The sequence below is a fragment of the Trachypithecus francoisi genome, unplaced genomic scaffold, assembly GCF_009764315.1.
Source record: "Trachypithecus francoisi isolate TF-2019V2 unplaced genomic scaffold, Tfra_2.0 Lachesis_group3, whole genome shotgun sequence".
NCBI classification, from domain to species: Eukaryota; Metazoa; Chordata; class Mammalia; order Primates; family Cercopithecidae; genus Trachypithecus; species Trachypithecus francoisi.
The window spans coordinates 47957242-48101420 of record NW_022681468.1 but is presented as its reverse complement, the minus strand read 5'-3'; the positions used below and the strand labels follow the sequence as shown (position 1 = coordinate 48101420).

The 144179-nt window shown below is 37.1% G+C and overlaps 2 protein-coding genes across 3 annotated transcripts; one reads left to right on the top strand and one right to left on the bottom strand.

Annotated features, from left to right (window-relative positions):
- Positions 1 to 47429: 47429 nt before the first annotated feature.
- On the bottom strand, positions 47430 to 111357 carry EXOC5 (exocyst complex component 5). The gene is made up of 18 exons (XM_033187927.1): positions 111075 to 111357; positions 90494 to 90588; positions 89577 to 89724; positions 87013 to 87207; positions 82474 to 82538; positions 80323 to 80351; positions 78700 to 78809; positions 76998 to 77042; positions 76752 to 76892; positions 75655 to 75737; positions 74499 to 74708; positions 72739 to 72886; positions 65524 to 65632; positions 62251 to 62371; positions 60940 to 61026; positions 52791 to 52899; positions 52407 to 52622; positions 47430 to 51651 (listed from the first exon to the last, which is right to left on the bottom strand). Exons 1-18 carry the CDS (start codon positions 111099 to 111101, stop codon positions 51463 to 51465), a joined length of 2127 nt encoding a protein of 708 aa, XP_033043818.1. The 5' UTR covers positions 111102 to 111357; the 3' UTR covers positions 47430 to 51462.
- Positions 111358 to 111397: 40 nt separating this feature from the next.
- On the top strand, positions 111398 to 134434 carry AP5M1 (adaptor related protein complex 5 subunit mu 1). Of its 2 annotated transcripts, none has more exons than XM_033187928.1 (9): positions 111398 to 111522; positions 116938 to 117583; positions 122824 to 123051; positions 124684 to 124823; positions 125527 to 125612; positions 125707 to 125825; positions 129905 to 130001; positions 132839 to 132959; positions 133281 to 134434. In XM_033187928.1, exons 1-8 carry the CDS (start codon positions 111443 to 111445, stop codon positions 132919 to 132921), a joined length of 1479 nt encoding a protein of 492 aa, XP_033043819.1. In that variant the 5' UTR covers positions 111398 to 111442; the 3' UTR covers positions 132922 to 132959; positions 133281 to 134434. The 2 variants fall into 2 exon arrangements, with proteins under 2 accessions (XP_033043819.1, XP_033043820.1); XM_033187929.1 differs by having other exon boundaries at positions 111439 to 111837.
- Positions 134435 to 144179: the final 9745 nt, after the last annotated feature.

Below are 144179 nucleotides of genomic sequence, written 5' to 3'. Positions count from 1 at the left end.
TAGAAGTGGAATATTATGAACTAAATTATGTCCCTCCAAAATTCATAGGTTGAAGTCCTATCCCCCAACATGACTGTATTTTGGGATAGGTTCTACATGAAGGTAATTAAATTAAATAAAGACATTAGGGTTGGGCCATAATCCAATAGGATTGCTATTCTTATAAAAAGAAGCTCTCTTTTTCTCTTTCTCTCTACATGTGCACAAAGGAAAGGACATGTGAAGATGCAACAAGAAGCTGGCCATCTGTGGCCGGGTGTGGTGGTTCACGCCTGTAATCCCAGCACTTTGGGAGGCCGAGGCAGGTGGATCATGAGGTCAGGAGATTGAGACCATCCTGGTTAACATGGTGAAACCCCGTCTCTACTAAAAACACAAAAAATTAGCTGGGCGTGGTGGCAGGCGCCTGTAGTCCCAGCTAGTCAGGAGGCTGAGGCAGGAGAATGGCATGAACTCAGGAGGCGGAGCTTGCAGTGAGCCGAGATCACGCCACTACACTCCAGCCTGGGCGACAGAGCGAGACTCCATCTCAAAAAAAAAAAAAAGGAAGTGGGCCATCTGCAAGCCAAGAGAATAGCCCTTGCCAGAAACCAAACTCTCCAACACCTTGATGATGGACTTCTAGAACTGTGAGAAAATAAATGTCTGTCATTTAAGTCACCCAGTCTGTGATTTTTTTTATGACAAGCCAAGCAGACTAAATACATTGTGCCTATTGTCAAACAAAATCCCTATGGTTTACTTTATATGCTGCTATTAAGACATGTCTACCTAACATATTTAATGCAATGTGAGAAACAGTTAGAGGAGAGAACTTGCTCTTTGTGAATGCAAGTGCCCTACGCTACCTTTTTAATGACTCACAAATAATTCTTTCAACCACCTGTAATAGAATCTTACTCAGTACCTATGTCAGCTCATCAGATTACAGTTGGTAGAATCATACACTTATTAAAAATGGAACCAAATTTGCTCATCTCCAGGCTTCTGGAACTTCTCCATTCTCCTACCTTTTTCCTCGATAATAATAATAATAATAATGGCACCCATCATTTGGCATGATGCTAAGTGTTCTGATGGATTAATCTGTCTGTGCCTCAGTTGTCTCACCTATAAAATGTGGATAAGAATAGACCCTATCTTATAAGGTTGTTGTAAAGATTAAGTAACTTGGCCAAGGCTGCACAGCTATTAGTGGCACAGTCCAGGTTCGAACTAGCTATTGAACCTTGAGTAAGTTATTTGTCCTCTTTGTGCCACATTTTTCTTATCAATAAAACAAAGACAATGATAGTACTTACCACAGAGGGCTATCACAAGGATTAAATAACATAATACATGTGAAATGCCTAGAACTCATACACTGTCCTACACATCACCAAATTCAGGCCGGCCTAGGATAGAACCGTTAGCTCCATGAGGGCAGGGAGCTGTTTCTGTCTTATTCACTGTTGTGTCTCTGCTCGTTGTGTAGTGTCTGACACACAACAGTCATTCCGTGGATATTTGTTGAATGAGCTAAAGGCAGGTACCACTCAGTCCAAAGCTGTGGAGAAAAAGGTCAAGAATAGGAAAAGGGAAGATGTTGGAGGAGTCTTTTATCTCCACCTACGATGCCTCTAGTTTTTCACATTTCTTGTTTTCATTATACAGCCTGAGGTTTTTCCTGAGAAATTCTCCCTCCCCTGGGAGGAGCAGTGTCCCAGTTGTGTACTTCTATGGTTTCCCAAACTTCCTTATCAACATCCATGTCATACCACACTTGCCTACTTTTGTCTTCCCTGTTGAACTGTAAATACCCGGAGGACAAGGACCCTACTCAGCCTACTCACCAAAGGATCTCCTGTGCTCTGTGCATGAAAGTTGAACAATAAATATTTACAAAAGAAAGAAATGAAGGAGGGGTGAAGGAGCAGGAGGGGAAAGGAACCTAAAGAAGGAAGGAGGGAAGGAGTTTCTGGGAATTTTGTCCAGCAGGTAGGACACTATGGTGGGAAAAGCAAGGAAGGAAACGACTAGAAAACAGAGCAATTGACATAGAATTCATCTAGGCTGGGGGACTTGAACTTATTGTAAACAGCCACCTATTCTTTTATACTCACCTCAGTATTATGAGTCTCAGCTCATCACTGACAATATTTGATCTCAATTTTCAACCTGACAATGAGCAACTCACCTTATACTGGATACACCAAAAACACACATGTGGCATGATGACTAATGATGCAACACAGAAGGCAAGGTCTGGCATCCAGGAGAAAAGTTCTATAGGAGTGCAGAGATGGGAAAGATGGCTGTATGGTGGTGGGGTCAGGGAGTCTCCACCAAGGAGGGTGGAAGAGAGAGCTCAAGAAGAGGTCATGATAAAGAATGAGCAAAGATGAGAAGACTGGAACGTTTACTGTCAGCCTCATAGAGGAAGACACCTGAGGACACCTTGGTGATTATGAAAATGAAATGATATTAATAATGGCTAACATTGGGCACTTACTTTGAGCCAAGAATAGTGCTGTTTATCAACATATTAATTTCCGTTAATATATAACTATATATACACACATACATATTTCATGTGTATATATATCAATAATATGCACATTATAGGTATAGCATATATATGTCAGTTATATATATTATACACGATTATTATTATGACCATTTTACAAAAACAAACCATATCACAGAGGGGTGAGGTAATTTGCCCAGGAGCACTTGGTGGATAAATCCTCCAGCTGGGATATGGAGCCCGATAGTCTGGTAAACAATGAGTACACAGATTGTCCTGGAAAAGTGCAGACTCTGTAGCCAGATATGTCACAAAATAAAAAACTAGCAGGCTCACTTCTATAATCCCAGCTACTTGGGAGGCTGAGGTTGGAGGATTGCTTAAGCCCAAGGGTTTGAGACTGCAGTGAGCTATGAATGTGCCACTGCACTCCAGCTCTGTGAGACAGAGGTGGACCACATCTCTAAACAAACAAACTAGAAATGTCAAGGCCTCGGGGCTTATATTGGAAAACTGGGAGAAGCAGGAAAAGCTGCTTCCACAAAATGAGGATAAGAGGTAGTGGGTAAAAGAGATTAATGTTTACTGTGTGTCCACCTGACCTTACACCCCATGTTCCTGGGGTATAAACTGACACAGAGACAGAACTAGTTACTCAAATTTCCCTCCTTCTCTCCAGGTTGAGAGAATTTTCCAGTTGTGTGTGCATTTGTCTAGAGAGAGTAACACACGATGAAAGTAATGTCCAATTGTGGAGGCACCTGGAGGCATTGTCCCATCACCCCACCTAGCGGAACTGGCAATGCCTTGGATGTGTGCAATGAGAATTTTTAAAGACCAAGCTTCTTTTTGCCTTGAATGCCTTTGACTGGTCATAGCCCTGTTTTACAGCACAGGTCATGCTCTCTTCTCATTTAATACATTGATGAATGTAACCAGACAGAGGAACCTATCTAGATAGGCTCAACATTTTGGGTAGGATTCATCTTCAAAAAATGTGAAGTTTGTGGAATAGTGACATGGAATTTGGTTTAGCCTGAGCAAGGATCTGAATTGGATGCTGTGATGTGCCAGCCCAGATCCTCCTTCAGCACTGAAGAAGCTCTTCTCCCAGCTGCTGGGGTTTTGTTGACACAGTGCCCTTGGCTGTCAGCCTCTCTGGGAAGATCCTGGCTGAAGAGAGCTTCTCTATACAGGATACCTCATATCAAATTGATTGATGTGTGGTTCATAGGTCCTGGCCCATCTAAGCACCACTCTGAAGAATCATCTTCACTCCAGAGCTCCTAAGAGGTCACCTGAGACATTGATGGAGACTGTATCACAGCCTAACTTCTCCCACTTGCCCAGTCCTCACCCTTCCCTTTCCACGGTTGTTGATCCCCAAAGCACTCCTAATAAACATGCCGTGTATTCATCTCCATTTCAGAGTCTGCTCCTCAAAGGACCTTACTTGTGACAGGATCTGATGGAATTATCTTTATAGAAGACACGTTTTAGCTGCCTCTCCACTCCCCCAGCCTGAGAAGAGTGTTTTAGAAGAAATATTTGACAACTAGGGTAGGGAGGGAGGACCTAGTTGCTGGCTTACCCCATTCGAAATAGATCTCACTTTGCTTTCCCCCTGTATCTCTGGTTCTGATGCCTGTTCATTGTATTGCATTGTGAATTATTGAAGGACAGGGCCATCTCTTAGACATCTTTGTGGTACCCATGGTGGCTAGCAGAGATCAGAAGTGCTTAACACCAGACTCAGTACCCATGTGTCCTCTCACCTCATTAAATTTCAAAGACATTCATGTCTTATTCCTGCTACTTTCCAATGGGTCCTCATAAACAAGGTAGAGGCTAAGGTGATTTGGTGGTAAATCATATGAGAATAATTTATATATGCCTTTAATAACTAGAGCCAGACTTTCTATGCTACTGTTTAGAAGTCTTGGGACAGAGATTAGGTGTACAGAGCTGAATGATGCCCCTAAACAGATACGTCCACATCCAAATCCCTGGCACCTGTGAATCTTACCTTACTAAGATTGAAAAAGGGATCTTTGCAGGTGTAGGTAAGTTAAAGATCTTGAGAGGAGATCATACTAGATTACCAAAGTGGGCCCTAAATCCAATAAGTATTCTTATAAGAAAACACAGAAAGGCAGAAGAGGAGGCAGTGAGTGACCACGTCAACAGAGATGGGAGTGATACAGCTGTAAGCCATAGAATGCCTGGAGCCACAGAAGCTGGGAGAGGCCAGGAACAGAATCTCACCTGAGCTTTTAAAGAAAGCATGGCCCTGCTGCCCCCTTGACTTCAGACATCTAGCCTCCGGAATTGAGAAAGAATGTTTCAGTTAGAAAGAATAAGTTTCTATACCATCCAATTTGTGGTCATTTACACAGAAGCTCTAGGGAACATTAGGATTGGAGGGCTAGAGAATCCAGAGTGAGTTCCACCTATACTATGAGATCCGTATGTTGGAACTTGGATTTCTACTCTGACACCCCCCAGATACCACCCTGTGCCTCTCCCATCGCAGAACAGACCTCTGCAGTATGTTCATAGGTAGGACACTGAGATCACCCAGAAGTCTAGAGTAGTGACTCTGAGGCCTGTGGCTCAGCACTGGCCATGCCAGGGCCTGAAGAAAGGCCACAGCCCTAAACACACCAGAGGAGGGAGATGAAGCCTCATTTGAGCAACTTTCCAAACGTTTAACAAAGATGTCCTTGAATTCATGATCCAACTGCTCAAAAAACTCTCAAGCAAATGCAGTACTATGAGATAATGTAGGATTTGCTGGAGTAAAAAGGAATTTTTAGCACTCATAGAATAACTTTCAGTTTAGATGAGAAAACTAAGGCAGCAATGTTTTAATGTGACCTACGGCCATAGTCAGAGGCGGAGTCTGAAGTCGAATTCAGGACATTCTTCCACCATGCCATACCAATGTACGTTCTTAGAACATCTCTGTTTTTGGTTGTTCCAACATTTTTAAATTACCAAAGAGAATTGCTTATCTATGCATTTTAAATGAGTTATATAAAAATCAAGTATTAGTCCTAATTTTAAAATAGCTGTGTTTTGGACAGATATTTAGAATTCCAAACCAGTTTGCATCCTGGTGACATTCAGCTAGATGGAAATAGAAGCAAACAAACAAAAGGAAGGCTTAGAGAACTGACCTCCCAGCTGCACGGAAAAATGGCTTTGAGGCTGTTCACCCCAGCTAGGAAGAGCTGCGGTGAAACAGCGTGTCTACACCATATACATACATATTCAGATGCTTTGTCAAAAAAGCCCAGTGCTAGAGCATTTCAATTAACAAAGTGGGATGGTTTACCTGATAAAATGCTCCCTGTGTGAGTGTAATTACATATTTATACCCCACAGAGATTTTTTAATTTCTGTTTGGTTTGTTTGCCTTGAAAGTGTTTGTCACTGGGAGTGTTCTTGATGTGCAATTTTAAAGCAGTGTTGGCCAACTGTGTGGCTTGTTTTCATTTTAGATTCATTACAATTTGAAGATGATGCTTTTCTCCCTGTATACACACAATATTGATACTTCCACAAGAAGACAGTACATCAAGGGACAGGAAAACATTAAAGGAAATCTGTCAAGTACCTGTTTTTTGGTTCTCCCCTTGTTGCTTTCTCTTGTTTAACTCAACCGGAGGCCACTAATTGAATCTGAAATGCTTGAAAACACGTTTTCTTTCTTTGCAAGTATGCTTGTTTCTCATCTTCTGCACATAAAACTTTTCCTTCACTTCACCTCCCCATCATCAATACAGCAAATAAAGCTGGAGAAACAGAGGTCCTTTCTGCGGTTCTTCACCCTGTCCTTCCCTGATGAGTACAGAGACACGTGGATCTACATTGCTGATTAATTGGGGCTGCTTTCATTCCATCAGTAAGCCTCAGAGTCCCTGCTGTGTCCTGGGTACCACTGTCCAGCTTTGGGTATGCAGAGATAAGTTGTAGCCCCTGATCTCATGGAGCTTGTGTGCTAGCAGAGAAGCCACGCATGGAGAGAAGCACTTACAGTCCAGCAAGGCAAGTGCTGTAACCGAGGTGTACCTGAGGCATGGGGGGAGGCACTGTGGAGGTGGAAAACAATTCGGCCCAAGGCAGGCTTTATGGAGGAAGAGGTGGCTCTGGAGGTGGGTCTTAAAGAGATCACTCACACACTTGAGAACTCATCAGTTGCTCAGACCAGAGATAAAGCCCTGAGTAAGACCATAGTAAATGCTAAGATTTACTACATTAAACCTGTAGACTTACAGATCACCTACATAACATGCAGCAAAGTTTGATGGCCACTATTCTCCTTCCACCCTGGGTTACACAATTTGTGTTCATGTCAGATAATCAGATCTTAGCTGATCTTTCTCATTGTTCCGCCTCAGACTGCAACACACTCCAATGCATTCTTCACAGTTGCCAATCAGGTCGTGTTGAGCCATGATCAGAATCCTTTACCAGGACTGCCTGGAGAATAAACTCTCCAGATAGATTCTCCTCCTTCCTCTCTGCCCCATGCTCTGGGTATCAAATGACCTAGAATTCCCTATTTCAACTGTCTGTGCTTTGCACAGCCATTTCTACCTGAATGTCCTTCCCTCCATGAGATGTTTTTCAACTGTTTGCTCTTTAGCATGCCTGCCAATGCCATCCCCCAAAGCAGACTTTCCAGGTTCTTCCTTCCAGCCACCGTGATGTCTTGTATACAATCAAACTTGTCTTAGTTGGCTCAGGTTGCTATAGCAAATATGTCATAGACTATGTGGCTTAAACAACAAACAATTATTTTTTACAGTTCTGGAGGTTGGAAATCCCAAGATTAAGATGCCAGCAGATTCACTGTCACTCATAATCCATATATCTCCTTTACATTTTGCTCACTTTAGGGCTTCATTTTAGGAATGTGATTGAGTAGAAATTAAATATCCACATTTATTCTCTTTAGATGTTCTATTTCCCTAACACAATTGTAAAGCTTAGAAAGCTACAGCCCTCCAGAAATGAAAGTCCACGTTCTGTGCATGTGCATTTCTTTCACATTTTCACTGGCTCTGGGTGTAGGATTTTCTCCCACTGACTCCAATTTAAGAAAATGTTCAGTGGTCCCCTGGCTATTGTGAAAAATTGACTTAAGGTCTCTCCTATTGGTACGCAGGCAATGACGTCATTTTACCTGGTAGTGTATGAAGTTCAAATGCTTGGGAAGTTTGCCGTATAACTCAATAAATAACAATAGTAATTGCATATTTGTCCACTAGGCCACCTGGAATATAGTCGTGTGATTTTACTCAGCATTCAGGGAAATGCAAGGTTTTCATTTTCTCTCTCTTTTTGGAAGGAAGCATACTGCTGAGACTATTAGAGAAAATGCAAATCTCCTCGCTGTTTGGGAAAGCTCCAAAAGAGTGAAAGTGAGCAGTTGTTACCAGCAGTGTTTGGATGAAAATGTAAACTCTTTGTCTTTAAAAGTGTTTATTTAACTGCGGAGAGTTTACACAGCTTGTGGAGAATTACAGTGGAAGAAATTACATTTCATTTCCACCATCGTCAGTTTTCTCCACCTGCCAATGGTCCCCACTTCAGTCTGCTGGGGCATTAGTAATGCTTAAAATGATTACAAAGAAATACCAACATTTCCTATTAAGATGAGGAAGAATGCAGTGGACTCAAAATGAGGAATTTGCATCCCTCCTGGTCCCTACACACTGAGAATAATTTCTTCTAAAATAAGTTTTCCTATCAGATTTATGTTCTACTTTCTCCTCACCTTGTTGCTAATGAGCAGGAGAGAGAAAGTTGCTAAAACCACTGACCCCTTGACAAACAGAACACTGCTCCATAAATATGTGCTGAGTAAGCATTTTTAAAGTGACCGATTACATGCATTAGTGATCAATTAATGATTACTGATTAATGGATTTATTTAAGTTATTTTTGAGAGGGAAGATATTCCATTTGAGGCAGAGGTAAGGTAGGGAATGTTTAGATTTCCTGTCTCCTCCTACCTAAACTCTTTCCCTACTTTCTGCCAACCCTAAACATAGGTGCCACAAGTAGATGCCAATTAATAATGGGTGAGCTGATGATCACCAAAATGACCTCCCTGTTTTGAGTTTCTAGAATCTAAGTCATAATGCTCACATTAACACTTTGTTCTTCTCCTATTAACATAGAAATTGTAAATCTCAGAAAAGCATATCCACTCCTTATCCTATTGAGATGATGATGTGGCCAAAAGGAAACATGCAATCATATCACATCATGTTTTCAAATTGCAGTGAGTGAGGCTTCTGATGGTTCCTAAACCAGATGGTCAATTCATGTGGGGAAGCTTTAAAGAAAAAAACAAAAACAAAAACAAAAACAAAACCTCATAATTCTTGGGGCTATCCTCAAAAAAATCTGATAAAATGGATCTTCATGAAACCTAGAGACCTATATTTTTTAAAACTTCCCCAGATGATTCTTGCGATCAGCCATGCCTGGGAATTGTTTCTTCACACTGCAACAGTGTGGTCCCCAGCAAACATTCAAACATGTGTGATATTTGCAAGACAAATACAAAATGAAAGATATGGACATGTTATAAAGAATATATTTGGTTTCCTGTGCAGCAGATGCTTGGCCGACTAAAATGCTGATGACGAGATTCTTGATTTCATTCACCTTACGTTGATTATTCTGCAATGGCCTGGAAAATCACTGAGTTGTTTTGAAATAAGCACCTTTACACTCTATCAAGGTCAAACCTTTTACTTGATGTACTTAACTAACCATGTAAAATATTACATCAGCAAGCCTACGAGGCACTTAGAGATATATTCACATTTGCATAATGTCCGCTGTAAGTTAGTCTTTGGTCCTTAAGGGTGTTTAGAATAACTGCATGCAAGAATATATTTAATCCAATCTCATTTTAGCTTTTGCTCTTTTAAGATTTCAAAATTAATAAATCCTCCTGATACTCCAAATTACCATGAGCTTTTATAAGCATAACTTTGTAACTTTAACCCATTTATGAACATACCCCACAGGCAAATGTACTAATGAATAAGAAATAACATTAGAAGTTTAAAAGATGGTCTCTTTATGAAGTAATGTAAGAAAATCCTGTTAGCTGGATCAAGTACAAAAGTGCGATTTCTTAAAAAATAGAAAATCCGTCACAAAATTACATGTAATTACAATAACCAAAGGATAGAAAGTAAGAATAGTTGAAGTACCATGCATTATTTAACTTAGTACATGTTATCACTTGCTTGCATATGGATGAAAGCAGGGGAAAAAAGGAACTGACATAAACTCTCCGCCTGCAGCTAAAGAAATTGTGGTATTTTGTACCTGACTTCCTTGTATGTGAATTCTTGGCCAAAACCATCAACACACCTGATAGGTAGAATATGCTTCAGGTTTCTTCAGTCATTACCTGCTGGCTGCTTCTCTTCTTTAATCCCCTTCTCACTGTCTACCTTATTCTAAGGTTACACTACAAAATAAAGTCAGTGTTCAGAGCTGAAGAAAATACTAAAATCAGCTTGGTCAACAAACTAGGCCACTCTTTCAATATGGGCAACAAAATTACGAGCCATATCTTATTATCATAGGCACACGTACATGTGAATTTATATCTTCCAAATTATTTCGTGGTGTTTTTATTCCATTTGTTGGTACTAACTACCATATTGCAAAACAGCCTCTCTCACACATGCCTCTAGTTCACTGAGTAGGACACTGTCACATACAAGGGATAAATGCTTGCCCAATGTCACATGCTAGTACCTGCCTGGGCAGAAAAGAGAATTTAGATTCACTGAGATGCTAATCTTACATGGTTCACTAAGGAGATGTCTGAAAAAAGGATGAAGTACTGCCTTAAAGCATTTGAAAAGAAGATTGTGAAGAGCAGGAAATGATATTATGTGATAAGCTGCGAATGCGGAGAGAGTCTTGCATATGGGCCAGCGGAGTCTTCACGACAGAATGTCTAGTATGTTATCTGCAGTTGAGGGTATGAGGAGAGGGTGGGGAAGCAGTGATGGGTGGGATGTTTCCAGATGGGAAAAGTGGAGCTGACTTCTGCAAGCCATTCCTGGAATGGGTGCTCTCTGATGTTGCTGGCAATCTTCCTGGAAAGCACCACAGCATCAAAAGTTTCTATTCTTCCTGTGTTAAGTAGAACTGAAATGTTAGCAAAATCCTATGTTCAAAAATTAGATACAGACTTATGTTTATGATGAAAAATTAGGAATAACTTAAATAACCAACAAATGGAAAACAGTAAATGATGTTATATTTATGTGATAAAATATTTAATGTCATGGGCAAGTGCTTTTTCTATAATATTATATTTAAAAATATAAGTGTACCAAGTAAAATAATCCCCAATGAAACACATTAAATCGTTAGCAATGATTTTATCTCTAAAGGGTAGGGTTAGGATAGGGTTTAGTTTTTTTGTCATTTTTTATGTTTTTCAAATTCTTTATAATAAGCATGTATTACTTTATAATCAGAAACATAACTTTTTTTTTTTTTTTTAATTGAGACAGGATCTCACTCTAGCCTGGGCTGGAGTGCAGTAATGCAATCACGGCTCACTATAGCCTCAACCTCCTGGGCTCAAGTGATCCTCCCATCTCAGCATCCCAAGTAGTTAGCACCACAGGTGTGCACCATCATGCCTTGCTAATTTTTATACTTTTTGTAGAGATGGGGTTTTGCCCTGTTGCCAAGACTGGTTTCAAACTCCTGACCTCAAGTGGTCCTCCTGACTCAGACTCCTGAAGTGTTGGGGTTACAAGCATGAGCCATCATCCTCTGGCCACATTTTAAAATTACCATACAAGATTCTTTCACACAGTTGGTGGAAGGATGAATTAGTATCATCACTTAGTGTGCAAAGATATATGTAAGGATGTTTATTTTAGCATTAATTGTAAAAATAACAAATTGGAGAAAACAAATGTCTACCAGCAAGGAAATGGATAAATAATCACTATAAATATTATAATTGTTATTATTATTAAATAAGCAACATTTATTGGTTCTTATTAAGTGCTAGACATAGTTCTAAGTATTTAAAGTGTCAATCTTTTTCATCTCCACCACAATTTTTTGAAATATATACTATTATTATCCTCATTTACAGATGAGATATTACAGACATAATATTCATTATGTCTAGCTTTTAAAGCTTGAGATTCTGATGCACTGGCATGGATGCCCATGATAAAGCAAATCACAAAAGACAATATTTCAGATAATTATTTTTTGTTTTTAAAAAACGTGTATACAAAAATGTAAGCATTTGTGCATTTAAACAGGTCTGAATAAACAAATCAGATTCTTGATAGGGCCTTCTGGGAAATAAGTGTAGAAGTGATGAAGGAAGTTTTACATGTTAGTTCATATAGTTCTCAATGTTTTATATTGATTCTTGTAATTAATATATTATGTTTTTAAAAGAACAATGGCTGGGCGATGCCTGTAATCCCAGAACTTTGGGAGGCTGAGGTGGCAGATCACCTGAGGTCAGGAGTTCGAGACAATCTTGGCCAACACGACAAAAACCTATCTCTACTAAAAATACGAAAATTAGCCAGATGTGGTGGCAGCCACCTGTGATTCCAGCTACTCAGGAGGCTGAGGCAGAAGAATCACTTGAACCCGGGAGGCTGGAGGTTGTAGTGAGCCAAGATTGGGCTGCTGCACTCCAGCCTGGACAACAGAGTGAGACTCCATTTCAAAAAAAAGAAAAAGGAAAAGAAAATTACACTATCTTTGGACAACTTACATTGAGGAAAACAAAATGCAAACTAGCTAGAAGAATTCACAAACCACCAAACAGAACTTGAGCGTGCAAACTACAGGATGGTTGATATTATCTTAGCCAAGACTACATGGACAAAAATAGTAGGGGCACATTTGAGCAAAGTTACTCAGAGAATAATGAGAACTACAAGTTTGGGGTCACAAATGAAATGGCTTAAGCAAAGGGTATATGTTAGGAAACCAGCAAAATGAACTTGGTAAGGTAATATAGTCTGTTAATGGAGACCCCTGAATAGCAGGTTCACAATGTGGGGTTTGATCCAGTAAGAGATAGTAACTACTGTAAGTTCTAAGGCAAAGAAATAACATGTAGGACACAGAACATTTTCAGATTCATCTTACAGGTGATTCAGATGGATTAGCAAGAGACAAATCCATAGGTAGTTAGGGCTAGATCAAAATCAAGGCATAAAATAAGAAAGATCCAGGACTAAGGCAGAGACTTGGGGAAAGGAGAGGAAGAGCCATCTCAAAACAGCTCCACCCTTAGCCCAGGCAAGAAGGCCCCCGCCTGGGATCCAAGGTTTTAGAAGCCTCCATATATTGCAAAAATTCAAACAATTAAATTTAGTCAATTTAGTAATGAGCACATGGACATGTCTTTCTGGGTTGAATGTTCTCTAAAAATCCACTCTGTAGGCCTCAGGGAAACGCTTTTCCACCCTTTTTGTCCTATTCCCTTAAGGTGAATGAAATGCAGTGATGTTCAGGCATCAACCATGAAGGTTTGCAGTTTGCGCTTCTGCCAACATTAGAAACATACCGCTTTGCAGTACAAGAGGGCCCGAGCAGCAGAAGTGCTTGCGATCAAGAAAATGCAGTCACTTCCTCGCCACATAGAAGACACAGATTTTTGCATAACAAAATATTTTGCTCAGCAGCGTTGAGAGTCCATTTTTGTGCTTCTCTTTGTGTTTCCATCCATGGTTTCAGAGTCCTCATGATTAGTGAGAGCTGAGGAATATTTTGTATTAAATAATTTATATTACTCTCACATTTGAGGATCTAGATATAATATCTATGTAATACACTAAAGATTTTGTGCCCAGTTTCATTCTTACAAAATTATTCAATAAACTTCTTAGAAATGTAAATAAAAATTGAATTAACTTGTCAGTTTTATATAAATAATTTTGCTTTAAAATATTTATATTATTTGTATTTTAGCTTTTAACTTTAATAGTTAAATTTAAATATTTTAGAAAAACCTTTTTGAAAACACATTGATAAATAATTTTTATTTTTGGTAAAAATATCTTAATTTGTCAATGTCTACCTCAAGTTATACTTTTTCTGAAAATACATTCAAATGTATTCTTGAATACAACTTCATTTTATTTTTAATCTTTCAGGTAGTTACTATTAATACAAGTTGCATGAAAATCTTGATTATAACAAAATAATTGGTGATTTGACTGAAAAGAAGCCAAGAAAAATTAATTGTATTAAATTCACACATAATGACTTATGAAATATGTATATCTTTATTTTATCACTCATCTAAACAGTGCCAGCCCATCAACAGAACACCCAGACATGTATAATTACAATTAAATTCTATTGCCTTTGACATTTGGCCAACTTTCAGTCATATGTAAATTATAGCTTTACCCAAACCATGTTATCATGAAGGTATTTTTCAAGGGAAAAAGGAATGTAATTTAGTCAATGGTTTGTAAGCTTGATTTTTTATAACTTTCAAATGCTTAGATATGGAGTATACACGCCACTATTATATTCTTGCCCTAGGTCTCTAAGATGACACAGGCAGTCCTGGATTAGAGACATTAAAAACAAATGTCTAGGCCGGGCGCGGTGGCTCAAGCCTGTAATCCCAGCACTTTGGGAGGCCGAGACGGGCGGATCACGAGGTCAGGAGATCGAGACCATCCTGGCTAACACGGTGAAACCCCATCTCTACTAAAAAATACAAAAAACTAGCCAGGCGAGGTGGCAGCCGCCTGTAGTCCCAGCTACTCGGGAGGCTGAGGCAGGAGAATGGCCTAAACCCAGGAGGCAGAGCTTGCAGTGAGCTGAGATCCAGCCACTGCACTCCAGCCTGGGCGGCAGAGCAAGACTCTGTCTCAAAAAAAAAAAAAAAAAAAAGAAATGTCTAATAAAGGACATGGGAGCAAAGGAAATGGAGGCATTAAGGATAAAAAGATGACTAATCTGGTGTCCCCACTGACAGAAGGAGGGAAGTTGGAGAGCGCAGCTTGAATCCACCTGTCCTTTCGTAAAGCCTGGTGAGTATGAGTGGTTGTAATCAGTCATAAACCTCAGGAGTCAGCTGAGGAACCACAAACTCAGAATCAATAGTATCAGTCAGGAGTAGGAGGGTCAGCTGACCCACATCTGACCCAGCCCTGTGAGTAGTCCCTGAGCGTGGACTAGTCCCTGAGCGTGGTGGCTGGAATGGACAGCACTCTGCTGGATGGAATCAGATTTCAGTACTTCTACTATGGACAATCCCAGAGTGGATTTTAAACTGAGATTCAGAAACAGGTATTATTTCAGAATACCTAATCACATCATAAGGTTGCCAGAAGTAAATTTTATTAAGTAAAATCTCTAGATCTTTTCTGTTACTGTTCTCTAAAAATCACTTCCTTCTCTCTCAGCTGGCCTACACATCTGGGCATTGCCTCACACTGTGGTGCTCTGCTGACCTCGTCTTCATGTTCCTTAGACTTTGTGTTAAGGTTACCTTTTTCTTTTAGGTCATCTAACACTTTAAAGGACCAACCACTCTCTCTGCTTGGCCTCAGGCTACTTTTTCCTCCTTGTCACATTCACCACCCAGGTAGGCACTGCCAGTAGCAGCGGGGCCAGCACACTGACCCTTCTCATGGCCTAGTATGACTGTTCTAACTCATCTCAGTCTCCTCTGGCTCTGCCCTACATGGAGCAGGTCTGAATATGACCCTCTCAGATTTGAGTGAAAAAAAGATTAGGATTTCAGCAAAGAGCCATGAGAAAGGCTAACCCCCACCCTAACAGATGATTTCAGCTTTTCCTTCCTTTCAGATTCCTTCCCCTCCACCTCAGCCACTACTACCACCTAAGGCATTAGGAATCTTCCGGGGTCAAAGCAGTGCTTTCCATAACTGACACATACATAGTCTTTAAATAAGACTTTCAGGCTGGGCGTGGTGGCTCACGCCTGTAATCCCAGCACTTTGGGAGGCTGAGGCGGGCGAATCACCTGAGATCAGGAGTTAGAGAGCAGCCTGGCCAACACGGTGAAATCCCATCTCTACTACAAATACAAAAATTAGCTGGGTGTGGTGGTGCACACCTGTAATCCCAGCTACTTGGGAGACTGAAGTAGAAGAATCGCTTGAACCCAAGAGGTGGAGGTTGCAATGAGCCAAGATCATGCCACTGCACTCCAGCCTGGGAGACAGAGCGAGAATCCATCTCAAAAAAAAAAAAAAAAAAAAAAAAGACTTCCAAAAGGTCTTTCAATACATTTGAACGTTTTGTAGACTGTCTTACTCATTTTATGAGGTTAAGATGTAGTGACACTCACCCCTACCCACATTCAATTTATGCTATTTTAAAAATTCAGTTCAAGTCAATTAATCATGCATAGGATAAGACTTACTAATGTATTCCCAGTATCCATTCACCACCAACCCCCCACCCATCCACACACACATATCACCCCCTTACCAGCTAAGAGAATGTTGTCCATTTCTCCTCATTCTGCCATCCTCTAAGCACATTTTGGCATTTGCCAAACCAGTTTGGGCTCTTTGTGAGACAGAATTTGAGGAATGAGTAGACAGAAAAAAGACCCGAGAAAGAGAAAAACGGGAAAAAAATCTTGCTAGCTGAGCCACTTCCCTTGCTCTCCTTTGCTGTTAAAAATTGAGGTGACATGTAAAGCTGAAAAGGAATTAAAAAAAAAAGGCCTGAGCTATTTATTTTCTTACTTTTCCAAATGGAAAGAGAGAATTTCAAAATGGTGGCCTTTTCCTACATGAAAAATTTACTATAGAAAGGCTTCCAATATTCTATTTCTTGGCCTGGTGGTAGATCCACAAATGTTCTTTGTGATGGATCACTGAGCTAAATATTTTTTATTTTTGCATTTTTCTGATATAAGAAAAAAGTTAAAGTTATTAAAAGCATGACTTTCTGCTGTGTTGTTCACTAATAACTGAAACTCAAAATGTTGGGAAAAGTGTAAAACGATCTTTTATTCTCTTTGATAGTCTGAGTTGGGGAACAGCTCCTAAATTTGGAAACATCTAGATTTGCACATTCACTATTACTGTCTCACCCATTAAGAAAAGACTGACTCATTTAAAAGCTACTTTTTACACATTTAGAATTTAGGGAAATCCTGGAAATAATTTACCAAACACTACCCTGCTCCTCACTTTACTACTGAAATGTATTTACATTTTAAACATAATACTATCCAGATATTTGCTCATAATTCTGCCATGCTTATTGTTCCAAAGAATGTGGATTTCCATCCATTAGAGAGTTTGAAATCAGGTTCCAAATCAAGGAGCCTAACTCTGAACAAGAACCCATCATTTATCATGAGGATAAAATCCACCTCAAGAAGTTGCCACAGTTTAAGTATGCCAGATTTAGGGATAAAATCCCTTTGGGTCTGTGGAGAGGGTGGAAATTTTAATCAACTATTTTCTAGCTCATAGAATCCCATATGGTGTTGGGTCATTGTGAACATGGGAATGCTTTGACATTGCACACCGCTTTTGTTTCTTCCCCTAAAGTAAAGCCACAACATCCTCTGTTTGAGGAGCTGCATTGGGTGGAAGTTACTCCCAAGAGCCTGTTGATAACTGCTGGCAAAGCTACCCAAGCAAGTCACGCGTGAGTAGTCTTCTTGCTAATGTTTTGGCATGTCATGATTATGCACTGCTAAGTCTTTGTCAGGAATAAACCTGTTGCCAATATTTGTTGTTCATGCCTGTTGTTATTAATTTTCTTTCTTCCCCATCCTTATAGCAATCACGCTCTATTGCAAAGGGGAAGGAGAAAAAATAAGGAAGATGAACATTGCTGTCCTTCCCAATTGCTTGCAAGAGCACAGGGAGATGAAGTCTGGGAGAAGGAGAGGAGGGTGTATCAAACAACCTCCAGAAAGGAAGGTCATTGGCATGAATTCCTAAGTCTAAAGCAGTTGTACTCTACCTTGGCTGCACATTGGAATCACCAGGGGAAGTTTTAAAAGGCTGACGTCTGGGCCCCTCCCCCATGTTTAAATGTGTCTGGAGATGGGCTAGAGCATCAGGACTTTACTTAACTTCCTGAGGTGATGCTGATGTGGAATCAAGATTGAGAACCACTGCTCTTAACTCAGTGAGCAATCCCTGCCAGGATCTACTCTTCAATGGTTCCTTGTCTTCCATTCTGACTCATGAAATTATCCCCTTTCAGATGTTGTAGGATCACGTGATATTAGAGCCATCCAAGATCTGCATCTTGCCCTCGCTTTTGAAGTAGCTATGATGTGCCTGGATCTGGGTCACTCTTCTGCCTCTTACTTAAATGAGCTATGACAAGTCCCGATGTCTCTCCCAGCCTCTTTTATCTAAGATACTGGACATTTGAGAAATTCAGTGGCCATTATAAAGCCATCAGATTCAGTTTCAGGCATATGGCAAGGCATAGTTGGTTAGTAAATGATCCCTGTTTCTGTTTTTATAGATGGCAGTATACCCCCAAAGGGGTAATTGTCTGGAGCTCTTTCTATTATCACTGATGCTGTCAGCAGTTTCTTGCTCAAGTGCTGATTTTTTGTTTTTTGGTGTTGTTGTTGTTGTTGTTGATGACAGAGTCTCCCTCTGTCATCCAGGCTGGAATTCAGTGGTGTGATCTCAGCTCACTGCTGCCTCTGCCTCCCTGGTTCAAGCAATTTTTGTGCCTCAGCCTCTCAAGTAGTTGGGATTACAGGCATGCACCACCATACCCATTCAAATTTTGTGTTTTTAGTAGAGACAGGATTTCGCCATGTTGGCTAGGCTGGTCTCGAACTCCTGGCCTCAAGTGATCCACCCGCCTTGGCCTCACAAAGTGCTGGGATTACAGGTGTGAGCCACCGCACCTGGCCCGTTTCTGTTTTTTAATAGGACCAAGTGAAAACACATCATTTGAACTCTATCCATTGGTCATCTCTCATCCCCTTCTCCCATCACCAAACAAACACACATACCCACAAACTTGGTTCAAGAAGATTTATAATACAGGGGCAAACAGAAATGTTAATACTGCCTTGGGATTTCTAGGGCTGGGACTGCTCACTGACTCCAGCTCTGAAAACATTTCCACTTTGGAGTCCCAGACAATCTATCTACACCTTCTCTGTTATCTCCTCCATTGATAAAATGGAAAAATTCCACCAGAGATTAATTCTTGCCTGCATAGCACTTTAAAGATTAAAATGCACTACATTAAAAAAGCAAAGCATAAACCATAGGGAGGAGTAGACAAAATCACCAAGGGAAGAGGTAATAACAAGTGAATCAACCAGAAGGTAAGCCTTTACTAAAAATGAGTTACACAATTGCTATAAACTTAGATTTCCTGTCTTGATCCCTTGAGTATCTGTAGTTTGCCTGATTGAGACTTAACTGAAATCAAAATCCCAGGCAAAGCTGTTGTGCTTATATAAAAGGAAAAGCCCGGTTTTTTAAATTAAAAAATCCAAGATAAGTTAGTTCTTAGGTGAATATTGGGGTTCTCTCTCTCTTTCTGTGTGTGTGTGCGTGTGTGTGTATGTGTCTTTCTCTCATTTGCTGGGCCTCACATCCAAACATGTCACAGTTGATGGTGTCTTAAGTCATGGATGGATACAGCTAAATATCTACCTGTGAAAAGCTTTTTCTCTACTGCCAAAAATTCTAAAACACTATCAGGTACCAATATAGACTCTTGTCTATATTGGAATCACTGCATCTTTCCTGGAAGTTCTGCCCACCACAGGACCCAGAAGCTTTCCATGTATCTTTAAGCTGGAATGGACACATGCCACCAGGTGACACCAAACTGTGGCCAGGATCAGGACGGAGGTAGATGGCACAGACCACTGCAACTCCCAGTTGGTTGGCTAGTTGGGCAACTTCATTCTAGTTATTTCATTAATCTTGTAATATAACATCAGATTTTAAGCCAGTGAATTTTCTGGATTATGCTTTTCTTATTATGGAGAGAGTTTTACTCTACTTCTTCTTCTCAATTCTATACAGTATTTTTTTAAATTTGTATGTTTTAACCTTCAACCAAATTGCAAGTCCACTGAAAGGAAGAATCATGCATTCTATGGCTCCTGCATACCTCAAGCCCAAAGCATCTAGTGTGGTATGGATAAAGGAGAGACACTCAACAGCTGCTGGTTTCATTGCTTGTTGAAGCTTTAGTGCACTATGCACTATCTCCACACAGATTTCTTTAACCGCCTGGAAATGAACCTGTCTGCCATAGATACTGCTCTCTGAAATATATCCCTGTATACACAGGAGGCTCTTGCAGTTAGCTCTATTATTGGCCAGACTTTCAGAATACAAGTAGTACGTTCCTTTATCAGAGAAGTAAACAAAAGTACAAAATATCTTTGTGATTCAATTGCTTAGTTATAAATACAGGCATCAACTTTTTCTGATTATCTGGTTTTCCACATAGCTACTTATGAAACCTCTATTTATTTTTCCTGTCGATGCTAAGGTACTAGGGAAATAGAACATCCCCCACACCACACCCCCCCAACACACACACTAGCAGTGTGTCCTTCTCAGGGGGAGCCACCAGCATAAAAGTCTGGAATGTGCTTGGCTTTGCACCCATCACAGCAAGGCATTAGAAATATTGGATTTAGTATTGTGCGTCCACAGATATAAAATTAGGCCGACAGAAGTCTGGATCTGGGCCTCACTCCATACTGCTAACTTGTAGAGCACCAGTAGCCAAAAGGGTTTGGAACGGTTGTCTCTCTACAGATGCTGCCATTCATTTCTGTGGGAACAAGACCACTTACATCTAATTACAGTTTCTGCTTAAATTAACAGGACAGATATGACAGCAAAAACTTCTTCAGACTAACTGGTGGGGAGACCTTTAGCTGACACAGCTTATGAAGTAGTTGGCTTGCAGCAAAGCAATGTCAATTTTTAAAAGTAATTTAGAATTCATATGATTCCACCCAGCAATTTGTGGCAGCAAAATACTTGGGGTGGGGAGGTGGGGCAGTAGGTGGGCAGGCAGGCACACACAACCTTTTAGAAAGAAGAATAGACTATCTTACAGAGTAGATGATTTGAGAAAGATTGGGTTATTTTATACATTACCATTATACACTAATAAGTGGTGGAGCTGCCATTTGAACCCTGAGAGCCAAATGGCAGAGCTCTTGCTTTTAACTTTGACTGCCTCCAGGGATACCTCAACCCCGAATGCATGTTGAAAATGCCACTAACAAACAATTAAAGGAGATTTTGTGCTTAATACTGGTTTGATGACAGTTTTACCAGCGTTCATTCTGGCCAGTCCACTTTATTCTATGGAATCCGAGGTGAACTGGATCCCTCAGGAACCTACAAATCCCTAGAATGGGTCACTGCATAACCCTCAGGATAGTTCTTATGAAAGCCTGCCTCCAGTCAGGAAATGGTGCAAGGGCAACTTTGCAAAGCGATATCCCAAAAGACATGAAATTCAGGATTCACAGAATTTGCCTCTGAACTGCTCTCTTATCAGTATTACACCTTGCTCCATCTTCCTTCTTTCAGTTTGCTAAACCTCTCTTATCCATCTACCTAACTTGTCCACTTGATAGCCCTTACCAGACTCCAGTTCTTGCATTCATGACCTGGGCTCTGATTACCATCTCTTTACTTTGATTAAACAACCGAGCAAATGACCACTTTGGCAGGGGGCAGTCTTAGCATAACAGATACCCACATACTGCCCTGTGGACAGCTCTCACCTGGAACAGACCAACTCTGGAATCAGACATATGCTGGATTTGGGATGTCTGTTTCACTTGGTGCCTACAGAAGGACAATGAGGAACCCAGTCTTGTTATTTGTGAATGCAGCTAACAAAAATAAAGTTTGCAGCAGTCATTACAGAGTTTCCAGCATATTAGACAGGTATATTTTAGAAGCATAGATACAATGGAGATATACATATAAACATGCACATATGTGATACATTTTTTATGAGAAACAAACCCCATTTAAAAGTTGTATTTTTAAATGAATCACTTAAAATTCTCCTAATCACTCATTCTAATTCCTAATTCAAGAGCAGGAAGTCTCTCTTTTTAAAGCATAGTTCTGGAGACTGAATCACAGAAGTCAGAGTTGTGAAGTGATAGCTTCTTGTCTACAGCTGACTGACCTTCATATTTTTCCTCCAAAGCAGAATAATATAACAAATTTACCCGAAAAAATTCTTTGATTAGAAGTCAGCAAACCATGGCCCTTGGGCCAAAATCTAGCCCACTGTTTTTCTTTGTAAATGTTTTATTGGAACACAGCCATGCTCCTTTATTTATATATTGTCTACAGCTACTTTTGCACCACAGTGACTGAGTTGAGCAGTTGTGACAGAGACCGTATGGCCCACAAAACCTAGTATATTTACTATCTGGCCTTTTATAGAAAAAATTTGCTGACCTGTGTCCTAGATGAAAAATACAGGACACAGCTTGCAACATGGATTTTTATTATCAAAAAGAAGCTTCTTAGTAGGTCTACTCTAAGCCTTACAAAAACACTACACTTGATGTACAGAACTCAGGATACACTGTTCTAAACAGTTGATTTTTTATTCCTATACTTTAAAGTCAAATCACTGAAACTCAACCTTGAACTCAGATACTAAGATATTTTTACTAGTTTACTTTCTGCAGAGTGTATTCAAGTTATAAGATCAAATCATTCATTCTTTATTCCCATAGTCTCAGACTAGAAAGATTAATATTTGCCTGGTTGATTTAAATAATAAAGAATAAGTGAAGAAAAGCAATTAACAGGTTAATATAAAATCTTCCCTAGGCGCAGTAGCTTGTAATCCAAGTACTTTGAGAGGGCGAGGTGGGAGGATCATTTGAGCCCAGGAATTCAAGATCAGCCTAAGCAACATGGTGAGGCCCAGTCTCTATGAAAAATAAAAAAAATTAGCCAGGCATGGTGGTACACACCTGTAGTCCCAGCTACTCAGGAGGCTGAGGTGGGAAGATTGCTTGAGCCTGGGAGGTCAATGCTGCAATGAGCCCTGGCCGTGCCACTGCATTCCAGCCTGGGTGACAGAGTGAGACTTCAACTTAAAAAAAAATAATAAATCTCCATTTCTTTGAAGGTGAAGATAAAAGAATTGGGGAAATAAATAGTGATAAAATTGATTCTTCCTTAGAGGAAAAAAAATACTGCTTTGGACTACTTCAAATAATTGCTCATTTAAATAGCATTTGGCTATGTGATAATGAGACAGGTTAATGTTTTCCAATCCATTCCAATCTCTCCTAGACACAAAATAATTTCAAAACATTCTCAGTAAACAAAATGAAACACAGCTTTACCTATGAACTTAAAGAGGGTAACAAGGGGGACTTCTTGAGGTTGAAGCATACTGGGGTTGAAGAAGCAGAGCTTGGGAATTACAAAAGCATGTGCTGGACTCATGGCCATGAATAAAACCATCTCTGAAACTTTGGGCACATACATAAAAATCTGTCACCTTTTGAGTCCAATTCACATTTGTTATTTTAACAAAGTGTTTCTGTTTTTATTAATGCTAGACCATTGTTTGGACTACTTTGTGTGGGGGAGGAGAAAAAAATGGTCAGCATCTCAGATATATAACTGACATGCTACCTGACATTCATTGCTTCAAAGTACAGGTGGAAAAGGATTTGGGCTAATCGCAAGCAGTTACTCTCATCTCATCTCCATTGCTGTCTTGCTGTGTTATCTTGGACAAGCCATTTGCCTATTCTGTGCCTCAGGTTCCTCATCTGAAAAAAAGGAGATCATGAAAATGGCCACAACCTACCATCATGTAAAGCTGCAACAAGAAAATGAGATAGAGAATAAATTAAAGGTTTAATCAAAATTAGAATTTTTTTTTCAGGAGTATGTTACTTGTATTTGCAACTCAATTTAAACATAACTGAAGCATTTTCTTATCTCTAGTTGTGCTAGCAGTCTAAATAGAGAAAACCCTCATTACTCATTAGTTCGAATATACCAAGATTGGCAATGAGGTCCTGTCTTCCCCCAGCCCTCATGCTCAGATGGGCCTGGGCAAAGTTCTTATCTTCCCTAGGAAAAGGGTGAGGCCTCAGGGAAAACTCTGGGAAGCAGGGACATAGAGAGTGGGATCCCACCTTCCAGGAGCCTCCCAGGCCAATCTCAACACCAGCCAAAGAAAGGAGAGGCAATTATCTGGGAGAAATTTGGAACTGCTGTCATTGTCCTGTCAGTCCTACACAGTCACCAGACCTAGAATTATTCCTATTGATAACATAAGTCAGAGTGAAAAAATCACCACGGGTTGGCAAAGGGATGGATTTGGATGGTTCATTTTTAGTACTCAGTAGCTAGTCGAACAAGCTTGCTCTGGCCATTTTCTTGTAACCCTGTGACCCATATTTTAGCCAATTTATTTTTTTCAGCCCCTACTTGTCACATTATGATGGGTAATGATGACAAAAGAAAGGCTTAAAATGGCGTGAAAGCCAGAGCTCACTGTCTCTCTCTCTTAAGTATTTGTTGGCGAAGGAATGAAAGAATCTAGTATTTTCACTTTATCATTAAAGCTTTGATACAGGGCTTATTACCACACAGCAGAGTCTTGAATTCATCATTAAATGAAGAGGGAAATCTTACTTAGTCTTGGACTTATCTCATAGAATCTTAGAGTTGAATAACATTCAGAAACTGCCTTTGAATTTGTAGGTCTTGAATTTCTCTGTCTTATCAATTAGAACCTGAGAAATAATCTTTTAGGACTCAAGAATAATAATAAAGTAAGAAAAGTGTTTTTCCTATGCCTCCCTAATGTGACTAGTCAGATGTTAATATCAGAGGGGTGATCATATGCAAAACAAGAAAATATACATTATTAGCTATTGCTAAAAAGTGCCATTTTACACAGATCTCTAGCACATTCTGAAAGCAGAAACTGACACAAAGCCCTACTTAGAGAATATGACCAGCAGTCCTTCAGATAGCCACTCCAGTGGGTAAAGTGATAGAAATGGAAATTTTAGCCTTTAGCACACTGGTACTATCCTCCTTGAGGCCACCAATATGCGTTATGATCAAAGGAAAGGCAATTTAAATTTGTTGGGCCGAATTTTTTTCCCAGCCTATGGGCAAACCTGTTTTATTTGCTTGACCCTCTCTACTCCTAAAACTATTTATGGTCAGATATTACGAAACGTGTGAAGAGCCACAGAACAAAATTACGTTTCTTTTAACCAAGGGTAGGGGAAATAAGTTAATTTCATGCTATTTCTTGAGGTCAGATAACAAAATGCACATTTACCCAGGAAGAGAAATGATAGGCTTTTCTTCCCAAAATTGTGAATCCTGAAAGTAAAAGCAGCTGAACCCAGGAAGTTGATGAAACGACACTTTGAGAGAACAGCTCCTCAGATGGAGAATCCTATGGCAGCCATTAAGTTTGTGCCATTAAGAGGGAAGCAGACAACTGAGATGAGTACCAAGTACTTTTGGGACATGGAGGAATTAATCCATGAACTTCAGAGCTGGAAGGGAGACCTGAGGGATCGTGGAGTCAAACCCCTTTTTACAATTGTGGGAACAAAGGTCCGGAGAGCTGCCTTGCCCACTATACACAGCAAGCTGGTAGGAAGGCAGGACTAGAACACATGGCTCTGAACACAGGTCAGTCTTCTTTCTACCAAGTTACATTGTCTCTAGTTCAGGAAGGTTAAAGTGACTTTAAAAATAAAGGAAATGCTTTCCACTTATATAACATTCTGATCAGAAATTAAACTCAATTAGGCAGGCTGCCCTGGCCTCTGTTCTTTACATGTCTAAACCTTGGAACTGAATCAAAATTATGACTCTATTGGTGGGAATGTAAACTGCTAAAGCCATCATGGAAAACTGTATAGATATTCCTCAAAAAAATTAAAAATAAAATAATCATGTGATCCAGCATTTACCCAAAAGATTTTAAATCAGTATGTGGAAGAGATGCCTGCATCCCATGTTCAGTGTAGCATTACTCACAATAGCCACGTTATGGAATCAACCTAAGTGTCTGTCAACAGATAAATGGATAAAGAAAATGTAGCATATACAGACAATGCAATGCTATTCAGCCTTAAAAAAGAGAAATGTTATCATTTGCAACAAAATAGATGAAATTGGAGAACATTATGCTAAATGAAAAGAGCCAGGCACAGAAAGCTAAATGCCACATGTTCTCACTTACACATGGAGTCTAAAACAATCAAACTCATAGAAGCAGAGAGTAGAATGGTGGTTACCAGGGGTAATGGGATGGGGGAAATGTGTAGCTAATGGTCAAAGGGCACAAAGCCTCAGTTAGATATGATGAATAAGTTATTTTCTTTTGAGAGCTATTGCACAGTGCAGTGAATTTCAAAATTGCTCAGAGTAAATTTCAAATGTTCTCATCACAAAAATAATAAGTATTTGAAGTGCTGGATATGTAACTTAGTTTCGCTTAATGATTCCACATTGTATTCATAAATCACAACATTACTTTTTACCACATATATACAACTATAAATTAGATCCATTTATAATAAAAATAAATTAACTAACTTAAAAAAACATTTTCTTTTTTGAAACAGAGTCTCGCTCTGTCCCTCCCAGTTCAAGCGGTTCTCCTGCCTCAGCCTCCCAAGTAGTTGGGATTACAGGTGCGTGCCACCATGCCCAGCTAATTTTTGTATTTTTAGCAGAGACAGGGTTTTACCATGTTGGCCAGACTGGTCTCAAACTCCTGACCTCTGGTGATCCACCTGCCTCAGTCTCTCAAAGTGCTGGAATTACAGGCCTGAGCCACCATGCCTGGCCTAAAATAACAATTTATGACTCTAATCAAACCCGTGCTTTGTCACAGCCAACTACCCAGGTAAACAGGACCCACAACTTCTTACTTCTCTGGCATCCTAATCATCCTCCCACTCCTCAATGGATTCATTTGTGAACTACAGAATTCCAGACAATGCCTCACTTTTTCCTCCTAATCCTGTCTTCCTCTCCCACTACTACCAACCAGGCTGAAAGTTTTGCCCTGGGATTTAATAGATTAAAAGAATTGAGGCATACTCTAAGAAAAGACATAGTTTGCAAATTCAAGTAGTTTACAACTTTTTATCAATATAGTAGACAGCAACCAATACATTTCAAAGCTCAATTCCCCAAGGGGCTGACTACAAGGAAGGTACCTGAGAGAATACCCTGAAGATCATCATCTCTACTTCTAAAGAACCAAGAGAAAACACAGGTGGCCACAGCTTCTAGATCAGTGGTTCTCAAACTTTAATAAGCATCAGCATCACCTGGACGGTTTGCTCAACACAGCTGAGCCTCACCCTCAGTGTTTGTAATCTGGGGGTGGGGCCAGTGATTTATTTGCATTTCTAACACATTATCTTGATGTTGGTGCTGATGTTGATGCTGATACTGCTGGCCTGGGCATCATACTTTGAGAATCACTGCTGTTTCAGATCAACACTAGGAAAGCCTTCGAATGGGAAAATATAAACTCCTGTTTCCTCCTGAATCGTATTTACGTGTCAGATTCCATCATATAGTATTGATGAACCACCACAAATCCTAACAATAAAGCTCTTGCTTGAAGTTTGCTTCGTATTGAAGCCTTGGTAGACTCTCACATCCCCAGGGAGTTATATATCAAGAATGGGGTCCTTTAAGGGCTGAAAGACGGGTAGACTACAGCTAAGATGTTGATTCTAAGAGGAAACTCTGGTCTGACATCCTCAAAATCTACACAGCTCACTGTCTGATTATCACAAGCTAGAGTGACTTAATCTAGAGCCCTATCTAAAGTCAGATCAACAAAACCCAGTAGCCCATACAAATCTGATGCCAGATTCTGGGGCAGAGCATCCAATGGATGATGTTCCCAGAGGCTGGTGCCAATGACCCTTGAGCTGTGACCTCAGGCAGGCTAGACGATGATCTCAGTAATTCTGTTCTGAAATGATGCGCAGACCAGGAGCTGATGGTGTAAAAATATCCCCAAACAATCCAGGCTTTTTTCATGTGCTTCTGAAGAACTTTTAACAGTTCTTCCCTGTGGGATGGGCCAATGAAGGGGGAGAAAAATCCCTTGCACAGCATGCTATGGTTGACAGAGTAATTTTCACATGTATTCTCATTCAGTTCTTACGATTCTGTGAGTGTTAGTGTTAGTATCATTCCCATTTTACGGATGAGGAAATAGAAATCCAATAAAGTTTGCCCAAGGTCAAAGATCTGAGATTCAAACCCAGGCCGCACAAGCTCGATGCATGATGCCATACTGCCTCTCAGAGGCCAAGGAACAGATGTACAACAGCAGCCCTGAGAAATGGTTTGTAACAAAAGTCAGGAGAGCAACCAACAAAACTCATTAAAATTCTTCATGCCAAGCAAAGTAACAAGACAACAGGGCCAGGGGAAAGCTGTTTGGCCAGCAAACGATGGAGAAGTAAACAAAAACAAGATATAACTGGAATGTTCTTTAAAAAAAAAAAAGACAGATGTTTACATAGTCATTTCACAATAATAGATTGAGACTTATTTCTCTGAGAGCACACTTAAAGATTCTTACATAAACTATCCTGAGAGATCCTTAAGCAGAATGCTCACCACCACTCTCCCAGAGATATATTTTAATTCTCCATTTTGCTAAAATTTTTATTTTAGAGTTATCCAGGAAGAACAAGTGCTACAGGAACTAAAACTGCTTTAGTTGAAGGTGGTCAGTTTCCAGTGCTGGAAACTCAAAGAATAATTAAAAGAATACTTATTTGAAACAGATTTAGATATGTATTCATGGCTGGGAGCGGTGGGTCACTCCTGTAATCCCAGCACTTTGGGAGGCCGAAGGAGGCAGATCACCTGAGGTCAGGAGTTTGAGACCAGCCTGGCCAACCTGGCCAACCTGGAAACCTCATCTTTACCAAAAATACAAAAATTAGCTGGGCATGGTGGTGAGTGCCTGTAATCCCAGCTATTCGGGAGGCTGAGGCAGGACAATCACTTGAACCCAGGAGGTGGATGTTGCAGTGAGCCAAGATCACACCACTGCACTCCAGCCTGGGCAACAGAACGAGACTCCCTCTCAAAAAAGGAAAAAAAAAAATGTATTCATGAAGATGCACTTTTCTCATAAGCTCATTCTCCTCCTTGCTTCTTATCACTATTATGTCCTGAGTCGAGCCAGCCCTAGGCAAAACTGACAAACGTTTATTTTCAGCACTACCTCTCTTCCTAATCTCCACTTTCCCCATCTCTTATAAAAATCCCAGGTACTTCTTCCTACCTCCTTTTGGCTAAAGACTCAGTTTTCTTTCCTTCCCAGTCAAAATCTGCCCTCCAGGAAGAATATGATGTTTTTCACACTCTAGACCAATGGGTCCCAACTTTGGCTTCATATTAAAAATCACCTAAAAACAACAACAAATTGTTAAATTTGTTTTGTTAAACTAGTTAAATCAGAATCTCTGACAGTGAAGCTCTAGCATTGGTATTTAAAAACTAACAAACAAAAACAACTCCTCTCTTCCGAGTGATTCTAACATGCAGCCAGGGTTGGAAATCACTACACATACATTGATGAGAAGGCTTATTATATTACTCTTTCCCAAAATATTTGTATTTTATATCATAACAAAGTCTTAGTAGTGGGACATTTAGGCAGGCTACATGATCAATGAAGAAAAGAGGAAGAGTTAGAGAAGAGAAGACTCCTTTGTTGAAATTACTCCCTGCAGGCCGGGTGTGGTGGCTCACGCTTGTAATTCCAGCACTTTGGGAGGCCAAGGCGGGCAGATCACGAGGTCAGGAGATCGAGACCATCCTGGCTAACATGGTGAAACCCTGTCTCTACTAAACAAAATACAAAAATTAACCGGGCATGGTGGCGGGCGTCTATAGTCCCAGCTACTCGGGAAGCTGAGGCAGGAGAATGGTGTGAACCCAGGAGGCGGAACTTGCAGTGAGCCGAGATTGTGCCACTGTACTCCAGCCTGGGTGACAGAGCAAGACTCTATCTCAAAAAAAAAAAAAAGAAAGAAAGAAAAAGAAATTACTCCCTGCAGAGGTGAATGTCATCTTAATTAGTGAGCTTCATGAGTTCAGCAATGAGGTCATTCAGACACCTGCATTTGGTTTAGAATCACTCTGTCTCATGGTTTCCCTCTCAGACACACCATCCTTTGACTGGTGTTCATGTTCGTGGCAAACAGACCGTTATTTCTTTTTTCTCTCCATGATGGCAGGCTGTTTTCCTTCTTAGGTCTGACCAAATCTCTGTCTATAACTTTTAGCATTCAGCTAAGGGAGTAAAGTGCCCTGATTTATTTAACATAGTAAATGCTTTGGAAATGGTTCCCAGGTCATTCTCTAGAAGAGATGATCTGAGATGGCTGTCCTTTTCTTGACAAGCCTCATAGGATAGCAATTTGTTAGGATCACTGAGAAAGCAAGTTGTGGTTCTCAGTTTTGCAGGCTCTGAACCAGAGTTTTACTATTGCACCAGAGGGTGATCAGGCCCTCATGAGCTGGCTCATACTAATATACCACATAAGTCATAACCCTGCTGTACTCCCTTTTACTGAGATCTCTGACTGCCAAACAGACTACTCCTCTTGGTCAGCCTAACAAGTCAGGAGCTCTCTTTGTGAGAATAAGGATGGAGCAAAGGTACATTAAAAAAAGTACCTCCACAAAATCCTTCAGAGGTCCCATCTAGAACTTCTAGGAAACCAGAGACTCCAACATTTTAGCCGTACTCACTGTACTCCCTTCTTCTTGCCTTTGAAACAGAGGCCTGCTTACTGAGAGTTAGGCTTCGAGAGTGGCAGAAAGAGCAATCCAAGAGGATACCTTCGTTGAAAGGAAATTGCCAAAAAGAGTCAGTTATTCCAGGTCTGATGCAGTCTCTTCAACCAGACCAGTGGTTCTTAAACTCTTCTGCACATTAGAATCACCTGGGAGCTTTCAAGAATCCTGATACCTGGACCACGCCCCCAATAAATTGGATCAGAATCGCCAGAGATGGGAGCCCGTGGCATGAATATCTTAGGGATGCTAAAAATACTACAGAAATGTGTTGCCAATGAACTCAGATTATGGTTTTTGCAGATTTTTAAAACTACCACAGGTGATTCCAAAAAAAAGCCAAATTTGTGAAACCACTGAACTATGTCTGTGCAAATGATTTGCATAGCCCCAGTCAGATTCCCCTCTCCCCTAGACAAGGCTGGAAATAAATCCTTACTGTCTTTTTCTATCTGCCATCCTACTTAGGGGGTTTCAAGGTAAGAAAGGTTTGTATTTATATTTATATGCCAGACATAGAAGAGGCCTCTATGTACTTTGTCTCCTTAGTTCTGGACACAGTCTTCTCATCCTGATTCATAGGACTGAGTTACTTTAAAGTACATGTGTCAACCACAACCCTCCAGTTCTCCTTAATCAGAAACTCTGAGATTGGGTGCTGGGAATCTGAAGATTTTTTAAATTCCCCAAATGAGCTGATTCAAAACTAGGGCTGAGAATCTCTGAGCCAAGTAGATCACCTGGTTTTTGAGACATTTTTTGGCTCTTGTCATAATATCATTTTTTATTCAAGGCCAGATTATAGGGTGGTTCAATCAGACAAATGCCTGTGGCATTTAGAAATGCTAAGAAAACAAAACAAAACAAAAAACATGGAAATATGTTGCCAGTGAACTCAGTTCTTTATGCATCCTAACACAAAGGACAAAATATAACATGGTCCCATTTCTACTAAAGTAGATCACCTTTCAGAAGAGATTAAAATGGAGAAGGGAAAAGAAAGGAAAACAGGCCGGGCATGGTGGCTCACACCTGTAATCCCAGCACTTTGGGAGGCCAAGATGGGTGGATCACGAGGTCAGGAGATCGAGACCATCCTGGCTAACATGGTGAAACCCCGTCTCTACTAAAACTACCAAAAAATTAGCCGGGCGTGGTGGCGGGCACCTGTAGTCTCAGCTACTCGGTAGGCTAAGGCAGGAGAATGGCGTGAACCCGGGAGGCAGAGCTTGCAGTGAGCTGAGATCGTGCCACTGCACTCCAGCTTGGGCAACAGAGTGAGACTCCTTCTCAAAAAAGAAAAAAAAAAAAAAAGCAAGACAAAACATCCTTGCCAGTATTGATCACTCCTCACTAAATAAATGTTGAACCATGATTTTCAACATACTGGGTGCTTACATATCTCAATCCAGCCCTAATACCATGTCTGATTTTCAATGATGCTATTTGGATTGGTTGTTCTGAGGGAGACCATACGATAAAATAACAAAGCCAATAGCACTGCCATTTATTGAGCACTTGCTATGCACCTGGTGGTAGGTGCTTACTGTAACTTCCACTTACCATAGCTTCTTTCATAGAGGGGAAGCATTCATCACTCATTCATTCAAGTATTGACTGCCTCCTGTAGAAAAAGGCAGCAGAATATTTAATATTGCCAAGTACATAGGCTTTGGAATAAGACAGCATGGGTTTGAGTGCCTGCCCTGTGAGCTATTGGTTACCTCTTCTGTAAAATATGGATAGCAATAAGATGACCATAAATGAGTAATTCATTAAAGCACTGAATGCAATGTCTGGTAACTATTCAGTAAAAGTAATAGCATCAGAGATGGTCATTGCTCCTATGTGTACTATGTGCTAGACACATGCTGGGTGGTGGGTACCCTTATCTCATCGGCAAATTCAACCATTCGTTTGTTTATTCATCTATTTTAGTAAGTCATTCAGTCAACAAACCATTATTTAATGCTGTGCTAGACTGAGAGAGCTCACAGGTAAGGAGGAGACAGACAGTAAACAAATCATGGAAACCAAAGGTGATGAGAGCTGTGTGGAGGGGTGTGTGTGTGTTTGTGTGTGTAGTGCCCTGGCAGTGGAGAGGAAGGGGCCAGGACCTTGGGGAGGGGGCAGTAGCCAAAAGCTTCATGGAGACACTTGAGCAGTTTCTGGAAGGAAGAGCTGCAGTGTGAGACCTGAGGGTGGGAAGTAGGTAGGAGAAGAGCATTCTAGGCAAAGGAAAAACCAACAGTGTAGGTTTCTAGGATGATAGCCATCGCTGGCTGGGGAGAAAGGGCCTTGACTTTTCGAGCTGTAGATTTAGATCCAACTACTATACTCCTCTATATCCAATCTTCATTAATAAATTACCTATGTTGTCATTATGAATTAATTAAGCAAAGCTGAGGCAAGCAGTGTTTTCACTGTAGCAATCACCCAGTCATTTACTGGCACGAAACTGTGAGTACAAAGGCAAAAACAAAATTTGGTTTGAAGAACATTTTGCAATGAATATATCAATAACATTTTCTTACTATCACTTGGATTTATTAGCTTTTAAATATCAAATGCATGATACTACAGCAAAATGGGCTTTTGAAATGTTAACAGAAAGAGGTATTATCAACATGCACTTACTAGGTTAGAGTATATTCTAAACACAAAGGATCCCATCACTGGGGTTTTAATAGAAAGCTCTGCTGACGCAGCTTACAAAACACAGACCAAACCTGTAGCAGGTTGTGTCACTCACATCAACTCCAGAGGAACCCATTTTGAATGCTTCTACACACTCCTAGCAGCCAGGATGTCTCCTGGGAAGTACATTTTAGCCCTGAAATCTAAATCCTTGCAACAAAATATAAGAAAAATAGAAGATGATGCACAATAGTGACTGTTGGGAATGAAGGTAATGTTTATTTTCTTTTTATACTTTTCTGTATTTTCCAAATTTTTCTGTATTTTGCATTTAACTTCTTAAACATTTTCCAAAAATTACATAATTTAAAACATCATGAGAATATAGGAAAGACACTGTATCACTTGGGCTTCACATGTAGTCTATTTCGCTTTGTCAAATGGAACTGTGACAAAGACATTGACCGCAGAGCTTAAGTGCCTCAAAAAAAAAAAAAAAATCACTCCTGTTAATTGCTGTAAAATTTGTCTGTTAACTTTCATTCCTGTATATTTTCCTTTCTTAATGATATCTTGTTTTGGAGTTTATGATTTAACTAATTTTATTTTAATGTGTGATCAAATTATTGTCACAGCTGATAAAACAATTGTAATATAATGGCTTAACATTGATCTATTCCTTAGAAAAGTTTTGCTAGAAACCTAATAGGAGCAAGAGACTTGGAGGTAATTCATTAAAATTTCAACAAACAAACAACTTATAACAAACAAACCACATGAAGTCAATAATGACAACATTTTAATCATGTATAAATACCAATAGCTAATATCATAGTTTGATAATCAAATCAGGATTAATATAATCTTATAGACTGCTTCTTTTCTCAAGAAATTAAATTATACAGAAAAAAGTCATCTCCTAGTCATACTCTTACACAGCAAGAAATATTTTAATTGTAAATGTGCCTTTTAGAACCTTTAAATTTCAAAAGATGAGGAGGAGGACAGATCCTGTGTACTTACTAATCTGTAAATAGAGTACCAGGCCAAGAATCAATTCTGAAATGCGGCATCAATTGCACAGGCTTCCACTTAGTTTTAGTTGAATAAAAGCCCTACTAGATACGCAAATAACATCAAACTTGCCGGATTAAAGAGCTGCCCCTCATACTCTAAATCATGATTGTCAATCATCACCCAGGATTAAGGGATATATTTTTAAAACCTAAAAGCAAGCGCTTCCTTTTAACTTCTGCCTACTGCGCATTTTGGATTATCGCCCAGAAATAGTATTACTTGAAACAAGACTGCCTCCCTCCTACCATCTATGAGAAGTGCATTGTTACCATCTGCTGTTGTCTATTTGGAATAAAACTCAGCAAGGCACGCAGCTTAATGTTCAGAGCCCTTCAGCAGACTATGCTTGTGTTTAGAACGCAGCTTCACATTTAAATGGAGCCGATTTTCGGTTTCGTCAGTGTTTTCTCAACATTGCTATCCTCCCCACCAGAAAGAAGCAAATTAGTCTAAGAACTAAGACGACCACAACATATTTACATTGTAAAGTGGAAACTTCCTTTAAACCCTGCAGTGACCAGTGAAGCTTTACTTGTAAACTCTCCAGATTTATTCAGGTGAATAATTTCCCCATTTTGTATTTTCTCATTAGCATTACCCTCTCCAGGCATCCATATTACTTTCACTATTAGAAAATATTCTTTTAAAAAGCATGTGTTCTTAGCAAATAAAACTCAAAAGACGTAATCATCAAAGGGCCTTGAAATAGTTGAGGCCCTTGTAGGCCAATAGTTAAGTGCAAATAGTATCTCTAAAGTATCCACAATAAACCGATAACAGGTTTCTTCATCTAGAGGTAGAAGGAGACTGAAAGTTTGGAGGGGGAAAGACATTTTACTTGTCTATTATTTTCTTGTGCTTTTTATTAACATGTAAATGTATTAATATTTTTAAATGTATTAAACATTTTTTAGTCATAACCAATAAGAATATTTAAAATTGTGAAAAAGAAAGAAAATATATACTGGTTCTTTAAATTAAAAAAAAAAAAAATCACATTCCAGGACCAATCTTATCAAGAAAAATGTTTTAATAAGATTATTAAAACAAAGTATTAATTTCTGAAAAGTTCAGCATTCTATTAAAATACTAACAAAACACTGAATTACAACCCAACAGTTTGCTTCATTGAATTCATTCATTTGCTCCTGGCAAAGACATTCCAAATTTGAACTTAATTAATATTCCTTCTCCTGGTTTCCATAGTTTCTTTTTAAACATGAGTACCAGCAGAAACTGGTGGCAACTTTACCCATATTCTCAATAATAACCCCCTCTGGCTGTCAATATGTAGGAAAAGGAAAATTTTTTCCATACCCAGAAGAGCCGCCGTTTTCATGTCTTTTGTTTGAAAATATGCTGGTAACATTTCTTTCTCTGTTATTTCACATATGCAGTTTGACATACTTCTTTCCCTGCCTGTGGTTCACTCAATGCTTAGCTGAACAATAAATACTTAAGAGTAGTGTTGCAATTCCTGGATCTGAACAAAACCCTCCCATTCTACCTCTCCATACCCTCAAATCTGCAGTGGTCTACAAAACTGGGGCCTGATAATTAAATGTCCTGGTTGGAATCAATATTATGGCTTGAAAGTTTGTTGGGTATGGAACACTTCTTTGTTTATTCTAACATCCGAATGAAGATTTTGACCACAGTAAACAAAGGAATTAGTAAGAATATCTGTATGAGTAAATGACAGGTGGATTCACTAAAGTGATTGGTCTACGCACCACTAAAATACTGTATTCCATACATTTTCTCTAATGCTAGGTATTTTCTCCTAGCCCAGAGTGGATAGTCAGTCTCAGACCTAATCTTGGGCTTCCTCTCTGTGCCTCTCCTCCTCTCGTTATCCCTGCATGTCCTAGCCTGGTTGATTGCTTTTGTGAATCACTATGCTGGAGGGCTGTAGCAGCATACTAAGCATTTCTGTATCCACTTCATTTTAGTCTAGAATGTCCACGTCTTTCTGCCATGATGCTGTTGCTCTTATTTTTCATCTAGCTTTCCCATCTCTGTGCCTTGGCACATTTCACACTGCGATGCAAAATATTTCTGCCAAGTAAATGTGTCTGTTGTGGGTTACAAGGTTTACAGCCTTGATCTGGCATGAGCTCCATTTCCTCTGGTTTGCACAAATCAGGTCTGGACCATACATCACATCAGCTCTTGTGGCCCCTGCTTGTGCTGCTCTTAGCATTCACTCCTCATTGGCCATCAGTGTCAAAAGTACATATGTAGACCCCACCCAAGAGGCCACAAGGTCAGTGACCTCTGGTTACTTCTCTTTGGTCTTGTTGACAACCACGGCTATAAGAAGAAGTAACCACACAGGGCAGTCTGTTCTCATGGCCAGTACTGACCTTGTCTTATCCATTGCTACTCTATGAAACTCACTGATTCCTTTTCCTCTGAAAGGTTTTCAGTGAAAAAAATAAACTTGCAAGCAAAGGTCAGTTAGAAAGACAATATGCCAGGAAACAATAGACTACTTTGTTTCTCATTGTATATTTCTCTAAAACTTTCTTTCTTCCCCTATGATTATATGTCAAAGGACAAAATGCTTGTTTTTAATATGAAAAAGATGGGGCTTGCATTGAAACAACTGTTTCCCAAAATCCTAAGAATAAACCCACATGGAATTTTTTGTTTATTTATTAATTTAATTTAATTTTTTTTTTTTTTGAGACAGAGTCTCGCTCACTCTGTCACCCAGGCTGGAGTGCAGCAGTGTGATCCCCGCTCGCTGCAACCTCCACCTCCTGAGTTCAAGCTATTCTCCTGCCTCAGCCTCCTGAGCAGCTGGGACTACAGGTGTGTGCACTACAGTGCTGGCTAATTTTTGTATTTTTAGTAGAGACAGGGTTTCACCATGTTGGCCAGGCTGGTTTCGAACTCCTGACCTCAGGTGATCCACCTACTTCAGCCTCCCAAAATGCTGGAATTACAGGTGTGAGCCACCGTACCCAGCCCCAAAGAGAATTTAAATTCAAATAAATGTAAAATGTGCTTACCTTAAATTTTAAAAAAATCTAAACAATATCACTAAAGAACATAAAACCAGATGAAAAGTTACACTATGGTCTATGATAGAAATAACTTAATATTATAAAAACACCAATCTCCTCCAAATGAATATACCAATGTAGTTTCAATTAGAATGTCAACCAACATGGCAGACATGCATACTGTGCATATCTCCTCTGCTTGCTTACATGCTCCATTATCCCATCAGACTTCACTTAGCAGAACACAATTTCAAAGATAAAATTATCAAGAATTTCAAGACAATGACAGCAGGGCATTAAACCAAGTATAGACTCTTCTGGAGGCTAGTGAGCCCTGGGCAACTGCACAGGTCACACAAATATAAGGCTTACGCTGCCATTCTGGTCACCATATTTAAAACTGAAACTCTTTCTCACCAACTCCTTTTTTTCGCTGATCTATTTTCCCCTCCCAAAACACTTATCACTTTCTAATGTATTGTAGAATTGGTTTATTAATTATGTTGATTGTCTGCTTTCACCTGCTGGGATGTAAGCTCAGCAATGTCTGGAGCCTCATTCACTGATGTACCTCACATGCCTAGGATAGTGCACAGTAGGTGCTCAATAAATATTTACTGACCTGAACAAATGATAAGATAAACCCTTGAATGCTAATCGTGCATCTATGCTAGGATAATAAGACCCTGTGAGGCAGAGTCTTGTGGTAATACTTAACTGGAAATGTGTGCATTGACTTCTGAACTTTTTGCACCCTTCCATGGAGAGCAAAGGAGACATTGGGGGCTCTACACACACACACACACACACACACACACGTTTCGTTGCTCATTTGCTGGTGTGTCAGATAACTGAGTAAAAGCAACCTTATACTAGGGCCAAGCTGTACCAAGCTTGAGGGTCTGGCAAACTAATAAAGCAAACTTCAGATCAGGCTCTGGGGCTGGCCTAGTCCAACATATACCCACTAGCTCAGAAAGGAGCTTACTCTCTAAGTAAGGAAAGGCTTACTCCCTAAACTCTACATGTTTGTGCAGGTGTTTCTAACCTCTGCTCATGCTATGAAGGGTCACATTGGTATTAAACATGCTGTATATTTAAGCATGAAAAGCATGGATTTTCCAAGAGTAAGGAAGCGTTTTGGAAGCTATGTCAATTAAAATTTGTGACATGACTATTAACAGGGTTCAGCTCTGAGGGGCAGGATTATTGGAATTTTTCACTCTCAAAATTTTAAGTGATCTGCTTTTTAGGAGATTGCTGGATAGTTTGGGCTTCTGATAGTAGATACATCCATTACACTCTGAGAAGTTCAGTTTGTTTGAGGAAATTTATCCAGAATAGGCTCTTTTGTTATACAAAGTAAATTTATTAATTCATTAGTTGATCTTGAAGGAACATGTCACAGAAAATCCAAATCCCGAAATTACAATCTGAGCAACTGATTTTGCAAATGCAGCAAAGTGTTCAATAGAACAGGTGCCAATGTTTGCCCATGTTCAATCCTCTACCTGGTTGGATTCGCATTGGGTTTTACCTTCCTCTACCTGGGTGGATTAGCATTGGGTTTCTCCATGCCTCAACTCATGATAATAATGTTTGCATCTACCTCATAGAATTTTTGTGTAGATCTAATACGAAATCATTAAAATAGTATCTGGCACAGAGTAAATGCTCCATGAGTGTTAGCTATCCTTATTAGGAGTTCCGTTTAGTACCTGGATATGGAGTTGGCTGTGCTGGGCTCTTGAAGCTCTGGAGATGTGCTTTCCTATGTGTAGATTTAGATGGTGATATTAAAATGCACTAACTTGAGATATGAGAAACCCACTCTACTGTGACTGACCTTCTGGTCCCATCTCAATCATTTTAAGGCAGAAAAATGAATGGGTCTTGAAATCAGGACTGACGGGATGGGGCAGAAAGAGCTTTTCTGAGTCTGGATTTGGAGCATAAAAGTTCTCAGAGAGTTTTATTGGTGGGCATTAAGTTGATCTCAACATCTGGAGCCTGACAGAAACTCCAGAGGGTCCCTGATATTAAATTTGGGGCTGTTGAACCTAAGAAAAATCATTGCCAATGGCAAAGTAAATCACTTTGGAGGTATACTGTGGTTATCCCCCAAGCATGCAGTAAAATTTTATTAACCACTAAAACCTTAGGTTTGGGGGAATTCAAGGTGTTGGACTGGAGTTGTTACAGTTTTAATATTTGTTTAAAAGTTGACCTTTCATAGCCCAAGCCAATAAAGCAGGAATACACTACACTATCTATTTCTGGTTATACTATACTGCATATTTCTATAATGTTTGGAGTACTTACAGCAAGTATAATGAAACGATAACAGGAAAAAATATATTATTAATATAAAAATATTATATATACATGTTTTAATCCATCTACAGGAATTACTACAATAGTTCTTATGCTTTGAGGTCAAATTATGTTAATTATTAACAAGCAGTACAAGCTAGAAGTTGTAGTATACCCAGAAAGTTCTAGAAAATGTGCCTTTAGGTTCTATAGTATTTTTTACAGCACCATTAATGGCTATGAATAAAAAGCTGAAGTAGTTATGTTTCAGTTACTTTTTAAAAATAACCTTTTTATTAGAATGTAACTTAAATAAGTGAACAAATTGTAAACATATTATCAATGAATTATTACCAAGTGAACACACTCATGTAACTCTGCTCAGATCAAGAAATAAAACATCCTAGAAGCTACCATCTTGCCCTCCTCAGACACCATCCTTCTCTTCAAAGGAAAGAGTGGAATTGCTGGGTATACATATGCAGTAGAAACAAACATAGTTATCCAAATAGCAATATATCTATCTATTCTCACCAGAAACATATATATATATATATATATGTGTGTGTGTGTGTGTGTGTATGTATATATGAGTTCCACTTGCTTCACATTTACAAACACATGGAATTGTTAGGGCTTCTTATTTTTTGTCATTCTGGGGATGTGTAATGGCATCTCATTGTAGTTTTAATTTGTAATTCTCTGGTGACCAGTGAGATTGAGGACCTTTTCATATGTCCATTGGGCATTGGATATTCTCTTTTGTGGATCAAGTCTCAAATGTTTTGCCCGTTTTTCTGTTGGATTGTATTTTTCTTAATGACTTACATACATTTTTCATATATTCTGGATATGAATCTTTTGGCAACTATATTTTATATTGCAAATATTTGTTTTGCCTTTCAATTCTTAAACTCCTATCAACAAAACTTTTCAAGAATCTTTATGCCGCTAAATCCAGTTCCCCAACCTCTTGGCCCCAAAGATTCAGAGGCTCTTTTGCTCCCACTTCTTCACTCTTAATTCCAAAGTCTATTCATTTTCTGCCTTAGGATAACTGGGAGTGGGAATATTTTTTTTCCTTCCAGATGAAAGCTGCTATCCCACCCAGAGGGGGATCTGATTCCCACAGTCCAAATGGTAAAATTCTACCACAGTAGAAGGGATTTTTCAAAGCCAAGATGAGTCTACAAATTGATCTAAGCATAAGTTCCCAATTTTAATTTAGTTTTGTTGGTTTTGTTACCTATAAAGATATCTTTGTTTACACCATAATGAAGATATTTGCCTATGTCATCTTCTAGAAGCTTTACTGTTTCATCTTTCACATCTGAGCGCATTATTCACCTAGAATTTTTGTGTATGCTATTAAGAGGGGTCAAGATCTAGAGTGAGAGACAGTAGACCATTTTTTAAAAACTGCCTCTCCCCCACTACTGTGCAGTGCCAATTATGTCATAAATCAAGTATCTGTGCATTTGTCTATTTCTGGACTTCCTATTTTGCTCTATAGTTTTATTTTTCCTTGGCCAACATCAAATTGTTTTAATTATTGTAACTTTAAAATAAGTGTTGATATCCAGTGGCTATTATTGGACCTTTGCATTTTCATATGAATTTTTGAATCAGCTTGTCAATTCCCACAACAAACCTGCTAATTTTGATTAGGATTTTATTAAATGTACGGGTCACTTGGTAGAGAACTGAATTGTAATATTGAGTCTTTCCATTCATTAATATGGCCTTTCACTCCCTTAATTTTTCTCAATGATGTTTTATAGTTTTTCACAAACCTATATATTTGATGTTTTGGTGCTTCTGTAATCTGTATTTTTAAAATTTTATTTCCAAGTTGTTTATTGCTGGTGTAAAGAAATAGTTTCTTGTATATTGATTCTGTATCCAGCAACCTTGCTAAATTCATTTAATAGTTTATCTTACATGAACTTTCTATGTACACAATCATACTTGCAAATAGAGTTTTATTTCTTACTTCCTCACTTATTGCATTGGCGAGGATCTCCAGTACACTGCTAAGCAGAAGTGGTAGCAAGGATCCTTGCTTCATTACTGACTTCTGGAAGAAAGCTTTCAATATTTCACCATTATAATGTTTGCCATATATTTTTTGCAGATATTCTGGCATATTAAGGAAATTTCTTTTGATTCCTAATTTGCTACGTTTCTTTAAAATAATAAATGCATATTGAATTTCACTACCCGTTTTTCTCCTGCTTCTATTGAGATGTTTTCCTAATTCTTTAAATATGGTAAATTTCATTGACTTATTCAAATATCTAATCAACCTACTTTTGAAATAAGTCTGATACGGTTTCAGTGTATTCTCTATTTTATATACTACTGGGTGTGGGTTGCTAATATTTTGTTTAGGATGTTTGCATCTATGTTCACAAGAGAGACTGCTCTGTAATTTTCGTTTCTTGTAATGTCTTTGTTAGTTTTTCACATCAAGTTTATGCTGGTTTCATAAAATGTGTTGGGATGTTCTCTTTCCTTTAAAAAACTTTCTGAAAGGGTTTAACAATATTGGTATTATTTTTCCCTTTAATGTTTGGAGGAACTTATCAGGAAAGTCACTGGAGCCTAAATTTTCCTCACAGGAAAGTCTTTAATTATGGATTCACTATTTTGGACATAGATTGTTAATATTTTATATTTTTCTCTTTTATCAATGTTGGTAAATTAAACTTACATATATATATGCATATATATGCCAAATTACATATCATTAAAATTTCAAAATCATTCTCCTATGTTTCAAAGCCACAGATGGAGTTTTTTTTTTTTTCTCCTGCCACAATTTCTATCAGATTATGAAGTTTAAATTTTTTGCATGACCTGAACCAAGTTCTGGCAAAAGAGATATTCTTTCAGTAGTCAGTGACATTCCTCCTAGACCTACTTTTCCTAATGTATATATTTTAAGTCCATAGTGTTGGTATTCACCAAGATATGTAAACTAAGAATCTCGGAATCATCTTTGATTCCTTTTCTTGCTTACTCCCGACATCTAATAAAGCAACAATTAATAAGTCCTATTGGTTTAATCTTCCAAATATTCCAAATATTTCCTGAATGCATCACCTCCTCTTCATTCCTGTGCTACTCCCCTAGTTCAGGCTTTCACCAGATTAATGCAGCAGACTGGTTTCTGTCCTCTTCTCTCCTGTAGTCCACTGCATACATTCTGACCAGTTCTCTTTTTCTAAAACACAAAATTGTTCATGTCATTCATTTACTTAATTTGCTATGGTTTTCTGGTTTTATGATAAAGCCTAAATTAATTGGGATACCATTTTAAAGACTTTTTTTTTTGAGACTGAGTCTTGCTCTGTCACTCAGGCTGGAGTGCAATGGCACAATCTCGGCTCACTGCAACCTCCACCTCCTGGGTTCAAGCAATTCTCCCGCCTCAGCCTCCCGAGTAGCTGGGATTACAGGCACCCGCCATTTGTATTTTTGTAGAGATGGCGTTTCACTATATTGGCCAGGCTGGTCTTGAACTCCTGACCTCAGGTGATCTACTGCCTCGACCTCCAAAGTGCTCGGATTATAGGCTTGAGTGACCGCACCCGGCTTAGACTCTAAATAAGCTAACCCCAAACCAAATATTCATTTTAACTTGCCCTTTTTGATGGACCCCACACACTGAGCTCTACTCACACAGCAGTTTTTCCATTCAGTGATATACAAGGGACTCACGCCTCCACACCTTGCAAGTTTAAGTTACTTCTGCCTAGAATTCCACTCCTCCTCCCCTTCTGATGAAATGCCACTTGCCTTTTTAAAGTACAGCTGAAATGTGACCTCCTTTGTGAAATCTTCTTAGAGGTAACAGAGCAAAGTGGTTAAAACATAGGCTATAGAAGTCTAAGGATATAAGTTTGAATTCTGATGCTATTACTTTTTAGATACATAATTTTTGTGAAGTTATTTAACTTCTCTGTGCCTCCATTTGACTCCTATTTCACATTAAGTTTATTGTAACATCTATTATAACAGATCTAGCCCAGAGACTCCTTTCTCACATTATCTTTCTTAGCATATATATTTTCTAATGGCCTACAAAAACAACAATTGTATAATCATTTTTCCTTTGAACTTTATTAGTAAAAATATCCTATTGGTATTCAGTACTTAATGGTCAGGTTTCCATTCATACAGTTTCTCTGATGCACTGTTATTAAATAGCAATTACAGTATCAAGGAGATTATATAATAGAAAAACATATGGTATGCATTTCAAATTTAATTCTTTCAAAATGTAAGTTCTGTGTCTTGGGCATAACACTTTACCCCCTCTTCAATTCAGCTTTACTAATTTGCTCACTACATTAAAACAAACTTCCACCAAATATATAGTTGTTTCTGAGTGATAAATTGTAACTTTTAAATTTAATATTTTAAAATGTTTACATGATTTCTGCAATGACCATTCTTATTCCCTCAATTTGGTCCTAAAGCCAAAACTTTAAGAGCTATGTGAGATGAGGATGGTCTCCTCCTGAGAGAGGGGAAGCCCAGTACGGGGTATGGAAGCTCAAGTGAGGTGGGGAAGATGTTGCAGAGGGGAGCGTGTGTGCAGGTGTATATTTAAAATGTGTGTGTGTGTGTGTGTACACACACGAAGCCCCCTAGCATTATCTATTGAGAAAGAGTAGGGCCAGACATCTCAATAACAATAAGCACATCTCATGTAAAAATCTTGGTTTCTAATTGCCAATTTCACTAAAAGGTAGAGGAATGGCTGATTCCAGAGCTAGGGCAAGTTAAGTACAAGATGAACTTGGAAAATGCTGTTGTGCCCAGAAGAAAGTGCTGTAAAAATGACGGGAACATGCCAAAACAACACAGGAGACAACCTGAAGAGGCTTCTTCTGACCAAATTGAGATAATTTGAGATTTGGTAAAATGACAGATTATAATCAACTGAACAAAAACTATGAATACATAGTGATATCAAGAGAATTCTGATTAGAAGGATACATACACACACACACATAAAGGATGGCTGGTTAAGGTGGCTCACACCTGTAATCCCAGGATTTTGGGAGGTTGAGGTGGGTGGATCACTTAAGGCTAGGAGTTCGACACCAGCCTGGCCAACACGGCAAAACCCCATTTCTACTACAAATAAAAAAATTGGCTAGGCATGGTGGCACGCGCCTGTAGTCCTAGCTACCTGGGAGACTGAGGTGGGAGAATCGCTTGAATCCAGCAGGCAGAGGTTGCAGTGAGCTGAGACAGCGCCACTGCACTCCAGCTTGGGAAACAGAGCGAGACTCTGTCTCCAAATAAATAAATAAATAAACTAGGGGGAATCTATATATGTTTGTATCTATTAACTAAACCTACCTCCAAAATATTTACAAAGGGAAAAGTCATAGTTTTAAAGTGCAGAAGCCTGGTAAACAGTACCTTAAGAAAGTGATAAAAATGAACATCATCAGAAATGGGGCAAATTGAAATTGTGTACTATGTGATAGGATGCAACAGTAACACACAATTACATCTGTGGTACTCCTGCCAAAAAGCACAACCAGAATCTGATTACAGGGAAACAGAAATCCAAATGTAGGGGTATTTTACAAAGGAACTTCCCTATAATCTATAAAAATGTCCGGAGTCACAAAAGTCAAGGAAAGACTGTGGAACTGTCTAGTGTCAAGGAAAGACTGTAGTGTCTCTAGAGCAACACATGATTTTGAACTGAGATCCTCAAAAGGAATTAGGACAGCTAGTACAACTCGATTGGGGTCTGAGGATTAGATAGTAATAATATGTCAATGTTACCTTCCCAATTTTCATGTATTGTAGTTATACCGAAGCATTCTTCTCGGAAATACAAAAGTATTGGAGGGTGGTGCAGCATCATGACAGCGACTTATTCTCAAAAGGGAAAAATTTTATTTGTACAGTATTTGCAACCCTTCTGTTAAGTCTCAGATTGTTTCAAAATTTTTTCTTTAAAAAACAGAATTCAGAACACTAATCAGTAGATTCTTATTAGAGCTGATAAAGAAATTCAATATGATATATAACTAAGAAAATATAATTTTAATCATGGTAAACTTTGTTCAATTCCTGTGTCCACTGTGCACATGTTCTTCAAAACTGTTTTGGTTTTATTATTAATTTCCCTTTAAATTTTTCTCATGCATGACTTTCAGAATCTTGTTTACACACATGCACACACACACATAATTAGGAAAGCAAAATGTTCATAGATGCTGTAAAGTTATGTGAGTTCTATTTTTAAAATAAAAAAAGTACATATTACTATAAAAATAACTTCCCCCCCTTGTGGCAAAAATTGAAAATACATTCTACTGGAGAACTATCATGGAGAGGCACTTGGGTAGTATTCCTTATAAAATATTCTCACATAACTTCATGTGAATCCCCCACGTTATCCTCTAAATGGTACACAGTATTTACAAACAATATACTTAGAGGTAGCTTCACAGTTTTCTTTACACCCAGCATTGTCCAGACTCTATTTGGATATTTTCTATAGCAAAAAGCTAAGGGTTATTTTTCTAAAAACAGGGACTCTCTATGTTGCCCAGGGTGGTCTTGAACTCCTAGGTTCAAGTGTTCTTCCCACCTCAGCCTCCCAAGTAGCTGGGAAGCTGCAGACTTGATAAAAGTGCTACAATAAAAGGCCAGTTGAAAGGAACCAGTTACGGTATAAAGATTAAAATGATAGGCAGGCAAAGAAGGATGGCCTCACTTAAAGGCACCTGCCAACTTAAGATTACAGGGGCATCAGGAAGACTTCTCATCTCTCAAAGTTTAATCTCAAAACTCTGGAAGTCCACCATTGGAGACTAATTCCTTTGTTAGTTCTGTCCAACCATCACTTAGTTTATTAACATAAAGATAACTGGAAAGGATACGACACTTTCTTCATTTAAGATTCCCAGTGGTGAAAACAAAGAAAGTCACTCATCTGAGCTATAAATGAAACTTAACTTTCTTATTCCAGGTTCCTACTTCCTTTCTTAACCCTCCATATTTCCTCCTATTAAGTCACTAGGCACTTATGATTCTACGTTTTACTGACCTTTCACTGATTATAAAGTAATTTAAGTGATTTCTGAAAGTAAACTTAATTCCAGTTTCAGACTTTTAAATTAAAAGTGGCTCAGTTGGATACTGTCTCTTAAACACAGTAATATAAATATTAGTATCTTGGCTAAAATGAATTATTGACAATTTTAATACATGTTGCACAGTACATATTAATATAGAAAAATACATGTTATCAGCAGCATAATGTTGACCATGTTCTAATCCATTCCACCTGCTCAAATATTAGTGCAAATAATTATATATTTGTAATGCATCACTGCTGTCTAGCAAAATCTACGCCTTCTGAATAAATGACTTTCCTCTGAGGTTGACTGCTATTTGAAGTATGATGTAATATATTCCTATTTAAACTGGCTTTGTATGGTGAGGCAGACTGCGACCTTCTAAACCACTTAGAAAACGGGCAAGTGTGTTTAATTACTCATCTTTCCCCCCAAAAGTAGATATTTAAACACAAAACAAAGGTTAATGGTATCTATCAAATAATAATGATAAAACACATTGCGTCTAGTTCAAAAATAGGAATTTTGTTAAGCTCACGGGCAGCCTAACTGCTGTAATTTGGCAATTGAAATCTCTATTCTCTAAATGTCAGGTTTCTGTCCCCTATACATTTGAACAGTTGTTTCTTCCCTAAATTTGTAAAGAGAAATGATTGATCAGTGGTAGAAACCCTCAACATGCAATTCTGATTACATGAAAATGACTATCTACTGTTAATACACTAAATATTTTGCCTTACACTTTCACTCCAGCATTAGTCATTTAAAAACTACCAATGTATTAAATAGTTAACACAATTGGCAAGCCTATGACATTTAAAATAGTTTTTGAACATAAAAACACTGATTTCTTCATATCTTCCAAGGTAGAGTTGTCATTTACTTCTATGTCACAAAATATAGTACAAAATATTTGGTCTCTTTCTATTGTGAAAATTATCAAGCTGGAAAAGTATATAAAATAATACCAATAAAGATTTGTGATAGACATATTTCTATTAAGTACAAACTTAACATTAAGTTTCATGACCACTTATAAAATTTAAAAAAATCAAATTTAGAAAGTATGACCACACATTGAACATATTAAGAAAAGCACAACAGTAAATTAGATATTGACCCTGTATGCCAGCTCTGTAATATAAATGCTACAATAAGACTCATATTGGAAGCAAACGATTAAGCAAACTAATGAACCTACCAAACTAAAGGATCTATTTAATGTTATGTAAGGAGAACAGCATATAGAACCTAAAAGTGAGTGAGAAAAGATTTAGGTTTCAATGTGAGCATTTTACTAGCTGTAGACCTTCACTGGTCTACTTACCTTTCTATGCATTAGGTTTTTCATCTGTCAAATGGAAATAATAGTACCCAAATCCTAGGGTTGCTCTAGAATCAAATAATATATGCAAAGGACTTATTAGCACAGTGTGCAAGACTTAAATCAATACATGTAACTATAATTATCTTTATTATGCAGTAAAATTTTTTAAATTGCTAACTTTTAACTTTATGTAGAATTATTCAGTCTGACAATATGAACTGATCTTTTCTTCTAAAGTACATAATAATGTATTACAGGATAGGTCAGAGAGAAATAGTACAGAAACTGAATACAGTTAAACTAATTGAATGAAAGCACAAAATGCTTTGTATGTAAAATTCAGCAATATATGGATAATATGCAGAATATTTTTGCATTAAAAAAAGTTAATCTCCCAGATGTTAGCTTTGTTAGTCATCAATGATTTATGTACCGACTTAACTGCTGTCTCTCAAACACAGTTCAAGCATGCCTTAGCCACTACCTTGAGAACTTGACCACTTTAAGGGGTTTTGTGGCATTTCAAAAATCAACATCTCTTTATCCAGATCCTTGTAAATATTTACCATCATAGGTAAGAAAAACGCATTTTAGGGAAGCAGTGAATTCTCCACTTGGAATCAATCTACTGATTGATAATTAAATTATTTCCCTGTGAACCAGAAGGCTAGTACTCAGAAAGCAAAATACTTAGAAGTGAAAGGGGGAAAAAAAGAATGATCTACAATGTAATATAAATTAACCTAATTTAAATTAGATTTTAATTTAACTTACTTTGACAGTTCTTTTTAAAATAAGGAAGATTCTAAGGCCTTGCAACTATGGCAATTCTCAAAATGGGACTAAATATTGTCTTGGAATGGTCAGGTGGTCATCTGTCTAAAGATCCATCCAGCTACTATTTAATAATTCTTCATAAGGACACTTCATCTACTCTGGTTGACTGTCATTTTCAACATCATAATTTATATAAGGTAGGCTTCCTTTATTAAATTCATATTCTGTATTTCAGATATTTTTCAATTTTAGAAAAACAATATGCAGTGTGTTAGAGCATATTTTCAACTTCATTCAATGCATTATGTAAATATTGCATATTAGCTCATGTGGTATTGTGTAATACTGCAAAGATTGCATTTATGTAAATGTTGGTTAAAGTTACCAATTATACAAAGCTCCATTCTCTACCTAAAATTTTACCATGTGCAAATGAAAAACATTTTACTTATTGATCATCTCTTCTGAGCCATACACTTTGGGCAAAATTTTGTGATGGCTATAAATATGAAAACACTTAAAAAATCAGAATACAAAGAATGCATATTGCTTCACATGACACATTTTTTTTTTCCCCCTTAGAGAAAGACCATCTGTTTAGGATAAATTTCTAGTCTTATTTATATAGTCAGTATTTTTTGCTAAAAAAAGAAAGTGAGAAGACATATGCTGTGAAAAATTTTTTAAATCTTACATTTTTAAATAAAAAAATAATTTATAAAATTCAGGATGGATGGCTCTAAAATATAAAAAGAGTGAAATAAAAAAACAACTGCAGGGAATTTGTTTATTGAGCATTAATGTTAACACTTCTAAATTAAGTATTCACTTATGAATTTTGTCACTGTCCTATCAACGGACATAATAGAAAATATTGCACAGAACTCAAGCATGAAAATAATTAACAAAATAACTAAGCAACAAGTGTATGCTTTACATTTTAAAAATTAATCCAAACAAAATAATTTGAAGCACTTCTCTGATTTGGAAGTCTTAAAATGTTATCTCATGTTTTATTTGAGATTTTTTTTTGTTTTTTCTTTTTTACAAATTGACACTGTACAAAGAGCTTAAATGGCCAGTAAAACTACTGCCTTAAAACTGTTGGCTTTAAGTAACAGAGGTAAAATTTGAATTCACATCAGAGCTTTCTAAAATGGCAATATTACAAGCATAAGACTTTCTCTAGTATCCAAAACCTGTTCTGGCTTTTCCTTGGCTAGAAAACAAGACAGCCTTCTAAAGCTGTCATATATGTCCTAAAATTCTTTGAAAAAAGTTGGTATACTTCATTCCCTTGCTTACCTTGGTAACACTGGACTAAACAGAAAATGAAGAAAATTCAGTCAATAGTAACTTAAATAGTACTAAGTTAGCTCTGGACTTAGAAGGTTTGGTAAAGTTGATGACATTCAGATTAAGGTTCTCAGAAGAAAAGCAGTTTTCCAAAAACAGGCTTAAAAGCCTGTATTAAAGAAAAAATGCCAAGACTGAGTAATACTTAAGTTTATCTGTTCCTAGAAGACTATGAACAACACGATGGGAGCTGAAATATTACATATAATTTAGAATGCATTCTCCCAGAGCAAGTTTACAAGGTTTATAGAATAGCAATGGCCTTTCTAAATTTTCACTTGATGTTCAAAATTTTATAAGTGATTTAATACATCATCAAATTAAGTCAATTCCATTAACTATATCCAAGTAGGAATAACTTCAGAAATGCTTTGAAAAAGGACAATGACAGACCTATAGACATGAAAAGCAACCACTCTTTGCAAAGCTCATCTCCAAATCTATCAATTCTCAATTCCTCTTAAAATAAAAGACTAACCACATATTCAGCCATTCCATCTTATTCAAGTTTAGCATTACGACAGAAAATCTTAAAGGGCTGCATTGTTGCTAAACACTATCAATATTTCTTATATGCACCATTTAGACTATACCTCACTTTTTTTACTTCCCTTATAATATTAAAATAATGAATAAATATGGTCCGTTAGTTAAGGTCCTCCACCTTAAGTGAAATATAAAATAAGGTAGTTTTATCAATTTCTTACTAGAATTGGCTTAAAATCTATTTACCAAATAAGAAATAGTAAACTTTTAAGTTTTACCCAGAAAGCAGTATTCTGATCCACTCCTAATGTCTACATAAAATATTTCATCATTTTAGTTCAGTTTATGACATTTTTTGGACTAGTACTAATGTTGTCCCTCAGAAAAAAATCCAATCAACCAACTACAGAAAGTAAACTTAATTGTTAACCTTTTGAAAGAGGCAAAAAAATTATTTATGAAAACCTAAAACAACCTGATTAACAATTGATGCTGAAAAGGTCATTAAAAACTGAGGAATAATAAATGTAGTTTTCCTGTATTTTGCCTATTATTAATGGGAAACAGAATGGCAAAATTTCTAAATGGAGTATGTTAAAAGTACAAGAACCAAAAACACTGGTAACATTTCCTTTGCCTTCTGACAGCAACATTTTCTAGGATGAAAACAGTGACATGTAGTTTTAAAGAATCTGAAATTTCTACATTCAAGAATGGAATTAAAATTCAACATACGGGGAAAAAAGCAAAATATAGTTAGTGGTATCCAAACTTTAAATAAAACCTCAAAGGTAAGTATGGCTGCTGTTTTGTTCCAGTCACTGTTTCACAAAATGTTGGCTGTGTCATAAGGTATCTCCTGTGCTTTCTATCAACCGAGGCCTGCTGAAGTACAAGAAATTCCTCTGTTAAGGAATTGACATTGAATTCCTTTGTAAATTCAATCTCAGCTGAAGTGTCGAGCAAGGCGGGCAGATCTATAATCAGCACGAAGTTGTACGAAGGAGTGAAGTATATTCTTGTCCAGATTAGCAAGTTGTTCTCCTGAGCAGACTTGCTTTAAATTATCTGGGGCAACTACCAGAAGATTGCAAAGAGCATGCAGAGTATCAAAAAGATGTAATACCATTGGAATCTGAATTGAGAGAAGAAAAAAAGTAACATTGAAACAAAACAGTTTCCAGTTTTACAATTAGCTTGTAACTTCTTACATACTGTCAGGTGGGACTTACTAGTGTGGGTGGAGTTCAACATATTAGAATTTTTTAAAGATCACAAAGCATTAAACCTTAAAGATTTCATAGTTAAATAAACTTATTATAATATTTCAAAAAGATTCATATGTCAATTCTCTTCAATATAACAATCACATATACTTCAGTGGACTAAAACTAGTTATTAATATATAGTATTTTTCATAATTTAAATGTTACAGAAAAATTCAGAGGGACATAAAATGAAGACATTATTTTCCTAATGTGTGACATATACAGCATTAGTCATGGATGTCAATAAGTCAAAGACCGTGGAACTGAAAATACACCTTGAAGCAAAAATGTGTTTAATATTAAATATGTGGGCCAGGTGTGGTGGCTCATTCCTGTAAACCCAGCACTTTGGGAGGCTGAGGCAGCGGATCACTTGAGCCCAGGAGAGACCAGCCTGGGCAACATTGTGAAACCCTGTCTCTGGAAAATAAAATAAAATTTAAAATTTAAAATTAAAAGAAAATGACTGGAACCACACTGTTTCAGGTAGAATGTGTTAATCTATCTCATACAATATCAACAAAAGTTATAAACCTTTCACTAATTATAAGTAGTGATTTTTAATGATCTGACTTATGTTCCTGGGCCTATTTGCAAGTTTGATGTTTTTGTGTATACATACCTTGAAGTCTTTGGCACACTTCCTATATTCAGCTACATCACAAATTGCCAACATGCCACCCATACAACTGTAGGAATATTGTTGAAGATGCTCATAGATAAGTCGATGAAAACGTACTCCAAGTTCCATCAAAACTGTATCCACATTCTTCCCATCCATGGAATTTTTAATCTTCTCCACTTGTTTTCTTACGTAAGCACAGACTTTTACACAGGCCTATAAAAGTTTTTCTACACTCATTACACAGAAATGTATACCAGCTTAGCTAAAGAGGAAATACATAGTTTCTCATTAATCTGTAAGTATAAAAGAAAAAATCTAGGGCACAGGATACACCAATGAAAATGTTAGCAAAGTATTAACAAATTGAATCATTTTACTCACATTAGTATATTGAATCAAAACATTGTTTTCATCTTCTGGCTTAAAATCTGTTTTCTTTTGTTCTGCAGCCAAAATATGCTTCATCTGTCCAATCATACAATTTAATGTCCTAGAGAATTGAGACCACAACATTCTTTAACCCATCTAACTTATTCTATGTTTATATTTAATTATATTATTTATGCTAAATTAAATCAGTTATTTAATATCCTATCACCATAAAATTCTTTCACTATTGGTAAACTTTAGATATTAGAAAAAGTCAGCTCTAGGTCTTAATATGAAAGAGCTCTTGGTTTTATTATCTTTCTGCTCAAAACAGAGGGCAAAAATTCTTCGTGCAATACTTCAAGATTCAAAGATCTCAGAAGCCTGTCACTAATTTAATTCCTTAACAGCTAAGGATCTTCAAAGGCAAAAACCATATACAAGTTAACTATCCCTTTCTCAAAATTCTTGGGACCAGAAGTGTTTTGGATTTTGAAATTTTTCAGATTTTGGAATATTTGTATATACATAATAAGATACCTTGGGGATGGGACCCATTCTAAACACAAAACTCATCTATGTTTCATATATATATTATACATGTAGACTGAGAGTAACTTTATAAAATATTTTAATAGTTTTATACATGAAACATTTATGTTCACTGAGCCATCAGAAAGCAAAGATGTCACTATCTCAGACACCCATGTGGACAATCCATGGCTGTCTGGCATCACCATCATTCCTGACTCTGAATTTATATGCTACCAGTAAGCAATCATTTTCTTATACTTATTCACACATAAGTACTTAACAGTAAAAACGATGACATGCCATTCAGAGAAAAAATAAGTTTAAGGTAACCAAACAGCACAGTAACATCACCACAATACCTGTATTGCCTATTAAACAACAACAAACAAGGTAGCAGGTTTTCAGTCTCCACCTACGATGCTGTGCTTTCATGAAAAGGTACTCTATCCTACATTTTATTTTTTTAGGTGACAAAAAACATCAGAAGCAGTTGAGAGACCAGAAAGCAGGACCTCTTTGGATGAGGAGATATTCTGCTGGATGGCTTCTTAAAAGTTTCCTCTGGAGTTATCTGCCTCATTAATAATGGTTTTTGTCTAGAAGTCTCTATTTGATTTTGTAAACTGATATGACTTCTTGTTCTTTTACGAATGTACACTGCTGTACTTTTTTTTATAAGTCCATTGCACATTTTCACCATGTAATCTACAGGCATTTTTTCTGCAGTGTTAGCAACATTACTTTGTCACTATTATCACAATCACCTTGATTTAGAACCATTTTGGCTATTTCACTACCAGTCCATGAATGAGCAACTGGAGTCTCACTGATGTTAAAAATTATTTGATATTCACTTCATCCAACTTACTGACAGACTCTAAATGTATTATTTTTTTGTATATGTAAGAAGTCAGACATCACTTTTTTCTCACTTGAAATATGGAAATCTTCAAAGTCACTACCTTGTTCATCCTCTTCACTGAACATAGCTGAAGGCCAGAGGTTGTGCCAGGCATGCATCACTGTCTTTAGTCACTGTGTTCCAAGCACTGGCAACAGCATATACAGCATCTTCCAAGCTCAACTCATTTTGAAAACCTTCCATACTCCTACCTCTGTTCACCGTTGCTAGCATGCTATTCAAGAAAGTGTTCTGAGAGGCCGAAGTGGGAGAATAACTTGAGGGCGGGAGTTTGAGACAAGACTGGCCAACATAGTGAAACCCTGTCTCTACTAAAAATACAAAAATTAGCCAGGTGTGGTGGTGGGCGCCTGTAGTACCAGCTACTCAGGAGGCTGAGGCAGAAGAATTGCTTGACCCGGGAAGATGAAGTTGCAGTGACCTGAGATGGCGTCGCTGCACCACTCCAGCCTGGGCAAGACTCTGTCTCCAAAAAAAAAAAAAAAAAAAGACAGTGTTCTGAGACAGGGTCTCGCTCCATCACCCAGGATAAATGCAGTGTGATGATTGCTCACTGCAGCCTGGACATAATTGCTCACTGCAGCCTGGACATACCAGGCTCAAGTGATCCACCCAACTCAGCCTCCTGAGTAGTTGGAACTACAGGCACATGCCAGAACACCTGTCTAATTCTTAAATTTTTGGGGGGTAGAGACAGGGTCTTACTACGTTGCCTTAGGCTGGTCTCAAACTCCTGGGCTCAAGTGATCCTCCTGCCTCAGCCTTCCAAAGTGTTGGAATTATAGGCTTGAGCCACCATGCCCACCCAAGAAAGTGTTTCTATATTTACTCTTCATTGATCTAAATATACCTTGGTCAGAAGACTGAATGAAGTCACATTTGGGAAAAAGTATGACACGAACAGTTGTCAAGGAATAACAAAATCTTGTAGTTGTTATCCAGCCCAGCTTTTCTGCAGTACGTGCAAGCCACTAGTACAAAACGTTTGTAAAACCAATCAGAAAAGACACCCTTGGTTATCCATGCCTTTGTTAGCATAACAGTGGACCCAACAAGAAATTCATTCCTTGGAAACAATGAAGATGCAAGCTTTAGCCTATTACAGCAAGCTTACACTTATACATGCCTGCTGTATTAGCACACCCCAGCACAGTTACTCTGCCCTTGGCATCCTCAATTTCTGTAAAAGCCATTTTATCACCTGTATTGTCAGTGTCTTCCTGGGGCAGTAATGCCAAAAGAGTAGTGTTTCATCAACATGATAGACTTATTCTCATACCAGATTTTCATCAGCAATAACCTTGGCAAACGCATTAAGGAATTTCTCTGCTGCTTCATGACCAGTAGATGCTTTATCACAACAAATCTTTAAAAACATAATGCCGTGTCTGTTCTTAACTTTTGGCAAACAGCCTATTGAATAGCCATGATTCCCTTCAATTTTTAATTCATCGTGATAGATCTTTGTTTGTTTCATGATCACCATACCATTAAGTGGCAATGTATTCATTGCAATGCTGACAGATCCACTCTTTCAATACATAATCAAGATCTTCACTTTTAGCTTTATGTAGTGTTTTTATATTTTTCATTAACTTCCATTCATCACTTTCAGCACAGAGTTTTCTCCTTCTGTTTCTTCAGGTAATATATGGTGGTCATTCCAATACCATACTCTTCTGTAATACATTTCACACTTACACCACCATCCTGTTTGTCCACAGCTTTGATAAACGTAAGTGCTGCTAGGTATGGTGACTCACACCTGTAATCCCAGCACTTTGTGAGGCTGAAGTGGGAGGATCACTTGAGCCCAGGAGTTCAAAAACTCTATCTCTACATTTAAAAAAAAAAAAAAAAAAAAGGCTGGGTATGGTGGTGTGCATCTGTGATCTGAGCTACTCAAGAGGCTGAGATGGGAGGACTGTGTGAACCCAGGTGTTCAAAGTTGCAGTGAGCTATGATTACACTGCTGCACACCAGCCTGGATGACAGAGTAAGACCATGGTCTCTAAACAAAGTATTTTTATTTTTATTTATTTATTTATTTATTTATTTATTTATTCATTTCTTGAGACGGAGTTCTGCTCTTGTTGCCCAGTCTGGAGTGCAGTGGCGTGATCTTGGCTCACTACAACCTCTGACTGCCGGGTTCAAGCAATTATCCTGCCTCAGCCTCTTGAGTAGCTGGGATTACAGGTGCCTGCCACCATGCCTGACCAATTTTTGTATTTTTAGTAGAGATAGGGTTTCACCATGTTGGCCAGGCTGGTCTCGAACTCCTGACCTCAGGTGATCCACCCACCTCAGCCTCCCAAAGTGCTAGGATTACAGGAGTAAGCCACTGCATCTGGCCACAAAAAAATTTTTTTTAAAAGATAAACAGGCTGAGTGCAGTAGTTCACGCCTGTAATCCCAGCACTTTGGGAGGCTGAGGCAGGTGGGTCATTTAAGGCCAGGAGTTCGAGACCAGCCTGGCCAACATGGCAAAACCCTGTCTCCACTAAAAATACAAAAAAATTAGCTGGGCACGGTGGCGTGCACTTGTAGTCCCAGCTACTCGGGAGGCTGAGGCAGGAGAATTGCTTGAACCCAGGAGTCAGGGGTTGAAGAGAGCCAAGATCACGTCACTGCACTCCAGCCTGGGCAACAGAGAGGGACTCCACCTCAAAAAACAAAAACAAACAAAAGGATAAACTTCCTCTTTTTCTTATCATTGTTAACCACAGTGGTATCTGTAGGCCTTTTTGAGATTTCACATCTTTATACCACAGAGTACAGAATAAGGAGAAAAAAAAAGCACACACACAGTGAGTAATACACACAGGTCTTGGCTGCATGTGGGGCACTGTGAGCAACCTACCACTGGCATGTCCAGCCTACACATATGCCATTTTATTATTCTTTGTAGGCATGCTTATTGTGGGGGCAGGGGATTCGGACATGCACAGAAAATATTTATCACAGCTGAAGAGGGTTGGGAGGGTCTTTTTTCCCTTGGGGATACTCAAATAAACCATGTGCTGTGCATCTGTATTTTGACTGTGCCCTGTCACGAGACCAGGTGTAAAATTTTCCACTTGTAGGGTAATGTCAGCACTCAAAAAGTTTCAAGTTTCAAATTTTGAAGCATTTTTATTTTGAATTTTTGGATTAGGGATGCTGAATGTGTACAGAATGCTTCCAGTGGAGATAGGGAACTTACGAAGAATTGACAAGGTTGGGAAAAACAGGTAGGAGCAACGCTGAGTCGCACTGTGTAAGGACAATCAGAAGGATGGATAAGAGGTACTAAAGACTCAACTGAGAAATGAAAGCATGGATTTGCAGTGGTACCAATAACGTACATGTTATGTGATATTCTCCAACAGCGAGGAGGCAACCAGTTATGGGAATAAAAGAGACTGCACCTGTTAGAGGTTAGGGTCTGTAAGACAGTTGTGTTTGAAGGAAATGTACTTTAGGGTATTTCAAGAAAGTAATTCAAAAGATGGACCAAGTGATATAAGCACAATAACTAAAGAAATAAAGCTAGGAAAAGGATAATAGATTGGCATAAGATTAAGAGATTAAGAGACAGAGGTCCTGCTGAAGTCAGAAAAATCCCAGGACCAGATGGTCTTACTAGTGAATTCTACCCAACATTAAAAGAAGAATTGGCTGGGCGCGGTGGCTCACACCTGTAAGCCCAGCACTTTGGGAGGCTGAGGCGGGTGGATTGCCTGAGGTCAGGAGTTCAAGACCAGTCTGGCCAACACGGTAAAACTCCGTCTCTATTAAAAATAGAAAAAATTAGCTGGGTATGATGGTGTGCGCCTGTAATTCCTGCTGTTCAGGAGGGTGAGGCAAGGGGAATTGCTTGAACCAGGGAGGTGGAGGTTGCAGTGAGCCAAGATTGTGCCACTGGTCTCCAGCCTGGAAAGACGGAGACATCATCTCCAAAAAAAAAGAAGAAGAAGAAGAATTAACACCAATCGTTCTCAAACTTTTTCAAACAATGGAAGAACTTGTAACACTTTCAAACTCATTTTACAAAGACAGCACTACAGGGATACCAAAGCCAGAGAAGGACAATACAGGTAAGAAAATTACGGGCCAATATCCCTGATGAATACAGATGTTAAAAAAAAAAAAAAAAAAAACTAGCAAACTAATTCAATAACATACTAAAAGGATCATACCCCATAATCAAACAGAATTTATCCCTGAGATTCAAGGATAGTTCAACATATGCAGATCTATAAATGTGACAGACCACATTAACAGAATGAAGGATAAAAATCATATGATTGATAATGTGAAAAAAAAACACTTCTGGTAAAATTCAACACTCTTTCATGACAAAGACTTGCAAACAAATTAGGTATAGAAGGAATATACCTAAAGATAATAAAGATCATATATGACAAGCCCACAACTAATATCAAACTCCATAGTGAAAAGCTGAAAGCTTTTCCTCTAACTAACATCAGGAACAAGAAGGATGTCTACTCTCACCACTTCTTTTCAACACAGTAGTGGATATCCTAGCCAGAGCACTTAGGCAAGAAAAAGAAATAAAAGACATCTAAATTGGAAAGAAAGAAGTAAAACTGTCTCTTTGCAGATATGATATCTTAGAGAAAACTCTAAATTTTAGACTCCATCAAAAAATAGAATAAAAGAATTCAGTAAAGTTGCAAGATAAATCATCACACAAAAATCAGTTGTTTTTAAACATTATCAGCAAACTATCCAAAAAAGAAAGAAAAAAAAATCCTATTTACAATAGCATGAAAAAGAATAAAATATTTAGGAATTAACCAAGGAAGTAAAAGATTTATACACTGAAAAAACTTTAGAACATTTCCAAAAGAAATAAGTAAATGGAAACGTATCTCGCGTTTAGGGCTTGAAATAATATTGTTAACACGTCCACACTACCCAAAGCAATTTAGAGTCAATGCATTCCCAATCAAAATTCCAATGGCATTTTTCACAGAAATAGAAAAAAAAAAAAACACTAAAATTCTTATGGAACCAGAAAAAAATCCTGAATAGCCAAAGCAATTTTGAGAAAGAACAAAACTGGAAGCATCGTACTTCTTGGTTAGAAAATATATTATACAGCTACAGTAATTAATGCAGTATGGTACCGTCATAAAAACAGATATACAGCCCAATGGAACAGGATATAGAGCCCAGAAATAAATCCATCCATTTATGGTCAACTGCTCTTTAACAAGGGTGCCAAGAACACACAATAGGGAAAGGATAATTTCCTCAATAAATAGTGCTGGAAAACTGGATATCTACACACAGGAAAACGAAATGACACCTTTATCTTAGTCACCAAAAAAAATCAACTCAAAATGAATTACATTTAATACAAGACCCACAACTATAAAACTAGTAGAAGAAAACATAAGAAAAAAGTTTCTTGACGTTGGTGTTGGCAATGACCTTTTGGATATGGCCTCAAAAGCAGAGGCAACAGAAACAAAGACAAATGAGATTGCATCAAACTAAAGAGTTTCTGTACAGCAAAGAAAACAATTAAAAGCCTATGAAATGGAAGGAAATATTTGTAAACCATACATCTCAGAGGGGTTTAACACTCCAAATATAGGAACTCAACTCAACAGCAAAAAAATAAATGATCCAACGATTAAAGGCAAAGAACCTGAATAAAACTTTTTGAAAGAAGACATACAGATGGCTAACAGGTATATGAAAAGGTGCTCAACATCACTAATCATCAGGAAAATGCAATCAATTATCACTTTACACCCGTTAGGATGGTTCTTTTCAAAAAGGCAATAGATAACAAGCATTATCAAGAGTGTAGATAAAAGAGAACATTTGTACACTGTTGATGGGGATGTAAATTGGTACAGCCATTATAGAAAAGCACGGAAATTCCTCAAAAACTTAAAAACAGAGTTACTATATGATCCAACAACCCCACTTCTGATTATCCAGGCATACCTTGTTTTATTCTGCTTTGTTTGATTGTGTTTCACAGATACTGTGGTTTGTTTTGTTTTTTTACAAGTTGCAGGCTTGTGGCAACGCAAGTCTATCAGTGCCATTTTTCCAATAGCATGGGCTCACTTTGTGTTTCTGTGTCACATTTTGGTAATTCTTACGATATTTAAAACATTTTCATTACTGCTAAATCTGTTATGGTGATCTGTGATCAGTGATCTTTGATGTTACTATTTTAATTGTTTTGGGGTACCACAAACCATACCCATATAAGACAGTGAACCTAACTGACAAATATAGTGTGTGTTCTGATTACTCTAGTTAATGGCTATTTCCCTGTCTCTCTGCCTCTCTTTGGGCCTCCCTATTCCTTGAAACACAGTAACATTGAAATTAGGACAATTAATAATCCTACAATGGCCTCTAAGTGTTCAACTGAAAAACGTCACATACTTCTCATTTTAAATCAAAAGCTAGAAATGATTAAGCTTAGTGAGGAAGGTATGTTAAATGCCAAGATAGGCCAAAGTAAAAAACTCCAGGATCCAACAAAAACAACATTGTAATAAGGATGAAGGCAATATATAAAAATAATGTTTCTTTTTTTTTAATCAAATGTTGTAGCAATATGGTGGAATTAAGATAAATATTTTTCTTCTCTACAAAGTATTTGCATGCTGCTATAATGTGGTGTTTTTATAATTTTAAAAAATGCAAGAGACAAAACCAACAACTTGCCTGTCAATGCCAGTATCCAATTTCATCTCCATTTGTTCAATTATTTCTTTTTTCTTCTGAAGGCATTCAGATAACTTAGGAGAAGAGCTATTGTATATTTAAAAAGGAAAAAGAGTCATATTAATAATCTGAGATTTTCTGAAAGTTTTTCTTACACCGATGTGTATTACATTGTATACATTTATAAATACATCTGTATACATGCATTAATATTGTTAACAAATCCAAGAAGCATATAAGAAGCAAAGTAATTATTTAGCATTCACTATGCCCAATTCATTATAATAGACTAAGGAAGAGGACCACTTGAATTTGTTATTTTGATCTCTGAGGAGATATCTCTCAAGAATATAAATGTGACTTTAAAATTGTGGAATTATTTGGTTTTCTTTATAAACAAATATCTAGTGTAATACCAACAAAAGTTATAGACTAGCATCACCAGAGTTTTAAGAATACAGTAAATCATACTCTAAAATTTGGAGGGTAACAGCCAATCCAGTTGTATTTTTAAAAACCTGACAATCATATTTGCCTTCTGAATGCTATCAGAATGTCAAAACATTCAAAATATTAAGAAACAGGCAACCCTAATAATTGTGTGAATTCTCTGCTATGTGGTATAACGAATCTTGAAAAGCAAATTTCCTTTCAGAGTATGATTCAGGGATTACAAGTGACTGTTATCTTTGAGAGTGTTTCTGGACTAGTCTTGGCATATCAATGTTTATAACAAAAAGTCAAAAAATTTTATATGAATATTTTTCCTCTTACATAATAGTGCTAAAGAGAATTTTGTAAAGCATGTTCACATATACACCATCCTATTTGATTCTCAAATGTTTTATAAGTTCATATAAATTGATATGAAGCTATAAACCAAACTTTACTTAATGCCTCATTAAAATCTGTCCTATTAATCTTATAAAATTTTTTGTATGTCTTTATAACAAGTGGGTACATGGGCTTTGTCTATCAGATCTTTTAAAAGATGTCAAATTTGCTGAGTTTCACTAAGCTGGAGGTCCTCTTTCACATGAGATTTCAGTCTTAGGTTTGTGACAGATTAAATCTTTTGAAATACACCAAAATTAATAATATAGTGGAAAGAGAAAACAGAAATGCAAGAAGAAACAATACTTAATGTTTTATTTCCTAAGAACTTTTATATTTTTATTTCATTCCACTTGTCCAGTCTGACATTTTTGTGAACATGTACTTTTTAAATTTAATGAAAATATACGTAGAATATTATGTAGAATGCTATAACAGTCACTGAAATATCAATGAAAATCAGATAATTTGACTAACCTTATTAGTGGCATAAGGTGATCATTAAACTGTTTGTCAAAAAGATGAAAAATAGTATTGGCCTGTTGCACAACATCCAAAAAATAAAGATTTGCATTCCTAGAATCTGAAGAGGGAATTCCTAAAACCAGAAAGCATACATATGTTAGAATCATCCTTGAAGAAATTCATCTTGGCAACAGAAAAAAAGAATGTGGTTTTTTAATCTATAACATAAATGAAACCACTGTTTTAATACATCAATAATGACTTCTGTGGACAGAAGAGGAAAATCAAGCTAAGCTTATACTAGTAAAACTCATCCAAAGTTATTTTTATGTCCAATATTCACCATCTACTTTGCCTTCATGATTCACGTGAGCCATGAATACATCTCCACATATTTCTTATAACCAGGCCTCTTTACCTCTGATAATAGTTCGAATAATTCTCTCATTGGTCTTTCTCATTCAAGTCTCTTTATCTTTCATCCTAGATACTGCTGCCATAGTAATATGCCTAAACCGACACATTTCACTTACTGTGCTCTACACTATTTTCTCAAAAATACTCAAAATGTTCTATCTACAGATTACATACTTGATTTTATTCTGGAATTTATTCAGAATAAAATAAAAAGGGAATCAAGCCACTCCATATTCTGACCTCAAAATGTCAGCTGACCTCTGGATTTCCATTTCCTCCTTTTTGTAAAGAATAACAGATGAACTCTAAGGTCCTAGATGTTTATGTTTCTAGCTAAAAGTAAAAGACTTAAGAGACTAAAGAAAATATGCATAGCTAATGTGAAAATACAGGCTTGACACCTAGAGTTCTTTACAGGACAATGATTTTTTTGTCTTAATAATGGAAAATAAAGGTGTTCTCCTCCCCTACCCAAGTAAAAGACAAGATTACCAACTGGTAAGAAAACTGAAGGCTCCAATAACAAATGAACTTTACAAGAGAAAAAAAATCAATACATATGTAGAAAATATGAATCAGTTATTAATGAAAGACATAAAAATTAAGGTAATACTGATGTACTTTTTTTCTTTATAGGCATCAGAACTCAGCTACGATGTATGTTTTTAACCATGAAATTAAAATTTTTAAAGAATATTCAATTACAGAAAAACTGGCACACACAAACAGTCCAGCAGTGGCATAAGTTAGTAGGGAAAGAAACCTTTAGGAAAACAGTTTAAATCAAAACAAAAAATTATTGAGAGGCTGAGGAGGGAGAATCGCTTGGAGTAGAGTTCAAGAACAGCCTAGGCCCCCATCTCTACAAAACAGCAAGACCCCATCTCCACAAAAAAAGAAAAAATTAGCTGGGCGCAGTGGCATGCACCTATAGTTACAGCTACTCAGGAGGCTGAGGCAGGAGTATTGCTTGAGCCCAGGAGTTCAAAGTTGCCACGAGCCATGACTGTGCCACTGCATGCTAGCCTGGGTGACAAAACGAGACTCTGTCTCAAAAATAAAAATAAGGGCATATCAAAATTATTATATATACACACTTTAAAAAATTTTTTAATCCCTTACTCAGTTTTATTTTTCTTCACTGCACTTTCTAATCATTTGTCTATCTTCTCCATAAGCATGTAAACTCCACAGGTGCAGGAGTAGGCATTTAATAAGCATGTGTTAAATGAATGAATTCTGGTAAGTGGAGGCAGACATTAACAGATAAAAATTTCATTGTGGTAAGTGCTATAAAAAAAGTTAATGCAATGATAAGATAAGGAGGATAACTGGGCTGGGAGAAAAGGGCTACTTTAGCTAGGGTGATCAGCAATGGTCTCTCTGAGAAGATAACATCTTAGCTGAGATCAGATGATTGAAAAGCCAGCCACGAGAAAAGCTGAAGCAAAAGTATTTTGGGGATAGGGAAATACCAAGTGCAAAGAGACTACGCAAGGAAAAACAATGAGGGTCAGAGTGACTGCTCAGTGAGAAGAAATGCAACGAGAAATGATGAATACATACCAGGCCAGATAAAAAGTCATGCTTCTCTAGAGTTTGCTGTTGTTTTCCCCTTAAGAGTGATAGGAAACCACTACAGAGTTTTAAATAAGGAAATAATTAAACTGGCTGTTACATGAAGTCAGTAATGTGGAGATGCAAGAATGTACACAGGGAGACCAGTTACAAGTTGTCAGAGATAATGGTGTTTAAATTAGGGTGGCATCAGTGAAGACGGAGAAAAGTACATGAATCTGACTTATGCCTGGAAGTATATTAACAGGATTTGCTGATGGATTGGCTATCAGGATTGATTTCTGAAAGGAGGAATTAAGGAACTCCTGGGTTTTGTTGGGGCTTGAGCAAGTGGTAAATGGTAATGCCTTTCAAAAAACTGACATACAATAATCATGCATATTGGTAATGCCTTTTAATGACATGGGAAGAATGGAAAAGGAATAGGTTTAGAAGGAAGATAAAGAGTTTCATTTTGGATATGTTAAGTTTGAGATGACCATTAAACAGATGAAGTAGACAACTGAATTAATGAGACTGGACTCAGGTCATTATTATGCTACTAATACTAACTACTAAGACCAAAAGACCAAAAGCAAAATAAGAATTTTAATTTGAATCTATTTTTTCCAGACTTAGTTTTTAATACTTCTCTTTCTAAATCTTACATTACTCAATTCCCCAATCAGAATTGTTTTTGCCGGGCCGGGCGCGGTGGCTCAAGCCTGTAATTCCAGCACTTTGGGAGGCCGAGACGGGCGGATCACGAGGTCAGGAGATCGAGACCATCCTGGCTAACATGGTGAAACCCCGTCTCTACTAAAAAATACAAAAAGCTAGCCGGGCGAGGTGGTGGGCGTCTGTAGTCCCAGCTACTCGGGAGGCTGAGGCAGGAGAATGGCGTAAACCTGGGAGGCGGAGCTTGCAGTGAGCTGAGATCCGGCCACTGCACTCCAGCCCGGGCGACAGAGCGAGACTCCGTCTCAAAAAAAAAAAAAAAAAAGAATTGTTTTTGCCTTCATTTTTGTTCCCTGACATTTTCTAAGTTACAGAATTGTAAGACATTGTGTCATACATTGTAGTGACTTAGGTAGCTTATTATTCTATTATGTCGTATGTAAACAACATGAGAGAACCATTCTGTATAGTTTTTAGCACCTGGCAAATCTTTGCATTATAAAAGCTCTGACTTCATTGCATTGAACTGAATTTGACATACAGAGATGATTATACGGAAAACAACATTATGCATATAGTTTAACCAAGCAGGATCAAAGGAATTTAACACAAGTGTAACACAAATATACTTACCAGCAAGTCCTGTTTCCAAAGCATAATCAATATGCTCAATACATAAAAATTCCACAAGAATGGTAAAAATTCTGAAGGCATTCCTTGGTAAGTCGGAAGGATCAGAGAGCTTAAAAACAAAAACCAAACAATTATCACTCCTCAAGTCTACCTTTTGAAAATGCCAATTTTTTAAGCAATTTTTTTGTAAGATGTAGTCAGTGTTTCAGGTATCAGAATAACTCGCAGCTCCCCCCATACTGCGCATGCATGCACAAACACATATACACACAATTGTAACGCTCCATATTTGCCTATAACTCTCCTGACTTAGAGCAATGTTTTTCAAACTTGGACTGCAATCCATTAGTGAAATCCAAGTACACTTTCATAAAATGTATACCTCCCCCATTTAAATATGTATACACAGGGTTAACATGTAAAACGCATTTCTTACTGTGGGTCAGAGGTTTGAGAGCCACTGACTGAGCAAAGAACAGTCTAGTAAAACTTAGAACAAAAAGAATTCTTTGTTTCACTGGGGAGTGGAGATGGAGAAATTAATAACAGATGCACCATAAAATATGACTGGCTCAAATAATGGTTTTATCATTTCCTGACTAAGTGAACCTTTGAGATGTTATTTAACCCCACCATGCCTCAATTTCTTCATTTGTAAGACGGGAATAATATTAATAGTACTTACATTCTAGCCTTGAGGTGAGAATAAAATACGAAATTAAGCGTAAAGTGTTTTTAGCACAGTATTTGCACATAGTGAGCTTACAATATTCATTTTGGTGCTGTTGTTGCTGTTAAACTAGCTATTTAGTAAAATAATTATTAGTTATGCTGGGAAAATAAAATCCTTTTTTAACAGAAAATTACTCTTGACTTCTTATAATTGCGTTCCATATTATTTATACATTGATTTCTGCTTCTGTCAAACCTATTTGTAGTCTTCATTCATGTATTCTCTTGGGGTTAATACTTATTACCTGATGTATTAAATTAGAAGTTGATAGGAATTCTACAACCCCCTTTGAATTCCCACTGATTATAATTTGGTATTACTCAGCTTCCTTCCTGGTCTTATTAATAACTACCCCAATCTTTACCCCTCCTTCATCAGTCTCTCTACTCCAATATATACCCTCCTCCTCTCATCACTGATGCTCAAAAAATGCTCTTACCTTCTTCACAAGCCATTCTTACACTCCTATTTACACCCAAACATCCATGAATAATAGACAGAAGAGGCAGATGGAAAATTGGTAAAGATACAGAAGACTTGAACAACATAATCAACTAAGCCTAACTGACATTTATACAATACTCCATCCAACAACATCAGGATATATATATTTTTTCAAGTGCATACAAAAAAGATGGACCATATTCTGGGCTAAAAAGAAACCACAAGTCTTAATAAATTTAAAATGGGTTCACATCATACAAAGTACATCCTCTGACCACAATGGAATCAAATTTAAAATTAGTAACAGAAAGATATCTAACAAATTCCTAAATATTTGGAAACTAAATAACATATTTCTAAATCACGTTTGGGCCAAAACAAATTAAAAGCAAAATTAAAAGGATTTGAACTGAATGGAAATAAAGCACAACATACAAAAATTCTGGGGATGCAGCTAAAGTAGTATTTACAGGGAAATTTGTAAGACAAAACACCTGCATTAGATTAGGACAGAAGGAAGTTCTCAAATCAATGACCTCAGCTTCTACCTTAGAAAACTAAAAAAACAGGGGGGTTGTGGTGGGGGGGGGTATAAAACCCAAGTAAGCAGAATAACAGAAGTAATAAAGAGTAGAAATTGATGAATATAAAACAGAAAAACAACACAGAAAAATTAGTGAAACCAAAAGCTGGTTCCCCATGGGGGAAATAAATCAGTAAAATGAATAAACCTCTAGCCTGACTGATCAGGAAAAAAAAAAATACATAAATTACTAATATTAGGAAAGTGGTGACATCACTACAAATTCTACAGATATCAAAAGGATAAGAAAATATCATGAATATAATTTTAGTCCAATAAATTCAACAACTTATGTGAACTACACAAATGCTTAAAACATACAAACTACCAAAGCTGACTTAAAAAGAAGTGGATAACCTGAATTGTTCTGTATCTACTAAAGAAGTTGAATTTGTAGTTTAAAATCCTCACACACAAAAAAATTCAGGCCCAAACGACTTCACTTGTGAATTTTACCAAACACTTAAAGAAAGAAAGAATACCAATTCTATGCAAACTCTTTCAGAAAATTGGGAGGGGTGGTGGAAATATTTCCCAACACATCCTATGAGGCCAACATTACCCTGATACTAAAACCAGACAAAGACATAAAAAGGAAAAAAAGCCAGGCGCAGTGGCTCACACCTGTAATTCCAGCACTTTGGGAAGCTGAGGCGGGCGGATCACCTGAGGTCAGAGGTTCAAGACCACCCTGGTCAACATGGCGAAACCCTGTCTCTACTAAAAATACAAAACTCAGCTGGGCATGGTGGCAGGAGCCTGTAGTTCCAGCTACTCAGGAGGCTGAGGCAGGAGAATGGCTTGAACTCGAGAGGCGGAGGTTGCAGTGAGCTGAGATCATGCCACCGCACTCCAGCCTGGGCGACAGAGGGAGACTCTGTCTCAAAAAAAAAAAAAAAGGCCAATATCCCTCATGAACACAGATGTTAAAATTCTTTACAAAAGTTTAGCAAAACTAATCCAACAATATATAAATATGACAAAAGGTCAAAGGTCAATTGATGACCAATTGGAGTTTATCAAAGAAGGAATGCAAGGCCAACATTTGAAAATCAATCACTATAACTTACCATATTAACAGAATAAAAGAGTTTTGCACAAAATCTAACATCTAATCCTCATAGCTAAGTAGGATAAAATAATTTTCTCAATCTGAAAAAGAACATCTATGAAAAACTCAATTAGTATCATACTTAATGGTGAAAGATGAAATGATTTATTCTTAAGATCAGAAATAAAGCAAAGTGTTCACTCTCACCACTTCTATTCAGCATTGTACTAGAAGTCTGGCCAGTGCAATAAGGCAAAAGAACAAAATAAAAGACATCTATATTGGAAAAAATAAGTAAAACTGTATTTATGGGCTGATAATATGATAATCTATACAGAAAAGCCAGTGGAACCTACAAATAAAAAAAAAGAAGGCAAATAAAACTAATAGGTGAGTTTAGTTAGGTTGCAGGTCTGAACCCAAAAGTATCTGAGACAAGTCTCAATCAATTTAGAAAGTTTATTTTGCCAAGGTTAAAGACATTCCTGTGACACAATCTCTGGAGGCCCCACTGACATGTGCCCACCTAAGTTGGCAAGGGCACAGCTTGGTTTTATCCATTTTAGGGAGACATGAGACATCAATCAATAGGTATGATGTACACTGGTTCTGTCCGGAAAGGCAGGACAACTTGAAGGGGTGAGAAGGTACTTCCAGGTTACAGGTAGGTAAGAGACAAACACTTGTATTCTTTTAAGTCTGATCCACCCTTTCACTGAATATACAATTTGCATGTCAGAGGTGGGTAGAGGAATAATCACTTATACCTTAATCTGGATCAGTGAATCTACACAAACAATAGGACAGAGGAAACAATGAGATACGCATTTGTCTCAGGTGGGCTGAGGGATGACTTGAGTTCTCTCCTTTGTCCTGCAACTGTGAAGACAAGCTATCAATTTACATTGCCAAGGTGAAATTCAAAAAAACTATTTTAGGGGAAAGATCTTGAGGCCCACAAGGAATTTCCTTGTGGCTATAAGAGCAACATAAAGAAATGAATTGTATTTCTATATACTAACAACTAAGTTAAACTAGAAATTAAATATAAATTTTAAAAAGACCATTTACATATACTATAATGGCATCAAAATATGTCAATTCTCCCCAAATAGAACTACGGAGTCAATGTAATTCCAATCAAAATCTCAGACTTTTTCAAAAACAGACAAGCTAATATAAGACATAATACAAAATGATTTATATAAAAATGTTAGAGGACTTATACTACCCAATTCAAGACTTATTATAAAGTTACAGCAATTCAGACAGTATAGTACAGGCATAAAGACAGACCAATGGAACAGAAGAGTCCAGAAACAGACCCACATATAAATGGTCCATTGATTTTTTGACAAAGGTTCTAGAGTAATTCAGCGGGGAAATGATAGTTTTTTCAATAAATGAAACTGAAACAACTGGATGCCTAATTGTAAAATTATGAACTTTGATCCACAATACTGTATAACTTAACTCAAAATTGATTATACATCTTAACATAAAGCCTCAAACTATAAAACTGCTAGAAGAAAACACAGGAGGAAAACTTTGTAACCTTTGGTTAGGCAAAGATTTCTTATATGACACCAAAATCACCATCCAGAACAGAAATGTATTATTAAATTGGATGTCATCAAAATTAAGAACATCTATCCTTAGAAATACTGATGAGAATAAAAAGATGAGCCACAGGCATAAAAAAAATGTGCAAATCACATCTGATAAATTGCAACAATACAGAGTGCTCAAAAAATAAGAAAACATGACTGATTTAAGAATGCACAAAAGATCTGAACAAACATTTCACCAGAGAGTATATATTGATGGCAAATAAGCACATGAAAAGATGTTCAACATGAATCATCATTGCATTAGGAAAATGAAAACTAAAACTATAATCAAATATCACTACACACTATTAGTTTCGCAGTTTCTTAAAAAAAAAAACCATATGATTCAGTCATATCAATACTGAGTATTTCTGAGATTTATTCATGTTGATACATGTAACTCTACTTCATGTATTTAAATTGTTGTATAGTTTTCTACTGTATGAAAAACACCAGTTTAACAATTCTCTTTTTGATGGACACTGAGAGTTTGCTTTTAATTTTTCACCATGACAAAAAATGCTGTTATGATGTTAGACATATCACATGAACCTATGAGTTTCTCTAAGAAATTGCCAAATTAATCCTCAAAATAACCATATCAATTTCACTCCCGTTGGTGGTGTGTGACAACTGCTATTGCTCCACTTCCTTAACAATACTTGGTCATCAGACTTCTTAATTTATCCCAACCTAATGAAAATGGGATGGTAATTCTCTTATTCTAAGTTGCATTTCCCTATTAGTGAGACTGAGTATTGTACTAGTGATTTATATTTTCTTTCTTGCAAACTGTGTATGTGTATCTTTGACTTGTTTTCTATTGATTTATATTCACATGTATAATTTAATTTACTGTCTCAATATAAATGTAGATTATATACATCAACATAAATAATTAAGACTGCCTCAACTCTCAATCCACTACTTAAAAGTCATGTATTTCAGTTCTTTATTTGCAAAATAACAACCTCAAGGGTGGTTATATGATGAAATAAGTTTACATACACATATACACATACACACACACCCCCCCGTACGTAAACTACATACAAACAAGATACACACACACACACACACACACACACACACACACACACGCACACCTCTCTTAAATGCTTAGAAGAGTATCCGGCACTTCTCAAAATAAGACATTTATGCAGCCAACAAACATGAAAAAAAGCTCATCATCACCAGTCATTAGAGAAATGCAAATCAAAACCCCAATGAGATACCACCTCATGCCACTTAGAATGGCAATCATTAAAAAGTCAGGAAACAACAAATGCTGGAGAGGATGTGGAGAAATAGGAATGCTTTTACACTGTTGGTGGGAGTATAAATTAGTTCAACCATTGTGGAAGACAGTGTGGTGACTCCTCAAGGCTCTAGAACCAGAATTACCATTTGACTCAGCAATCTCATTACTGAGTATATACCCAAAGGATTACAAATCATTCTACTATAAAGACACATGCACACATATGTTTACCGCAGCACTACTCACAATAGCAAAGACTTGGAACCAACCCAAATGCCCATCAGTGATAGACTGGATAAAGAAAATGTGGCACATGTATACCATGGAATACTATGTAGCCATAAAAAAGGATGAGTTCATGTCCTTTGCAGGGACATGGATGAAGCTAGAAACCATTATTCTCAGGAAACACACACAGGAACAGAAAACCAAATACCGCATGTTCTCACTCATAAGTGGGAGTTGAACAACGAGAACATATGGACACAGGGAGGGGAACATCACACACTGGGGCCTGTTTGGGGGGGTGGGGGGCTAAGGGAGCACTAGCATTAGAAGAAATACCTAATGTAGATGAGAGGTTGATGGGTGCAGCAAACCACCATGGCACGTGTGAACCTATATAACAAACCTGCACGTTCTGCACATGTAACCCAGAACTTAAACAAAAAAAGAGTGTCTGGAACATATTATGTACTATAAAATTATTGGTTACTATTATTTGTTTCATACAATCTTTTGCTAGTAGTATCATTTACAAATACTTTATCACTCTGACTTATCTGTGTTTATTAGAGAAGAAAATCTAAGTTTTAATGGAGCCAAATCTTCATTCTTTCCCTTTGATGTTGATGCTCCTAAAACACTGTCCTTTCCCTGATGCACCATTTCTTCAAGAGAAAAGTCTAACTGTCCCTTTCACATCTTCATTTAATCTTACATAACAAAAATTTGATCTGGTCAACTTTAAAGTTATTTTAAATGTGAATTTAAATTCACATTTATTCCTAATTTTAAAATTATTCTGATCTCCAAAACAAAAATCCTATCTTTTATTACAAAAAACAGTTGTTCCTAATCAGAGAGTAAATTTGTATCTTAGTAAAACAAGGTAAGACTTAAAACACACAATTATATAGTCAATTCTCCATATCTGTAAGTTCTGTATCTGTGGGTTCTGCATCAGCAGATTCAACCAGCCACAGATAAAAATATTCAGGAAAAAAAAAAGAGAATGGTTGCAGCTGTACTGAAGATGTACTGTCATCATTCCCTAAACCCTAAAGTTACAACTATTTACGGAGATTTACATTGCACTAGGTAATGTAATAATATATATAAACAATTATAAGTAATCTAGAGATGAATTAAAGTATAAAGGAGGATGTGCATAGGATATATGCAAATACTACACACTTTCTATAACAGACTTGAGCATCCATGATTTTGGTATCCTTGGAGGTTTTGGAATCAACTCCCCACAGATATCAAGGAACAACTGTAGACGTAAAATAAATTTATAATCACTCTTACCCTATGACATCTTTCAAAGGCTTGTTTGGTTTCTTGTAAAAGATTAACCACCACTTCTTGGGATAGAAAAGTTTCCCCATGAGTATCAATACTTGGCCCAAGTGGTAAGTTGGTACGTTGTCTAATTCTCTCCTTCAAATCCTGAATACTAGTACATCATAAAGAAAAATGAAAAAAAGAAAACACTTTACTTAGATTTCAACTTCGACTATTCCAAACTTAGTATATATCAACAACAACAACAACAAAAATGGACCAATAGCCAAGAGACCTAATTTCTAATTCCAATAACTAGTTTTGTGAAATAGAGTTAGCCTTGATCTCCAAACGGATGATTTTCATCTGATAAATGAGTAGATTTGGATTTCTAATTTCTGAAGTTGCTGTACAATTCAGCCTTACAATTCTGACTCAATAGTAAAACTTGTTGGGTTTCCTTAGAAAGTGAGCTATTCCAAACAGGTTAGCATTCTAAGTGACTAAATAGTCCTGTTTAAAAAGAACACTTTAAAAGTTTAACATATTTAAAATATAGTCATTTTAAGATTCTGCACATTTATTCATGATATTAAAGAAGATATATTAAACATAATTTAGCTATTCTTAATTACTGAGGGTCACCTGAAACACTTAAATGGGGTATCTTTGGAGGGTTAGACATTTTTTGCTCCTAGGATATGTAACTCCAGACTACTGAAAACTCACACACAAACACAAAAAATTCCTATTACTCATTAGTTTTTCTCTTCCCTTCCTTGCTACTACCTTTCAGGTATACCTCTTACTACTAATTTTAACTCTCTCTAATCATTATTTAATACACAAAATGGGAAACAAGAAACTGGTTTGGATATATGTGTGTGGGGATTCTGGACTCTCAGCCCACCGAAGTCATTCTGTCTCTTTTTAGAATCTAGGTTCCAGGCAGTTAAAGCCTGGTAGCTGAGATGCCAACTATTCTTGGAGCAAGTTACTTTCTTCTAGTCTGTAAATAATTTCAGGCTTTAAGGTATTCATTTAATAGTTTTTCTATGCTAAAGTCTCTGAACAAAACTCACCAATTCAAGGTACTTAAACTGCAAACTATTTTCTATTTTTTTCACACCTGCAACAGTAACAAAAAAAAAGATGTGTTTCCTGGTCAATAACCTGGAACTTATTCTATCTAGAAAAAAAAAATGAAAGAAACTATGGAACTTTTTATATTACTAGTGTTCTGCTTGATAGTTTTAAAAAATTATTTTTTTATTGACAAATATCTGCTTTACTTTTTTGTGACGTAGAGTCTTGCTTTGTCGCCCAGGCTGTATGTAGTGCAGAGGCGTGCTCTCGGCTCACTGCAGCCTCCACCGCCCGGGTTCAAGTGATTCTCCTGCTTCAGCCTCCCGAATGGCTGGGATTACAGGTGCCTGCCACCATGCCCAGCTAATTTCTGTGTTTTTAGTAGAGATGGGCTTTCACCATGTTGGCCAGGCTGGTCTCAAACTCTAGACCTCAGGTGATCAGCCCACCTTGGCCTCCCAAAGTGCTGGGATTACAGGCGTGAGTTACTGCGCCCGGCCTACATTTTAATTATATTATGTTAGGTCATTTCAACATTGGGTTTAAGAGCAAGATTTGATCAATAATATACGAATCTGGATTAAAAGAACTCTTCATAAAAAATTCTAATGATAGTCAACATTTGATAAATTTGCCCAAATATAATGAAGTTATTAATGTCTTCAGTTTTAACAGTAGTATTTAACAAAAATACTCACCCTCCTGTGCCAATGGATCTCTTTTGATGGTTTTTTGAATCGTAATAGCGCTGCAGGATCATAGCACTTCTGCTTTTCAAATATCCAGTCTCCACCTCAATATAGTTCTCCAAATAGGAAATGAAAATGGATTTGATAAGCTTAGACAAGAAAGTCTGTTTATCAGTACCTAAATTAAACTCCATCAGCTTGCTGGAAAGATTGGTGGTTCTTTTCATGAAAAAGGGGGAGAAAAAGATTAATATATGTTTTAGGTATAGTAACAATATTAAGGAATACACATTTTTACAATGTGACTTTAATGACTTATGTTAAGCCACCATTTCTTAAACTCCGGGAGAGTACTTACGATGCAGAGATCAACTCTACAGGGTTACATGTAAAAGTACAGTGAAATATTATGAACAACTTTATGGTTTTGAGAACTGTTACAAATTCCTAGGAAAAGAAATTGTGAGGCAATGAACTAGTCCAGCAATGGCGACAGTGGCAGATTGGCCTCAAGTATGTCTAATGCCATTCATCACATGTGACCCAAAACAGAGTACTGAGAGAGCTACTGTCTGTTCACCCTCTTTTGTTTTGTTCTTGTGGACTTTCCCTTTGATTTTCTATTTCCCGTTGCTGAAGATAGGGTCAAAACAGTGTTGTTGTTGAGATGGACTTCCTCATTACAGTAACTTTGGAAAAACCTTCTCCCAAAATGAAGACACTGAAGAAGAGTAATAGGGTGGGGAAAAGTCAAGGGAAAAAAACCCCACAAAACTCTGTATGAAGCTTCTGAGACAATCTCTAAGAGTAACACTGACATTTATAAAAGCACAAGAAAAATTCCTACATAAGACTTAGAGCTGAAACTGTCGTTTAAGATTACATCACTTCCTTTTGCAGTTTCTAAAGTTTTGACTGCAGATAAATGTAATTACACTAATGCTTAAAGAAAAGATAAAGCATAACATCCAATTCCTCAAGTTAATGTATTAAGAATGTTGTACAATACAGTCTTGTACAATAACTAGTCTATACAGCTAAGCATTTAATGCTAAAAGGTAAACTGGTGATAAACTTATTCAAAAATACCTGAGTATTTCCTCATTTTCTATCAAAAAAATAAAAAAATCTGTTATCTATTATTTTCTAATCATTAAAAATTTACCTTGTATAGAGATCATAGAGATTTTTCAGATACTGCTCTGCATCAGACTTCCTACATTCTTCTAATTGCTCTTTCACAAAACTCTAAAAGAAAAAGGTTAATATTCTGTTAATTAGGCAAATATTAAATTCTGTAACTTCTCAAGATATTCTTTTAAAATTCACTCCACAGTTTTGAACCTTTCTGACTTACAATCCAATCAAAAAGGTAATGTACAGAAAACAGACCAATCATAAAATATTTTAAAACAGGTTTTTAAATTTTACAGCTTCTTGTATTTACCTGTAGAGGATCTGTATCAGTCTCAGGAATAAGTATTAAGAATTTAGAAATACCTTTCCTTTTAAATTGGCCTATTCTGCTCTGTGAGGTAGATCAAAAAAACAAAACTGAGAGTACAAATAATAGAGTCAATTCCTTAAAGCAGCATTTCCCCAACTAAGCTCCAGGTAATACTAGTGTTCTTTCAGACATCTACAGGCATTACTCTAAAACAGGGTTTCTTAGACAGTAAAAGTGTGAAATGCTGTACATTACATCCCCACTTCTAGAGAATGACAACACTATCAAAATTCCTGAATTGTGTTAAAAAAAAAAAAAAAAGGCAAGCATTTATTGAATGTTGTTTAATCCAGTAGTAAACATAGTTTAGGAAATGTTATCTGAAAGTACAGTGATATGTGGGTAAATTAAATTTCTGTGTTTTCCCTTTTCATGTTAGTACCATATTATTAAAAATTCTACAGACTGCTCTTGGAATTCTTGTTCAGTTTCACAAATGATATCTATTGGTGAAGGCAGAGACCAAAAAAAAGAAAAGTCTTCAAGGCTATCTTACCACAATATATTATATTACTACTACGAATACTACACAAATTTCAAGCATGTTCTCTGATTATACTTACTGATTAGCACTTTCTTCTTGGTGAATAACAAAACATTTTTTAAAAAGCATGAGGATTCCTTTCTCCTTAACTAGATTACTATTTCTAAGGTCATTATATAAGTAAACTAAATTTTAAAAATACTTTTAAAATACAGGAAAAAAATTACATATTGCCTTAAGAACTATTTACTTTGTTACTATTTAAAATTACCTGTAGTTTGATTTCAAATACATTTTGAATAAGTTTAGCCAGGACTGTTTCTGGATTACTGAAGATATCTCCAACTTGTTTGTTCACTCGTTGACAGAGTATTGCAGCATCTTCAAATATATCATTTCTCAAATAAGCACCCTAAACAGCAGAGGCATTTTACACAGTGAACATATTGATTCTAAATGATTTTAAAACACCAAATTAGCAAAATATAATATCCAATAAAGTGTACTGTTACGTTACCTCCTGGCACTGCTTTATATAAACATCAACACAATGGGAATAACCCTACAAGGAAGAAACACATTGTTATTATTCTGGTTCAATTATAATAATTATTATTTCAATAAAAGAAGTGTTATATGTCATAAAGCTATGTCTATTTACCAGTGAACGGCTGATAGCAACACCTGTTGGACTTAAATAAAATTAACTGTAGAAAATCAGTAACTTGATAAAGGTATCGTCTCTCTAGCCACTTTCTATGATAAAATTTATCAGTTGGTACATATCCTTGTTGAACTTTAGACTGAAACAAGAAAGATGAAGTATGTAACTGAGTTCTTCAGAGTGATTTTTGTCCTATGATCATCTAGCCATCTCCTCCAACTCCAAAACACACCCCTCACACCCACCCACCCACATGCATGCATACACACACACACACACACACACAGAGTCAAGGTCTTGGGAAAAGGTTTTACATATATATATATGTGTGTCTTATATACATATAAAAATATTCATATATATTAAAACGTGTGTATATACATATATATGTGTATATACATGTGTGTGTGTAGACATACATATATATGTATTTCTTTTTTTTTTTTTTTTGAGACAGGATTTCACTCCTGTCACCAGGTTGGAGTGCAATCGTGTGATCTTGGCTCACTACAACCTGTCTCCCAGGTTCAAGCGACCCTCCTGCCGCAGCCTCCCGAGTAGCTGGGACTACAGGCACATGCCTCCCCACCAGCTAATTTTTGTATTTTCTATAGAGACGGGGTTTCACCATGTTACCTAGGCTGATCTCGAACTCCTGAGCTAACTGATCCACCCGCCTCAGCTTCCCAAAGTACTGGGATTACAGGCGTGAGCCATTGCGCCTGGCCTTTCTCTAGCATTTAGTTTTCCTTGCAAGAATCTGGACAGTTGTATTCAGCTGGCAGTTTGGAAATTTACTTTTTAAATGGAACCTATTTTAATAAAATGTGTTTTAAACAAACTAATTTGTCATTAAGCTCAACATAATGAGATTTTTGCCTATTAATAAATCATACATAAAAACCAGTAAGGAAAGCAATATGAAGTGCACTACTGTCTCAAGAGCCATTCTCAATACTCATTCAGATTTTATCAAAATGAAAAGTCCAACAAATAGGCTTCCCTTTCCCTAATCTGATACAAATCAAAGAAACAGACTAAAGGAAGAACCATTTCTTTAAGCACTTTCTTTGCAGAAATATACTCCTACACAGGGATTCTCTCCTCAGTTCAAATTCTAGGAAAACAATTCTGTAATACAAGGTCCTGAGGTCCCCTGGATTTAACTCTCTTACTAGTCATATTCCATCTACTCTCTGGTTCCTATATTCTACCAGATATTTACAGTCAAATTTTCTTTCTTTTCACCTGTATCATAATATGTGAAGGCAAAAAGGCAGACAATATGATTTTCCTTATCAAACTATAAAAATTCATCAATATGTAATTGATCAATTAATTTTAATTCAATATAAAACCTTAAATATTAAATATACAACATTTAATACCATTTACAGAATATAAAATGTACAAATTACTCAAAACAATGAAAATTATCACTGTGATATATATGGTTATATAATGAATGGGGGAAGTCAGAAAGTATAATATATAGAACTTACACAATTTCCATAGCCTTGAACACTAGTCTTCATTTTTAATTCTTAGTATTTACCTTAAAATGAAGTAAAACTGCTGCTACTTCTCTCATTCTGGAGATTTCACCTCTTCTTTGAGCACTGGTAAACTCCTGAATCAGCTGGCATTCTAAATCATGGTATTTACCTAAAAATAAAGTCATTCAGCTACACTGAAGCATACAAGGCATCCACATCATTTAACAGTATCTACATTACTTACAAATATAACGACTATGAATATAAATTTCTTTTGAAGGAATTACAAAAACTAATGAGATTATAGGCAGTGAACCTAGCCCCTATAATACACTGTGGCATATAAATCTGTATTTTCAAGACAAAAAACTTCCAAACTGGCAAAACTACTGAGCGTTTCCAGAGTCTGACTGTCATATGCCATTGTTACTTAAACCAGTAGCTAACTGGAAAAAATCCTCCAGATGTTATTTCTGATAGCAACGCACATGAAAAATCCTACATACGGAAAGGGTGAAGAGGACTACAGAACTCTTTACTAGTGTTCTGATGCCTCTACCTTGAATAATAGTGGACTGATGACTGAACACCAAATCTCATCCTGATAATATGCAGTATTTATATTTTTTTCATTTTTTTTTTTTTTTGAGACAGTTTCTCTCTGTCACCCAGTCAAAGTGCAGTGGCGCAATCTCGGCTCACTGCAACCTCCACCTGCTGGGTTCAAGTGATTCTCCTGCCTCAGCCTCCCGAGTAGCTAGGATTACAGGCACCCACTACCATGCCTGGCTAATTTTTCTATTTTTAGTAGAGATGGGGTTTCACCATGTTGGCCAGGCTGGTCTCGAACTCCTGACCTCAGGTGATCCACCCGCCTCGGCCTCCCAAGGTGCTGGGATTACAGGTGTGAGCCACCATGTCCGGCCCTATTCACTATATTCTTGAGGCTAGTATGGTTCTCAATGAACACCTGAACTTCACACTACTCTATTGTGATCAAAAATATTCCCAGGAAGTCTAACTAGCTGTGTCACCCTTATTCTAAGACTTTTTGGGAATACAGATGAATCTTTGAATCTTCTATGCAGTGGCCTACTCTAAATAGTGACCCCGGCTACCACAGAGCCTGCAAATTTAATGGTCTTTTCAAAAACCTAGAATGATCTAACCTAAAATAAAATCCAAGACTGGCAAGAACCACACTAATCATGTAAGGAGTTAAACAGATACTGAAATGCTTACATAATCTTAAAAAAAAAAAAAGAGAGAATCTTATTCAGAGATAGATGTATGGAAAGCACACAATTTCCAAAATGCACTGTTAAATTAAAAATGCAAGGCATAAAGCTATTTATGTAGTATGGTAGCAATTATTTAAAAATAAATGAGGGTAGAAGTACATATAAATATCTATACACACACATATATATGTACACACACACATATATAGAATTTATGTCTTATGCTTGTATATCCATAGATTATTCTGCAAGAATATCCAAAAAATTGGTAATGGTTGTTTTCAGGGAAGAGAAATCAAACTCAGGGATCTTCTATGCAGTGGCCTACTGGGGTAGGAAGATGACATTGTTCCTGCTTTTTCTCCTTTCGCTATTTGTGTCATTTTTACACACGTAGTTTTTTTACTTATTAAAAAAAGGTAAAATAAATACATCACTTACTTGCAATTTTGGATTTAACTTCTGAAAATCTGAAAGACAAAAACCAACAACGAGGTTCGTTAGTTGTGACAAACATCCTATGGCAATGTAAGATGCTAACCAAAGGGGAAAATGGGTGCAGGGTATATGAGAACCATCTGATTATCTTTGCAACTTTTCTGTAAATCCAAAACCATTATAAAGTTAAAAGGTTATTGTAAAAAGAAAAAAGACCAAATCAGAGGAGAGAATACTGATAGGAAGCACGCCAGGTGATAGAACTTAATGTAGGTAATTCATATGGGGTAGCTGGTTCTCATTTAGGAAACTTACATTGAAAATCAATTCTCTTTTTAAAGAATCAACTGCTCTGCATAAGACACTAACAATCCAGCCAGTCCCAAAACTGACTTACTGTTCTTACTTATATTTGCTGGCATTTTAAACACACTTTATTATCTGTCTCCCTCCCCACTCCCATGGTTGGTATTTTTAAAAATAAAGTTCAATCATTATTATTCAAAAGAAAAAGATGATCAAATAATATACTATATGATAATGATGTATTAATGACAAAAGATAAAAAGACCCAGCAATGTGCCTAGCAGAGTAGCCATTCGATATTTACAAATTAAAAAACTAAAATACTACACAGTAGGATTTTTTCAAGTTTCAAATATCTAATTGAAATGCATAGCATGAAAAAGAAATGTTTTCAGATGGTGTGCAATTGTTTGCAGAGAGAGGAGAGTGGCTGGCAAGAGATGCCAAAGACAAATGAAGGAAATAAAAATCTAGACTGTTATACAAAAACGATGTATCAAAGTCACAGTAGATCAGATCACATATAAGGCCATATTAATCTGTGTGCAAAAAATTGAATCTAATTAGGATATATATTCAACTCCAAGGCTTGGTGAAGAGGCTAAAACAAAACTGTAAGAGAAGTATGTTCCTGAGTGGTGGTGAATATGAGTGTGTGTGTGTGTGTGTGTGTATATACACATATATATTTATATATGAAAGTGTGTTCTGGAGTAGAAAAATAGAATGAAGACAGGGGAGGGGAATGCAGTCAATAATTATTATGAGCCTATTTTGAGCTAGATATTTTACTCATTTAAGTAAATAGTTCAATTCTGAAACGAGATAAAGTTAAAGAGAAGTTTTGGTGGGTGGCTTTAAAAATTATTACAGTAAGTTAAATCATAATGCTGGGCAACTACCAGATTATTATTAAGAATGACAGATTATCATTATTGATAATTCTTCATGATAATCAGAGTTGAGAATAAAATAGACACATTTTTAGGGGGAATTCATTACATGTTTGGGAGATAATGGTTAAGCTTTAAGTATAGCAATATGTCCATACTTCATCTGTTCCTGAAGATCTTCAAGTATCAACAAAATAACATATGTCTATTAATATGTATCATTTGTAATATAGTAAATCGTATTTCTTTCAAATATTCACATGGAGGAAGTACTAATTTACCAAGAGTTTATTAAAGAGTCTGACATTCCATACACTAGAAGAAATCATGAAAAAATTTCCTTCTCAGTGGATAGTTTATTTTAGGATGAAATCTAACTTAGTAATGGCTCTGGGGCCTTGCATTTTAAAAAAAAAAGGGGGGGTTCTTAATGTGAAGTCCCTAGGAAGAGTTCTGTGGATAGGCTAGAGTCTAAAACACCATGAAATTGTATACAATAATCTGTGTGTATCTTAATTTCCTGAAGAAAGGTGATAGTGTCCATCAGCTTTTCAAAGGTGTCCAAGGCCTCCAAAAGCGTAAGAACCTTCACCAAGAAATAGGAAGTGTTCTCTCTCTCGTCTACCTGCTTCTGAAAGTCCAAAATGTGAAAATCCAAATTTTACCTCAGTCGATTTCAAAATTCTCCTTCATCAAATTTTTTTCAGAAGACAGGGATTGAAATTATTTCAAGACCTATCATTAAATTTAGATATTAAGAAAAGACTATTTTTTCAATAAATTATTTTATACTGCATCTTATACAAAGTGAATAAACTAGCAAGTAAATGAACCAGCAAATGCTCAATAAATTCCTGTTTAATTAACGGGCAAAGAAAATCATACAGGAAAAGACACAATTTTATTTTATAAACGATACCATACATTCAAATTAGCTCTTAAGAAATGAACTTGCCTATCAAAAGGTAACTCTTGGGCAATTAGGTGCAACTTCTGAATGATGTCTGCTGCTTCCTTTATCTATTAAAAAAAAAATAAAAGCAATCATTTTAAAAACTTTTCGGTATATCAAAAAATAATTACATATTTGAAATTAGTAATATCGCCTTGCAAATGCCCACAGTCCCTTCCCTAAAAAAATTTCCTTTAAAAATCCACAACAAATAAAACTTTATGAGCAACAAGAATACATTTGGGGTGTTATCAATAATGAGTCAATAAACTATAAACATTTATCTTTCTGGTACTGAAATTCTGTGATTTTTTTGATGCCATAATCCCTTCCCAATGAAACCCATAGTTCAAGTTTATTCCAAAGAAATTCAAATCATTGCTCGCTGAAAGCCAAGTGTAAATCTCAAAATTCTAAGTTTATGAACCCGAAAAGGATAAACAAGACTTATAAAAATAACTTAGAGCGGCCGGGCGCGGTGGCTCAAGCCTGTAATCCCAGCACTTTGGGAGGCCGAGACGGGCGGATCACGAGGTCAGGAGATCGAGACCATCCTGGCTAACACGGTGAAACCCCATCTCTACTAAAAAAATACAAAAAACTAGCCGGGCGCGGTGGCGGGCGCCTGTAGTCCCAGCTACTCTGGAGGCTGAGGCAGGAGAATGGCGTGAACCCGGGAGGCGGAGCTTGCAGTGAGCTGAGATCCGGCCACTGCACTCCAGCCTGGGCGACAGAGCGAGACTCCGTCTCAAAAAAAAAAAAAAAAAAAAATAACTTAGAGCATACTGCCACATATATCCTACTTTAAGCTAAATGCCTGTCATTTACTGACCATATGAATTTATAACACTTGTTCTAAAAGAAAAGATAAAGTTTAATGTAAAGCCCCAAGATGAAATATATATAGAAATGTGTGTATTTCTTTTCTTTCTCTCTTTTTTTTTTGAGACGGAGTTTCACTCTTGTTGCCCAGGCTAGAGTGCAATGGCGTGATCTCTGCTCACTACAACCTCTGCCTCCCGGGTTCAAGTGATTCTCCTGTCTCAGCCTCCCGAGTAGCTGGGATTACAGGCGCATGCCATATGCCCGGCTAATTTTTGTATTTTCAGTAGAGACGGGGTTTCATCATATTGGTCAGGCTGGTCTTGAACTCCTGACCTCAGGTGATCCACCTGCCTCCGCCTCCCAAAGTGCTGGGATTACAGGCGTGAGCCACCGAGCCCAGTCAGAAATGTGTATATTTATTCAAGTTGTGGAAGTAAGGAACTTAGGCAAGAGTTCTAAAATTCTTTAATGCAGATATCTGTGCTTATTTACACAACAGTGTAGAGGAGTTCTATAATGTTCATTTATTCTTTAAATTTCAAATTAGTTCTCAGTTTTACTTTGGCACAATTTTAATAATTCACTTTATGAAGATTCATTTTCTTTTACATTTGAAAAGACAGTGAGACTCATAAATATGAAGGAAGAGCTAAGAACATCAATATATATTTTTTCTTTTCTCTTTGAGACAGAGGCTTGCTCGGTCACCCAGACTGGAGTGCAGTGGCATGATCTTGGCTCACTACAATCTCCGCCTCCCAGGTTAAGGCAATGCTCGTGCCTCAGCCTCCCAAGTAGCTGGGATTATAGGCATGTGCCACCACACCCGGCTAATCTTGGTATTTTTTTTTTAGCAGAGATGTGGTTTCACCATATTAGTCAGGCTGGTCTTGAACACCTGGCCTCAAATGATCTGCCCACCTTGGCTTCCCAAAGTGCTGGGATTACAGGCCTGAGACACCATGCCCTATCCAATATAGATTTTTGTAAGGAGGCATGTCAACTCTGACAAACAACTGTGAATAACAATAGCAGAGCCTCTTCTCCCTTCTTGCTCCAAATTATATTGAATATAGCATTTCTGCTTCAGTCATCTCTTTTCTCCTAGTCAGCAGGTCACTGTCATTTTCAACTACCAAACACTCACTCTGTTCTGCTGTATATGGGCACAAATACCACTGCAGTATCTGTCCTCACCATGCCATTTAGTTGTATTAGCAAAGTCCATCATTTTCTCCTCACCAATACCCCCTTCAGAAATAATACACTTGACACACAGCCTGCTCTATGCTTCCATAAGGAGTTTGCTTTTGTTCTTCTAAGAAGTCGTCATCATCATTGTGCTGTTTGCAAATTTTGTTTAATGTACTAAGTAGTATAGAGGTAAATGGCACTTGTTTATATTGAATTTCCATAGCAAATTATTTTATAGAAATTGTGTAAAGCACAGGTATCTCTTATGGTTACAATATATGACATTTAGTCAGTTAAAACATACTACAACAATAGGTAACAAAAGCTGTCAAAACTATATTCTAATAGTTACTGATATTTGGGCAAGGTGAGAGACTACCCTTGCTAATAGTGTTAAAGATAATCACAGTCATCAAGTATTATCCACACGAGGTACAGTAAGCTGCCACTCTAGGTAAAAAAGAGAAACAAAAAACAAAAAAACAACATATACGCAAGGACAGAGGTAAACAAACAATAGGTTTTTTTTTTTTTCCAGAATATGAGAAGATTCCTTTTTTTTTTTCTTGAGACAGAGTCTGTCTGTCACCCAGGCTGGAGTGCAGTGTGGCTATCACAGCTCACTGCAGCCTCAACCTCCCAGGCTCAAGCAATCCTCCTGACTCAGCCTCCTGAGTGCTAGATCTATGGACGTGTGGCACAACGGCCAGCTAATATATATACACACACACATACACATATATACACATATATACACACACACACACACATATATATATATTTTTTTTGTAGAGACGGGGTTTCACCATGTTGCCCGGGCTGCTTTCAAACTCCTAAGCAATCGTCCTGCCTCAGCCTCCTAAAGCGTTGGGATTGCAGGCCTAAGCCACCACACCCAACCAAGATTCTAAAAAAGAATAATTAAAAAAAACAAAAACAACTAGGGGGCGAGAAGAAAAAGAATATGATGTGTTGATATCTTAACCCATCCTAATTCCTCCCACAATCACACATTGGTCTAGCTCTGTGGGTGCTTTCTCCTTTTCTTTCCATTGGGAAGGTGACTGGTCCAGAGTCCAGAAATTGATATAGCTAGGAGTTTATCTAATAATTGGCAATCTAATACTACATGAGTTCTTAAGGATGGCTAACTGGTAGAACCAGGCCAAAAATTAATTTACTGCAAATATATGGAACCAACCTAAGTGCCCATCAACCAACGAGCAGATAAAGACAAATATGGTACATTTACACCATGGAAAACTACTCAGCCACAAAAAGGAACAAAATAATGTCTTTTGCAGCAACTTGGAGAGAGCTGGAGGCCATTACTCTAAATGATGTTACTCAGAAATGGAAAACCAAATACCATGTTCTCACTTACAAGCAGGAGCTAAGCTATGAGGACAAAAAAAACATACAGAGTGATATAATGGACTTTGGGGACTCTAAAGGCGGAAGTTGAGAAGGGAATAAGGGATACAAGACTACATATTGGGTACAGTGTACAATGTTTGGGTGACAGGTACACTAAAATCTCAGAATTTAACACTAAACAACTCATCCTTATAACCAAAAAACCACCTGTACTCAAAATACTAAATTTTTCAAAAACGCCTTTTCTTTAGAGGAATTATCTGTACACACGTAACTATTTTCCAAAGAACTCTAAAAATTACACATTCTGTAACCCTATAGAGTTATATTAAAAAACTGTTGCTTAATTCAAAGTGAGTGTCAATAATACTCAGCTTTTACATTCCACGATCTGAAATATTCTATGGAGTAAGTCTGGAATAATCCAGGAAGTCTGTATTCAATAGGAGTGGACAATGTTGCTATGTACAACATACGATCCATAAGAATGTCCATTTTCTCACACATTTTGATTTTTTTTTCCTCTGAGGGGAAGAAAGTGAGCTAAATTACCTTCTTTTAAGATTGTAGAGCAACCAATACCATGTACCCTTAGACCAGGAGTCAGTGACTAGTGCTATGAAAAGGATTAACATAAACAATTAATTCAGAATTTTTTTTCAATTCTCCTTGGTCCAAACTGCTTTAATTATTTATAAGAGATCTTTATTCAAGTAATAAAAACCAGAAGTTCTGAATTCCTTCTTCCTTTACAGAAAAGCATCTCAGCTGATCAATGATTTAGATCAGACTACCCCACCACCACCCAACAGACTGTCCCTATTTAAAGACTACAGAAATTCTGTTAATATTGAAAGAAATGTATGGTAAACAGATACTTATGAATACCATTACCACAGCATTTTTAAGCCACAAAAAAGTTCATTTAAAAAAATGCCAGGAAACCCAATTAAAAATCTCAATATTAACACTTCATCAGCAATCTACAAGCGACTGTATTAGTTTACGTTTCAGAACAATAAAAACTTTTAATAAGTCAGCTTCTCAGTGATTTGAAGTCTAACTCTGGAAAGCAATTAGTGTAGTTCATAATTAGGGCACTGTTATTAATGCTGTGATTTGGTTTTATCCTCTGACAGCACTTACCTTTTCAGAATTTGTAAAAACATCAGATTTCAATTCTCCATCTAGAAACTCATTAAAATATTTCATCAATTTCTGAGCCTCCACTGCCCGTTGTCTGGGTGTGTTTACCCCCTCTAACTGGTCTCCAAGGTGACAGACTTTAGTTGCTACATAGCTAATGTGCTCATCTAGTTCTTGGAAATGTTGGAAGGCAACCTAGGAAAAATGTGCATAAGCATAAAATACAATCAGCGTGCTCAGTTTATAATCTAAACTAATCTTATTGCTACTAACTAAAGATAACAGAAGTTATATATGAGATGATCTACAAAATTCATGCTCATTAGTGTGACATGATCTGAAAATCTGTTAACCAAATTGCAAACTTTTATACCATTAACTATTAAAATAATATTTATCATGAGTACATTAATCAACAAAAAAGCAAACAAAAAAAGCTGTTTACTCCTCATCCTGTTTTAACAAAACACTCAATACCATTTAGCCCCAAATAATGATTCTGAAAATAATTAGCTAAGTATCAAAAGGATCAGACATCTAAAGAGCTCTCTTGCTACTAAACTGAAAAGAGTAAAAAATATGTCAGTAGGAGGCCAAGGCAGGCAGATCACTTGAGGTCAGGAGTTAGAGACCAGCCTGGCCAACATGGTAAAACCCAATCACTACTAAAAATACAAACATTAGCCGGGTGTGGTGGTGGGCCCTGCAACCCCAGCTAGCTGGGAGGCTGAGGCAGGAGAATTGCTTGAACTCAGGAGGCAGAGGTTGCAGTGAGCTGAGATCACACCACTGCAGTCCAGCCTAGGTAACAGAGCAAAACTCTGCCTCAAAAAAAAAAAAAAAAAAAAAAAAGTCAGTAGTAAAATATACCAATTTATTTTAAATATTTGAAAATGTGATATTTATATATAAAGTAAAATAGTTCTTTCCCAATTTTGAAAACAGAAAGGTAGCAATTATTCTAATAAGGCAAAGGTATATTACTTTCTAGAATATTCTTTCCCTTCTACCCGGGTACACTGATTGTCCTGTGGCGTATCGAAACTGAATAAAATCAATGCCTTGTAATTGCCAACAGCAGAACTGCTGATAATCTAGTGTGGGACTTTTTTTCTAACCTTAAATTGAGGTGGGGAAGAGCTGTAAACATTTACTGAGGACTTTCTCTGTGCTACACTAGACACTGTTCTAAGCATATTACATATATTTACTTATATAATACTCTCAATAACACACTTTACAGATTTAAAAAAAAATGAGTCGTGAGAAGGTTAAATTGCTTGAGATTACACAGTTCATAAGTGGCAGAGCTGAAACTAAAACTCAGGCAGACTGGTTCCAGAGTTTATTAGCTTAACTATTAAATTATTATTACTAGCAAGGAAAACTGCATTAGAAGTGTTTGGAAACTGTGACCGTAACTACTTAAAAATGCATTCCTTACCTTAAATTACTGACTTTCTTATTTCTCATAGCCGCATATGTTTAAGTAAAGCAATCTTAAAAATTGAAACGTTAGCAGAAATCAGTGTGCTAATCCCTAACACTAAAAAATTAACGATCCCTGGGAGGCAGCAAAGCTAAACAATATTCCAAACTACACTAAGGGCAATCAAGGCCAGCAGCAGTAGCTCACACCTGTAATCCTGGCACTTTGGGAGGCCGAGGCAGGGGGATCACCTGAGGTCAGGAGTTCAAGACAAGCCTGGCCAACATAGCAAAATCTCTACTAAAAACACAAAAAAATTTAGCTGGGTGTGGTAGCATGTGCATGTAATCCTACTTACTCAGGAGGCTGAGACAGGAGAATCACTTGAACTTGGAAGGTGGAGGCTGCAGTAAGCCAAGAACGTACCACTGCACTCCAGCCTGGGTGACAGAGTGAAACTCTGTCTTAAAAAAAAAAAAAAAAGACAGGGCAATCAAATTTCAGATAAGGCACAGCCTGTGATTGGGATTCAGAGGTTCCAGACTAAGTCTAGGACCTAAGAGTGACTAAGAAGTTTGGTCTGCTTAGCCTCAGGACCAATCTAGTGACCTGGTTTTACTCCAAAACGGATCAAGGCAGTTTTTCCTATAGTTACACTAGAATTCTCACTGGAGCATATACCTCATGACTTTTGTGAAACTTCCCAGGGAAGTTTTTTCTCTAGGGAAAACCTAATCCAGACAATAGTTGGTTTCATATTACTTTGTTTTATGATTAAGAGAATGCAAATGACTACCTAAATATCCAAGCTAATAAAGAGTCCCTAAAACTAGGGGTCTACTGAAGTGTCATTCTTGAAAGTTTGCATTATTACAGGAGAATCAAGGACCACACTCAACTGGATACCACTCTATCCTGAGAAGAGTACCATGATCCTAAACCAACACTATGGAAAGTCAATGCCAAGAGTACTTGATAACAATTCATTAACATTTTACCCCATGGGACTGAAGCAGTAGAGAGAAATCTTGACAGTTACTATCATGTGACTAGACTTTTTTAAGAGCTTAAAACTGGAAGGAAATAAAGATATTAAAGCCTATATAAAATACCCATTTCTTAACAAAATGTTTACCTGATTGCTTTTCTGGAGCTCTTGTACCTTCTTGGCAAATTCTTTCGCTTCTTTCTGACATTGTTGCTCTAGTTTCTCTACTTTCCTTTGAATCCTTTCATCCATTATCTGGAGTTCCTGAATATGATTTACAAATTCTTCTAATAATCTAACAGAGGAAAGTTTGAATATGTATCAATCTACCTATTATTAATCCTTAGGAACTGACCAGTTAACTTATAATCATAAAGTCTTAATAAGAAGTGTTCCTTGAGCTTGAAATGATCATGTTAATTTTTTTCTTTGGCATCTTGTTAGAAATTTCTTCATCAAAAGATCAAGTCTTTCTGTAATTTCATAACTTCCTTATAGTTGTGTCCAGGCCACATGGCTTTAAAGCAAACATCACGTTTGAAAATACGGCCAGGCTTTAACTATTGACTTTTTGGTGGAATATCTCAGAGGTGAATGAAAGCCTCACCCAGAATCCCCATTAAACCCCTACAATAGAAATACATTTTATAGTCTATTTAAAACAGTCAAGAAGGTAAATGTACTGTATAAAAATAATAATATACATTCCAGAGTTCAGTGACTTTGTTCCCCTAATTTACAACTATATTTAAAACAACGTATTTAATGTTTTTATTTTAGAAGTATAACCATTTCTAGTTTATGACTCATTAGAAGAAATGTCAAATTCTTACACTCAATAAAATTCCTTCCTGCATACCAGTAAAATTGCTGCATTAAAAGAATGTCAAAGAAAAAACAAAATCTCAAACTTTTAATGCTCTGTTGTATTATGTCTTTTATTGGCCAATTGTTAACTAAAATCCTTGTAGAGGAATGTTGAAAGCAATCTCAACAGTCATCTCTATTTTAACACTAATGTGTACCAGATTAGATCTGTGGGGAAAAAAATTTTTTTATTTCACCTTTTAGGATCAAAAGCTTCAGGTCCACCTCTAGAGCCTCCTCCTGGGGTTCTCCATACAAGACGTTCAATATATTCATCTGCCACAAAAGGCTCCTAGTTTACAAAATAAATACGCTTTAACAAAGTTTCATAGACAAGTACTTAATATTATTTATAAAATTAAAACAGCTTCTACTAGGTAAAAACTTAAAATGAAATTACTGTTTAAATACATCTATATTAAAATGTACAGTTTTTTCAATTAAAAATCTTCAATAAACAAAACAAACTACTTAATGAAAATTAGGATATTAAAATATTAGAACAGCATTAATGACCAACTGGAACAACTCAACAGAAAAATGAGCAAAGTAAACAAACAAGTAATTTATAGAAGAAATAAAATGGTCAAAAAATTATTTTTAATGTACGGCCTTACTAGTAATCAAATTATCCTTTTTTTTTTCTTTTGAGTTGGAGTCTCGCTCTGTTGCCCAGGCTGGAGTGCAGTGGCACGATCTTGGCTCCGCCTCCCGAGTTCACGCCATTCTCCTGCCGCAGCCTCCTGAGTAGCTAGGACTACAGGCGCTCGCCACCACACCCGGCTAATTTTTTTGTATTTTTTAGTAGAGACAGGGTTTCACCATGTTAGCCAGCATGGTCTCAATCTCCTGATCTCATGATCCGCCCACCTCAGCATCCCAAATAGCTGGGATTACAGGCATGAGCCACCGCACCCGGCCTATCCTTTTTTTAAAAATCTCACAAACTGACAAAGTTGTTGTTGTTTTTTTTTAAATTATAACAAGCAAGGCAGGAAAGGATAAACTGAAATTTATACTCTCATTATTGTTAGAAATGTCAACAGTTATAATCTTTTTGGAGGCCAACTGGTATAGGTAACATCAATAGTGTTACAAATGCTCGTATACCCTAACAGTAATTTTATTTTTAAAATCTAAGGGAAAAGCATATATGAATGCAAAAATTTCTGCAGAATGTTCATTGAGCATTATGTATATTACTAAGAAATTGTTCACATAAATAATATTCACAAAGCCATAATTGACAAATTAGGGTAAACTTACAGGATGAAAAACAATGTTCCTATTAAAATCATGATCATGTAAAGAGTTTAGAAAAGAGAAAAAGTCTAACATATGATAGCCGATGAGAAAAAGCAAGATACGAAATCTTATAATTTTCTTAAAAAACCCATTTTTTAAAAAAGGATATTAGAAAAGGCTCAATCAAGAAAATAAAACTTCAAATGTTCACCATCAGCAGATAATACATTTTTTAGACTAATACACACTAATTTATACACTTTTCATACTACCCTCTTTCATGTAAATGAATACCACACATTGCCTCCTACCCAGCATGTAACTTAAACTAGTGATCAGCAGCATTTGCTGGTGATTACAATTTGAACTTTCATATCTGCAAAGTTTTTTCTTAAACTTTTAATGATATAAAGTGCTGACATGTTTAAGAATTAAGTTCCAAGGATGAATTAATATCCTTACAAAGAAAAAAATATGGCACCCTGAAATACATTTAGCAACACATAATCATTTAGATAATCAGCCTCTAGTCTGCCTCACTTCTGTTGAAACAAGGGTTGATGCGAACCTAAAGATTTTTAACATCATCTAAAATTGAGAAATATGGACTCAAGATGAACTTATATTTAGAACTACTTAGAACTTTAGAAACGAAGCTACTTAAAATTTTTAGAAAACTTGGCCATCACATGAAATACTCCTATACAATGAGCTGGTGATGACAGCTAAAGTTTTTTAAGTACTTACTATGTGCCAGGCATTGCCTAGTATTTTACATACTTCATCATATTCAATATGTACTATGGTAAGTAGTAAGTCTACAAGGTAGGTTCTATTAATACCAATTCAATTTACAGTTGTGAAATTACTTTAGGAAGTAGTCAGCCCTTTCAAAAATCTACAATACTTCCATTAAAAAACTTCATATAGTAATCATGTACCTTTTCCCTATCGTTTGCTTGGCATACACATTTGTATAAATACTTAATAATCTTCGTTCTTATGTGTTGTTAATTTTATTTGTTGAGTAATCACAGTTTTCAATTAAACACGTTACACTGTTCATCAATTTTAATATATTAGTTTTATTAAATGACATACACTAAAAACTTATAAATAGCAGATATTTACTGACATAAAAAATTAAGCAATTTTTATACAAAATATTTTCAATTACCTGAAAATACAGTATTCCTTCATTCAGCAAATATTAATTGAGCACCTACTACATGCTAGAGACTATGCTAAACATCCAGGAAATAGTAAAAAAGGAGGAAAAAAAATCTCTGCTCCTCTGGATCTAGTGGAGGAGAGTGACAGACAAACAAGCACAAAAAATGATAGTGGAATAAGAACCATGAAGAAAATGAAAGAGGATACAGAATGATGGATAAGAGTGAGATGATGATGATGATGATGATGTTTTTTGTTTTTTTTTTTTTTTGAGACCGAGTTTCGCTCTTATTGCCCAGGCTGGAGGGCAGTGGCATGATCTCGGCTCACCGCAACCTCCACCTCCTGGGTTCAAGCAATTATCCTGCCTCAGCCTTCCTGAGTAGCTGGGATTACAGGCATGCACCACCATGCCTGGCTAATTTTGTATTTTTAATAGAGGTGGTATTTCTCCATGTTGGTCATGCTGGTCTTAAACTCCTGACCTCAGCTGATCCGCCTGTCTCAGCCTCCCAAAGTGCTGGGATTACAGGCATGAGCCACCGGGCCTGGCCAGAGTGAGATTATCTTTGAAAGAAGTCACCAGGCAAGGCCTTTCTAAGAAAATAAATTTTGAGTAAAGACCTGTATGTGGCCAACTAATAAGCTATCTGAGGGAGGAAGACTCTAAGCACAGGGAACACTCTTGGTATAAAATCAATGAAAAGAGGTCAGTGTGACTAAAAGAGAGTGAATGCAGAGGAGAATAATTGTGGATGAGGTCAAGAGAGGTAATGAGAATCCAGAGTTTATACCAAAGTCTTATAGGATGTACTATGATATATTTCCTGTTATTGATTGAAGAAAAGGCCAGGTTCTCAAGAAGATAGGTATTACCTTCTTCTTGGGAATGCCAATACACAATAATAATTCTCCTATTCCTTCTTCCAAAAGAAGCTACAAACATTTCCTTTAGTACGCTAAGGAAAGAAAAATATGCAAATATTTTGAAGTCTGTTGGACATAGGGTCCTAGTTGGCACTGGCACTTGGCTGACCCAAAGCATCATGGACCGTGTCAGAGTGAGAACATATGGGGGCCAGGTAATAGATTCCTGGCCAAGATCTGGCAGAGTCAAACCACTATGTCCATGAGCATACCTAGTGGTGATTTCTGCAGTCTACAAATGTTTAACAGGTATAGACACACTTAGTGGTTGATATGACTCCAACACTGGGTCCTTGGTCTACAAAATAAGAACTATCATAATGAGGAAGCCCACGTAAAAATCCCTAAAATTGCCCCTGTCCGGTCAAGGTAGTTAATCATGTAGGATGGCAAAAAGTAATGCTACTCTTAAGAATACAAAGTAGAGATCAACAATTTTTTCTTAAAAGACCAGATAGCTAGTATTTTAGGCTTGCAGACCATACAGTCTCTGTTACAACCATTCAACTCTGCCACTGGGGTGCAAATGCAAACATACACAACACATGAACGAGCATGGTTATATATCAATAAAACAGACAGGATTCTGGGAAGACGGTGGAGTAAATCTGTCTCCCCATCTAGGTAACAACTGCACTGGCAGAATCTAACTATTTTGGAACTCCATAGGCTAGTGAAGGCTTGTATCTTCCCAGGTGAAGACTTAGACAAGAAAATGTGGTAATTTTGGTACATTTCAGCTCTTAGCACAATAGCAACTACCCAGGTCCCACCCTAGCCCTGTGGCAGAGTGCTGTACACAAATTCCTGGAACAACCTGCACACAGGTTGTAGGGGCCAGCATGACCAAAAAGGACCCCGCCCTCTAACTATCTGGGATCCCTGCGCTGAGGGCTAATTGCTGCTTCAGACCACAGAGGCATAAAAAGGCCTTTGTTGTTGTGCCTTCCCCATTTTTGCAAGCCCCTTTCCCTCTGGATAAAGTGACTGTCAGAGGATTTAAGTAAACGGATCAAAGAAGAAATTACAAGGGAAATTGTAAAATACTTAAGAAATTAATGAAAATAAAAACACAACATACAAAAACATAGGACACAGTGAAGGCAGTGCTAAGGAGTAAATGTGCAACTAGAAATATTTATACTAAAAAATAAAAAAGACCTCAAATCAACATAACTTTAAAACTTAAGTTACTAGAAAAAGAAGTATAAACTTAAGTAACAAGAAAAAAAGAAAAACTAAAGCCAAAGCTAGCAGAAGGAAGGAAATAATAAAAACTGGAGCAGAAATTAACAAATTAGAGAATAGAGAAACAATAGAAAAAAAAAATGAAACCAGAAGTTGGCTTTTTGAAAAGATCAACAAAACTGAAAAGCCTTTAGCTAAACAGACTAAGAAAAAAAGGGAGAAGGCTCAAAATACTAAAATCACAAATGAAAACGAAGACGTTACTACCAATTTTATAGAAACAAAAAGGATTATAAGACAGCATTACAAACAATTGTATACCAACAAATTTGATAACCTAGATGAAATAGAAAACCTCCTAGAAACATAAAATCTACTAAGGCTAAATCCTAAAAAAATAGAAAATATGAATAGACCTATAGCCAGTAAGGGGAATGAATCAGTAATCAAAAATCTCCCAACAGAGAAAAGCCCTGGAACTCATGCCTTCGCTGTTGACTTTTGCTAAACATTTTACAAAACTAACACCAAGGCTTCTCAAACTTTTCCAAAAAATTGAGGAAGAGGAAACACTTCCTAATTCACTGTATGAGGTCAGCATTACCCTGATACACCAAAGCCATGCAAAGACTGTGCAAGAAAACTATAGACTAATATCCCTTTATAAACATTCATGCAGAAATCCTCAATGAAGTATCAGCAAACCAAATTCCATAGCATTATTAACATGATTATATACAACCTACAGGAGAAAATATCTGCAACTATATATCTGATAAGGGGTTTATCTAAAATATGTAAGGAATTCAAACAACTCAATAGGAAGAAAATAAACGACCTGAATTTTTAAAATGCGTGAAGGGCAGAAACAGACATTTCTCAAGACATATAAATGGCCAACGAGTATGTGAAAAAATGCTCAACACCATTAATCATCAGGGAAATGCAAATTAAAACCTCAGTAACGTATCACCTCACACCTATTAGAATGGCTATTATCAAAAAGACAAAAGATAAGTGTTGGTAAAAACGTGGAGAAAAAGAGAACCTTTGCACACTGTCGGTGGGAATGTAAATTACCATAGCCATTACGAAAAACGTTATGGAGTTTCTGAAAAAACTAAGAATAGAAATACCATAATGATCCAGGAATCATACTACTAAATATATATCTAAAGGAAATGAAATCAGTATGTCAGAGATATCTGCACCACCATGTTTATTGCAGCATTATTCACAATAGCCGAGATACAGAATCTAAGTGACCATCAATAGACGAATGGATAAGGAAAATATGGCATATATTCACAATGGAATACTACTCAGCCATTAAAAAGAAGGAAATCCTGTCATTTGCAAAAATATGGATGAACCAGGAGAACATTATATTAAGTAAAATAAGCCAGGAATAGAAAGACAAATACCACATGACCTCACTCATATGTGGAATTTTAAAAATGTGATCTCATACAAGTAAGAGTGGATTGGTGGTTACCAAAGAAAGGCTGGGAAGGGTAAAGGGGAGGTGAGGAGGAAGAAGACAGCCTGATTAACAGATACAAATACATAGTTAGATAAAAGAAAAACTGAAAAATTAGTTGCCGTTTGTATATACTAACAAGGAACAATCTAAAAAGGAAATTTCTATGAAAACAATTCCATTTACAATAGCATCAAAAAGAACAAAGTACTTAGGAATAAACTAAGAATTAGCCAAGAAGGCTAAAGACTTGTACAATGCAAATTATAATACTTCAAAAGAAATCAAAGAAGGTACAAATAAACGGAAAGACATCCTATACTTACAGACTGGAAGACTTAATATTGTTACAACGTCAATACTACCCAAAGTGATCTACAGATTCAACTCAATCCTCGTGAATATCCCAATGGCTTTGCTCTATTCAAAAATAGACAAGAAACCCCAAAGAGCCCAAAACAATTTTGAAAAAGAACAGAGTAGCAGGACTCACACTTCCTGATTTCAAAACTTACTACAAAGCTACACTGATCAAAACAGTATATGATACTGGCATAAAGACAGGGATAGAGAACAACTGAACAAAATAGAAAGCCTAGAACAAAACCCTCACATATTTGGTCAAACAATTTTTGACAAGGGTGCCAAGACCATTCGAAAGACAAAGGACAGTCTTTTCAGCACTTTGGCAGGCTGAGGCAGGCAGATCTCTTGAGGTCAGGAGTTCGAGACCAGGTTGGCAAACATAGCAAAACCCTGTCTCTACTAAAAACACAAAAATTAGCTGGGTGTGGTGGCGAGTGCCTGCAGTCCCAGCTATTTGGGAGGCTGAGGCAGGAGCATCACTTGAACCAGTGAGGCAGAGGTTGCAGTGAGCCCAGACCACTCTACTGCACTCCAGCCTGGGTAACAGAGTGAGTGAATCTGTCCAAAAAAAAAAAAAATGCCCAACATTACTAATATTTAGGGAAATGCAAATCAAAACTACCATGAGAAGCCACCTTACACAGGAAATGGCAAAAGGCCTAGCTATCAGAGAAGTAAGACTGGAAGACCAAGGACAAGGAAGTCTAGAGTAGAGGCATATGGACGATACAATGAAAGAACTGTCCTGCCAAAATTCATAGGTTGAAGACCTAACTCCCAATGTGTATCTGGAGACGGGACCTTTGGGGAGGTAATCAGTGTTAGATGAGGTCACAAGGTACAGGCCCTCATTATGGGATTAATGTTCCTACAGGAAAAAGAAATCTCTCTCTGCACACACAAAGAAGAGATTACGCAAGCACAAAGTGAGACGGTGGTGCCTACAAGCTAAGAGAAGAGGCCTTAGCATGACAACTACCTTGCTGGCACTTTGATCGTGGACTTCTCAGCCCACAGAACACTGAGAAATAAATTTCTGTTGTTGAAGCCATCCAGTCTATGGAATTTTGTTATGGAAGCCTGAGTTGACTAATACAGACAGATAGATGAGACTGGATGAAAAGTATGAAGCTCTCTGTATAACATGTTAGCACCAGAAAACATACCATGAAAGAGGAACTAAGCAACCAAGCAGAAAAAATGACTCTGCTTGGCATTAGCACTCTGAGCACATGAACAAAGCAGACAGTACAGAGACAACACGACCCCAACTGCAAGGGGTCCTACTTACCAAGGCTGATTCAGCTACTGTGAAACCAAATATCTAGCCTAACAGTGACAGAGACCAACTCTAAGCCCCTAAAATAGCCCCATTCAAGACTAATCGCATGGTTGGCAAGTTGACTACACTGGGCCCTTTCCACGCTAGAAGAAAGAATATTTTACTTTGATAGAAAGAGAAACATTTGAGTTGGATTTGCCTTTCCTCCGGTGTTTGTTCCTGTGGCACAGGACTTCACATACCACATCACACCAAAGGACCCAGGCACCCAGTTTACAGCAAAGGAGGTAACCATGGGATTCACTGGTCATATCATAAACCACACCAAACAGAGGTAGGCAGACTAACAGAGCACTGGAACAGACTGACGAAGGCACAGCTGAAGCACCAGTTCAGAGGGTGTACTCTATCAAGATGATGCACTGGTCGGGCGTGGTGGCTCATGCCCGAACTCAGGAGTTCAAGACCAGCCTTGGCAACACAGTGAAACCCTGTCTCTACTAAAATACAAAAAATTAGCTGGATGTGGTGGCAGGTGCCTGTAGTCCCATCTACTTGGGAGGCTGAGGTAGGAGAACTGCTTCAGCCCGGGAGGTGGAAGTTGCAGTGAGCCAAGATCACACCACTGTACTCCAGCCTGGGCAACTGAGCAAGACTCCATCTCCTAAGGCAAAAAAGAAAAAAAAAAAAAGAAGCACTATCCTCCAAGATGCAGCATATATTCTGAATTAAAAGGCTTTATATGATGCTGTGACTCCAATACGAAAAACACATGAGTCTGGCAACAAGGGGTAAAAGCAGAAAGTGGGTTCACTTATCATGCATGATTCCCAATTTGTGCTTGAGATATCTGTGACTCTAGGTTCTTCAGGAATAGTCTTGGTCCCCAAAGAAGGAACACTTTTGCCTACAACATAGTATAAGAGTATCATTAAACTATAACTACAAATACTGCCTGGTCATATTGTCTCCTTATACCTAGGGAATAAGAAGAGGAGTGATCATCTTTGGCTGGGGCAATCAACCATAATGATTAGGATGAGGCAGGGCTGCCAATACACAATGGGTGCCAACAGCAGTATGTTTGGCACACAGGTGATCCTCTTGGGGATCTCGACACTCCCTCAACCAATTCTGAAAATGTATGGACAAGTGTTACAACCCTGGCCTAAAAAGGGTATTGTAACCAGTTAAAATACCAAGAACATCAGAGGTACTAGCTGAAGGTAAGGCAGAGTTACAATCGATAGTAGAGGTGAGAGACAGTGAATATCAGTTGCCACTCTGAGACCAGTTATAGTAGTGGGGGCCACAGTTCATCTCACTAGCCTTCTTCTTTGAATTTTCCTCCAGGATAAGACTCAACCCGAATGTCAGAAGAGCTACTCCCCAAATGTATATGAAGAAGTGAAGTCTAATAGTGGAACAAGGGTGGTCTGTGGTGAACACAATTATGTGCCATCCAGCTCGCCCTACAAGAAGGTACTTGCCCTAACTGCTAACAGTGCTGCCAACAAAAAGGCTTCATGGGCAGTATTATCAGGGACTTCATCAGATGCAAAGACCACTTAACCCAATGTCATGCCTTTTCCAATGTGATCCATAGCCAATGACTGATTAAGATGGAAGTATAAGGGCCAGACCACTTTGGTCCAAAGCAGGACAACTCTGACAGGTCATTTTAGTTTCAGACCTCCCCACAGGAGCCATCAACACTGTCACTGGACCAAAACTGTAACTCTGTTTCTCCACATGCCCAATCTTGTATCCTTGCTCTGCCCCCTCATAAATGTTTATCCGAGGTTACTTCCTAATAAATATTCTGCATGCTAAACTGTCTCAAAGTCGGCTTCCCAAAAGACCCAACCTGCAACACCTTAGTAGTCCAGTCAAGAGATGGCAGTGACTCAGATGAAAGTGGCAGTGGATGAGGTGCTGAGAAATAGGTTCATGACGTTTTAAGACACACATTCATATAAGTTGCTGATAGATTGGATACGTGGAAAAAGAAAAAAAAGGAATAAAAGATTACTCATAGAGGTAGAGGTTTGCAGCCAGGACGACTCTGTGAATGGTGGTGCTAATTACTGAGATGGGAAGATCAGGGAAAGAGATGGATGAGGGAGCAGTGAAACAAGAGTTTTGTTCTGCATATGTTATATTGTAGATGCCTATTAGATATATAAGACAAATATAGAGCACATAGATGGAAAAACAAGTTCGTACTACACGGAAGAAGCTGGAGCTTCACAAAATTTGAATCATCAACACATAGATGGTTACCGAAGGACTGGGTGAGATCATCTAGGAGGAAGAAAGGCATGCCAACATTTGGAGATAAGAGGAAGAAAACAATCCAACAAAAGAAAGCAGGAGGCACCAGTGCAGGCGGAAGAAAATTAGAGGTCAGTGTCCTGGAAGCAAAGTACACGTTTTATCCTCAGAGACAAATTACCACTAGGGTTTAAGAGAAGTCAGTGATTGATCCCCAAGGGATGGAAGTTCCAAAAAAGCAAAAAATAAAAATAAAAATAAAGAATTCTGCTTATATAAGCAAATAAATCCTAATGCCTTGCTTTCTAATACTTTACCTTGCTGCAAGGCACTTACAGTGAGAAAAAGATAGCCAAATTAACAAATCCTAAGACCTCCAAATGACCAAGTCCTCCCAAGAGACTTCTCAAACAATTCCCTGTAATACAAATACCTGTAAAAAAATTTTTTAATCATTTAGAATTTTATAAGCATGACAAAGGTTTAGCTTCACTCTCTGTTTGCTACAGTAATCAAAAGCAAAAATTACCAAGCCAAAACAAAAATCTAGAACTATGCACTAAGACACTATGATATGAAACTTAGCTTCACATAATTGGTTGTTATATTGCTCCGTTAAACTGATTTTAAATGCTTTACAAATGTTACCAATTGTAATATTAAAATATGGTGTTTGTCATTGTGGAAGATAGTGTGGCGATTCCTGAAGGATTAGAACCAGAATTACCATTTGACCCAGCAAACCCATTACTGGGTATACACCCAAAGTATAATAAATCATTCTACTATAAAGACACGTGCACATGTATGTTTACTGCAGCATTATTCACAATAGCAAAGATTTGGAACCAATCCAAATGCCCATCAGTGATAGACCGGATAAAGAAAATGTGGCATATATACACCACGGAATACTATGCAGCCATGAAAAAGGATGAGTTCACGTCCTCTGCAGGGACATGGATGAAACTGGAAACCATCATTCTCAGCAAACTCACACAAAACAGAAAACCAAACACTGCATGTTCTCACTTATAAGTGGATGCTGAAAAATGACAATACATGGACACAGGGAGAGGAACATCACACACCAGAGCCTGTCAGAGGGTGGGGGACCAGGGGAGTGATAGCATTAGGAGAAATACCTAATGTAGATGAGGGGTTGATGGGTGCAGCAAACCACCATGGCATATATATACCTATGTAACAAATCTGAGAGTTCTGCACATGTATCCCAGAACTTAATGGTGTTTGTGGTCATTTCTACTGAAAACTCACTTGGATGTCAATCCCTTGGACAGGAATACAAATCCCTAATTTAAATAATGTTGCTTCCTTGACAAAAATTCAAATTTTTATATTTTCTCATATCTCCATTCCCAAAAGTAGATCCAATACAATGTGTTGGAACCACCCACAAACTCAAAGAAACTAGGATATTTACCCCAGCCTAGCTAAAAAAAAAAAAAAAAAGTAAGTCTCAGATCATTTCAGAGAGGTATTTCTGTATCCTGTTAAACCAATTAACCCATCAGTTCAAAAGTACTGCCTATCATGTATTTTCCTTAAATTTATTATGGATACCACTGTCTAACAGATCATTAAAACACTACCTCCTTTTAGTGAGAAACTTCCCTATATAATTCCTATTACACTATCGAATTCACACACCTTTTTTTTTTTTTTTTTTTTTAAAGATACAGTCTCACTCTGTCTCCCAGTCTGCAATGCAGTAGTACAATCTCGGCTCACTACAAACTCCACCTCCTGGGTTCAAGCAAGTCTCATGTCTCAGCCTCCTGAGTAGCTGGTATTACAAGTGTGCACCATCACGCCCGGGGTAATTTTTGTATTTTTAGTAGAGATTGGGTTTTGCCATGTTGGCCAGGCTGGTCTCTAACTGCTGGCCTCAAGTGATCTGCCCGACTCAGTGCTTGCATTACAGGTGTGAACCACCACCCGCAGCCAAGTTCACACTCATATCTACCCTTTAGGGTTCTTATCTTGTACCACCTACCCAAATTTCTCTGTACCTCAAAACAAACAGCCACACTTCCATCAGACTATGCCAGTCTTCTTTTTAAGCCCATGTTACTCCTGCTTCCTAACCTGTGGCCAGGTAACTCACCCTACTAAGTATGCCCTTTCTCCTCCAAAACTTCAAAGACTGCTATACCATTACTCAAAGCCTGGCTCCATTCCCATTTCTTCTTTGAAGGGTTCCTTCCCTACATGGTCTCCATTAATTTCTCCACTCTTAAACCCCTATGAAGCTTAAAAATTCAAATCCCAACACAGAATATTACTAACTGTCATTTTATCATTTATTGATTTAGAATCATTTTCATAAGTTTCACTCTTTTCTCCATACTTAAATTGAAAGCAAGGGGAGGCTGTGTCATACATTTCTCTCGCTTTCCAGCTGTAGTCAATAGAACAATGCTGAGCATACCAAAACACTAGCTAGTTGGGGCCATGGCTGAAATCCCTGCAGAGGGTCTTGAAAATCATGCTCTTGATCCATATATCCAAAACCAAAAAGGCAGGACCACCACCCCACAACCCAGAAACAAAGAACAGGCATTACATGGTACTATCAATCCAAGATTCTAACAGAAACCAAATATGAGCCTAATACAATTCTGGCACTACAAAGAATTAAAGAATTTTACAATATTTGGCCTCTACTTTCTAACCCCATTTTCTTTGATTTTTCAGTGAGATTCTTTATGTGTTTTCTGTATATTAATAAGTTATATTTATTGACTACTGATTTTTTTAAAAAGCACCACAAAATATTTTGTCTCCAGCTAACAAAATGGATTTCAAAAGTAGTATGAAAAGGTAGAAAAATAAAGCACATTAAGACACAAATATAACTAAGGCAAACTTTGAAAAAGTATTTTGAAAACTACTTGCACAAACACTACAAAATAAATAATTTTACGTTTTAAAATTAGTCAATTTTAACATTCAATCTTGAAGCCCTTTAAACTATGAAATTGGCCAAATAAGCATGTCATCAAAATTGTTTTGAAGACTATCTAAATGATCTTATAAAATATTTTAGATTATCTTAAGCAAAATATTTTTCCAGGATAGAATATATCTCATTTCGAACCGTAAAGTAATATATATGTGTATGTCCAAAAGGGAGAGGTAACAAAATGTTACAATTCCTGTTATACTAGTCTCAGCAGAATCATATAATTAGATTTAAAATGTGTAATGCAAGAATGTTCTTTAAATATCATCACAGTTCAGCTCTTTCATCTCATTTTTACATATGAGGAAACTGAGGAAATGAAATTTAAGTCTTATCAAGGTACTAAACCAGTATTCTAACCCAGATATTTTTCCCACTCTATTATAGAGACTTTAATATAGACTGTGAAATTACTTTAAGTATTTAATAAAATCTGCCATTAGCATTTCAAATCAAATTAAGCTATTTACAAATATACACGTTAAATATTCTTACAGGCATTTAATAAACACCTTGGAAATGAAATTAAACAAGTAAGGAATCATTGCTTCTTTCAGGTTTATTATACCCTGAATAAGCAAAGATATATAAATGACTGTATTTTCTTATTTTCATATTTCAGCTTCAAGGAAATAGCATCAGAAAAGTTTGCTAAGTTTTAAAAATATATATATACATAAAATATTAACAACCAAACTTTTAATTTATCACTCGACTAGAACTTTCATTTAATTTGTAGGTTATATGTTTATTTGCAGGGTGTTACGTGCAATTGCAATCCACTTTTAAGAGAACAAGGCAATCACTCTTTCAAATCTCTCTCACACATGTGGGCACACACACACCTCAACTATTTAATTTCCTGGGAACACCAGGGATTCAGTATTTTAGATTAATTATACACACATGCAGTCCATAATAGTGTCCTCAATTTAATGACTTGCTTATTCCAGAAGTTCACTTCCAAGTTGGTTTGACTGGAGAACTCCAAAGCATAAAACACTTAAATGCAACTCTATTACTCTAAGCATCAACCTCTACCTCTACCACTCTCTCCACTAACACCAGTAGAAGGTAAGAAATTGATTGGCCTCTGTTTCAGTTATCTATTGCTGCCTAACAACCACTCAAATAGTTAGTGGCCTAAAATAACAATAATCATACTGTTCACAAATCTGATTTGAAGTGGGCTCAACAGGGAAATTTGGTCTCTGCTCCACATGAAATAAGCTGCGGCTGCTCAACTTGGCTAGAAAATACTCTTTCAAGATGGTAAGTTGGTGTTTACTGTTTGCTGGGAGTTCAGCAAAAGCCAAGGGTGAAGGGCCTTGGTTCTTTAAAAGGGCTGCATGGGCTTTCTCTTGCTGTGGTTGCTAGAGTCCAAGAGGTTAGGTCATCAAAGGTAATACATCTGGCCCTCTATGGGGCCTAACCTTGCAAATCACTACGTAGCAACACTTCTATAGTCATAGGCCTGTACAGATTCAAGAAGTGAGCAGAGACCCTACTTCCCTATGGGAGGGGCATAAACATCACGATGTGGGATGGCAGATCTTGTGACCATCCTGAAAAATATAACCTTCCACAGCCCCTTTTTGTAATCCTCTCCTACTATAATCTCCTACTTCTTGGATCATTTACTCTGAGTCAGCTAAGACCGAGAAGGCTGAAGGCTCTCCTTCCCTGATAGATCTTTAATCTAGTTCTCATCTCAATCCACTTAAATTAAAAGTGACCGACACCTAATTTTTAAAAATGGATACTACTCTTTTAATAGTATGCTCCTAAGCAATGTAAATTTCTCAATTCAATTTAGTCATCAAAAAAACCTTCTGAAGTAGATACTACTATTTCCCCCATTTTACAGATAAGAAAATTGAGGTACAAAGAGGTTGGGTAACTTGCCAAGATCACACAACTAGTAAGGGGCAGAGCTGAGAGATGTCATCCACCTCCTGACTAAATTACCACCCATATAAAGTGAGACTTCCTAAACTGTTATCTCTAACTGTGATCTCTTTCTGAGTTACTAATTCATATTTCCATTTGCCTAGTGGACTTCTTTACCACGATGTCTTGCTAAAATATTACTTCTGTCCCCTGCAAAGGTCCTTCTAATTTTCTCTATCACAGTTAATGAATCACCAACCACCTACTTTTCAAAGTTTACAAATTTGGAATTTTAACTCCTCAGTAATTGAATTATTTTAATTCTTCCTCCAAAATGTCTTTTCAAATTTCTTCTCTGTTGCCATTGAATTAGGTTAGAATTTCATCTGGCTAGATTAATCAGTCAACAGATAATTCTGGAACACTTACCAAATGACAACAATTATGTTAGGCTGCCCATGATCCCAATTTTCCCAGCTAACAATTTCTTCCCCCATTGAAGGCCATTCTTCACACTAACATTAAAATTGCCTGTCTTCCTGACCCTTACCCAAAAAAAGTAAGGTCAGCTCTCTTGCATGATCTATAAAAAGCCTTCTTAAAAATTCCCCCGGGCTGGGCCCAGTGGCTCATGCCTGTAATCTCAGCACCTTGGGAGGCCTGAGGCGGGAGGATCACTTGTGTCCTGGAGTTCGAGACTAGCCTGGGCAATATAGTGAGACTCCGTCCCTACAAAATATAAAAAATTAGCCAAGCATGGTGGCACATGCCTGTAGTCCCAGCTACTTGGGAGGCTGAGGTGGGAGGATTGCCTGAGCCTAGGAGGTCGACATTGCAGTGAGCTGTGATTACACTACTGCACTCCAGCCTGGGTGACAGAGCAAAACCCTGTCTCAAAAAACAAAAAAAACTGGCCAGGCACGGTGGCTCATGCTTGTAATCCCAGCACTTTGGGAGGCCGAGGCAGGTCGATCATGAGGTCAGGAGTTCGAGACCAGCCTGGCTAACACAGTGAAAGCCCATCTCTACTAAAAATAAAAAAATTAGCCAGGCATGGTGGCAGGCACCTATAATCCCAGCTACCCAGGAGGCTGAGGCAGGAGAATAGCTTGAAACCAGAGGCGGAGGTTACAGTCAGCCGAGATCACGCGACTGCACTCCAGCCTGGGCAGCAGAGCTAGACTCCTTCTCAAAAACAAAAAACAAAAAACCGAAAAACTGCCCTCGAACTCCTATGGTCTCAATGCCTTGCCACCACTCCCTGTTCTTAAAATATGCATATACACATCCTAACTCTTCTCAACTGCCTCACCTTACAACAAACTGGAGTCATCTTGTGTCTCTGCCTCGGAATACCCTTCTCCTGTTTGAAAAATCTCTACTCATCCATCAATATCCAATTTCTATATGCCATTACTAAATGAAACCTTCCCTAATAATCCCTGGAAAAGATTCTAACTCCCACTGCACTGTATTAATGTATTAACATGTCTGTCTCCCTCAATCAGATGCTTAACTCAACATCTTTTAACTCTAGTACCTGGAATAATGTCTGGCCTACACATTCATTCAATGTTTGCAGAATGAATACATTTTATCATATACATGACACTACAATTGGTAGCCAATGTCTATAAACACTTAACAACTAATATGGTTAAAATAAATAGCATTTCAGCACCTTGACAGTTAACGGGGGGCTCCTTACTTGTATATCTCATGCTCATTAGTATACACCTGGCTAGCTAATCGAACAAGAGACATCATTTTCAACAAGTCTATTTAAACAGCTTTTGTAATTTAGTTTGAAAAATTAAGAGACAAATAAATGTGGGAAAATGTGTTCTTCAATATTTATACTCTAATTTGGAAGTCAAACAGCCATTACTATCACAGCCAAATTACCTGACCTCAAGCACTATTATCAAGGAACCTACATTTACAGAAAGAAAAAAAAATGAATTTTTAATCCTGGTATTTAGGATCTCCAAAATTAAACCCCAATTTACCTTACATGCCACTACTCCTCTTTATGTGTGCTATACTCCAGCCAAAATGAATGTTCCCCTCATCTCCAGGGCCTACAACCCTCCCTTTATGTCTTAGCTTTCATTGTCTGCTTTACTGAAAAGTCCCTCCACCCAGTTCCACAAACTCAAATCTAATTTTTCCTCTGTAGATAATTCAAATGATAATAATTCCTATGTAGATAATTCTAATCCTTTCTTCTAGAGGTAATCTTCCCTTCCTCTTGACACCTATGGCACTTTATCTAGACCTCTTTGAAACCACTTATAACCTTATTTTTAAGAGTATAGTATCATATGTCTACCTTCTCTCCCTCTATTTGCTAAGGACAGGTTCTATACTTAACTCAACATTTTCCAAAATATGTACCTTATAATTCACAAAATTAAGTTAACAAGCAGTAGAAAATAAAAGTCTCTTAAAAAAAGAAAAGAGTCTCATGGTGAAAAAAGTTTGGGAAATGGACTTGTCATCTCTAACATATTAAGGTACACTGCAAATCTCCAAGGAAACAGACTATGCTCATTTCCATAAGTTATTTGGCCACTGAACCCTGTTAGTTTTTTTGCGACACATCTCGTAGGATTAATATTTCTATGGCATGCCCTTTGAGGCATGCAGATAAAGTTCAAGAACTTTACCTTGAACCTTATAGGTACTCAACAAATATTTGTAGAATGAATGAATAATTAACCCTAGTTATTAACCACAAACTCTCCCATAACGGTAGTCTAAACAGAGAAAAGGGAAGATTCTTGAAAAATTATGGGGAAAAAATAAGCAAATGAGAAAAGAATGTCCTCGGTAGTACAATAAAAGGAGAAAGGAATATTTGCAACAACATAAAAAGAACTTCTGGAGGGGCATGGTGGCTCACACCTGTAATCCGAGCACCTTGGGGGGCCAAGGTGGGCAGACTGCTTAAGCCCAGGAGATCAAGACCAGCCTGGGCAACATGGTGAAACCTTTTTTCTCCAAAACAATTTTAAAAATTAGCTGGGCGTGGTGGCAGGCACCTGTAGTCCCAGCTACTCTGGAGGCTAAGGTGGGAGGCTGGATTGTGCCTGGAGGGTAGAGGCTGCAGTGAGCAGTGATTACCCAACTGCACTACAGCCTGCGCAATAGAGCAAGACCGTGTCTCAAAAACAAAGAAAAGAAAATTTAAAAAGGAATTTCTGAGCCCAGCCACTTTGCATATGTAGAAGATACAATTTATCTACACCAGGTAAGAATCCTTATTCAGAGTATCTATCCTGAGAAGATTTAAAAACACTGTACACGGATCTTTTCAGAAAGATCTGTCAACAAAAGTTGAAACTAAGAAGGTATTCCGAGAAACTTTCAGGATATACACTATTACAATAGCCAAATCATCTATTACTAAATCATTTCGGTCAACTGAGGAAATATATTACAGTCCGATTTTGTTATATGAAGTTGTTTTCATTAAGTGTCATGGGACCAATAAGATTTTAAAAGAAGCATAGTTAACACAATGAAATTTCATGGATTCAAAAGCTTAATTTTGTTTTCATTTAACTTCTCTTAACATGAAAAGTGAAAGTACAATTCTATTTAATAGTGCATGAAAATCAGGATGAATAAAAACCAAACATCCTTGACTACATCCTGCCTTCTGTTTTCCACAGTTCTCCAGCTGGGACTAAGAAAGGGAAGCAGGGGAAAAAGATACTTCCTTTGACTTGTACTACAATCTAGATGCTATGGCAGTAGCTACAGGAAACTGAGCAGTGACAAGATTTGATTTTCCTCTTCCCTCCAACGCCAAGACATCAACTTTTCACTTGGGGATGAAAACTTACTCAAGAGTAGAGTCCACTGTAGGGCTGGATTCATAGCAGTACCAGAAAAAATAAATGCACTTAATTATAACTACTAAAATTTAATTATAACTATTATGCTTTTAATTTTGACGAAGCAACAAGCTACACATAGTCAAGAAAAAAAGTCACATAAGTTTTACCATCTATATATATGTTTAAATTTGTTCTAAAAACCCTCTGGCCTAAGGGTAGTCTAAGGGCTACTGTCTCTATTATCACTGAATCTTACTGGCTACCATGTAACTAGAGTCACTAAATTACGTTAAATCCTAATCTGGTTTAACTACTCAACCTAATGGCAGGACCCCAGAAAGCAAAATATATATTTCCCCACCTCCTCCCCTTCCCCACCAGGGAGAGGGAGAAAAAAAATCAAACATATTTCCAAATAAGTTACCGAAATAATGCGGTCAAATATTTAAATAAAAATATACATAAGATGGTCCAAGGTACAACTGGAACTGGATTAACTCAAAGGATAATGTCTTATGAACTGTATGACAACATATATAATAGTTTTCTGTTAAGACCTGGCTTGTCAGCAAATACATTAATTGAAGATCTCATACAACTTCATCGTGTTCTCCCTCTATAAGATGTGAAAAATAAAACAAGGAACCACAGCACTACTTAGTACCCAGGGACACAGTAAAAGTTCCTAGCAGGAAAAGCATCTCCCCGATCTTGTGTCAATAAACAGATGGCACAATTTTGGAATTACAGAAATTAATGTAGCTTATCTCCCAACACTTAACTGAGAAAATACAGTATCTCTGAAGTCTTTCTTGTAATTACGATCCTTCATTCACAAATTACTGTCTTATTACAGCTTATTATAACAATAACATATATTATTCCTCAAAAAAAGCACTATATATCCGAAAGCTGACTGATATGCAAAATATAGTAACAATAACAAATGTAAAGTTCCATTTATTAAAACTGTGGCATTCAAATTGTAAGCCACAAAAACTGCTGAATCTTAGGCAGAAAAAGGATACCATTTTCACTTATGGAGACGTTCCCTATTGTGGATTACAGTCTTCTCAATTATTATACTTTTGTTATTCAATGTGAAATACAAGCACACACACACAAAAGGGGTCTTTCTTTCCTTTTTCTTGTGTGTTTTCATTTATTTCACAAAAGGAGATGCTTTATAAGTTTCATTGTTTTGTAGTCCCATTAGTTTTCCTATTCTATTATCTCAAACTTTTATCACAGCTTCTTACACCAGACTTCACGAAATTAAATTTTAAGGTTTAGATACTGAAAACGCTCGAGGAAAGACAGTATTCTCACTATTACGTATTAAGGATTCTCTAGCTTGCAGTTAGGTGATTTTATAATACACGTAAATGAATATAATACACTTAAGGTGCATTATATATATGAAACGAAGTGTTCATTTTGGTTTTATTTTATAATACACGTAAATGCTTTCAGTATATTATTATGTATTATACGAAATAAAGTGTTCACTTGAATTTTGCCTCCCTTCAGTCGAAAGAGATAAGTAGGCCTTTATTGTACCAAAAAAAAAAAAAAATTGTCCCAGCCTTTTCAAATGTAAGGTTAAACTGGCAGGCCTATGAATGCCACCTGCAGCCTTACTAATGGAATAATTATTCAAAACGAGAAGCCCCCAAGAGGCACGATCTTAAGTGGCTTCCTGCTATTATTCCCGCAAGAATCCCAGCGACAAGACTCGCTCAACCTGAGGCTCCTGGCTCTCTTTCCTCGTCCTGAGTCAGCCCTTCCCACTACTCATCCCGAGTAGACATCTTCCAACACCCGAACCTTCCAGACTCCCCCTCTTACCCCCACAGAGAAAACCAACCCTCCTCCCTTCGGGCACCCGGCTTCCCCTCTCGGCCGACCGGTTGCCCAACCCACCTCGGCCCCAAGCACCCCTCCCCCATTTCACGCTCCGCCCGCGCTAACACGGAGCTGCCACCCCAACCCTTCAGTTTCGCATCTCTCTCCCGAGTGCTCCTCCTGGGTAGCCGGCAAACGCCCGCTCCTCGGCCCGCCCACCTAGCTGCCTGCAAACCCCCCCGAGCCTGCCACTCCCTGAAGAGCCGCCGGGGCCCACCTCGAAGAGCTCGGCCGTGGTAGCCATCCCGGCCGGCTGAGAGGCTCGCCCTGCACTGGATGCCGTCTCCGCTTCACATGCTGCGCCTCAGAGGCGCGGCGCACAGGTCTCCGCTCGGCTCGCCAACCCTGGCTCCGGGCCGCCGCGGGCTCCCCCACTCCCCACAGATCCCAGGCGGGGCGGGAGAGCTGCCATGAAGCGAAGCCGCAAACGCCTGTCAGCTGCCTCCCGGCGCCACCCGCGCTGCTCCCATTGTCACCGCCTCATACGCCGGAAGTGGAACTGCGCGCGCCCCGGAGGTTGTCGGGAGGGGCCAGCGAAGAAAACTAGCGGCCGGCAATCCGAAAGGAGTCTCGACGCTACGGTATATGAGGAACTTTGATCCTTGCGGGCCACCATTCCGGAAGTGGAATTTAGAGGAAGAAAATACCGGAGCTGCTGGGGATAGGTAGATTTCTCAACGTTATAGGTTGGGGTTCTTAGAACTTTTTGTGGTGTGTGTTGGGCTAGAGTGACTCAGAAGTGTTAGTCACCTCACCTAAAAATAACCTGTCTGCTGAGCGCGACCGGTTTGTGGCGCAAGATGAGCCTCGGGGCTTCTGGTAAGAGTCCGTCTGAGAAAGCCGGTCTGCACTATTCCTCGGTGGCGACCTTAATTATGAGATGAGCTGATGCTTTACTGACTTACCATGGCGCAGCGGGCAGTGTGGCTCATAAGTCACGAACCGGGAACTCCACTTTGTGGCACCGTGAGATTCTCCAGGTAAATGCAAATCTGAATCCTGATCGATGAAGTAGCATAGTTTTGTGGTGCTTCGTGGCCCAGGTTTGCCTGGCCACGAATAGCTGCGTGACCTTGGGCTAGCCAGTTAACAGACCTCTGTTTTGTCTGTTAAATGGAGATTTTAATAGTCCTGCCTTAAAGTGTTATGAGAATTGAGTTGATGACTCGTACATATTAAGTATTACGGTGTATATTTAGTATTAGTATTGGATTTTAAAATGACCTCCGTCTGCTTAGGATTACAATGGAGATGACTAAGGGTAAACGTAGAAAATTTACTGAGCACTAAACATGTTTCAGATTTTTCAACATGCATTGACAAAATCATTCGGGAACATTTTATTCTACTGAAAAATCCATGCTAAGTTGCATCAGACTTTTTTTTGTTGTCATTATTGCTATTTTTTCGAAACGGAGTCTCGCTCTGTCCCCCAGACTGGAGTGCAGTGGCGCGATCTCGGCTCACTGCAAGCTCTGCCTCCCAGGTTCACGCCTTTCTCCTGCCTCAGCCTCCGGAGTAGTTGGGACTACAGGCGCCCGCCACCACGCCCAGCTGATTTTTTGTATTTTTAGTAGAGACGGAGTTTCGCCATGTTAGCGAGGATGGTCTCGATCTCCTGACCTCGTGATCCACCCGCCTTGGCCTCCCAAAGTGCTGGGATTACAGGCGTGAGCCACCGTGCCCAACCCAGACTTTCATTTTTATCCTGTGAATTTGTGTCATTGGTAGAAATCATCTGTTTACAGTTCCTAATTGTTGAAGAAAATAGAAACAAAAAAATTAATTCACTTTTTCATATATTGTGTTAAGTTGATCTGGTCCCACTTTTAGAATTTGCCGTGTGTAATCAAAATAGCTCTGTTAAGAGAATTATACAGTAACTCATTGTAAAATGTTGTGGCAATCGACTGGGTCTGTTCACCTTTTTTTCTCTGGCCATTGATAGTTCTTTTTTGTCACAATTCGTTCTTCCCTGAAGAAAGCTTATAGTGAAGTAGCACCATAGTAGAATTGAGATCGAGGCAGAAAAAAAATGATTGTAATTTTAAATGAAAATTGGTTGGCAATGAGGATATGAAAAATTCCTTCTTTGCAACCTAAACAGTTTTTGTTCCTGAGGGCATCAGAGTTGGAGTTTACCATTTCCCCGCAGGATTTCTGGCTGACACTAACCCCAACATTTGTTGTTGGACCTCAAATACAGGAGATTATATATATTCTTTAGTACATACTTTACCAGGAGCATCAGTCCATCCAAAGTATCTCTCATTTTACTTTGGTTACATATTCCCTTTGGTTACCTATTCTAACTGCCGTTCCCCTCCCCTTGACAGGTAGCTCTTACGTCTTGGATGTTACCCTTTTTCATTGTATGCATTTTTCAAATTACATAATTAAATGTGCTTTAGACTTCACTTCCTAATGTTACATTTGTCAGATTTCTCAGCACTATTTTAAAGAAACATCCATGATACTTTGTGTTCATCTAAGGCAGCTTGCCCAATAGAATTCTTTATGATGATGGAAAGGAGAAATGTTCTTAATTTGTACTGGCTAATACTGTAGCCACTAGCCACAAGTACCTATTGAGCTTTTGAACTGCAGCTAGCATAACTGAGGAACTCAATTGTTACTTTTGGGTAATGTTAATTAATTTTTATTTAAGTTTAAATAGCCACATGTGGGTAGTTCTACTGTGTTGGACAGTGCAAATCTAGGCCATTGTTTTTTCTTGCTCTGTAGTACTCCGTGGTTCACATCCTACACATTTTACCTATCCCCTTTCCCTAGTGACGACCTCTCCCAAATTTGCCTCCAAAGAACACTGCCAAAGTATGCATCCTCAAATTGGTCCATGGGGCATGTCTATGCCAATTTTGACTAAAGACTGCCAAATAATCTGCACTTTCACCCACCTACGCACTCACCAGCAGCAAGAAGGAGTTCCTATATCTCCATTCTTTCCTAACATTTAATTTTTGCCAGTAAAGGACATCTTATTTTTGTTTGCATTTCTGTGTGTAATAATGATTGTTAGTCCTTTAAGTTTCCTTTACTGTGAACTGCCTGTACATGTCTTTTTTTCTTTCAAAGTTGCTTACTTTTTTCCTCTGAATTTGTAGTTTGTTTTGTATTCTTAATATTAGTCCTATGTCATTTTTAGAAAGTACTGATATTTTCTTTAATTTTACCATCGTCAATTAACTTTATGTTTCCCTTGATTAAACAGAAATCACTAATTTTGATGCAATCGAAGTAGTCGCTTTTGGGAATTTGTTGAAGTTTTTTCTTACCCATATTTCCCAAAAATATCTTCCTACAGTATCTTCTCTTAACTGTATAATTTCATCTGTTACATTTAGGTCTTTAACCCATATGTAGTCCATCTTTGGATATGGCGTTAAGTAGGAATCCCATTTCGTTTTTCTCTGTACTGTGGATCAGTTTTTCTGACACCATCTTTTGAGCAGTATGTCATGTCTTCATTAATTTGTGAGGCTATTGATAATGTTAGTTATGTCTCCTCATATAAAGGTTGGTTTGTCTCAGTTCTAGTACTTTGTCTTTCTTGTGCCAATAACATATCTGTTGCTTTTGTAGCTTACCTTAATATCTCATAGAGGTAAACTTTTTACTGCTTAAAAAAATAAGTTTCTTAAATCCTAGTTTTCAGAATGACTTTTAACTATGCTCAGGATATTATTTCAGAATAAAAAGTCAGATAGGTCTGGATGGGCTTTTCAATACATTTATGGAGGTAGCAAGTTGGGTTCAAATAATTTAATTCTGTATCATTGAATGACTTAGTTAAATTTTATTATATTTTCAGTTTTCTAACTTCTTCGGGCAGGTGTTAGAGCTACACAGATATGCACTGACATGTTATAAGTGTCAATAAGTGGCCAATATTTAAGATTTAAGAAGGCAAATGATATTTTCTCTATCTAAGTACTTATTTCCCATAACAAAACTTGGTTAAGATTCTGGTTTAAAGGTTTCCTTTCCAGATAATAATAGCATCCAGATACCTCTGGCTTAGGTCAGTATCATACCCCATAGTTGGTAGACTCATTTAAGCTTTGAATCCTGTTTAGAAAAAGCATATAATAAATTAGAAATTATAGGTTGAGTCATCCAACAAAATATTCATTGAACACATATTGAGACATTGTATAAGGTCCCAGATTAACTGATCTTCACAGGCAGTTGTGAAATTTTTATACTTAAGAACTTTAATTATCCTCTAGAAAATTAGATAATAAGAGATTGGACTACAGTTTAGTCCAGAGAGCTCTACTATTCATATGCAGAGATTTAGATAAATAAATGGCATTAACCTGCTATGCCATGTCAGTACTGGTGTGCTACCTGATTCTTCCCCTTTCTCAATCAAGAAAATGCATCAGAATGTAAGTGAGACTTACCTACACATGGGTAACTGCTTTTGGGTTTTTTTGGTTGGTCGGTGGTTTTTTTTTTGTTTGTTTTGTGGTTTGTTTGTTTTTTTTCTTTTTGAGATGGAGTCTCACTCTGTTGCCCAGGCTGGAGTACAGTGGCAAGATCTCGGCTCAGCTCACTGCAACCTCCACCTCCCGGGTTCAAGATTCTCCTGCCTCAGTCTCCCGAGTAGCTGGGATCACAGGCATGCACCACTACACCCAGCTAATTTGTGTATTTTTAGTAAAGACAGGGTTTCACCATGTTAGCCAGGCTGGTCTCAAACTCCTGCCCTCAAGTGATCTGCCCACCTCAGCCTCCCGAAGTGCTGGGTGAGCCATTGCACCCAGCCTACATATAGATAACTTTGAATACATTCTTATATATTTTTAAAATATTAGTAAACATCAATATTTTTTAGCAAAAACTGTTTTAGCCAGGTATGTTTTTGACTCTCGGTAAAAACTGCTGATTTGTTGCCACCCTTTTATTTACAAACAAGAAGATAGGCTAAGGGAAGTTAAGTGATTTACTCAAAAGTTAACAGCTGATAAATGACATTGTTCTGGACTTTGGAGTGGAGATAGAAGGAATGAGGAAAAGTACATATTTTGGAACTGAGAAACTGTGATCTAACAGATTTCTGTAAATAAGCAAAAACATCTGTTTCCAACCAAAGAAAAGATAAATTAGTAATTGCTTACTGTTCAACTTAGCACATGCAAAAACATTCTGATTTTATTCTTTTTTTTTTTTTTTTTTTTGAGACGGAGTCTCGCTCTGTCGCCCCAGATCTCAGCTCACTGCAATCTCCGCCTCCCGGGTTCACGCCATTCTCCTGCCTCAGCCTCCCGAGTAGCTGGGACTACAGGCGCCGCCACCTCGCCCGGCTAATTGTATTTTTACTAGAGACGAGGTTTCACCGTGTTAGCCAGGATGGTCTCGATCTCCTGACCTCGTGATTCACCCGTCTCGGCCTCCCAAAGTGCTGGGATTACAGGCTTGAGCCACCGCGCCCGGCCTATTCTTTTTTATTACCTAAAAGTATCTTCCAGGGCCATAGAGATAAACCATTATTACTAAAATGATCTTCCTTGTTTTTGTAGGGATTGGCAAGAAGACTCAGGGTACCTGTCATTCACTATAGGTTGAGTAGAATAGAACATTCCTTTTAAAATTGTACCATCTCAACTAATGAATCCAAAATTGTGGAGGGTTAAATTGAACCACTTTGTTAGTCCTGCTGTAGCTATTAAGACAGAATCAGAAGAAAAAAAAGTTATTACAGATGCCTAAAATGGTTCAAGTATATACTCCTTGCTGACTAAGATGATATCTGAGTGGCTGAGAGACAAGGATTTTGAATTAGAATCATGTACTCTACCTAAACTAAATAACTAAATTGAATTAAGCATTTTCAATAACGGATTATATACCAAATATGAAAGTTACTCTAATAGTAACTTAATGGGCATTATAATTTTTTGGTTGTTGGCATTTGTGGTTGTGTGTATGTATTTGTTTCTCATGTATTTTATTATTATTACTGTTTGCCTTATATTTGGGAGTTTTTAAAAAATTCTTTCATCTTGGTTTTACTTGGAAGAATCACTTACAATGTTTCTGTTTCCATAATGCAGGCGGTATCCAACTGTTGAAAAACGAGCCAGAGTCTTCAATGGAGCAAGTTATGTGCCTATTCCCGAAGATGGTCCCTTTCTTAAAGCACTGCTCTTTGAACTTAGATTATTGGATGATGATAAAGACTTTGTTGAGAGTCGTGATAGTTGTTCACGCATCAATAAAACATCCATTTATGGACTCTTGATAGGAGGTGAAGAACTCTGGCCAGTTGTTGCTTTTCTGAAGAATGACATTATATATGCTTGTGTTCCACTAGTTGAACAAACTCTGTCCCCTCGTCCGCCATTAATTAGTGTTAGTGGAGTTTCACAAGGCTTTGAATTTCTTTTTGGGATACAGGATTTTCTTTATTCAGGTCAAAAAAATGACTCTGAGCTAAATACAAAATTGAGCCAGTTGCCTGACTTGCTTCTGCAGGCTTGCCCATTTGGCACTTTATTAGATGCCAACTTACAGAATTCATTAGATAATACCAATTTTGCATCTGTGACTCAGCCACAAAAACAGCCAGCTTGGAAAACTGGAACGTACAAAGGAAAACCACAAGTTTCTATTTCTATCACTGAAAAGGTAAAATCCATGCAGTATGATAAACAGGGTGTAGCGGATACATGGCAAGTTGTTGGAACAGTGACTTGCAAGGTGAGATTTTTCTCTGGTATTTGCTTTATTGTTTTATTTAACATATGGAGAAAGTTAAATTTGCTAGTTGTGTTTTAAATAACATTTTTTATTTTCATCTTAGGCAGCAGTTGTTAAATGGGAGACTCATGTAAAATTTTATGTTGTCTTTTTGTATTCCTTACCAATTATCTTAGTTATCTGTGGCTGAGTAAAGAATTGTCTCATTGTCCCCAAAATAGACATTTATTATTTTCCTAGTTTCTGTGGGGAAACTCTACACTGGGAACTTTCAGTGTAGAGTCACTCATGAAGTTGCAGTCAGGTTGTCAGTTGAGACTATAGGCATCTGAAGGTCTGACTGAGCCTGGAAAATCTACTTGCAAGATGACTCACTCACATGGCTAACAAGTTGGTCCTAGTTATTGGAGGAAGGCCTTAGTTCCTTTCCACATGGACTTCTCAACTGGCTGCTTAAGTGTCCTCACACTTGGTGACTGGCTTCCCTCAGACCAGATGATCTGAGAGAGAGAGAGGAGAGAGAGAGACGGATAGCCAGGCAGAAGCGATTATTTTTATTACCTAGCCTGGGAGGTTACACTTCCACTACTTTCTGTTCAGTAGAAGCAGGTCATTAAGTGGTCCATATTCAAGGGGCATGGAATTAAGCTCTACTTATGAAAAGAATAACATCAAATAACTTCAGAACATACTTTAAAGTCACCACTCCTATTTTCCATTTTCTTTAGGGGGTGAAATTGACATCTCTGACATATCTAAAATTATATTGAAGGACTCTTATTTAAATAAGTCATTAGATTAATATTGGGTTCTCTGTAGAGATAGAAAATAGGAGAAGACAATGGAAATAACAATACAGTTAGTGGTGATTAATGCCATGTTGAATAATGATTGAAAATAAAATCCTCCAGGTAAACTTTCTACAAGTTTATATTAATAGTATTCTTGTTTCTTTATTTTTCTTTCTTCCTTTATTCCCTGCAGTTACGTATATTTTTTATATGTCAAATTTAATGTGTGGCTGTAGATAAATCTGATAGATAAAACTAGAGTTCAAGAGCAGAGAATTAGAACAGTCCTGACGGAAATATTGGGTCTATCTTTTTTTTTTATCCTGTTTAACGTTAAAGTTATGTAAAAGTTTTTGTGCCTATTTTAAACTCATATCTATCGTGGTCAAAAATACACTCCAGTTACTCACTTTCTTAGAAATAACTATTGTAAATGGCTCCAAAATTGAGGTGTTCATGAATTATGTCATTCTTAAGTTTTAAAGTAGTTGAATCTTTTTTCTCATAAGTTCAATGAAATGAAAATAGAAAAATAGGGCCCGGCGCAGTGGCTCACTCCTGTAACCCAGCACTTTGGGAGGCCAAGGCAGGCAAATCATTTGAGGTCAGGAGTTTGAGACCAGCCTGACCAACATGGCGAAACCCTTTCTCTACTAAAAATACAAAAATTAGCCAGGCGTGATGGAGCATGCCTGTAATCCCAGCTACTCAGGAGGCTGAGGCATGAGAATCACTTGAACCTGGGAGGCAGAAGCTGCAGTGAGCCAAGATTGTGCCACTGCACTCCAGCCTGGGTGACAGAGGTAGACTCTGTCTTAAAAAAAATAAAATAGAAAAATTCACCAATTCCATTTTTTTTCCATTCTGTAGCAATAAATAGGGACTACGTTATTTATGATATAATGCTAATTAATACCATGGCATTTAATGTCTCTGTTCGTTGATAGGCTGACTGCAGTTTACTCTTAGGAGAATTTGAGATTGGTTCCTACTCTTAGTCCTGATACAGATTATCATGATGGGCAATTTTCTTATTTAAAAAATGTTCTTAAGGCAAAAAAAAGGGGTTATACCTTAACCTACACGCTAAATGTTTCTTTAAGGTTGTATGTACATAATATAACTGTTAGCCAGACATTCTTTAAGTACTTCCGAAACTTACTGTTTAAAGGAATTTTATTGTGAAGCCCATTGTAAATGGAAATAATCATCTTCATTTTATCCTACTCTGGTAGAAAACCAGAGCCAAAGGCCAGTGGTCCAAAGTTCTAGACCTCATTCTTCCAGTAATTTTCTGTATGTCTTTAGAAAGTTACACAATTTTGTGAATCTTTTCTCATTTTTAAAATGAGATAAACTCTTAGGTGCCTTTTTTTTTCTTTAATAACTTTTATTGCTAAAGTTGGGTTTACATATGCCAGATTGGTTTAAAGGGTAGTACACCAATTCCTTCTAGAATGGATGTTCTCATCCTATAGTAAATAACTGGTGATCCGGCATTTTAAGTGCCCAGATAGATTCATTGGCGGGTTCCATGATGGCTGATGTTTCTCTGACCCTTTACAAATGTTAAGAGTAAATACCATTGTAATTTAATAATATTCAGTTTATACTTAGTATAAATTAAGTATAAATATTATTAAATTACAATGGTATTTACTATTGATGTTTGCTTATTTTGTCTCCATAAATATCTATCAAAAACAAAACTACTTTTCATTTGTTCTTATTAGTTCACATATAGAAAATAGCAGATGGTTTGAAAGTTAAAACCCTAAAGCTTTTTTTTAAGTTTTAAAGTAAGATGATATGGCATATTTATTTTTAATGTGACTAACATTGTTGTAATTGTCACTGACAGACCTTATAAAGGCACTAATTATATGTAGTACTCTTCGTAATGCCTGCCTGCTAAGTACTTACATTGTATAGCAGATACATAATGAATTCCCACACATGTCAAATATTAGATAAAACATTAAAAGTGAAACATTTCATGTTAGAAATTGAAAACAAAAGTAGGTTTATAATTAGAAAAAGATAGCCACTCAGCAAACATTTTTTATTACTGTTTTCTATGCATAGAAATGTGTCAGGCACTAGAGATACTAAGAAAAATGTAACAATTCTTGTTTCAAAGAATTTAAAGCTTGAAAAGAGAAATGGACCAGATACCTGTAGATAGTGGACAGTTAATGCATGGTACAATCTATGTATATGATAGTGCATTAGGAGCTAAGAGTTATGCTTTCAGAGTTCACTAACTCTTAAAATATTGTGTAGTTCTGGTGAAACAGAAGATACCAATAATTATTATGGGGCTCAGTTGGTCAGTTTGATCCAGGCTTTAATAGAGGTGAATTTCAAGAGAGAGGTACAAAGACCCTGACTACCTACACAAACACAAGTAAAGTATGTCAGTCTGGTTGGGCCAGAAGAAGCCACTATAAGATTTATGGGAGTAAAGATGTTTAACATAGAAATTAGGGCTTATTCAAGAAGCACTGAGGAAATAAGTCTTTGATCCTCTAGCTATAGCCTTTCAGAAACAGTCTCTGAGGAGATAGTCAAATCAAAAGTTCACAAAGAAGTCTGAGAAACTGTCATATCTGTCTGTTAATGACCTCACAGAGGAAATTCAAGGAAAGGTCCACAGAAGTGTAGCATCTGGCCACTTTGGCCTTGAAGTAGGAGTTCAAGGACAGGTTTGAGAAGCTGACCTATCTGGCTTCAAGGAACTTTCAAGAAAAGTTACTTCCTTTTCTCTTTTCCCTTGTGAATCTCTCATGAGTACCTCTCATTGGCAAACTAACCCAGACTACATAGGGAAGAAGATCCTGGGCTTCTCTACATAGCAAAGGTAGGCTGTAGAGGTGATACAGAGTGTAATACTTCACAGAGAGCATCAAATGAGCTAAGACATGAAGAATGAAAGCATTTGCAGGGAGAAAACATTGCAGCTGGGAAGGAATAGCACATGCAAAGGTGCATTTGGAGGTATAAGACAGTATGGTTTATTTAGGAAAATGCAAGAATCCAATATGACTACATGTAAGTTGCAGGGTAGAAAATTATTAAGGAGGTAGATTAAAAAACAACCCCATTGAAAAGTGGGCAAAAGGCATGTACAGACACTTGCCAAAAGAAGACCTACATGCAGCCAACAAACATGAAAAAAAGCTCAACATCACTGATCATTTGAGAAATGCAAATCAAAACCACAATGAGATACCATCCAACACCAGTCAGAATGACTATTATTAAAGTTAAAAAACAACAGGTGCTCACAAGACTGCAGAGAAAAAGGAACACTTTTACGGTGTTGGTAAGAGTGTAAATTAGTTTGACCATTGTGGAAGACTGTGGCAATTCCTCAAAGACATTGAGGCAGAAATAGCATTTGACCCAGCTATTCCATTATTGGGTATATACCCAAAGAAACATAAATCATCCTGCTATGAAGATACATACACACGTGTGTTCATTGCAGCACTATTCACAATAGTAAAGACATGGAATCAACATAAGTGCCTATCAATGATAGACTGAATAAAGAAAATGTGGTACATATACACCATGGAATACTGTGCAGCCATAAAAAGGAACGAGATCATGTCCTTTGCACGGACATGGATGGAGCTAGAAATCATTATTCTCAGCAAATTAATGCAGGAACAGAAAACCAAACACCACATGTTGTCACTTATAAGTGGGAGCTGAATGACGAGACCACACGGTCACAGTGGGGGAACGACCACACTGGGGCCTGTCAGTTGGGGAGGTTAGGGGAGGGAGAGCATCAGGAAGAACAGCAAATGGATGCTGGGCTTAATACCTAGGTGATGGGATGATCTGTGCAACAAAACACCATGGTACACATTTACCTAGGTAACAAACCTGCACATCCTGCACATGTACCCCAAAACTTAAAAGCTGAAGGAAAATAAAAAGGAGGTAGATAAGAGCCAAACAATGAAAGGCTTTACAAGTAATTCAGAATTGAAGTAGAATCACTGAAAGGATTTGAGCATGGAAAAAGTATAATAAAAATTATGTTTCATTAAGATAGCTCTGGCATGGAGAGCTAGGAGGATGGAGGATTAGAGGACCGATTATAGGAAAACAAGTCCAGAAATATTTAGTGGGCTGTGGCAGAAATTGTAAGGGCCCGCATTAATGTGGTTCAACAGGAATGGAGAAAATTCAGCAGATTTAAATTATCTTTGTAAGAGCTTTAGAGATAAGCTATGGAGTCTATGAGGGCCCTCCTGGTCTCTGGCTTGGGTGTGTAAGAACATGATAAAACCATTAATAACACAGAACGTAAAGAGAATAATAGCTAGAGAAAAGTGAGTTAATTGGGGAAAATGACTTTGATAAATTTTGAGAAGCCTGAAACAGACATTTGCTTCTGAGATTTTGGTGATAATCTTTCTGTTTGCATTTCAGTGTGATTTGGAAGGAATCATGCCAAATGTTACCATCAGCTTGAATCTCCCTACCAATGGATCTCCACTTCAAGATATTCTAGTTCATCCTTGTGTAACTTCTCTTGACTCTGCAATTCTGACTTCTAGTAGTATTGATGCAATGGATGACTCTGCATTTAGTGGGCCTTACAAATTTCCATTCACTCCACCTTTAGAGTCATTCAACTTATGCTACTACACTTCCCAGGTAAACAACCCTAGAATAGTTGAGAGTTTGCTGATCTTTATATTCATAAATACTATTGATAAGTAAATGATTCATACTCTTGGTATGAGAACTTAGAAAAAGTTCTATTTATCAGACAATAATTGATGAATGAAGATGAAGATTTAGGCCGGGCACCGTGGCTCATGCCTGTAATCCCAGCACTTTGGGAGGCTGAGGCGGGTGGATCACTTGAGGTCAGGAGTTCAAGGCCAGCCTGCCAACATGGTGAAACCTTGTCTCTACTAAAAATACAAAAAGTTAGCCAGGCATGGTGTCTTGCGCCTGTAGTCCCACTTACTTGGGCGGCCGAGGCAGGAGAATCCAGGTGGTGGAGGTTGCAGTGAGCCAAGATTGCACCAGCGCACTCCAGCCTGGGCGACAGAGCGAGACTCCATCTCAAAAAAAAAAAAAAAAAAAAAGATTCACTTCTTTGAATGAGATACCTCTTATCTTTGGTGTTGGTAACTACTTGTAAATAGCTTTCAAAATAATTGAATTTTTTTTTTTTAATGTTCCCTAAAAATGTTCACGGTCATGGGATAGATTTTGGTATGATTTAGTAGTGGTTTTAACCATGAACATAATAAAATACCCCTCATTGCAGGCAACCTGAATTACAAATATATATTATTATTCATATCTATTTATTTATTGAATAACTGCTTGTGTGTTAGACATTGTCCTAAGCACGTTACATGTATTTTCTCTAGTACTGTAGTACTGGTAACAACCTTTAATTAGACATTATCCCCATTTTACAGCTCAGGAGAGTCACCAAGAAGTGAAATGACTTGCACGAGGTCTATAGTTGATAAATGGCACTGCCTGGATTTGAACCCCAATTTTTCAGACTCCCAAACCTCTTTTCTACTATACCATTTATCTCTTGTCCTAGTTGTGGATGAGTAGGTTAGAAAAACCTACTCAAGCTAGCTTAAGTAGAGCGAATTTATTTTGAGAATGCAATAGGCAGTCTCATTGCCATTTAAGAATAAGAAAAGAAGCAGACACAGTTCTTATCAGCCTGTACTCAAGGTCCACCTTGTCTGTCACATGTCTGCTTCTCAGTCTCCTCTTTCAGCTGGCTTTCTCTGCTTACACATCACCTTACAGCTGTAGGGCTTGCACTGTATAAGTAGTCTTTCTGTGTCTTACTTCACATGTACCAGAAATAATGGTTGGCTCACCCCAGCCTACAAGTTGTTTCCTTCAGTCAGTTATTGATGACCACCCAAGTAAGTTACTGCCGAACGAGGGGATTGGAGAACTCATGGGATTCAACTGGAGCAACAGAGCTGTGGGCAGATTGGCAGTGCCTGCTGCACGCCTATTGCATACCATATGCTGCAGGTCAGAGAACATGGAGACGGGGAGCCTGGATGAGCAAGTATAGGAATAAGAATGCATTGTACACCTTTGTAAAGCACTTTTCTTATCTCTGAAAACAGAAAGAAGAATCCCTATCCTTATAACGAATGTAGATTCATCATTGCTGTTACTAAAACAACTTGGAATAACCTCTAAGTCATTAAAAGTAACTCTTCTCAGTTACTTTTGGTGTTTTAGACCCATTAACCTGAGAATTATATAGACATTTATGTTTCTTTTTAGGTCCCTGTCCCACCAATTTTGGGATTTTATCAAATGAAGGAGGAAGAAGTACAACTAAGAATAACCATTAATTTAAAACTTCACGAAAGTGTAAAAAATAATTTTGAATTCTGTGAAGCTCATATACCTTTTTACAATAGGTAGGAATAAAATCTGTATTGCCATAATTTCTGTCTTCCTTAATACATTCCCACTGCTCCACAATAAATTGTCTTTCTCTTTTACGTTATTTTTAAGGTCTGAATAATTTTGTTCTATTCAAATGAATGCTGATTTTCATGATATAGTCATAAAAATAACTGTTTCCCTTTAAATATGCCTTTATCTTTCTAGTAAAACTTATTAGTAAATTATACACTTAAACCAATGTAGCTTCCTCAGGAATTATTTTTCTACTGGATTTATTTCTAGCAATTTTTCCGTATACAAGTCAAACCAAACTGTCAACAACCTGGTGAATTAGCCAATTATAATATTACTTTATTATCAGTTCTACTTTTAAATTTATTCTGCAGCACAGTTTTTTGTCAAAGTATATCTACATATGTAGTAAAATCATAGTCTTAATGTTATAGCAACCCATGTGACTGTATTAATACATTTTGTATGATTTCATAGTTGTCTTAAGGACTAATAATGAAATACACATCATCACCAAAAATGTTTATGTGTGTTTTGTTGTTTTTCAAGATTTGATATTCACTATTTTTTCTATTCTGCAAACTTGAATACAGATCTGCTTTTATGCTGTCCTTGTATTAAGTAACAGTGGCCAAGTTTGACTTAGATCTCAAAACTATTATATCTGTGATCTTTTTCTATTTTGTCCCTTTCTTTTTAAAGAGGTCCAATTACACATTTGGAATACAAAACTAGTTTTGGCCAGCTCGAAGTATTTCGAGAGAAAAGCTTATTGATCTGGATTATTGGTGAGCAAGTTTTGTTTATTGATTTCTTTTTTCTTTACATTTACTGTAGAATCTACTTGATTTAGAATAGTTGATTGGTATATTTGTGTTTTAGGCCAGAAGTTCCCAAAATCAATGGAAATTAGTCTTTCTGGAACTGTAACTTTTGGAGCCAAGAGCCATGAGAAGCAGCCATTTGACCCAATTTGTATTGGAGAAACAGCATATTTAAAGGTAAACATATTTATATGGCTTACTACAGTAGAGCCCTTCCTTTGTTTTTTTGTTTTGTTTTTTCTTTTTTTTGGGGGGGACAGAGTCTCGCTCTGTTGCCCAGGTTGGAGTGCAGTGGCCGGATCTCAGCTCACTGCAAGCTCCGCCTCCTGGGTTTACGCCATTCTCCTGTCTCAGCCTCCCGAGTAGCTGGGACTACAGGCACCCACCACCTCACCTGGCTAGCTTTTTGTATTTTTTTTTTAGTAGAGACGGGGTTTCACCGTGTTAGCCAGGATGGTCTCGATCTCCTGACCTCGTGATCCGCCCGTCTCGGCCTCCCAAAGTGCTGGGATTACAGGCTTGAGCCACCGCGCCTGGCCTCCTTTGTTTATAAATTGCATATTTCTAGTTGATTTTTAATGTTTTCTACCAGTTGTTTTAGAATTCTATTCTTTTTGTCTGGGATAAGTTCTCTTTTGGATTTTTGATTTTTTGTTGTTGTTTAGTATTAGTCACTTCTATTTCACTTAATACTTGAACATTTTAAAAAGCCAGGCATAGAGGCGGGGTGTCTGTAGTCCCAGCTACTGGGGAGACTGAGGTGGGAGGATCACTCAAGCCCAGGAGTTCAAGGTTACAGTGAGCTAAATTGTGCCACTGCACTGCAACCTGGACAACAGAATGCAACCAGATCTCTTTTAAACAAGGGTTTTTTGTGTTTTCTTAAAAGGGAACCAGCTAACCTAAATACCCCAACTCAGTCTAATTCTACTCAGCTATTGGTTATCAAATTTGAGATTTGGGCCAGGCATGGTGACTCCCACCTGTAATCCTGGCACTTTGGGAGGCCAAGGCAGGTGAATCGCTTGACCCCAGGGGTTCAAGACCAGCCTGGCCAGCATGGTGAGAACCCACCTCTACAAAAAATAGAAAAATCAGCTAGGCGTGGTGGTGCACACCTTTAGTCACAGCTTTTTGGGAGGTTCAGGAGAATCACCTAAGCCTGGGGAGTTCAAGGCTGCGGTGAATCATGATAATGCCACTGCATTCCGACCTGGGTGATAGAGTAAGACTGTCTCAAAAAAAAAAAAAAAAAATTGAGATTTGTGTACAAAAAATAGAAGATGTAGTCCTTGCCCTCCAGGATTTTTTCAGTGTTGCACATCAACAATTTATCAGTGCTAACAGCTTTGATATTTCAAGAAAAAGGTGCTACAACTGAAGTTATTGTGGAAAGCTTTACAGGGGAGGTGAAGTTTAAGCCAAACTCTGAGGCCTAGATGTGCATGAATATGAAGACTTGAAGACTGACTAACAATTGTTTAGATAAAGAAGTTACTTAGAAGAGTAAAGAAGGATAAACAAGGCATGCTTAGAAACCAGTGCTAAAAATAGTAGTACTACAAGAGACTGGATATATTTTAGATTAAGATTATGGAGTGTTTGAATCTGACTTTTAGTACTTTGGTTGATGGTGTACTTTTTTAAGTAGGGGAGTAGTCTTTCACAAGTGATACTTTATGAATGTTAATCTGGAATGGATGTAAGGAAGGTGAGTAAAAAAACTAGAGACAAGCCATTCTATAACATATTAATATTCCATATGAAAGGATAATATTATAATAAGTTAATAATGCTGAGTTAGTGTAGTGTCAACAGAAAGAGAAAAGAAGGGAGAAGGGAGAAGAATGAAGGGACTGCTGTAAAAGCTGTGATGAAAGTAAAGCCTCGACTACTAATTAAATACAGAGACAAGAAATGGTGTTCAAAGATAGTATTGTTCAAAAAAAAAAAGGAACTTAAACCAAACTTGACGCTTTTTAAGAGGGTAGAGACATGTGAATCTCATTCGTTCATTGTTTTATTCCAAATATCTAGTCCAGGACCTAGCACATAAATATTTGCTGTATGGATGAATATACCTAAATTATTAATATGGAGAAAAATGGGAAGAAATGGGTTTCATATCATATTTTTGGCTGGTAATAGCAATATAGCCCATGGTAAATGTTCGGTGGGTAGCTAAAAATCTAAAGCTTGGTTCATAAGAGAAGGCTCAGCTGTATATAAGCATGTAGGAATTATCCACAGAGAAGAAATGGTTGAGGCAGTAGAAATAACAGAAAAAGATAAAATAATACAGGAAGATTCAGAAGAACAAGTGAGGGAATTGAAGGAGTGATTAGAAAGGTAACAAGAAAACCTAAATAAAAACGTATTAAAGAAATCAAGAGAAATACAGGCAATTAGGGGAAGTGGTAGTGAAGTCAGAAGTATACTGGTGATAATTCATTTCTTCTATCTTGGCTTCACTTGTGTCCAGAAGCTTTGTTTCAAGGATTATTATAAAAATTCCTACTTCAGGCCGGGCGCGGTGGCTCAAGCCTGTAATCCCAGCACTTTGGGAGGCCGAGACGGGTGGATCATGAGGTCAGGAGATCGAGACCATCCTAGCTAACACGGTGAAACCCCGTCTCTACTAAAAAATACAAAAAACTAGCCGGGCGAGGTGGCGGGCGCCTGTAGTCCCAGCTACTGGGGAGGCTGAGGCAGGAGAATGGCGTGAACCCGGGAGGCGGAGCTTGCAGTGAGCTGAGATCCGGCCACTGCACTCCAGCCCCGGCGACAGAGTGAGACTCCGTCTCAAAAAAAAAAATTCCTACTTCAGATACCTTTCAGAAAAAAATGTGCAATGTTACCACACATTGTATGTCCTTCAAGGGTAGGAATTACGATTTATCTATTCATTCCTATCACCAACCATTTACACTCACATTGAAAGCATGTAGCACATATTTTTGTTGACTGAATGATCTAAGTGTGTTTTACAGATTTCAGTTGTATGGATATCAGTCTGGTCATAACTTATAACTATACTTAATGTTGTATTGAGAATTATACCAGCATTGAGAATTATACCAAAAAAACAAGCAAAAGCCCTTTATTATCAGAAATAATTTGAGTTGCAACAGGAAAAAAAATTGCTGAGAAGGTCTGAAAATTACATTCTAAATCACATATTATGCATGTGATCAGTTAGTTTGGTAATTAATAGAGAAAGTTAGGAAATGGGAGAAATTTTCTGGGAATAGAGATAGGAGAAAAAATATATAAAAAGATATCAGGATGCTGCAAAAATCTGGAGCATTTGGCAGCAGAGATGAGGAGAATCACAGCAAAGGAGAACTGGAGCTCCATGAAATGTAGATTTTTTCATAGGTCATGTGAATGTCATTGTAACTTAGGGGCACCCTGGCCACTGCACTGCAACCTGGACAACAGAGTGTGCTATGTTTTCAGAGAAGGTACTAATGATTCACTGTCTTACAGCACAGTGTAATAGTTGGCATTTGTAGTGATAGCCCCACATTGTCAATGAAATCCAGGAATTATGGAGTATGTTTTAGAAAGGTTTTCTAGGTAAGGGAAAAGGTAATTCCTAAGCTTAGTTCTGTAAAAGTTAAATTTCACTCTTCTGGAAAATTAAGTAGTAACAGCTCATTCCCCCTAAACACAAGATAAATTGATGTTTCTGTTTTCATAATTACATTATATTTTGCTAGAAGGTTTATACTTTCTTGCCTGTAAAAGACTTATGATCTAGATTATATCATAACCACATAGCCCTAGGGATAGAAGAGAAAATACGGCATACAAGACAGCAGCACAGTGGGAGACAGCACCAGCTTTTGGAGTCGGTGTGGTCTGAGTTCAAATGCTAGCTCTGCTGCTTATGTGCTGGGATACCAGTTGCTTCCATCTTTGAACCTCAGTTCTCTCAGCATACCTTGCAGTATGGATTAGAGCTGTTAATGAAGTGCATATTGTGTGTTAAGTACTTCATAATGACAGCTTTACAAAGAAATGGCCCTAAGGCAAATGGAAAAAAAATTGTGTGTGTGTTTCTGTATACATATGTGTGCACACACACATGCACACACCCACAATTCAAGTTTAAAACTTCTGTATTAGACTTTTTATTTTATTTTGTCAACTGTGTAAAATAAATTCCCTAAAACTGGGTCAAGGGAAAAAATGCAACCATCCTTTTTACCAAATAATCACCTTAATTTGTTATATTTCTCTCTTCTTTCTAGCTTCATTTTAGGATCTTAGATTACACACTCACTGGGTGTTACGCAGATCAGCATTCAGTTCAAGTTTTTGCATCAGGAAAACCAAAAATAAGTGCATGTAAGTTATACAGATTCAAACTAACTTAAGGGAACTAAAATGGTGTTTGCAGTTATTACCTAAGGTAAAATTTGAATGTAACAGAACTTAGAGATTATAGAATAATCCCAATTTATAAAATTCTGGACTGATCCTACCCCACATAACTGTTTGTATACTTTACACTGCCCTCTGCCTTCTTGTTTATAAAGTGGTCTGGATGAGCAAAGATTGGGATAGAAGTGAACTTTAGTATAAAATTTGATTTGTTTTTCTCTGGTTATTTTATTCAGAGATGGTTCACTGAAACTGTGGTGTTGAACAGACAGGACTTAAACCTGGCTCATCCATTTCATTAGCTGTATAACTTTGGGCAAATTAGTGAACTTCTTGAAGTTTTAATTTTCTTGTCTATAAAATGGAAATAATAGTGCGATTTGCCTCAGGCTTGTTATGAGGTTTAAATAAGATTATATTGACTCAGTATGATACTTAGCATATAATATGGATTTAGTAGATACTAGAGATGGTTCTTATTTAAAACCCTTTTAAATATCTTTAGCAAATGTTGCAATCAATAAGCGTTATTTAGCACCTTCTCTATTCTATCAATAGGAAGACAATAAAAAAGACGTTTCCTGATTTTAGTATGTTTAATGGTTGGTAAAGTATAGATCTATATGTGTGTACACACACACACAAAACATGTGAAAATGTAATGAGACAAAAAACAATTTATAAATGAATCAAAATTATTTAATTCAGATTAAATAGAAATATGTAACATAGAATAGTAGCTAAAATGAGGTAGAGTTACCTAAACTTAAGCAAAACCTTTTTGCCCCAAGGAGAATAAAGCTGTTATATATGTGGACAAGAATGATCCCAATTTACACACATTTTTATTATTATAGTTAGATTAATATTTCTTAAACTAAGGATTAGGGTTCCTAAAACAAGAAGAAGAGGAAAGGACTCTCCATGGACATTTCAGGAGAATTAGAGAACTTAGAACTACAGAATTGTAAGCAGCTACTGTGCATGACAATATAACTTCTTTTTTTTTTTTTTTTTTTTTGAGACGGTGTCTGGCTCTGTCGCCCAGGCTGGAGTGCAGTGGCCGGATCTCAGCTCACTGCAAGCTCCGCCTCCCGAGTTTACGCCATTCTCCTGCCTCAGCCCCCGGAGTAGCTGGGACTACAGGCGCCCGCCACCTCGCCCGGCTAGTTTTTTGTATTTTTTAAGTAGAGACGGGGTTTCACCGTGTTAGCCAGGATGGTCTCGATCTCCTGACCTCGTGATCCACCCGTCTCGGCCTCCCAAAGTGCTGGGATTACAGGCTTGAGCCACCGCGCCCGGCCGACAATATAACTTCTATGTAGTATAACCAGAGTAATCCAGTATTCTTTACTTCCCTAGGCTTGTCCTGTGTTTTCTCTTACATCATTTTTTTGTTGTATATATGGGAGACTGAAAGCAAACAGACCAGTATTTTAGATTGTCTATGGGAAAACATTTTAATTTATTTATGTTAACTAAACATACTGCAGTAATTTCCAGAGAGCATGATACAGGATGGGAATATACCTGCTTCTTAATACAAAATATGTTGAATGAAAGAACTCATTTTAAATTAATATTACGACCCATCTTTTCTTCCTCTGTTAGTTTCAGAATGTGACTGCCAGTTTGTGCAATTATGTAAAACTTTATTTTGCCATCATCTTGACAACAAAATCTATTTTCAAAATATACAACTTAGTTTAAAAGTAGTAATAATAATACTTTAAATAATAATGGCTAATTTAATTAATTTAATAATAAATTTAAATAATAATGGCTAATAGTAATTTAAATAATAATGGCTAATATTTATTGCTTACTATATGCCAGGCAAAGTTCTAAGTGTTTTATGTATATTATCTCATTAATCATCACAGCACCCTATGTAAGTGTTGTTATCTCCATTTTACAGATGAGGACACTGATGGAACTGAGAGATTAGGGTCCCATAGCTAGCAAATGGCAGAACTGGGAGTCAGATACTCAAGCATTCTCGTTCTGGAACCTGTCCACTTAACAGTATGCTGTCTTGCCTCTCATTGTTACTGGGTTTCAGTACTTTGAAGAGAACAAAAAAGACAATATAGTCTATATTATTTTCATTTATGAAGAAGGGCATGAAGAAGAAAGGTAGAAAAGGCTGAACTGGATAATTAATTATATTTAATCGCATATTTAATTATATATATATGAAGAATTTACATATGTAACTCCAAATGAACATTATTATCTCTTTACGTATCAGAAAACTTCAGTTCAAATAGGTTGCCATTTTTGTAGGGTTTCAAAGCTATTTTTAAAAAGGCTTAAATTGATCAGAACTATAATAAGAAATCAGTGAAGCAAACCATTTAGAATGTTGCTAGGAAGTTGGGTGTTAATTTATATCTCTGACATTTTGGGTAAAGAATAGCAAGACCCAGAATCAGGGCCATCGTGATAAGGTTATAGAAGAGAAACCAATGAAAAATTTTTAATGTTTTTACAGTCAGAGTAATGGTCCATATGAAAAAGATTTTAGAGAAAATGTGAAGATAAAATTGGCAGATTTGGCATAAATGAGAGATATTTCATGTAAGGTCAAAGATGGATTGTTCACATATTTAATAAGTCCATATTTGTAAAATGATAAAAGTTATAATAAAGTCTTGATAATATCAAATTAAAATGAATATTTCAAAGTATTGCCTTGAAATAACTGCATTCCACAATTTCAAAAAATCATGACTTTGCTCTTGTTGAATTTTTGCTAAGATAAAATAGTCTTATCATTAATTTCTTTTTCTTTTCTTTAGACCGGAAACTAATTTCTTCTGATTATTACATCTGGAATTCTAAAGCCCCTGCTCCAGTAACATATGGATCATTATTACTGTAATAGTCTCATGTTTAAATGGGATTATATAATGATAACAGTTGTTTTTTTTTTTTTTTTTTTTTTGAGACGGAGTCTTGCTCTGCCGCCCAGGCTGGAGTGCAGTGGCCGGATCTCAGCTCACTGCAAGCTCCGCCTCCCGGGTTCACGCCATTCTCCTGTCTCAGCCTCCCGAGTAGCTGGGACTACAGGCGCCCGCCTCGTCGCCCAGCTAGTTTTTTGTATTTTTTAGTAGAGACGAGGTTTCACCGTATTAGCCAGGATGGTCTCGATCTCCTGACCTCGTGATCCGCCCGTCTCGGCCTCCCAAAGTGCTGGGATTACAGGCTTGAGCCACCGCGCCCGGCCTATAATGATAACAGTTTGAAGGAAATCATAATCTATGTTTTTAACGTGGATGCATATAACCTGTGAGTGAAAAATCACTGAATGATTTAATTGTAAAAGTAGTCTTATTTAGTGTTTGCAGTCTGATTGAACTTGAAAGGATGTTTTAAAAGCTAATGTCTCCAATTTTGTTAACCTTTGATTTTATGCCAGTATAATTCAGAACATAGAAAAGTAATGATTCACTTGGCCTCATTTTAGACTAGTCCTGGGTCACCCTGCCACACTTGTTTCTTAGTGTTTCTGTGGCAGACATTGCTAATCAAGTATAGCCCTTTTCTGTACTGAGCGTTGGATAAAGGGTCAGGCTCCTTTTCAGTTCAGAGATTCAGGGTTGTAGATGATGTGCAATATAAAAACTATTTTCTCTTCCAAATCTAAGTACTAAGCTCCTAGTATAAGGTGTTGTTGCAGAATACCAGAGGTCATGTTAGAAACAACTACGTCTCTTCAAAAAACAGCCAACAGAGACAAAGGAAAAGTGTTTAAGTAGTAACCTGTTCTTCTTAATCAGAACTATCCTATTGACTAATAAAGAATCTGCATAATTCTACTTTTCTACTTAAGGTGTGTAATCTCTGTTCTAGAGTTAGTTTTTAAGTAAGCTTGTTAATCTGCCACAATGACATTTTGCTTAGGATGTCAGTAGCCATATTAAGATGTGTGGAATAGCTTCAGAAGATGATCATAGTGTTTTGTAATCGTTTAATGTCTGCAGCTAAATTTTTAAAGGTAATTTAGATCTAGTACTGCTCTTTCTGTGTCTTATTATGTTAAAATTAATGAATGAATTCTGGTAAAAATTCAAAAGATAGAGAGTATCTGTGGGTAGAGAGTATCATTTAAGCTTATTTTAGTCACATGTAGTATATATCTCCTTAAAGCTGTCACTCTCACTTTCTTACCATTCTCTTGATTTCTTCAGAAACCATCTAATCATCATCTTTATTCTCTACTTACTTCTGCAATTATATGTCATATTATGTTTTCAGAGCAGTTCATTGTCAAGTTGGACTTTAAGTGACCATTCAAGAAAAGATGAAATCTCACGAACCTCAAAACTTCATTCATGTCTTTTTACAGATTAGAAAAAAATACGCATTAAAGATTAATGCTTAATTTGATAATATCTTGGGTTCTGTTTTTTAATGAGTCTTCTAAGGAAAAGCTTAGAAAATCTGCTAACTCCTCAAAAAAGAGCATGATAGTTTAAAGGGATAGTGCATATAAATTTAGGATTTGAAATATGATTTTTAAATTAAGGTCAGTCCTACTCATAAACTCATTTTCTACAAAGCGTTATCATGGCATAAGGTTCTATGTTCAAAATTATCCCAAGTAACAAAGAAAAAAGAATAACTGCCTGACCAGGACTTTAACTTGTTATTCTAGCTTAATCATAGATAATCAGCAGTGAAAACTTTCCTTTAGAAAGAAGAAAATATCATTCCCTGTAAGTTATTTGATCTCTTTTAAACTCAAATAAAGCTTAACATTTCACTTATGTTGATAAGTTAATGTTAATGGTAATGGAGCCATTTGGAATCTTGATTGTATAAATGTTTACCAAATACACTAAGGTAAGCAAGAGGCATTTATCTAGTGAGTAGGCAAAGATTTAATATAATAATCCCCTAGGCAAAAGTTTATAAGCAGTTAGAAAAATCAGTGAATCTTCTATTTGACATTTCTAGAAACCGGAGGAAAATCTAGGGTGTCCTGGAAAAGTGATGAGGTGTTGGGGAACCTGATGCCATCTGTTGCCATTCCATTCTAACATAGTGCTACAGAACTGAACCAACTTAGGTTTTCATCCCATTGAGATCAGCTGGGCACACTGTGATGCTTTTGATTTTGTCTAGAAACCTGTCACTTCAGGATAATTTCTGAAGACAAAGTCTGTTTCCCGTTTGGTAGGTGACCTGTTTAATGTTTTCCCTGTGTCTGGGAACTCCTTAGTGTAATTAGCGACCTTTGAACTCCACAACTAATCCTGGGCTATTTTGTATTCCTTACTCATCTTTAAGGCTGGACCTTTCTTTTCTTCAGAGTCCGCTGCCACAATTAAAGAAGAAACAGCTGCATTTCAAAGGGATTCCGATTCCAGAAGCTTAATCGTGATTGACATGTTCTTATTCTAAGCTATAAGACACTCTAAGAGTCCTTTCTTGGGTTAAAACTTCAATCATTTTCTAAAAAATTATCTCACTATGGATTTTATTCATTTTCTTTGATAACTATTCTTTGCATTTTTTAACTTGAAAGATGCTTTGCGTTTGCAGTGAATATGAGCAACTACTTCCAGTGAAAGATTTGGATAGTGTCAGACCTTCTCTAGATGCAGAATTGCTAAATTCCCTTTTAGTGCCAAAATATGATTATGAAATCTGATGTCTATCACATAGGTAGTTATTCTTCAATAAATTCGAAAGGTTAAAAAAAAAAAGTGTTAAATTTTTTAGAATGAACTCCAGAAAAGATGGTTCATGATTTTGTAAACTCTTCTTTTCTCTATTTTTTACTAAACAATATTTTAAAAACTTTTTAAAGCCAGCAATATAGTACTCAGGCAATACACCCTTACAGTAGTGGCATTTTTTTTTTTTTTTTTTTTTTTACTTTTTAAGTAATTGATTCAAATGTCAAGTTTGAAGTAGTCTTGTCAGGAATTCCGATGACAATTATTTGTTTAAAAAAAATTTTGTATTAAACATTAGTCTGTCCCATAAAATAGTTTCATTTTTTCACACCAATTCAGTATTTCTATTGGATTAAAATTATGGTGTTTTTATACATTGTATGATTTAAGATCTTTCAAGGCAGACATTTATACTTAGTAACAGTTGCCAATTTTTTTTCCGTTTTTTGTTATAGTATTTCAAAATACTTCATAGACATTGATAGACTCCTACACTACCCCTGGGAGCTAGGTAGGTGGAATTATCATCCAGGACTTCTGTAGGGACTGCTGCCACAACAGAATGGTTGTTCCTAAGACAAAGGTCAAAAAAAGGGGTGTTAATAAACAGTCCTCAGGTTTAAGGGACTTTTTTAGGATTACATCTTAAATTCCAACAAATCAGATTTAGGAGTTACTGAAAGTGAAATTGATCCATCCCTCATCCAAACTTTGCAATACTTTCCTGTTCTGACATCATTTAGATAGTTAGCTGTATTATCAGATTAGAAACCATTGTACCAGGCTGCTGAAAGGAAAAGGAGGCAAAAAGCTAAACATGGGATGAATTCTGAACCTTTTAACCTGGCTGAAGTACGTTGGTCCCTGTTATGCAAATACCTTCAATCCTCTGCTAAGTTCAGTGGAAATAATTTTCTTGAATGACAGGTTTATTCAGCAAGGATTCAGTTGGTGATTAATCCCCCTTTGATCTAGGGTATTTCACTTAACTACCAGTTACCTCGTTCTGACAAAGTGCAACTGAGATTAGGGAGATCACTAGAACACTACCAGGGTGTGCGTTTATTCTCTATAACCTTTTAAAGCAAGGGCCAAGAATGCAATTTATTTTCAGTATTTGAAGATGTAAAGTCCTGTCTGCTAAGTTAGAAAGTCAATTGAATACCAAATGAAGTTTATTTCTTACGTAATAGAACAAACATTTCTTTTTGCTTTGCCTAACAATGATATTAGGAAACATAGGCTTTGAAGAAAGAAGAAACAAAGACTACATTCTAAGTATTGCTTCTAGTTTCGTTTCATGCACTAGAGTATACTTAATGGCCCTGAGATAACCCAAAAATCAAAGCAGTGGCTACAACTTAGGCTGAGAAAATGCTTCTGTTTCATTAAGCTGCATGGTTTCTTCTCACCTTTCCCCCTACCACCACCACCACCACCATTAGAAAATGTCATACTGTGTGGTAAAGAAATCCAGTTGAAGAAAATGTGTTGTAGTACACGGTTATCCACCTTAAGACTAATGATTTTGAAGCTTTGTTAACTATTTCTTTTCTTGAGGCAAAGGAGCTTCTTATGTTTGCATTATAAGAATAATTGCATTCATTTTCAGAAAGCTTTTTTTCAAAAAAAAAAGTGACAGTATTACCAAAATACTCGAGTAATTAAATTTTTTCTGCCTACCTTTCTCTCAGTTATGTGAGTACCTCTTCTTCCATAATTTTAAATTTTGAAATATTACATGGAGTTTTGCACAGTATTTTGAGAAAAAAATTTAAGATAATGTTTCATGCTAGGTTTCTCAATTTGCTGTTGAAAACTGTTTCAATAGTAATGTCAATCTTTATCTTGTAAGATGTCAAATCAGAGGATTTATTCCTCCAGTATATTTTAAGACCTTTAAAAAAAAAGTATAGTGATTTGTTACAAAATATGTTTTTAAAGATTAGATTTTGATTAATGATTGAATTATAAGCAAAGCATTTTAATGCTTAGCAATTACTATTGTAGTAGCATTTTACAAGACAAGTGATGTATTTAGACTATTATACTTTTTTTTGGCTCAGACTTTTTGCAATCTAATTTATAAATTGAAACAATGACTCAAAGAAGTGCATATCTAACTTATGTTTGTGCCAAGCCAGCCTCCTCTAGTTTCAATTTAATAACTAGTTTCAAAATATATTTTGATAGCAAGTTCCTAAACCACAGCAAAAATGCGGATCAGGAAAAATATAAGATACAGTATTCTATAAAGATAGAGGGCAGGTTCCCATTGGCTATGTTGCTAAGAAACTAGTGTTTTTAATCATTACACTCCGTGCAGTTATATTTATTCAATAAAACAGGATATATTTTGAAATTGACCATCATAGAATATGTATATATACACACAACAGACATATACAAGTATATGAATTTATGTAAATATATACAACACTAGTGTGTCTGACTTGGTGGGTTTCCCTGTGCAACATGTCGGTATCATGTAAGATGAAGAATATTTTAAGGTCAAATATTCAAATATCTTTCCTCCAAACACAGTATTAGTTAATAGTAATGAAAGGATTCATTAAACTGAAAATGAGTTTAATAAACTCATGAGGTCCTTGGTGATTGAAACAAAGTGATTAAAACTCTTACGACCTGAAGTCTTTCCAACTAGCCTCCAACTTTCCTCACCAGCTGTTTTATGGATATAACATTAGTGTTTGTGTATAGCCTGGAACAATACAAGGCTGTACCTGTATCACTAGTTTCTTGCCTTATAAGCAGGATACTGCAAGGGTTGGTTGATTTTTCTAATGCCCTGGCCAATCTGCATAATTGACATCAGTGTAATGTTAATGTGTAATGCACAAGCATTTACAGATGGACAAATACTCCGCACTAAAAACCACCTGCTGAATTTTTTTTTCCAGTAGGATGTGAAAATTTGCATTTCTAATCTGTCAGACATTAAAGTCAAAACTGCATGTTTCCTTTAAATGGCCTCTTTTAAATATTTTATGTTTATAAATTTTGTTATAATGAAAAAATTTTAAATTAGTTATTCCTCTTAAATTTTTACTTTTTCCTTCAAGGGACTTGGGTGCCCTCTGCAGGTTATAAAGAGATAATTAGTGACTATATTTTAAAACCCTGTGATTTTTCTCTTTCATACACAAAGCCTGCTTACACCCAATTTCAAAGAAAGTGTGAGCTAATTTATTTATGTTAACTCTTATTAATTTGCCAGTGGTTGAAGTTGGAGTTTCTTTTCTCCACTAGTTTTATAGGTGTGTTTAGTGTGAAGAATGTGATACCATTGAACTTCCAGACTACTTAGCTGGAGCTCTTGAAAGGTTGGAACTGTAGTAACACACATTCCCTCACAGAAGGGAGATTGGGAAAATAGCTATTTTGAAATTTATTGCAAATGTAGGGAATAGCTTGTTTCCCGTTACGTTTTTAGAATATTACACATTTGGAGTAAGCCTTGCTTTTTCAACAGTTGTCATGTTAAATTACATGAAAGAAAATAATTTGAAAATTACACAAGATTTCTCTTTCTTGCTCTTGTTGATGATGATGATTGTGTTCTAGCTCAAAAAGCAGACCTTCACAGAATTTCTTATTTTTTAAAAAAGTGAGTACTAAACAGATAATGCGTAGGTACTGCCCATTGCAGACATAGGTCTACTAAACTAGAAAGAGTATTTGAAGAGCAAAAGGCAAAGGTTTCCTCACCATCCTGTGGAAGTACATGAGTTACTCATTTCAGTACACCTATACTTTCTCAACAGGTGTAGCAGATTTGTTTCTGAAGGACATAGGAGTTCATTTTTTATATGAAACTGTAGAACTGGAGTGGTAATGGCACTTCTGATTCAATTAACTTACTTGGTGAAGCTGCCAGGGAAGCTAAATATGATGAGAACAAGAAGAATGACTGGATCAAATTAATAGAAATAGATCTTTTTGCAAGCAACATAATGATTCTGATCATCAACCTTGAAAAGTAAATTAGAACAAGCAAATTGCTGTTGAAAAATTCTTTCAGCACTCTGCTGTTGCTACTCAGCTAGTCATAGCTCAGCCAGAGGGAAGGAAAAAATGCACTCAGTTTTGCATTAACAAAGGAAACATTATTAAAGTGAATGTTTACATTGTGTTTATTGAAGTGTTGAAAGAATATTTGTTGCATCTTCAAGCAACCTGCTGCTCTCCAGACTTACAGTGCATGAGTGATAATAAAAATGAGTCAGTCACTTGCACATTTTAGAAAATAAATAACTTTTAACATAATATTTCTCAACTATGTTAGTTCAAAATATTTAAGTGCCAAACTTAATGTTACCTTCTCTGCTACAGATTTTTGTCTCTAGGAAATATATTCCATTAAAAAAAAAAGAAAGAAAAGAAACTCTCATTTATTTATTTATTTGAATATACCTTCCAGTTACTTCCAGATGCTTTATGTAACTTTCCTCACAGAAGCTACAATACATAAGAAATAATAAGCTGAAAGTAATCAAAAAATGAAAACAATTGTGAAAATACTGAAATGAGTATGTAATATATGCATTGGAGAAATACCAGTTGATTATTGTGATAACTTTTGAGAGCTACAGTTATTTTGAACTACCTCATAAAGACTACATTGAGAATGAAAAAGTCATTGAACAATAGGTGTACCAATTTGACCTTTAAAAGTTCAATCTTTATTATATGCATTGATAAGTGGGAAAGTTAATAATTAAAAATTTAGAAAGAATTTTAGCCTTTACCTTTTTCAAATGAACTATTTAAATCACTCTTACACTTTAGAAATTGAAATATAGTATTTAACAGGGATTAAAATGTTTTACTTGGTCTCTTAGTGTTATTGAATACAAGTTTAGTATTCAGTAATCCCTTGTGGATTGGCTGATTTTTGAATAACTATTTTCTTAGATTTACCAACAGGACAAGTTGTTGGCCTTTTCCCACATTTCAACCTAAAAATGGTATCTATCGCAGTTATCAAAGATTAGCCCTTAAGAAACTCTTAGCCTGTTACTTTATTACTTACCATTTCTATAACATGTACATTTACAGAGCATCATATATTTATTTTAAGTCTAGAATCAATAAAAAGTTGTCTTTGTCAATAATCAAAAAATTCTTAATCTAAAATAAAGTAGATGCCACGCTTCTAATTCTGCTTTTGCTAAGGCAATAATCAGTAGAAGTGGTTAGTAATATTTGTAGCTTGTTAACTAACTGGAGCAAGAGGACTTTTTAAATACTTATGGCACGAGACCACTGTTATTCATAAGTATTTATTTCCCTCATACATATTAAAATAGCACATTATTTTATTTAATATTTAAGGCCTAAGCAATTGATCATAAGGTATGGCTTGAAATTTAAAACTGCTGAGCAGTATGGTTCAGAGGGAGACCTTAATTTGGTCAATAAAAATTCGTAATTAATGTTAAGCTTTGTGCTCATATTATATGCTACTCTGGGATTAGACACAAAGACAAAAAACAGTTCCATATTTTGAAGGATATATTCTGCCTCCTGCAATGTATTAGTATTGTAGTGTAGAAGACTATTTCTATATGTTGTTAGTACAGAAACTGCCCAAAAAGGTGATGGTGGAAGTTTACCTGTCAGTTAAAGGGCACGCCGCGGGGGCAGCGTATCTCCATGGGTCTATCTCTAGCAAACGGAATCCCGGAAACTTGAGCACCTGATAGAGCAGAAGGAAAGAAAGATTATAGTAAGTATATTCATGAGAGGGAATTTGTTTTTGCCTCCAGATGTTTGGGGTTTGGATACGTAGGGTAAATATAAATGTCTAATGAAAGTGATTACTATTGCATTTGATTTGATATTTATTATACTGAAATACTAAATTAAATACAAAAAAACTCCTACATACTGAGTATACGTTTCTCCCATTGATCCCCTCCTGCCTCCTTCACTGATTTTGAATGTGTGCTCAATTTGCTAGTATGAGATTTACCTGTGCCTTACCAGTGAAGAAGAATTATAGAATGTCTATATAGAATTATAAGGAAAATATATATGTGAAGAAATGTTTTGTAATCTCACATTTGTATGCTAATGTGTTTTAGATTTACCAACTATCCTAATGTGTACTCCATTGATAAACTAAATTTTTCTTTAGGATAGTTCACATCCAGTAGAACTTCTACCTTGGAACACATTCTTAGCCCTGTTAATTTTGAATATGTGTGTGTGTGCATGTGTGGAAAACAAGAAAAATACAAGCTCTAGAGTAGTGGCCTCACACTGATTTATATTAGTGTGCCGGTCTTTCCCCTACCTCCCTAATATTTCAAACCTCTTGTGGACCATGACATTCATTTTCATACCTTTATATTTCCGGTGCCACCAGAAACACAAAAGCAGCTTAGTGTTGATTTAGTGAAGTAGTAAAATGTTAAATACATAATAAAGCAGATTGTCCTGTCACCTAAAACAAATTAGTGATGTTTGAGTAATTAGGGTTTTGCATGTGTGTATAGAAAGGCCATTGTGCAAACAGTGGTTCATTCCGTATTGGGCACAGGTGAATTCTGCCCTGTGATTGCCATCTTTATAGCACTTTTCAGAGAATTTGTTGCCATTTATGACACTGATCTTCAGACACACTTTGTAGTGCCTTAGCTTAAACTGTCAGACTGGCAACAGCTGAGGCTGCCCATCATAGGACACATTGCTTGCAGTTACGCTTCAGTGAACCTTAAAACATTTGGCACTGGTATCTTAGAAATGTCCTTCTGAAACTCACTCTACAACAGCTTTGTGGGCTCCCTACTATTTACTACAGTCAATCCTGATTTTGTTTGGCATAATACGACCTGGTATGCTATGACTCCCCTATAAAACCACAGCTTTCAGCGGTCCCCCTATACTAATGAAATGGAGTCGCCAGTATCCAAAAGTTCCAAGTGATTATTTAGAACATTTCCATTAACCATAAAGGCAAAGTGGTATAGAGAAAATAATACAGTCTTTGAAGTCACACAGGCCTGATTTCAAATCCCAGCTCTTGCCATTTACAAGCTGGGTGGTCCTGGATAAATTACTTAACCTCTGTGGTCTTCAGTTTCCTCCCAACTTTGTAGGGTTATTGTGAGCCTTGAATGATACTAAGTTATAAGTGCATAGGTATTCAATCAGTGTTCATTCCCTTCTGTATTAAAGATTCATAATGGCCTTTTCATGGAACTGTCTCTACCTATAATTATGTGATTGTGCCTTCAGATTATCAAAATTAGATGAATTGTCCATGTGCCCTTGGTTTTGAATGTTCAACTCTGTATTGCAGAATGCCTACTCAGTTGCTTGAATGGGTCTTGGAGTTAATAAAATGGCTGTAGAATTGAGTGGGCGCAAGTGTTTGCTAAAGTTTGCTAAAGTTTAACAATTCATCATTATTCATGGAAAGACATTTACTCAAAATTCACAAATTATAAGAAAACAAGTTATATTCTACCCAATGTGGGACTGAGTGAAAATAAAACTCATCCACAGGAACATTGGACAAATGTGGTAATAATGCACAAACTATTAATAGAGCTCAATTAACTTCTGGAGGTCTTTTATATTGTCCAACATATGGTCCGTACCATTCATAACAAATTGCTATTTGTGGAAGTCATTTCTTTTTAAGATGAACCATGATCATACCTGAGTTGGATGTCTGGTAAAGAGATGAATATGTTCAGAATATTCTAACACACTTTACGTAATATACTGTACTAGGGCCTGGTTGGGGTTGCGGGGGTGGCAGGAATGTAAAATTAGAATAAGTACCTGCTTTCCTAAAATTTACAATCTAAAAGATGTAGAAATGCTTGAGTACCAGCTATTATCTCTTGGGGTTCTTGACTTTTTTTTTCACAAAAAAATAGAAAAATATTGGCAATATAAAAATTTTTAATATCAGATTGCTTGATTTACTCATGTGGTGAAACATTTGAGTTATCAAATTTTGCTTCCTGAAAATCTGAAGTTTCTGAACAAGGGCACTTAAATCTCAGTAATGCTAAAGGGAGTGGTAATTTGTTTTCATCTCACAGAAGAGACACATTTTGTTTTGTTCTACCGGCATTTTCTCCAAATTTGCTCCATTGAATAAGGTATCCTAGGCTGCAGCTACATATTTCTGATGGCAGTGGGTATATTCCTTAATCTTCCCTAGGGTTGCATCTCTGCCACAATGCCAAGTTTCTCTCATGTTTGAAAGGAGAAAAGTAAATGACATCGAAGCCTAGATTTGACCCTCAGAAACTCCCAGAGACCACTCCCCTACACTCAAGGAGCTTCCTGACTTTCCAGTCCTGCATAAGAGGGCCCCTGCCCTCCAGGGAGGCACAGTTGGTAGTGCTGGAGAGCTTCGTAGGAACTACATGTGTTCCCGTCTTTTAATAGTTACTTCTCGGCCGGGCGCGGT

What these genes read in the sequence shown, in the direction of transcription:
- EXOC5 (XM_033187927.1), bottom strand. Translation starts at nt 111,101, where the DNA reads ATGGCTACCACGGCCGAGCTCTTCGAG. An exon ending in AGCTCCAGAAAAGCAATCAG is followed by an intron (nt 87,208 to 89,576) that starts GTAAACATTTTG and finishes CATTTTTCCTAG; the next exon opens with GTTGCCTTCCAACATTTCCA. An exon ending in CCTTTGAAAGATGTCATAGG is followed by an intron (nt 65,633 to 72,738) that starts GTAAGAGTGATT and finishes TTTGTTTTTAAG; the next exon opens with CTCTCTGATCCTTCCGACTT.
- AP5M1 (XM_033187928.1), top strand. Translation starts at nt 111,443, where the DNA reads ATGAGGAACTTTGATCCTTGCGGGCCACCATTCCGGAAGTGGAATTTA. An exon ending in TTGGAACAGTGACTTGCAAG is followed by an intron (nt 117,584 to 122,823) that starts GTGAGATTTTTC and finishes TTTGCATTTCAG; the next exon opens with TGTGATTTGGAAGGAATCAT. An exon ending in TATGCTACTACACTTCCCAG is followed by an intron (nt 123,052 to 124,683) that starts GTAAACAACCCT and finishes GTTTCTTTTTAG; the next exon opens with GTCCCTGTCCCACCAATTTT.